This window comes from Cebidichthys violaceus, unplaced genomic scaffold (assembly GCF_023349555.1).
Source record: "Cebidichthys violaceus isolate CVI_PGR_0920_01 unplaced genomic scaffold, fCebVio1.0.p SCAF_12, whole genome shotgun sequence".
In the NCBI taxonomy this organism is placed as follows: Eukaryota; Metazoa; Chordata; class Actinopteri; order Perciformes; family Stichaeidae; genus Cebidichthys; species Cebidichthys violaceus.
In genome coordinates, this window is record NW_027176285.1 from 13249252 (window position 1) to 13391288 (window position 142037).

The 142037-nt window shown below is 42.4% G+C and overlaps 9 protein-coding genes across 14 annotated transcripts; 6 read left to right on the top strand and 3 right to left on the bottom strand.

The window, feature by feature from the left end:
* Positions 1-1121: 1121 nt before the first annotated feature.
* LOC137869250 (arylsulfatase B-like) lies at positions 1122-14061 on the bottom strand. Of its 2 annotated transcripts, none has more exons than XM_068706515.1 (8): positions 13630-14061; positions 12801-12987; positions 12515-12705; positions 11532-11739; positions 8892-9135; positions 7668-7738; positions 3103-3234; positions 1122-2772 (listed from the first exon to the last, which is right to left on the bottom strand). In XM_068706515.1, the coding sequence occupies exons 1-8, from the start codon at positions 13900-13902 to the stop codon at positions 2507-2509; spliced, it is 1572 nt and encodes a 523-aa protein (XP_068562616.1). In that variant the 5' UTR covers positions 13903-14061; the 3' UTR covers positions 1122-2506. The 2 variants fall into 2 exon arrangements, with proteins under 2 accessions (XP_068562616.1, XP_068562617.1); XM_068706516.1 differs by lacking the exon at positions 13630-14061 and adding an exon at positions 13212-13552.
* Positions 14062-14463: 402 nt separating this feature from the next.
* dmgdh (dimethylglycine dehydrogenase) lies at positions 14464-29568 on the bottom strand. The gene is made up of 16 exons (XM_068706518.1): positions 29353-29568; positions 28868-29036; positions 27273-27371; positions 27020-27184; positions 26226-26430; positions 21762-22010; positions 21480-21678; positions 21233-21402; positions 20987-21140; positions 19359-19524; positions 19136-19266; positions 16767-16984; positions 16351-16508; positions 15935-15994; positions 15690-15824; positions 14464-15591 (listed from the first exon to the last, which is right to left on the bottom strand). Exons 1-16 carry the CDS (start codon positions 29472-29474, stop codon positions 15379-15381), a joined length of 2613 nt encoding a protein of 870 aa, XP_068562619.1. The 5' UTR covers positions 29475-29568; the 3' UTR covers positions 14464-15378.
* Positions 29569-32870: 3302 nt separating this feature from the next.
* Positions 32871-36571, top strand: LOC137869252 (betaine--homocysteine S-methyltransferase 1-like). Its single transcript, XM_068706519.1, has 8 exons — positions 32871-32979; positions 33185-33317; positions 33405-33517; positions 33686-33877; positions 34680-34827; positions 35461-35643; positions 35727-35958; positions 36047-36571. The coding sequence occupies exons 1-8, from the start codon at positions 32881-32883 to the stop codon at positions 36225-36227; spliced, it is 1281 nt and encodes a 426-aa protein (XP_068562620.1). The 5' UTR covers positions 32871-32880; the 3' UTR covers positions 36228-36571.
* Positions 36572-38589: 2018 nt separating this feature from the next.
* LOC137868758 (betaine--homocysteine S-methyltransferase 1-like) lies at positions 38590-40177 on the top strand (the record flags this gene model as incomplete). The annotated part of the gene is made up of 4 exons (XM_068705652.1): positions 38590-38749; positions 39396-39578; positions 39662-39893; positions 39982-40177. Coding segments are annotated over 4 exons (771 nt in total), but the record flags the coding sequence as incomplete, so codon positions are not given.
* A 2323-nt stretch (positions 40178-42500) lies between these two features.
* Positions 42501-67196, top strand: jmy (junction mediating and regulatory protein, p53 cofactor). The gene is made up of 10 exons (XM_068706520.1): positions 42501-43816; positions 50585-50758; positions 58466-58616; positions 59283-59452; positions 60438-60603; positions 61662-61852; positions 61948-62025; positions 62301-62396; positions 62491-62989; positions 63304-67196. The coding sequence occupies exons 1-10, from the start codon at positions 42959-42961 to the stop codon at positions 63612-63614; spliced, it is 2694 nt and encodes an 897-aa protein (XP_068562621.1). The 5' UTR covers positions 42501-42958; the 3' UTR covers positions 63615-67196.
* Positions 67197-67506: 310 nt separating this feature from the next.
* LOC137869254 (homer protein homolog 1-like) lies at positions 67507-84149 on the bottom strand. 2 transcript variants are annotated; one of them, XM_068706521.1, is made up of 10 exons: positions 83201-84149; positions 74576-74732; positions 72931-73062; positions 72715-72807; positions 72393-72455; positions 71232-71374; positions 70335-70494; positions 70139-70249; positions 69975-70055; positions 67507-69382 (listed from the first exon to the last, which is right to left on the bottom strand). In XM_068706521.1, exons 1-10 carry the CDS (start codon positions 83203-83205, stop codon positions 69194-69196), a joined length of 1134 nt encoding a protein of 377 aa, XP_068562622.1. In that variant the 5' UTR covers positions 83206-84149; the 3' UTR covers positions 67507-69193. The 2 variants fall into 2 exon arrangements, with proteins under 2 accessions (XP_068562622.1, XP_068562623.1); XM_068706522.1 differs by lacking the exon at positions 72393-72455 and having other exon boundaries at positions 83201-84146.
* Positions 84150-90293: 6144 nt separating this feature from the next.
* On the top strand, positions 90294-93498 carry dtwd2 (DTW domain containing 2). Its single transcript, XM_068705589.1, has 6 exons — positions 90294-90483; positions 90638-90728; positions 91294-91388; positions 91485-91683; positions 91989-92117; positions 92680-93498. The coding sequence occupies exons 1-6, from the start codon at positions 90320-90322 to the stop codon at positions 92857-92859; spliced, it is 858 nt and encodes a 285-aa protein (XP_068561690.1). The 5' UTR covers positions 90294-90319; the 3' UTR covers positions 92860-93498.
* An 830-nt stretch (positions 93499-94328) lies between these two features.
* On the top strand, positions 94329-102931 carry LOC137869255 (cytotoxic granule associated RNA binding protein TIA1-like). 2 transcript variants are annotated; one of them, XM_068706523.1, is made up of 12 exons: positions 94329-94514; positions 95450-95546; positions 96132-96230; positions 97694-97748; positions 98227-98314; positions 98502-98577; positions 98712-98817; positions 99073-99171; positions 99256-99340; positions 99858-99996; positions 100114-100271; positions 100879-102931. In XM_068706523.1, the coding sequence occupies exons 1-12, from the start codon at positions 94489-94491 to the stop codon at positions 101015-101017; spliced, it is 1167 nt and encodes a 388-aa protein (XP_068562624.1). In that variant the 5' UTR covers positions 94329-94488; the 3' UTR covers positions 101018-102931. The 2 variants fall into 2 exon arrangements, with proteins under 2 accessions (XP_068562624.1, XP_068562625.1); XM_068706524.1 differs by having other exon boundaries at positions 100117-100271.
* A 1110-nt stretch (positions 102932-104041) lies between these two features.
* On the top strand, positions 104042-110231 carry cunh2orf42 (chromosome unknown C2orf42 homolog). 3 transcript variants are annotated; one of them, XM_068706525.1, is made up of 9 exons: positions 104042-104122; positions 105029-106248; positions 106783-106902; positions 107056-107130; positions 107389-107493; positions 108095-108202; positions 108584-108684; positions 108791-108953; positions 109052-110231. In XM_068706525.1, exons 2-9 carry the CDS (start codon positions 105081-105083, stop codon positions 109294-109296), a joined length of 2085 nt encoding a protein of 694 aa, XP_068562626.1. In that variant the 5' UTR covers positions 104042-104122; positions 105029-105080; the 3' UTR covers positions 109297-110231. The 3 variants fall into 3 exon arrangements, with proteins under 3 accessions (XP_068562626.1, XP_068562629.1, XP_068562628.1); XM_068706528.1 differs by lacking the exon at positions 107056-107130; XM_068706527.1 differs by lacking the exon at positions 104042-104122 and having other exon boundaries at positions 104895-106248.
* The last annotated feature ends 31806 nt before the right edge of the window (positions 110232-142037 follow it).

Consider the following 142037-nt stretch of genomic DNA (forward strand, 5'->3'; position numbering starts at 1 on the left):
CTTGGAAGTGGAGATTGAAATGTCAAAATATTCATTGATGCTTCATGAGATTTAGATAAGAGGATAGATACCAAACTCATGCCTGTTCGTTGAGTACGACGCTAAATTAGCTTAGCTTAGCATAAAGCGTGGAAACAGGGGGAAACTGCTAGCCTGGCTCTGTATAAAGGTAAAGGCCTACCAGCATGTTATATATCAAAATAATAAGGTGTATAAATAAAAAGTCATGTTTTTTTTTTAACAAGGTTGTGTCAGACTACTTCTCAGCCAGGCTAGCTGTTTCCCCCCGTTTCCAGTCTTTATGCTAAGCTAAGCTAACCGTCTCCTCTTGTATTTAGCACACAGACAACAGAGTGGTATCAATCTTCTCATCTAACTCTCAGCAAGAAAGACATTTTCAAAAACTGTTCCTCTACTGTTAGGCTCAGTTAAGGCCTATCATTTCATACCACACTGTAGAAACTGTAGAGACCAAACTTCAACAATAAAATCAACAACTTTGGCTCAGAAGAAAAACCCATTTATAAAGGAAACAGGAGTCCGTGACATCTGACTCTGTGCAGCTCTACTGTTCTCCACAGTAAGCAGCTTTGTTGTTGGCCTCGCTCGGCTGCCAATCAATTCACATGGCGGGTTAAAGGTCACGGCCCACATTAGGACACGGCCGCCCACTCTCTGCAGGGAGCGTTTCCTGTGGTAGTCTGCTGCCAGTAGGGGGTCCATCACCAGGAGGATAAAGGCCAAAGGGGCTGGATGTATTGAGGAAATTAGTTGATCCCGCTTAAATTCAAAATATGCAAATTGTCCCTTCTGATTTTCCTTCTTTAGTATGTTTGTTAAAAGATGTGGGGACAAAATCTTTATCGACAGCAACCCTGAAGATCACCATAACTGTATCTCGACCTCGAGCTCTGTACGTCCTTGAATGACTGGCATGAGGAAGTTAAAGCTGGAGACATAACAAGAGGGATACGTGAAGAGCGCATGGAATTCCTCACATTTCCAACCCCTACTCTAGAAATACACTGAGAAGCCATTTAGCACCAACTCGTTAACAACTGGAGGGAAACAAGTAACCTAAAGAAATAACTTGATAGGAACAGAATCACAACTTCAGTCTGTTTTACAAACATGTTCTCCTCTTTATTATTTTGTTTTCAGAACAAAACAAATGCAATGGTAACGTCTTGATCTTTGACTGGTAAGCACTTAGGAATAGTGGCGTGTGCAATTAATAAAAAACAAAGAAAGTAAAGCACAGTAAATTTAAAGCAACACGTTTCAACCCTGTAATAATATCTGTAGGGACAACGCAACTTATAAAGATCATGTTAGCAACCAGCAGATAAGAAGCAACATTATCCTTCATTCAGAGTCGTGTTTCTAGCAACTTGGCGATTCACTATCTTAAACATTTACTCTGTGATTTGGTCACTTATAGTTCCCTAAGAAAAGAAATCTTGGCTTACAAATTTAAAAAGGTATTTTCATGATCTAATGGATGTCCAAATTGAATATTTCAACAAACTGAGCAGCAACTTAAGTTGTATTCCTTACAGCGAAAAAGAATAGCAGAGCTGGGTGAAAAAAATGTAGATTTAGACATTAGTTTCATTTGTCATTTCATTTACGAAATAAAATATAGTTATATCTTTGAAGATACAAAACACTGATACAGGTCTCCACCAACAGAGGGACATATCTGGCTGCTGTGCGGCTAAATGCTCCACCAGTTAGTAACTTTGGTCGTCGGCTATTTGGTGCCGGAGAGGAAGAATATAGTTTGTTTATCTGAGCTTTTGGCTGAAAATACGCAGATGAGAGCTGTGAGAGTGAACCAAAACAATGAGCTAAAAGATGCTAAAACACTGTGCAGAGCCGTGGGGAGTCTGACCGTAATTCTCTGTGACTTTGCCACTTCAAGAGACTCCTTTCACATTCTATGTAGTTATTGTCAATAAAAAATATTGATTGGTGCGGTTTGTCTAAAAATCAATGTTGTGAGTCTCTAACGTTTTGCTCTCTCCTGTACGACCCTTAAAAAGATCCAAAAAGACGCCACATGGTCTGGCTGGTGAAACATTTCTAATGTTTAAAAACACGTTTGACACGTACAAAAAGGAGCCTGCGGCTTCCCAACAGTAGATAAATGAAGTGCAAATACCTGGAACAGCAGGGAAGTGTAGTCTTTACAAATCAGCAACATGTGTCGCTGACAGCGTTTACGCAACCGCTTCAACTAAACCTTCGTAAGCGTCTCCGAGCACATCAATAATAACGAGAGCATGCGTCACTCAGTTAATGACCGAGGCTCTGGAAGGATAAAGAATCTGGTTATAACAGATATAAACTCAATTAAATATCAGAATCAGCGATTTTAGACTGTGAATCTATTCATCACAGAGTATAGAAATGTCCCTCTTCTTCTCCCCAGAAGAGATTCCTGCTGCTGTAATTCGTAGTAAACAAAGTGCGACCACCTCCTTCATCGCCACCTCACGGCCGTTTAAGCCCAGGGCCCCCAGGCCCCCGAGGGGCCCGGGTCACATCTGGGGTCCTGGTCGGGGAAGTTTATCGGCAAAGCGCTTTTCTGGTGATGCTGGAGCCTCCTGAGGAGATACTCCACGACTGCCGGGAAGGTAGCGGATAAGTCGTTCCTCTCCTCTGGATCTTTTTCTACGTCAAACAGCATCACGGACGTCAGCGGAGCCGCCCGGGACGGGTCGGACTCAGAGCTGTTGTGGCCGGGCCGCGGGAACCAAACGTCACAACCTGGAGGAAACAAGATGACGACATCAGCAGCCGTGGTGGAAAGTAACCAGGTACATCTACGCAAGTAGTGTACTCGAGGGAGGGAAATGTACATTTTACTGCACGGAATTTATCCGACGGCTGTAGTTCTACATTAAGAAGACAAATAAGCTTTGAATTTTGAATTTACATTCACGATGTGGTACTTTTACTTGAACTATCTTGGAAACTTCCTCCTCCGCTGATTGGCAGAGATAAGAAGTAAATGTGCTTCCGTGCCCAAGTGCGTTTGATTTTCCGCCTCCCGCTACAGACTAAACATGGCATTAAAGGGTGACAGAAGATACTGACCCGGGTAGCCAGTCAGCAGCTTCCAGTTTGAGGATCGAATGGCCGCGTGAATGGACACATTGAAGCCAGAGTTGGCCCAGGAGCCTCCGCTGACCGCCTGAGCCAAAGCTACCGGACTCCCGGTGCCAGGACCTGCAGAGAGCGGAGAACAGAGCTAATCACGGAGATCATCCATCTTTAAAAATATGTATAAAACTAGAAACAGCTGATTAGGGCGATATTAAACTACCACTGGATACAAAAACGCCCTCTGTGGAGGTCTATGTAAAGCACACGAGTCGGTAGACTGGCAGCAAGCGTCAGTGCATACCTGGGAATCAGGTGAAGGTGTCAAAATAAATACCCCAATAAGAAAGCCCTCTTTTTGTGCTTTTAAAATCAGTGAAGCTGCAGGAATTGAGCACTTCAAAACAATCATTTCCTTTAAGAAGAGGAATTATTGCATGTATGAATTCCCTTTTTAAACACGTGGAACTTTTAGGGCTGGAGGAATTTGACAAATACGGCGGCGATGTGGTCGACTCAGCACCGGTGTTTTCATCTCAGCCAAGCACAATGAATGATTTGCCATAACTGCAGCTGGGCAGATTTGAAAAGGCGGTTAGGAAAACGAGGCACGACGGTCACAGTTACCAACTGGCATCATCTCACCAGCTTCAGGAGGCAAAAGTAAATAATTCATCTTTGTTCTGAAGGTGTCCAGAAATGTCTGCCGCCTCCTGCCTTCCAGCTATTTCTGCTCTTATGGAAAAAAAGAAAGTCTCCCAGAAGAGAGCACACCTTTCAGAAAGTAGCCTTGAGAGCGCTCTCAGGTTCACGCCGTTTGACCCCCGACAATATGGTCCTGATTAGACAGATTTGAGAGTAATTTCGGCGTCCTAACGCTGTCAAAAACAAGTCCTCCAATCACATTCTTTGCACATAGACAAATCCACGGCCACACAAAGACGACGTTCCCATCGGAACTCGTGTTTTTATGGAGTGGATTCCACCACAGCGACATGACTGGAGAATTAAAACATTTCTGATCTCAGCATTTTTTTTTTTTTGCAACCACATGATAAAAGCTCCGACATTGATTTCTTCACTGATCATTGCGCAAAATGCCATGTGGGAGTCTTAATTGTTCTCACATGCATTACGCTGATCCCCAAACCAAACCGGAATTTGTGTAAACAACTTGCAGAGCTCACATCCTCCGCAGAAGAAGGGCGAGCTGCGGTTACTGACATCAGGCCAGATTTAGGTGTTAATAGTGTTGTGCAAGCAAGTGGGTTCGATTGAATTTCTAGCTCTTCTTCCACTTTGCTTCTTTCAGGAAAAAAAAAGGGGCCTCAAACCTCAACACGTCTGACATTCATTCTTTGCATGAGCGCCTCAAAGCGAGGCCTCGCTCATCTGGATCCACAGCAGGAGAATCCACAAATGTGCTCAAGAAAAAAAGGAGGGAGGCGAGAGGGGGGGGGGGGGGGGGGGGGAGTGGGAAGAGACCCTGAGAGAGCCAGAGGAGTGTGGAGGGGAAATTTGAGGGGGTGATTTAAGGGCTTGGGCCAAGTCCAGGGTTTCTCCGCGAGAAGTTCAGGGACCCCTCTGTGACCCATTTAGTCGGGATCCCTCTTCTCACACAGAGCGAGCGTAGAGAAGGGGGGGGGGGGGGGGGGGGGGGGGGGGGTTTGAAAAGCGGGTTGAAAGGAGGAAAGTATGTTAAAAAAAAAAAAAAAAAAAGAGGACAAAGCTCTTTCATGAGCTAAATGGAAGAAACCATAAGGAGGAAGGAGGAGAAGCTAGGTTAATGGGAAGAGAGGAATGCATCAGGAGGAGCTGGTTGTCACTGCGGCGGCTGACAATAACGACTCCAACACAAAACACGGACGCTTGTAAAGCAGCAGTGTTGTTGTTGATGATTTAGAAGGTAAACTTTGAGATTAATTTGAGCTCCGCTGGCTTTTAGCCGCACAAACAGAGAACGTGATAAATCCGAGATCGGACTACAAATAAACTTTCGTTTTAACAGGCTATTAGGGTGTTTTCCCAGTAGTTCTTGGCTACGTTTTAGATGAGCGATGGGATGTAAAAGCGCGTAGTAAAAAAAAAAAAAAAAAAAAAAAGGAAAACACAGGGAATTATCTGAGCTTTACGGAGCGTTTTAGCACCTTTCAGCTCATTGTTTTGTTTTTTTTACGGCCCACAACTTTATAACGTTTTAGTCTCACAGCTGCCATCAACAGCCAAGCTCTGAACAAGCCGACTCTACGCTACCAAGCAGCGGACAGACACAGTTAGCAGCTAGCTGGTGGACATACTGGAGCATTTGGCAGCGAAAGAGTTGGTGGAGACCAAAACGGAGCTAAAGATGAGGGCAAATATTGGACTTGTGTCCAGCTGGATTATGTAAATATGTACCTGTTGGCCTTTATAAAGAGATAATGTGTCGATGTTGAGGTTACAGTTTGTTACGCTGCACCCAAGCTGCCAAAATAAATCAATTCATCCTTTTTTTAACTCTAAAAAAAAAAAAGGTTGAATTGACCCATCTGGAGCTTTTTTTTTTTTTTGCATCAGATAACCAAGTTGTACTGCAGTGCCACAGACGGTATTGATCAGCAATAATGAGTCTCCTACCACACCTACTGCATGCTAGAAGAAAAGAACTGTACTTTTCAGAGATGACTGAAACGGCTTCTATTCTCATGAAGACCCATTATGTGCCCATTATGGCACATCTGTGAAACATTTCAGCAACATACCTCTGCTGTTTTTGAATGTGTAACCAAAGGTGCAGCATTCTCCACAAAAGTCAGAAATAGTGGCCTCAGACCAGCACCGCCTAATATTGAGCGGTTTAGACGAGAATGAGTCCACTCCACTGTGTCTGACAGCCCGAAGAAAAAAGGCAGTCACATGAGCTATTTCCTGGAAACCTCCCTACAATCACAGAGTTTAAGCTGCACGCTGCGCACACACACACACACACACACACACACACACACACACACACACACACACACACACACACACACACACACACACACACACACACACACACACACACACACACACCCCTGAGTGACTGATTACAGTTCCAACCTTGTGTTATCAGGGTTCCTCACATGGAAACAGAACAATAAATACCATTTCACGAGGAACAGTAATCACAGAGACGTGACTAAAATGTGAGAAAAAATAAAGCGTATTCATATTTGTACACAAGGGGAAGAGGTTTCATTTTAATTAGAGACGGTTAATATTCATAAACCATCTTAATAAATATATTACCTTCACAGGAAACAACGCGTGTTTACATTTCATAAAGCCGCCGAGATTAAAGGACATCCACCGATAATAATCCAGACACCATGTGAGACTCCAGGTTCCACAAACATCAAACACTCACAATAAACAAAAGGTGGATTTCTACTGTGAGCTTAGTCGGACGTTATATAAGGCCATGCTATTCTTAGGCCTCAGTCTGCTTTGACTCGAGTTAATTGGATCCACGATGTCTGGAGTGTTTGTGAATACGGGCTCAAACAATGAGCCTCTTGATACTCGAGGGCCATGATGGGAATTAAAACAGTAGAAAACGAAGGGACACACATTCGTAGACATCGTGGACACGGAGAGGAGGAGGAGGAGGAGGAAGAGGAGGAGGTCACATGAGGTTTCCAATCAACCTCAACACACTTTATCACATCGTTGTCCCTGGCACATGAGAAATGGTTAAAGAAATGTTGGATAACTAACAATTACCTAAATTGCCAGTAGGAGTCTATATTCGTCAGCCCTGTGACAGACTGGTGACCAGGCCTCTCTCTCCCAGTGCGAGCTGGGAAAGGCTCCTGCACAGGATTTATTGATGAAGGATCGACGCACGAGTCGAAGCCAGCGATCACCGGATTATCAAAAAGGAATATTAGATAAACTAAAGAGGCTTCAGCTGCTATAATACGCCGTTAGAGTTGCTCTTGACACAACTACTTCTGAGCTTTTCTTCATGTGAACTACAGAGTTATTGTTTAAATTGCATTGCTTTGCTCCCGTGCTGGTACTCCTTCTCCATAGATGTATGAAGATGAACTTCATACAGTCCCTGTAAAAATCGGAGTTTTCTTAAAGCAAATGATGGACGACTGGGACGATTTTCCTCGTTTCCATTTGCTTCAGGAAGCCTCTCAAATAGAAGACGTGTAGCTGCGTCGGTATGAAATAAACTGGAGGCAAACTAAGTTTCCAGATTTACATAACGGGGTGAAATGATCTCAGCCCGTTGGCAGTAAAGTGATGAGATCTCTGCAGCTCGTGTCAGCCAATGTTTGTATTTCACAAGATCGTATTTCAAAATCCACGTCAAAAAGTCTCTCTTCACCAGGTCCGTGTGAGAGCAGATGTACATAAACACTGTTCACACACTCTCACACAGCAGGGGGAGGTTAGGAAACCTCAACTTTGTCCAAATCCTTAAATGAAACCCTGCTGGAGGGACTCGGTCTTGTGTGTTCTGATTCACAGGATAGACAGACTGAAATAAAAGCCCCGTTTATACGCAGAGAAACACGTGAACTTACATGGAGCGATGTCAACATACAGAGGGTCAATGTTGTGCAGCAGCTCCAGTCTGGGTGAGGCAACCCCATTGCTGTAAGATAAAAAAAAAAGCACAACATATGGATACACAACCAACACACACACACACACACACACACACACACACACACCGTGTCTGACTCATGCACTGTAAAATCCAGTGGGATCTGTAAATCTAAACCAGCTGGCTGTTGTTCACCAGGCAGTCATATGCTCTGACCGCACTCCACCACAGAGAATACACAGCTCTCACTGACCACAGTGTCTGATAACACAACTAAAATAACTCTCTTCTGCCTGCCTACTGTTCTGGGCCTTCATTTGCTGCCTTTTGTGTGTGTGTGTGTGTGTGTGTATTCCAAACGGCCGAGCTGCTGTTTTCTGTAACAGGCGAGCCAATTAAAACGAATTAAAACTAAATGAAACTGCAAAGCAACAAAACAAAACAGAGGGTTTGTGCCCCGCGTCGCTGTGCAGCTCGCACGGCAAAAACGGGCAAGCAGCCCGGCGGTCAGCTGACGCGCGTCGGCCAATCGATGTCAAGCGGAGGCTGTGAGTAGTAGTTTTGCGGTTTCGGGTTAAGCCTTTTCAATTTTTCTGCCGGGGCTCTGCTGCAGCCCTCAATTTCAACCTCCTTTCTCACTGTGTCCATAATTTAGTTTACAAATATAACGTGTCAGTCAGCCGGGAGTCGGCGACAGCCTGTGTGACGAGCCGCACGTGGAAAAGTGCATCTGCGGTGAATCCCAAAAACAGATTCTTCGCTAAAGATATCCAAAACAATAATTGAATATATTACCTCTAATTCTCAGGTATGTTGCCACATGAAAGGATTTGCAGCTAAACTAATTAGCTTATCCAATAGCAGGCTTTCTTGGTGGGGATGAAGAGAGGACAAGGGGTGAAATAATAAAAGAGAAAGGGATGGAAGGGCTGCAGATTTGTGTGAGAATGACTGATGGAATTTCCTTCTCTTTGAGCTCCCATTGCCACAGTAACAAAGGGCTTATTGAAGGAGCGGGGGGGGATCTGACAAGAAGAAGACCTGGGGTCAGGGAGACAGGCAGAGGGAGCTGGAGCTGGAGGGAAGCATCGGATAAGAGGCACCAAGAGAGGGCAGGCTGAGAGCAAAATAACTCCGAACCTGCCACGCAAGAAACACTCTCAGCAGGGAGTCCCAGAAAAGTGTGAAAAGCTCAGCTCACCTGATTGTGTTCCACACGTTGAATCCGTCCAGCGGCTTCGTGCCATTGGTGCTCCCTCCCGCCAGGCCGACCAGAGTCGGCAGCCAATCGGAGATGTGGATGAGTTCGCGGCTGACGGTCCCGGGTCGCTTCAGCAGCGGGCTGGCGACGAATCCGACCCCCCGGATTCCTCCTTCCCACAGCGACCACTTCCTGCCTCGCAGAGGCCAGTTGCTGCCACCGCTCAGCGTCTGACCGCCGTTATCTGGGGGGGACGAAATGTCAAAACACAAGGAGATGAAAACAATGAATAGATATGGGATTATCAAATCAGGGAATATGTAAATAAAATCATAAAAATTTGATTTAGGGAGGTGTCAGTGGACAGAATGCTCAACAAGACTAAGAATCTACAGCCTAACACAAACTTCTAAATGCATTAATTAACACAGAAAGCAAGAGAGCAAAATGGAAATGTTGCTTTTAAATGTTGGTTTTGTCCCGAACATTTTATGAAGAAATCCGTGACATCAACACGAAAATGGAAAAATATCTAATTTCCACTAAAGTCTGTGAAGGGAACGCCATGCAAAGAACAATGTAGAAACGTACAGTCGTAAAATGTGGCTACAGCCGTGCTAGCAGCTCTGTGACGTTGAGCTAAATGCTAACAGAAAAAATGCTAACACGCTGATGTTAGGCAGCATTTACAATGTTCAACATCTTAGTTTAGCATGCAAGAAAACACAAAGTATAGCTGAGGCTGATGGGATGAGTTTTGCTGGTACAAAATATAAATTTGGACCCGATGGCGGCGCTGGATGAAACAATAACGATCACCAAAGCTGTTACAACTCTTCCCGAGTGGGGCATGAATGTTTGTCCCATGTTTCATGGCACTACGTCATATTATTGTGGAGACTTTCCCCTTAAAAACCCACACATGCGATCCTCATGGTGGCGCTAGAGGACAAGTAAGAGGATCACCAAAGTCACTAGGAGTCATCCTCAGAGGAACATGAACGTCTGTACAAAATGTAATGGTAATCAATCGACAAGCTGTTGAGATATTTCAGTCTGGATCAAAGCGGTGGAGCGACCAACAATAACATCCATAGAGCATTAAAACAATACAACAATGTTCATCCAGCTGTCTCCTTCCTGTTAGGACGAACACTCCGGCACGACATCCCACCATTACGCTAGTGCGCGCGCACACGCACACACACACACACACACACACACACACACACTGAGAGCGACTGTCATCGTCCAGTATAAACACACTTGACCAATCGCATCCAGGCAGGGCTCCCTGTATCATGCGAGTCCAGGAAGTAGTCTCTGCCGATTCCCGAACTGTTTTGGAAGAGACCGTCTGCTCCTTAATGCCTTTTCAAGCTGCTCTCTCTCTCTCTCTCTCTCTCTCTGTCTCTCTGTCTCTCTGTGTGTGTGTGTTTCACCTCAAGCTCTCTCGCTTAATTTACTTACTTACAGTAAAGTCCCGGTGAGGCAGAAAGTTTCAACACAAAGGAATTTCAAGGTTAGGGCTTTTTCTTTCCTGTCGAGCCTGACACATGTGGCTCGATTGTAACAGCTGGAACATGACTTGTAGATATGACTAATAAAGCAATTGATAGACCTGACTCAGACTAGGGATGTTTGTGCGTTTAGAAACTATATCCTGTTCAGGTATTGCATAACACCGGTGCATCGCATTGAAACAGACGGAAGCAGGAAGTATTTGGAGTTTTTTCCTCGGCGTCTGTCCGGCACATGGCCGACTGAATCCTTCCACAACCCAATGTGTGGAAGGAGAACAATGAAACAGGCCACCTACCGCAGGCATGAAAGAAAACAAAAAAAACTTTACTTTCACAGCAATGTTCCTGTCTTCCAATTACCTAAAAATAACCCTCAAAGGAGTTACCTACTTCACATGTGCTTCATTAGAAGTTCCACATGTGTGAAACCAGAGAGCAGGCGCTGCTCATACTACCGGTATGTTCTCCATCAAAAGGTCAACAATGATCGTTTCAAGAATCAACCGGCCTGAGCGGTGTGTATGAAGCCAATGACAGCGTTCCTTCAGTGGGATTTCTGTCTGTAAATCTCCACATCTGGCTCGACAAAGATCCTGACGGGACAAGTACAACAAAGCACTGCTCTCTAGTGGACATCTGGTGTATTACAGGAGCTCTTTTCTCTGAGAATCCTGACTGAGAATATGTTGCAAACATCAAAACACGCAAGGATATCCGTTTCACGTGCCTCCCTCTTGTGTAATGAAATGTATGATTAAACCCTCTGATGCTTTGACTCAATAAACCTGTCACCTGAACTCCTCTCAGCTCTGCAGAACTGGCTTTGACGCACAAAGAAAATGTGGTTTTGAGTCTGCCGACGTGAAATGTAATTGCTCTTCACTTAGCGCTCACTGATTTGGTTTCCATTCTGGCACGCGATACAAAGAGACAATAAAAGCAGTGGAAAATATATTAGCATTCCCAGAGGTGTTCACCTGATTGTCCTATTTATGTGTAAATAAAACTTGTTCTTTCATCGTTGGAATGTCAGAAGTGAACGTAAGATGATCTGGCGCACGAGATTCCACGGGAGGATGAATTGTTCTTTATTGTTCGTCTCGGTACAAAGACATACCCGTTGAGAACACCAGCACCGTGTTGTTCCAAAGTCCTCCCTGCTGCAGAGCCAGAGTGATGTTGCCCACCGCCTCGTCCATGGCCGACACCATGCCGGCGTACAGCCTGCGGTTGTAGTCTTTGATGAAACTGTAGGGGGCCACGTAGCGCTCGGGCACCTGCAGGGGAGCGTGGACGGCTTGCAACGCCACGTAGAGGAAGAGCGACTGCAAGACGAAGAGAACAGCAAGTGAAGAGTCGCCTCACAGTTGTAACGTAGTGTAGTGGTGTCTGTTAAATACATCAGTCAGAAATCCTCCCTTACAAGTCCTCTATTCATAATCCCACTTACCTAAAAGTGCAGCAGTATTATCAGTGAAATGTGCTTAAATAATAAAGAGTAAAAGTGTTTATTTTGCACATTAAATGTGTTAGCAAACAGTGAAAGTACAACATTATGATTCATTTAGAGTCTTATTTCTGACCATCTGATGAATATAAATCCAATATTCTCTCTCTTTTAGCTCTGCTTTTGGTCTCCACCAACTCCTGAGGGACATATCTGTCTAATTAGCTGCTAAATGCTCCACTATGTTGTCCAGCTACTCTCTAACCGTGTCCGTCTATTGCTTGATGCCGAACAGAACATTTTTACAGCTTCTTTACCGTAAACAGCTGCCTGCTGTGGGCGTAAACGACGACAGCGAAACGGTAAAAAATATGGGCCGAACAGCGAAACATTGAGCTGAAACTCACGAGAAATCTGAATAACTCGTTTTTACTGGCAGTGAGGTTCCAAAGATGCAGTTGACAACAGTATATACTATGAAAATCAGTATATAGTACATAGTGTATACTAACAGTGAGTAGTATTTAAATGAGACATTGCAAAGTTCATTAGATGAGTGAAATCAGGATTGACTGCTCTACATTGTTTCACTGTGTGTGTCTGTGTGTGTGTGTGTGTGTGTGTGTGTGTGTGTGTGTGTGTGTGTGTGTGACCTTGTTGGAGTTGTGGTTTTCAATAATACTGGAGGCCTTCTGGCTGAACAACTCGGTGGAATAAGCGCCTGTGTACTCGGTGGCGACCTCTTCTCCTTCCCGCAGGTCCAACGCACAGCGAGTGAGGTTCAGAGCAGAGATGGCAGCACAGCGGACATGAGTGAGGTAATCCTCGGAGCCCAACAGGTAGCCTGGAGCACACGTTAATCCAAATATTAATGTGTAATATTAGGAATAAAACTGCCTCCATAGTTACATCAAAGGCTGTATTCTTAATGAAATATACCAAAGTATGTGTCGAAGCCGCGGCGCGTGGGCAGGCAGTCCTTCTTGTACATTCCCAGGTGCCACTTGCCTACCATGTGTGTGGCGTACCCCGCCTCCTTCATCCACTGGGGCAGCAGTTTCTCATCCAGAGGCACACAGTAGGGCTGACAGGGCCAGATGATCTGATGCTGCATGCCCGTGTGGATCTGAGGAGGTAAAAAAAAAAATACACGTTAGGAAATAAATAGGCCTTGTGTTGAAAATGTAACATGTAAGAATAGCAAAAAGAGGGAACCAACGGCTTCAGTGGCGACAGTGATGCAAACTGAAGTTTCAAAATAACGTCCTTTTGTTCTTCTTTCCACCAGCCCTCGAATTGTGTTTTTGTTTTCTCTGGAAAGTTCTTCTAAGTGCAGAAAAGTATACAAACCCAAAGTCATCATGGTGCAGAGGAGGCTCCTTTAACGTTAGGTTCCTTATGATTCGCTTCACATTTAAAGTAAATGTAATCTTTAGGGGACAATCCAGTGTTTACCTGTTCCCAGTGGTGGAATGTAAAATATAAAAAGGAGTTAACATGCAACATACACATGAATGCAGCAGGGATATTAATCCAGAAACAACAGATATGATAGTAAAAAACTGACAGTACTTTTACTCTTTGTACTTGGTGATACATACTTTTACTTAAGTAAGGTTTTGAATGCAGGACTTTTACTTGCAGACGAGTATTTCTACAGTGTGGTACTTGTACTTTAACGTGTACTTCTTCCACCACACCCTCTAGGACCCTCTGAGAACAGCCCCTAGAAACACACACAGCCGTGCAGCAGGCAGCAGGATCTGACCTGGTACCTCCCGGTCATGAGCTGGTTCCTGGAGGGAGTACACAGAGGCTGGACGTAGTAGTTCTCCAGGCGGATTCCTGCTGCAGACAGCTTGTCCAGGTTTGGCGTGCTGATCTCAGAGTTGTGATAACCGACATCGTTCCAACCGAAGTCGTCCGCCAAGATGAAGACGACGTGAGGCCGCTCGGCCGCTAAAGCCACAGAGGAACTTAGAAGAAACGCAGCTACGAAGAGCGAATAGTCCATCGATACTTTCTCAGTTATGAGCGCCATTAGTCCAACTACGTTTGTCGCAGAGTGAACAAGGACGTCCGTTAGGTTATGTTTGTAGGTTTATTGGCTTCGTTAACTGGTTAGTTCCTTCATTATAATAATATAAGACATAAATCAGTGATATTTTAAAGTTACAACCGCGTCTAGCTGTCACTTCCGTGTTGCGCAAATTGAAAAAGTACTTCGACTGCGACAGCCAATCAGATGACTGGGAAAAACAGCCAATCACGTGAGTGTACGGAAGCCCGCTTGGGTAAATATAAATACGCGTCGCGTCGGTTAGAACAGCCATAGAGGACCCATGATTTGGATTAGAGCTGTATGTTGGTGATTAATCGATTAGCCGATCGACAGATAATTCATCTGCAACTATTTTGATAATAGATTAATCGTTTCAGTCACTTTCCAAGTTAAAATGTCTCTAAAATTCGCTTTTGGTCCGTTGAGAAAAAACGAGACATTTGAAATTTGTCACTTTTTTCTTAAGGAAAAAATGAATTGATTAATCGAAAAAAACATAAGCAGATTTATTGATAAAGAAAGTAATTGATAGCCGAGAACTTAATTTGGATATAATGAAGATGTAGAAACATATCCACCATCATTTTATTTTTCATTTCATTATATTACTCATATGACTGTATAACACTAGATCACTAGTGTGCTTCTATGTATGTATTTTATCAAATTATATATCATGGTATTCTTTGATTTCTATTATACAGTATATACTTCATAATATTGTAATATTACTGTACAGTGGATGTACTGTATACAACATATGGTATACAAACACAATGAACTGTACTGTAGTATACAAGCAGGGGCTGCTGTTGCATGGATGTTACTTTGCACAAGTGGTCTTACTATTAATAGTATTCAGTCGGGTGAATTAGGAAAAATAGACTTTTGAAATAAAAACTATAATGAAATAAAAATAGTCTCACAAAACTCTAGAAACTGAAAGAAGACGTTCACACTAAGGAAGAGGGAGAGTAGTTAAGACACACAAACACCTTATACCAGACATTGAGCACTTTGATTTAATTATCAAGCTATTAATATAAACCAGTTTAATTACATATCAGTAAAACAAAGAACAGATTTATAAAACAATCTTTGTACAAGTTGTCGAGACTTCTGTTTCTGTTGGTTATTGTTGTTTGTATACTTTGTTACATTTATCAATAAGTGCTAATAAGAAGATTAAAAAAAAGCAGCTTTTCCTTCAAATAAACACAAAAGATTTTTTTCCTTTAACCCTTCCAGTTGAAATTTCAGGATTTAAGCATTCTTCACAAAACATTTGACTTGTAAAACATTAACACCCATTCAGAGAATTACAAAAAGTCAATTACCCAACCACAACTTTAAGACATTTCGGTGCAGGAACATTAAACATTTTTAATGTTCCTGTTCCTTTTAATTAAAAAAATCTTTTTTTCATTAGCATGTGAGGATCTGATCGAGGACATCTTATGCTTTTCCCTTTGCCTTCTTCTGCAGCCGGGTCCGCGTGGGTTCGGTGAGGACTAACGGCTCCTGGATGACCATGGCGCGGTATATCCTCCCCAGCAGCTCCACCTCCACCTTCTGGCCCACCGAGCACAGCTCCGGAGGCAGGTAGGCGAAGGCCAGGCTCTGCTGGCTGCTGTAGCTGTAGGCTCCGGACGTCGTGTTGCCGACCACCTGACGAGGGAAGAGACGCCGCGCTCATGTGAGAAATAACCACGAAAATAACCACGGAAAAAAAACTGCCTCACCGGGCGACTTTCGCCGTTGCTGACCTTGCCGTTGTGCCAGATGGTCTCGTTGCCTTCGGGGTCGACGTCATCCGTGTCCAGAGTGATGTAGGAGAGCTTCCTCTTCAGGCCCTTGGCTTTGATCTCCTGAAGGGCGGTTTTGCCAATGAAGTCAGCGGGCTGGACGACAGAAAACAGTGTTACTCAGATTTTTTTACTGGTTATAGAGAAAATAAACCGTTAAAAAAAAATGCAAAAAATGCACAATTACAAATGAGATGGATGGTTACCTTGTTCAATTTGATGAAATAATCCAATCCAGCCTCGAGAGGATTTGTGTCACAGTTCATCTGTAAAGATCGACATAAGTCAAAAGTCATAACCTTAAAAGGAATAGTTCTTGTCAAGAGTTAGATCAGGAGATTAGATATCATTCTCATGTCTGCACAGTAAATATGAAGCTGCAGCCAGTTAGCTTAGCATAATGACTGGAAACAGAGGGAAACAGCTAGCCTAGCTCTTTTAAAGTTAACAAAATCTGCACTTTCCAGCACCTTTAAAGCTCACGGATTAACATGTTATATCTTGTTTGTTCAATCAGAAGAAAAGTTGTGACATACTCTTACTTGTCCTCCTGTGTGTGTGTGTGTGTGTGTGTGTGTGTGTGTGTGTGTGTGTGTGTGTGTGTGTGTGTGTGTGTGTGTACCTCGGCTCCCCAGCCTCTGAAGCCCTTTTCCAGTCTGAGGGAGGACATGGCGTACGTGCCAAAATTGTCGATGCCCTCGTCTTTTCCTTCTTTCATCATGGCCTGGTACACAGTCGCCATGTTCTTCTGCTCGATGTACAGCTCCCACCCGAGCTCACCTAAACACACACACACACACACACACACACACACACACACACACACACACACACAATTTAAATCATAAAATAAAGCATTTATTCTTTTAATACACCTATTTAACAAGTAAGAATAATAATCTGATTCCAAAACCCAAAGCTACAAAATTATTAAAACAAGTAAAAGCAGAATTCTGGAAACATCACGTTTGACAGGTTTTTGATAAGACCAGTACTTGTTAAATCAAACAGGAAGTAACTTCACAAAGTGTGCAGTACCTGTGTAGGAGATCCTGATGGCCCGGACGGGAACGCCGGCCAACTGGATGGACTTGCAGTGGAGAAACTTGAACCCGGCGTCACTCAAATCCTCATCCGTCAGCTTCTGAAGAACTTTGCGGGAGTTTGGTCCCGCGATGCCCAGCACGCCTATGTCTTCTGTTACGTTGCTGATGTCCACGTCATACCCTCCGTCTGCAGCTTCGTCCTCTATCCACCTGAAGAAAGTTCAAATACACAGAGGAAACTGTCAGCAGGCGAATTTCTATCGTTTCTCTGCATGTTGAATAAACGCATCATTAAGGGTTAAAGGTTGGAGTTTTAGACCTCTAGTAGCGCTGTGGAGCTAACAAAGCCAACAAAGACGGGGCAAAAATGATTTTAAATGATTTTAAAAGTCCAGTGTGTAGGATTTGTGTGTGTGTGTGTGTGTGTGTGTGTGTGTGTGTGTGTGTGTGTGTGTGTGTGTGTGTGTGTGTCGTGGGAAGTGAGTGGCGGCAAATTTGCGAGAGCGAATAAGTCGGCACGGGACAAAATGGAGTCAGTTTAGCAGTGAGGATATCAAGTGAGTGTGCGGTGGAAGTTTCAGTTTGTAAAAAAAAAAAAATAAATGCTGCAGCAACAGCGGTTTCCCACATTTTGTTTTCCGGCCATGGAGACCAAAACAACATTGTCCCCCATGTGTTTTCTGACCACAGTCAAAGAGACAATGCAGAGTGGTTTGTCCGTTCTGGGCTACTGTAGAAACGTATGTAGATATAAACCCTCATTCTAAGCTAACAAAAACCCAATGATTCTTAATTTTTAGGTGATAAGACACTAAAGAAAATATAGTTATTAATATATTCCATTTCTACCAATAGATCCTCCTAAATGTTACACACTGCTCCTTTAAAAAAAAATAAAAATAAAATGCTGTGCAAATGTTTTTGTGAGGACCTCAAGGATACACACAATGCGTTTCGGTGAGTAACACTGAACATAAACATAACTCTATAATGTGATTTCACATATTGTCACATCTCAGCCATGTGTGAAAAAGTCTCACAGGATGATGTGACCCTGCTGAACTCTCCGTCTGTAGTCTTCACCAGCAGAGGCCGCTACACTGCATGAAACGTGTCGCTGGTTGGAGAGACCGTTTAAATGTCACGCCGCCTCCTGATTGGAGCAAATTGAGGGGAGTTGTGTTAACAGCTGCTGAAAGGTTTTAGGTTTCCGCCGTATAAAACAGACTGTGAGAGAGTTTTCTTCAGCACAGCTTGGGGCTCTGCTCTGTCCAGGGTGTGAGAACCAACATCATGTACTCTGTGTTCTCTGCAATAGGAATATTGTTTGTCTACTTGTGTACGTGTGTGTGTGTGTGTGTGTGTGTGTGTGTGTGTGTGTGTGTGTGTGTGTGTGTGTGTGTGTGTGTGTAGGTTGGTGCATGTGGCCATGGTTGATTGCTGCTAAGATGCATGAATGTAGCCTTTTCAGAAAGCATGCCTCAATGCTTTTGAGTACTAAAACTACAATGACTACAATTCATATGGTTGGAAAGTGGAAGGAGCTGTTATTTAACTTTTTTAAATTATGTTTTTTAATTGAATGAATGTGCACTGGTGGCATTTTTAAATGCATTCGACAATAAATTCCTTCAGTTTTATTTTGGGCGTTCCTGGTAGCAGAAGTAAATGCTTCATTAATTCCCTCCATAAACAATAATAGGCGAGTCAGAGTTGGAGACCTTCAGTAAGAAAATATCTGGTTCTTTGATAAAAACTGGGAGCAACCTGTCAATCACAAGGTAGCCCCGCCCTAAAGCATCCCCTGCTTTATGGTCTGTTTGACTCTAAATGAACCATAATTTACTAAATGAATATCATGCTGTTTTGAAGAAGACTTGAAACTAGAGATTGAGACCATAAACTCATGTTTACAGTGTTTACTGAGGTAATAAATCAAGACAGAAGTAGAGTAATTTTCTCATAGACTTCTATACAACCAGAGGAGTCGCCCCCTGATGGACACTAGAGAGAATGCAGCTTTAAGACACTTTCGCTTCTGCTTCACTTATCAAAACCAGAGGTTGAGCCTGATTTAGACCAAAAATTAGTGTTAACAATAACATAAATGTGACTGTTACACAACACAGGAAAGCCATGTGTTTCTATGTTCAGTGACATAAGGAAATCGTTTAAATGGGAGTACAAAGTGGGGAAAAATGCTTCCAAAACCAGCTGCTGCACTCTATGGCTGTTATGAAAACATCCCATTATATTGTATAACCTATATTTTGTGCTTGTCTCATTATTTAGGCAGGATGAAACTACCAAGCTAGCTACGGTTAGCCTGATTAAGCGGAGCGAGGTGAAGCACAGATTCACCTGAGATCATGCCCCTCTGACCCAGAGCCCGTGATGAGCAGGAACTCTCCTGGTGCCAGCTGGGTGATGGTGACCTCAGCGAAGACTCTTCCGGTGGGTGTCAGCATGTGGCTGATATTAGTCAGGCCCACCTGGAGACACAGAGGGTAATGAGTCGGAGAGAGAGGCGGCGTGCGCTTCAAACTGCTCACACGAGTGTTAATAAAGCACACATGTGCTCTACCTTGGGCATGGTGTTGGCAAACAGGCGGTCCAGCAGCTTGTGCGAGTCCTTCCCCTTCACGATGAACTTGGCAAAAGGCGTCAGGTCGATCACCCCCACCTTCTCCATCACCAGCTTGCACTCTCTGCCAACTGGTCCAAACCAGTTGGTGCGTCGGAAACTGGGCCTGAGCACAGCGCAAACAAATCTCTTCATAATCGGTCGTTATAATGAATACAAACCTCTTTTATAAGGGCTCCATTGCATAATGTGAAATCAAAGTGGAAGTATTAGGAATGAACATTGTTCAAGCTATTTCTTGTTGAGACTTTTATGGTATATTAACAAAACTCAAGCGTCGACAGCCATGCTAGCGATCAAAATGCTAACGTTAGCATGCTAACATACACAATGTTTACCAGGTATAATGTTCACCATCTTAGTTTAGCGTATTAGCGTGCTAACCAATTAGCACAAAAAGCAAAGTCATTCATTTTGCAGGTATTTTGTCACAAACCAAAGTATTGAACATTTTTGACATGATGGTGGCTCCAGATGAAAAAGTCACAGGATTATCAAAATTAGTGGGATTCATCCTCTCAAAACCATCAATGTCTGCACAAAATTTCATGTCAATGCAACAGCAACAGTTGCTGAGATATCCAAGTCTTTCCCAATGTGCCAATGTTGCCGTTCCCTAGAGCCATACCAACAGTGTGCCTAAAAATACAATATTGCAGAAAAAGAAAGTTATGACTGTGGCTTTAACATTTGTTCAAAGATAAGCCTCCATGTCACAGATATGAGCCAAGTATGCAGCTTCTGAGACGGCCAAATGGTTTGGCAAGACTCCAGAGAAAAGTCTAACAGTGGGGTTTTTAAATCATTGTCATGTCACGTATTCTGAAGCCGAGATCCTGCTCATGGTGACAGTTGTGTCAAATGCAGCTATTGACGGTTATTTGCATGTGTTTGAACGTTAGCAGCTGTGCTGTTCTTTCACAGTGTGGTGTTTAAATATCTAAATGGTTCTCTTGTGCTGCAGCTTAGAGTCAGATGATGTGCGCTGAGTTCATCTCTGCACTAAACCGAAAGAGTTAGGAGGGAGCTTTTTATGAGAACATGTGCTGGCGGCGTGTGCCAAGAACATTGTGTCTTCAGAACGTATTTTCAGAGGAGCATGCATCTCCAGCAGAAACCATCAGAGCTTCTTTCTTTATGCATTGCTGTATACTCAGAGTCAATGTTAAATTCTTCTTCTTTCTCCACGATGATAAGAGGGAAATGTAAAAGTGAGGAATGTGTGATTGCTGGTTAATTAAAAAGGGTTGCAACAGCGGTTAGCAATAACAATAAAAGGAGTTACGAAACAAAAGCTCAAACAACAGGAACATCTGTTCCGTTTTTGTAAAGAATTTAAAAAGGAAATGAAATGTGTTTATCCACCATTATACAGCCGGTCCTTTGACCACGAAATATATCCGATCACTATCCTGTCAGGCAGGTCGCATTGACGTGTGGACACAGCCGAGTGCCAAAGTTCCATTGAAAAGATGAGTGTAACCACGGCCAAACACATTATTAGAGATTTTTAAAGAACGTACATTAAAGTAATATTTCAGATGAGCTCTGCTGACTAGATGCCTTACTTGTATCCGATGTCATCTCCAGGTTTGTAGAACCAGTGCGGTTGTTCCCAGCCGGCGTGGAAGCCCATGGACCCTTTGTCCTTCAGCAGCTCGTAAACGCCACTTTTTCGGTGAGTTGGTCGACCGGCGAATCGCTCCTCCTTCGGGTAGCCAACTAGCGAGACCGACAGAGCGACGAGTTACCGTTTAGCGACGGTGAAAACAGAAGGTTTCGTCCGATGGAACGCGCGATCGCCTTGTTCTTACCCACATTGTTGAAGCCGTAAGATTCTCGAGCTTTGTCGCACAGGAAAGATTCGTTCGTCCATTTGCCGTAGCGGTTGGGGTCACATTCAATCAGGTCGTAAGGAGGCTCCCCATTCCTGATCCAGTCACTCAGGAACTTACCGATCCCACCAGCATGGATGACTCCATACCTGAAAACAGTCCAAAGCTTTGAGCATTATGAATCACAGCCCTCATCTGATAACCCATCCCCATCCCCAACACATACCCGAAGCCAATGGCAGTCCAGTAGTTGCGAACTCCTTGGTGCGGTCCGACCATGGGCAGCAGATCAGGGGTGTACGTGATTGGTCCAGACACTATGTTGATGATGTCAGCCTTCTTCAGCACGGGGACCATCTCCATGGCCATCTCAACATGGTCCATTATCCTGTCAAGGTCCGACTCAAACAGCTCCTTACCGAAACCTGCAGCAGCCACACAGAGGCACAGATAGTTAGCTAAAAGAAATAAAAAATGAAAGACAGACCCGTTTGCATGGCGGACAGACCTGGGGGCACTCCGTCTCTGACCCAGGAGTCCTGCAGCACCATCTTCTCCATCTGTTCATACGGGCCGAACAGCAGGCCGTCTCTTTCCTGACGCAGGTAGTAAGAGCCCTCCAGGTCCCTGATGACGGCCAGCTCCTTCTTCAGAGCCTTCACCTCTGGTACCGTTGCCGTCACTATGTACTGGTGGTGCACCGGGATGGTGGGGTGTTCGAACCCAATCATCTTGCCCACCTCCCGGGCCCAGAAACCTTTAAAAAACAAACACAGGGATGGTATTAAATCAACTAACAAGATTAAGTCGGCTCTGCTTTAGGGGGTGCATTTGAATTAGTTAGAACGAATAGCTTAGCTTAGCATAAAGACAGGAAACAGCTAGCCTTGCTCCGTCCACAGGTAACAAAATCTGCCGACCAGCAGCTCTAAACCTCATTAATGAACACATTCTCTCATTCCTGTCTTTTGTAAAAGTGGAAAAAACAACTAGCTTTTTTATAGGCAGTTTCGCACCGGAGGCGCCCCACCTAGAACTGTACGCATTAAACACAAGACATAGGCACATTCTTTTACTTTTGGACAGAGCTACACTGCTACACTACTCCTGCTTGGTCTTTACTCAAAGCTAAGCTAACTAGCCGCTGGCTTTAGTTTCATATTCAACAGACAGATAGATATAACAGCGGGGTCAATCTTCTCATCTAACTCCTAGCAAGAAAGAAAAACTCCCAAAGTATTCTCAACTGCCTCCACTGTACCAGACTTCTGGCAACTTGGCAGTGCTGGTACAGTATGTTCTCTATTGCCTCAGAGGTTTTAAACCGTGACTAAAGACTTTAGTTTTATGTCTCCTGGTGGACGCACAAAGTTTGATGAATGAATCTGTTTGTATGTAAGAAGTTACGTCCCCTGCAGAAATGTTAAATGTACAGTACGTACACCTGATCAGCTCAATCAGCACTTTCTGCTGCATTGACCTAGACAAACTGTCTGTGAGAACACAGGATATCATCGTTTCATAGCAGCAGTTTAGCCTCAGGGGTTTACAGTCATGTACATTATGTAACAGCAGTTTTTCAGCAGCTCATCCAGCAGACACAAAGGGAACAAGAGACCATTTTGCATTTTACGCCCCCCGTCTGCTCTGCAAAATCAGGCCAGGGGCATAAAATGTCCCCTTTCCCACTTCCTACCCGCTCTACTTCCAGAGCCCTTGCTCGGACCACACTCATCTTCGTACTCGGCTTAAATTTTGATCTGAACTGCACACCTGAAAAGGTTTTTGACTGCATCTCGCATGGTTGTGACAAAATCTATCCACAGAGAAACGGACAGAAATAATAACACCTGGCAAAGTACTCAAAACCTCCTCTGTGGTGGTTCCTGATACAACAGGTGTCTCCAGCACCCACATTGTGCCATGATGACACACACACACACACACACACACACACACACACACACACACACGGTGAAAACAATACGAGCGTTGCACACTGTCTGTCTCTCATCAGCTGGTTCATACCAAACACAACAAATGTGCCTCGTTGTGACCAAGTGGCAACCTCTGTTGCTGAGAAAGTGAGACGTGCCAAAAACTGCAGTTCCTCAAACGGCCACTTGAGGCTTTAGAAGCGAGTCAATCCCCATACACCTCCATGTTAAAATGTGGAACTTTACAGCAGAAATAAACATGTTTACAGCCCGGTACAAATAAAGTTTTGGTCTCTAAAGCTAATTTCCCCGTTTATGACAACTGTGCGATTGTCGGTGACTCCTCCGAGACTACGTCAATATGATTGTGAGTCTGTGAGTGGGACACGTGAACCAAACAAAGATCAATGTGGGCTTTGTGTCTTGAGACCTGTTGCAGTTTGCTGCTGTCAGCTTATGTGTTGCAAGAGAGAGTTCTATAAACACAAATTAAATTTAAATTAACATCCACTTCAATTCCATTATATTTCAAAAGGGGGTACATTTGTTTAATTGCATGCACATCTGCAACTTTTACATTATGCACGTGTGCCACATGTGAACTCTTTCTCATGGTGAGGGACGGGGTTGGGGTTGGGGGGGGGGGGGGGGGGGGGGGGGGGGGGGGTGCATGCACACAACATCCAGATAACGTCTCCAGGCAGGTTATGCAAGAGTTGGGCTGCAGAGGACCGTGTTTACCAGACGCCTGCACACAGGGCCGATTCACTGGGTTACCCACGAGGAGTGATGAACGGAGTCGACAAGCTCACCAAAATAAAACATCCTTTGAAACAAGTCCCGCTATGTCCACGCTGCTAAACTATTTTAGTTTCTCTATTCATGAATATAAACGTATAATAATCAGGTTAGAAGGTCGCAGGCTAAATAACATGTGGAAATATTGTGACGACACTTAACAGATTTGATCAAATAAAAATTACAATTTGATTAAAAATATATATATCCACATAGTTACAGTGAGCTGTAACTCGTGAGCATCATGCGTTTCAGTTGGGAGTGTAAAATCTAGTTAGCAAGCCTGCAGAGAAGTTTAAACAGTTTGCTGAAAGAAATGGATTAATGGTTGAACTAGTTACCTTAAAGTAATGGGTAAATAGCGAATATAGTGAAGGTGAAGTAATTAAGGATTTAAATCGCAAAAAGTAATGCATTGATGGTTTGAATAGTTAACTGAAAGCAAGGAGATATCCAGCTGCTATTCCAAGTGGGAGCATGACTGCACACTTAACCAAACCTAAAAACTAAAAATACTATCACAATAAACTTTGATATAACTAGTGTGGAAACGACTGGGTTTAAGCCTATTATTGTTAACATTTTTCAGTTTGCAGGTTTAAAAGTGTAGCTTACTTTTTACACGAAAAAAACAAGGCTGACATGTTAAAACTGATCTAATGGGGTCACATTCTAGGGAAACTTTGACCTTAATTTAGGCTCTCAAATGTCCAACTGGGAGGAGGGAGTACTGCGCTTCAGACTGATCCACAGTTTGAGTGAGCAGAATTTGTGAAAAATAAACCACAAGAAGCGGTTAAGGTTCTGCACAAGGCTCTGTGGGGACGGCAGTGAAGAATGGGAGGGATTAAAGTATGTAAGAAAGAGCAGAGAGAAACTTTAACCGAGGATAGTTGGTGTTATGCAAGCTCAACAAAACAGCTGCTTGTGGGTAATGGGGTTTAAACAGTAACGAGTAATGAGCACAATGGCTTTAAAAAAAAAAGAAAAAAAAGATTGAGGTTCTTGCTGTCTCTTGGTGATAGCTTCTTTCTTGCTATGTTGGATTAATTACGGGGCTTATTTCTGCAGCCCGGCATCTGCTGTCAATCTTTATATCACCAAAACAAAGCCCACATACAAAAGGCAGCAAGTGCTTTCAAAAGCCGACAGTTACCCATTTAATATCAGTAATGAAATTGTTAAGGCAGACAGGTGTGATATCTATCAGTTTGACATTTCAGTCCCTGGATGCAAAAAAAAAAAAAAGAATTCTGTCAGGAGGCGTGCAAGTGCTGCTGCTTCAAGATTGGATGAAATGTGAACTGTTGGCCTGTTTGGATTGGCTGTCGGAGACAGTGAAGGCAAAACGCCAGCAGGATCCTCAACATAACCAAGAGCACAGAATGTGCAAATTCAAGGCAGGAAATATGTAACAAGACGTTATATATGAGCTGTAGAAAATTTGTTCTGCAAGGGTCTTTTATGTGTTTAATGTGTTGTGGAACATAACGGGGTTTTTTTAACCATGAATACATATCCACATTCTGATCCACGACTTTAACAGTGGTTGCTATTTAATTTGCATTCGTTTTTTTAGGCAATTTTAAGACGGCTGTTACTGCAGAGAAAAGGTGACCAAGGATAAAATATGCATGATCTATATATATATATATATATATATATATATATATATATATATATATATATATATATATATATATATATATAGATGGATCTCTAGATGTTACACAATCTCTCCGACGACACACTGAAGCAAATTCCTGTAAGTTGCCAGATAAACCAACAACAGCAGCAGGGATGAAAGGAGTCCTTGCCAACAAAATCCCCCCAGAACTGGTATGACCCAGTTCAAGCCAAAGTCTAAATTACTCTGAACTCTGCAAGCAGTGGTCTGTGTGGGCAAAGTTCTCCTGCTGCACAGTGTGCACAGATAACATAGAGCAGCAACTATATCTTCTTACATTTTAGCATGGGTCTTTTAAGTGCATCCTAAATTTGAAATGTCTTGTGAAACACAAACCAAGAGCCAAAACTTAGTGTATGGACTGCAGTGAATATGAGCCTCTAGTTGTTGCATGTCTGGAGAAAAAATTAAATATTGTAACTAAAGCTAACTTTGATAAAAAAAAAAAAAAAAAGACATTTAAGGCCTGATTTTGCACCAAAGACCAAAGCAGAACCCATTTTGATTTCTCTGATTTGAGAGTGAATGTGCATTTGTTGCAGGTACAGACCTGTTGCATTGACGATGCGATTGGCGCGGATGGTCCCGTGAGGAGTCTGGACGTCCCACTTGCCGTCAGCGGTCGGGTTGAGGCCGGTGACCGGGGCTGGGTTGTAGATCTGGGCACCGTGCATGCGAGCGCCAGCAGCCAGGGCCATAGTCAGAGAGTAAGGGTCAATGTGGCCGTCTCCTGGGGTGTACAGACCAGCCAACACCTGAAAATAAAGAGAAACTTAAATAGAACCACAAATAATCATTCATAATACTGAGATGGTGATTGTTTATCGTCCTCTTTGCTTTTATTCGTTGAGTACACACACTTGCACCGACGTCAGCTGATCAAACGTCTTAAAATCTTGAGGATGCAATAATCATCGCTCTGATATTAAAATGGTACAGACAACATATCAGCAAATTTCCTATTCTTTTCATGGTTTATTTAACCAAAGGGGTGTATCCACATGTGAGCATGAATGTGCTAAGCAGATTTCATGTCAGTCTGCATAATATTAGATGATTTAACAGAGTTTTTTGTGTGTGAAATGTTGACGTTTTGGCCATTTGTTCTCATGGTGGTGTCAGACAAGGGGCTCAGAGGGAATAATCTTTTGGGAATAATGAATATTTACAGCAAAATTCCTGTCAACCTGCCAAATATTTGATGATTTGAAGACGTTTCTATGTGTGAAAAGTTGACATATATATATTCCATGGAAAATTCATGTGCACAAAAGATTATTTCTGTCTCGTGATGCTGCCAGACAAAAGGACATTATGTGATAGTTGTCTGTGATACTCACAGACCTTGTCTATATTGAGGAGAGGGAAAAGTTCGAGGACTTTCTCCGGTCCGATGAAGTACTGTTCAGTCACATTCCAGTGTGTGCGCGTCATCTGGTACTTCATCTCGTCCACTCGAGCCGGCGAAGAAGCAATACGGACGCTGCCGGGCTGATGAAGGCCCACCACCTGCAGATGAAAAGACAATACAAACGACATGTGAGCACACAGATAAAACCTCATCGACGCATTAAAGCTCATCAAAGAGACCCCTCACCTGTCCAGTTTCAGCCTCCAGGCTCTCGTATAATTTCAAGCTGTCATAGTGGACTTTTTTGAGGTTGATGCCTGGATGGTAATATGTTGTCAGACCAGCCTGAAACACAAAACAAACCAGGATAAGAAAATACATCCACGACGACACAGCACTTACCGCTGCATTGGCAAGACAAACAACAAAAGACACCTGGTCGCTATAACTCTGTCTGTGTTGTTTGGTGATCAACAAGTGGCGTACAGTCAGGTTTAGAAGCTAACAACGCTAATGAGAGCTGTGGGAGTGAACCAAAACAGTGCCGTTTTGTGCCGTTAGAACCAAAACAATGAGCTTAAAGATGCTAAAACGCTCCAAAGAGCTGCAAAGTCAGGTGATAAATCTTCATCACCATCAGCAATTTTCTCATTAGTCATTCGACACATTGTTAATACAAGAATAATATTGATTATAGCAGCATTTTGATACAACTCTAAACTATTCTAGACAAAACCAGATATTTTTACAGGTTCTTCACAACCTTTAAACTGACCGTAACTCAGAAAATGAGTTCCCTGTCACTCACACAAATGCATGCTGGGATAGGCTCCCACCCCCACAGATGAAGAGAGTAACATAGTAAGGGCAAGTTCCCCTGTCTGACATGTCAAACGTGTATTAATAGCATCACAGTGAAGTGAATGAGCGGCGGTGTAGGTAAGTGGGTCAAGGCCTCAGATGCCTTGAAAGCTTCCAACAGCTGCCCTCCAACACAAATGTCTGTAAACATCTTCAGGCTGTCGAGGAAGAAAGCTCTCCATACTTGTGCTATTAGCATTAGACGCTTATTGGTCAGTTGGAGGTCTGATATTCATTTTCCTTATAATTATGAAGATTTATTTATTAGTCGATCTAAAGAAAATGAATCTGCAACTATGTCCATAAACGATTAAATGCTTCAGTCATTTTTATAAACAACAATACAAAATATTTCCTAGTTCAAGCCTTGTAAATTGGGAGGATGTTGCTGCAACTATCAGTCCATTAATCAAAATATATATATTTTGATATGCAGCAAATGCTCATTTTATATATATATATATATATATATATATATATATATATATATATATATATATATATATATATATATATAGATAGATAGATAGATAGATAGATAGATAGATAGATAGATAGATAGATAGATAGATAGATAGACAGATGCTGCTTTTTTTTTACTGTAAATGACACTAAAGAAAACATTGTTTAGTTTTGGACTCTTAGTCGGATAGAACAAGAATTTAAAGGATGTCACTTTGGCCTCACTTTTATGGACAGAATATATAATCCAAAAAATGATGTGCAGATTATTTGAAAATGATTCGCGGCCCTGGTTTTATGTGAATGGAAACTGGATTAAGTAAACTGTAAATAATGACACTAATGTTAGATGTGAGTGAAAACGAAAATGTGTCAAAACATGTGGTGTGTCAATGTGCTCCTGCTGTGTGACACAGATCACATGGGTCTTCCAAGAAAAGCTTTTTTTAGCCCTTCACATTTGTCCACCTTCACATTCCCTGTATTGGATAAATAAAAGTCGACTTTGGTAGACGTACAGCGTGCCAGGTGGACCCAGCCGTCAGCTCAGACTTCTCCAGCAGCACCACATCCTTCACGCCACCTTTGGCCAGGTGATACGCCACGCTGACCCCCACACATCCCCCGCCTATGATGACAGTGTCAGCGGTGTCCTTCCACCTCTTCCTCAGAGCAGAGGATGTGTCACTGAAGAAAGACAGGTGACATTACAGGTGAATCATTGCAGCTTTACAACATGCACCTCGTTTACAATGTCGTCCCACATGCAACCAGAGCTTGCGTATTGAAATCGCCACCATGTGTGACATGATGCACCATATCTGCTTTACCATTTCTGCGTTAAAAGTCGTCGTGAATCGACCGGCTGTGCAGCTTTACGCGCATTTTACGCGCATTTTACGCACGACACGTTCAGCACGGCTATTTAAGACAGTAATTGATAAGAAACGTGTACAATGAAGTGTCCAGCAGCGCACATGTGCAGAAGGCTGCACCATCTCACCTCTCCTGAGCTTGTTTTCTTGAGGTGCAGCAGATGGTCCTTGAAGGAAGCAGAGCCCTCCCTCGACACGCGGCTAAATCTCTCCGCAACTGACAGTTGATTAGGTTTAATATACGCGCCATAACTGAGGTAATATTTGTGTATTTAAACTATACATGAAACTTCAAATATAACCAGCCCCCCCCCCCTCCTCTCTCTCACTGGACCCCTTAAGCCGTGTGTGGTTACAAATATCCCACTTTTGCACTGACAGCCGTGTTGGCACGCCCACAGGTTGAGCACCAAGTCAGGACGAAACTTTACCCGGAACAACCCTCACGCGCGTTAACACTTTGAGTGCCAAAACAAAACCAACAGAGATCCGAATATACAGTATGTGAATGATTTTAATGTATTTCTTTTTTTCCCCTCTCAGTCATGCTACCAGGTGTGACGTTTATTGTGTTTCAGATTCAAAATTAGAAATGTCACTTGAGTAAACGTACTTTTAAGTATTAGCAGCAAAATGTACTAAAAGTACGTAAATGTAAGTAAAAGTACTGGTTTCATAGTAAAATGATGATAAAACTAATTAATAGGATTAAGAAAGGAGAAGAAAACTGATTAAACTGCACACATTTGTCAGACTTTTCTCTTCTCCTCATGGACATTTACTTAACAATGAAACTCAAGGCTTCAAAAACGTCCAACCAATGGTTTGTGAACTCACATTTTTATCAACGTTTGAATCAACTTCTTCTTCTATAAAGTCTATGACATTTTGTTGTCAACCATAGTATTGGACACATTTAGATTTTGACCTGATGATGGCACTAGATAAAAAATGATGGGAACGCCGAAGTGATTGCAATTCATCCTGAGGGGAACATGACAGTTGGACCAAATGTCAATACTGAGGATTCATCCTCTGAGAAACATGAACATATGTACCAAATTTCATACCAATATGTCCAGTAGTTGATGAGATACTTCAGTCTGGACCACAGCGGAAACACCTTAAAAGACTATCACCAGCCAAATTTCTCATACCTATTAAATTATGACGCATGTATTGGTATTCTTGCATAGAACCAATTATTGCAACGGTGCTGATGAATAACAGTGAACTATTTCCAGGAATGGCTTTGCTCTAGTTATTTGTGTCTGAGTTATGTAACTTGTGTGAAACGTAAACAACAGTCATAAGAGAAGACCTCTAGATCGAGTCTGACCGGTCCATACGGACACATTGATCTCTGTGAGTGGTCCTTGACCCTTTTATTGCAACACAGCTTCCTCCAACCACCTGGAACAGCTGCAACAGGTTTGAACCGGACGTTTATCTTCACAGCTGCTTTAAATAAACACCAAAATGCAGAAGCAAATGTATGTATGGACCAATTTTAAATTATTTGAATATGTGCACAATTTGTTAAACAGCATTGGGTGGATTTTCAAGCAAACCTGGAGTTAAAAAGTTAGTAAGTGTTTCAGCAAACATGGTGCAACAGGATTAACTACATGAAGTTACACAACAGCATGTGGTCCAGAAAGGCTGCCACTATCTAACATAATGGACTGTTTGCTTTAAGCTTGTCCCAAGGTAAAGCCTCTTCTTCTATGTCTGCATATGTTTGTATTTTGTTAATAGTTTTTACCTGTAAGGTTTACTTTTACGGTTTTACGGTTTTTTTTTGGCACGCTAGCGACATGACTCCAGGGACAGCAACGTCTTTCTGTTGGATGGTTCACCACTTTGGTCCACAGCTACTGATTGTTGTGAACTTTTCTGTACACATTCAATCCGTTCTCACGCCCAACCAGACGGCAAACTTCTGTTCAAACAAGTGAAGCCAATGCTGAAGAGCCTTAAACTTGCATTCTCTCTACTGGCCAGCAGGGTGCGACTCCTCTGCTTGTAAAAAGAAGTCTGGTTGAATAGAAGTCAATGGGAAAATGACTCTACTTCTTTGGACTGTTAGCATGCAAACATTTGCTAATTAACGCTAAAAGCAAAATACAACTGAGGCTGACGGAAATGTCATTAGTTTTCCAGATATTAATCAACTTTCGGTTCTGAAAAGTGAAGACAATGATGAAGTGTTTTAAAGCTGCATTCTCTCTAGTGTCCATCAGGTGGCGACTCCTCTGGTTGTATAGAAGTCTATGAGAAAATGACTCTACTTCTCTCTTGATTTATTACTTCAGTAAACATTGGAAACATGAGTTTATGGTCTCAATCTCTAGTTTCAAGTCTTCTTCAACACAGCATGATTTAGTGACGTGAGGTGTGGTTTTGTTACCTAAACTTAAATTTCTGTGAAGTTTATTTTGAAAGGACACTACGCATGTAACGCATATTGACAAGCCGTCACGGCACGTTTAATCGCTAGAGGGGTACCTAGTGTCTCGATTTCCAATCTCCAAGAGGCACTGACCAAGTGGCGGTATTTGACGAGTTAGGAGTGAGAATGTGTTGATACATTCATGATCCCCAGAGGATGAATCCTAATGAATTTGGTGATCCCCTGATTTTTCCTCTAACTCCACCAACAGGCCAAATATTTCACATGCAGTCAAATATCTCTTCCTCTACAAATGTTTTGATTAATGACATTCACGTTCCCCTGAGGGTGAACCGTAATGATTCTAATGGCCCCTCGCTTGACCTCTTTTTGCAGCGTTTCTGTACTTGCTTGTGTCTTCTCACTTTGCAGCATTTCTTTGTTCATTCAGGGAACTTTCAGAGAGGAGGAAGCCTCACTTTTGAACGTGTTTGTGCACTCTTGAATTCCAGTTTCTTCTTTTTTTCACCACGATGGGCTCCAAGCTATTTGTGAAGCCACAGAATCCTGCTCACAAGCTCTTAAACTGAAAAACAAAGAGAAGAATGTGAAAACAGCCCTCTAGTGTCAGACTCTGCACAGAGACGCTCAAACATCCGAGTGAAGTAACAATAAGTAAAGAATATTTTGAATGGAGGGGGACTTTATATTAAGGATAAAAATCATGCCAAATCGATCAGGTTGTCGTCCTCTTACTTCTCACATTACTCCTAAAGTATTGCACAAAGTGTGCATATATCAGGGCTTACATCTCTGGAGCACCACATGTTCCTGTTTGCCATTTATCCAGAGTCGCTCACAGCATTATGGCTTTTGACCACTGACTTTAACACCTTCATCAGCAAACCTTAAGGTTATACTTTCAGAATATAATCTGACTATACTCATCTCTATAATATCTGCATTTTGTTTTTAGCTTCTGTGTTTTGCAAATGTTAAAAATGCAGTTAAACCTGACTGTACTTTAGTTTGCATCAGTCAAATTATCTGAACGTCACCTACTAAAGCACTAAATCTTCATTTTTGTATTTATTCCACAAAATATGAGTAGAGCACGAGTCTCATGAACAATAGGTTGACTTATGCAAACTTGCCAAAAGGAAAAAGAAAGAAGAAAAGAACAGATGAGCTGTGTAAGAGAAAGGCGGATCCTATTGAGTGACATCAGGCACCGCGCCCTCCTTGGATTATAAATGCAGCGTGGATGTCTGCACAAAGTCCTTTCCGAACTCAGAGGGACTCTGCAGCTGAGAAGAGAGGGCCGGTCACTGCTGCAATAATCATGGCACCAGGAGCAAAGAAGGTGAGCAAAGAAGATGCGACAACACGCATATTTGTGTTTGTTCAACTTGCTGCATTGAAGTTTTGACGCCTCAGAATTCGGGTTGTGTGCGCGCTTTGTTTTGTGCAAAAGGAAGTGGTTCTGCACACTGCCAACCTAAGATGGTGAAGTGTAACTAACTTGTGTGCATTTATGTGCTTCGTGCACGCTTTTTGTTTTCACGCAGGGTATTTTGGCGTGTCTGGAGGCAGGAGAGATCATCATCGGGGACGGAGGCTTCGTCTTCGCGCTTGAGAAGAGAGGTTATGTCAAGGCAGGGCCGTGGACCCCCGAGGCTGCAGCCGAGCACCCAGAAGCAGGTACTGCTCGTTTATCTTTCCTGCACGACTCGTCCTAACCTGCACATCCAGTTGCACATGCTAAATGAAGTCCTGTTGGTGTTTCAGTGCGGCAGCTGCACAGGGAGTTCCTGAGAGCAGGCTCCAATGTCATGCAGACGTTCACTTTCTACGCAAGCGACGACAAACTGGAGAACAGGGGCCACACTCAGCGCTTCACTGTGAGTAGAGCTCTGATCGGTGTGACTGCAGCTGCTCCTCGAGTCCCGAGGAGGAGCTGGCATCAAACCAAAACCTCCTGCAGCAAAGAACAGAACTTTTGTGTTCTCTTGACCTGAGTAGATGCATTATTATTAATTATAATTAATAATATTATTTTTGATCTGCAGGGGCAGCAAATAAACGAGGCAGCTTGTGACCTGGCCAGGGAGGTGGCCAATGAAGGTGATGCTCTGGTGGCGGGAGGAGTCTCTCAGACCCCCGCTTACCTCAGCTGCAAGAGCGAGAATGACGTCAAGGCCATCTTTAAGAAACAGACCGATGTCTTTGTCAAGAAAAACGTGGACTTCTTGATTGCAGAGGTATGTGGTGAGCGCCTCTGGCGACTTAGAAATGAGAGCAAATGTCTGGAAAAAGTAACTTTAGTAATGATCTCTCATAAAGCGGGGGGGAGGATCTCCTGATTTTAATCTTTTCTTTTTAGAAAAGTTCAAAAAACGCTGGACCCTTCACTTCCCATAATGCAACCAGTAACTTTCATTAGATCCTCTCTGCCTCATCAGGTTTATATTGCGGTTGAAAAAGTCCCTTGTAGAGAACACTGCCATTTGTATTTCTTAAAATCCGCAGTGTCTTCTGAAAAGTGACTTATGTTTGTAATAATATCAAACCCCACAGGCAGCTACAATAACCCATCAATGTTTAAATCAGCCATCGTTGCTCCACAGTACATTTAAATCTTCACGTCGGTGGTCTTGGATATCTGCGTTCACTCACTGCCAACATGTTGCTGCTCGCTGCTGATTGACAGCACTTGATCCTCGTTACGTTGTTGGCGTCTATTTAAACCTGCATTAACGAGGTGCATTTCTTTGGCCACTTTTGGGGCGGCAGAAAGAAGCTGCTGACTCAACATGACATGAAAGCACTTTGAGTTGATGTTGGAGAACTTGTTGGCAGGAAGTGTACGTGTGCAGCTGTTGCATCCACCAACTCCTGAGGGGGAAAAAATGTCTGCAACTTCAAAAAATGGCTTCATCAGGACACTGGCCACAGTCTGCAATATCTTAATTCATCTTCAGCCACCTACAGCGGCTATTTTAAACTTCTGAATTTAAAAAAGTGAATAATAAGTCGATGTTCTTAATGCTTGATTGCTTGCAGTACTTTGAGCACGTGGAAGAGGCCGAGTGGGCCGTCCAGGTTCTGAAGAGCACCGGGAAGGCCGTGGCTGCAACTCTATGCATCGGACCTGAGGGAGACCTGAACAAAGTCAGCCCCGGAGACTGTGCTGTCAGACTCGTAAAGGCTGGTATGTAAGCGTTTTTAAAACCTCCTGTTCCCCGATAGAGGGCTGCAGGAATGAGTCAGTATTGTTGTACTTGATGGCTCCCTCGTCTCGGCGTCGATGGTTAGAAAGTCTTTGGCTTTTAGTTTATGGAACCAGTGCGACGCCAACTTCCTGTTGGCCTGTAAAAATGCATCATCCCTGCAGCTCTCGATGGTTTCGTGTTTTTGCCACCCTGTTTATATCAATAAGGATGGACTGAATAACAGAAACACGCATTAACACCAGCCTCAAATATTCGGTATAACGGTTGAATTGACACACCCTGATAATTATAACCTTCATGAAGGGAGGCGTTGTAGCAGGAATGTTGTATCATAACGACATTGTACCTACGGCCACGCCCCTTCAACCTGATCTAATTGGCCAAGATGATAAACGTGTGTGGATGTACAGGGTCTTTACATAAAAAGGTTCCTATCTCCTTGTCCAACTATAGTTGGAATCTGTGTTTTAATGATTTGACTTTGGCGCCATCTAGTGGAAGTACAACAACATGGCAGATTAAAGCACACACCTCTATAGAGAGGAAAAGATGCTCTAGTTCTCACCTGGATTGTCATTTTTCTCTAAAGTTTGCATGTTTCCTGTCCGTAGGAGCTGATATTGTGGGCGTCAACTGCCACTTTGACCCGGAGACCTGTGTGAAGACTGTGAAGATGATGAAGGAGGGAGTGGAGAAAGCCGGGCTGAAGGCTCACTACATGAGCCAGCCGCTGGCTTACCACACTCCTGACTGCAACTGCCAGGGTTTCATTGATCTGCCCGAGTTCCCTTTCAGTACGTGTAAACGCTCAGAAACTACAGCTTCTCAACGACTCAATCCAAACAAAAATAATGTACAACCGTGTTTTCTCCCACAGGTCTGGAGTCCAGGATCCTGACCAGATGGGACATGCAGAAATACGCCCGGGATGCGTACTCTGCTGGCATCCGCTACATCGGGGGCTGCTGTGGATTCGAGCCCTATCACATCCGCGCCCTGGCTGAGGAGCTGGCACCTGAGAGGGGGGGCTTCCTGCCCGCCGGCTCTGAGAAGCACGGCAACTGGGGAAGTGGTCTGGAGATGCACACGAAGCCTTGGGTCAGAGCCAGGTACTGGAGAGACTTCTTTCTTTTAACCTCACGTTTTCTCTCAAAGTACCTCCAGTCTGGTTGAAGTTAAAGGTTTTCCTCTCCGCAGGGCCCGCCGTGACTACTGGGAGAACCTGAAGCCCGCGTCCGGCCGTCCCTTCTGCCCCTCGATGGCCACGCCCGATGGCTGGGGGGTCACCAAAGGCCACGCTGACCTGATGCAGCAGAAGGAGGCCACCTCCAAGGATCAGCTGAAGGCTCTCTTTGACAAGGCCGACAAAAACCAGTGAAGACGAGAGAAGGCGTATTCACACAGTCCCTGAAGTTTACATATCGAAAAGTTCTTTCTGTCTTTTTAGGACCTTTTTTTTTTTTTTTTTTTTTTTTTGTACTGTATGTAGAAGACTGGCATCATATGGTAGAACTTTAAATTGGCTTTCCAGCTTAAAGCAAGAATCAGTGCCTGATGATATAAAAAAAAAAAAATCACAACTGTGAATTACTGTGGCTGAAAAAACACAGAAGCAGCCACTGTGCACGCACTTAAAGTAATGCCTTAACACTCCAAATGTGTCTAATGTGTTCAAAATAATTGAATGATGTGTCGCAATAAATGGATGATTGAACAAAATCAGCATGTGTGAGTTCTGTTTAGTTTTTTAACTGGATGGCTTCAAAGAAGTGGAAAACGAAGTTTCAACCGATTCTGAGTTTTCATATCACAGTTTTGGTTTATAGATGCAGTGGTGGAAAGTAACTAAGTACTGAGCCGTTTTGAGGTATCAGCAATTTGTGCTACACTGCTTCATTTCAGTACTCCTCGACATGCATGTTATGCCTTTACTTGCTTTACAAATTCATGTTTAAATTGGACTTGAAGGAACCCACTGAGTTTATTATGTAGACTTAAAGGCCTGCAGTTACAAATGTTCTGTGTCTGGTGCACAGCTGAAATGTATATATTTTTTTAAAACGGTGTAACTTGCATTTTAGTGATTTGTCTGACTTCGATATTCAGCTGCTGCTTCTTTCTCTGAGAATTGAGGATTTATTTAGACCAAACAAGTGTTGCTGATTGTTGGATTAGTGGAAAGTCCAACCATATTGTTTCTGTCCAGTTAGAATGACGTGTTGTAGGAGTCAAGTCTATGGAGCTAAATCCAGGTCAACAGTTTTGATCATTTGAAAAAAAAAAAATGTGTGGTCTTGAACATTGAAAGTTTTTTGGGGTTGAATATAATTTTTATTCAGTTCTGGAATTTTTTTTAATGCATTTTTTTTTTTCATTTTTCACTTTCATATATATTTTGATATTTGAGGTCTTTTTCAGATTTTAGATTTTCAGATTCAAATCTTTTTTTCACTTTTTTTTCAGTTCAGACTTTTGACCCTGAGGATGGTCCTCAGCCTTCTTTGTTACGCTGTCACTTGTGATGACACGCCCCTCTCAGTTGATGACACGCCCCCAAGCTAGATCAGGGTCAAAAGTCTGAACTGAAAAAAACGATCTGAAACTGAAAAAAATATTTTTCTAGCTGCCTGTATCTGGGGCCAAGCAACTGTATGTCAAATGCATACAGAGAGCCTTGCCAACTGGGGATGGCGCAAAGAAGGTGACATTAAGCAAGTAGTGTGGACGACACTTCCACCAATTGCTCAGAGCCGTCAACAACTGACAAAATGTGGGTGCAAAACTGAATGTCGTGGAAGATGCAAATGCTATCGCTTTGGCCTCAAGTGCACACAGCTGTGTGCCTGCAAATGCAATAACAACAATTTGTAATCCTGACATTCAGTACATCCACTTCCACACATTGATTTTATTTGGATTTTTATACGGATCAATCCTAGCGGCAAGCACTGATTGAGTTGAGGCCGCCATCATTTGTAATATTTCTTATAATTTGTGTGATATCACCATTGCAGTATGCATTCCCAAGACCATGTATCTATCATATATATCTCAGTCAAGTATTATGAAATGATTTAGCCTTTATTTTTATTGTTTTATGGCACAATCAGATATCGGGTGGAATTCAGCACCAATTGACACTTTTTGTAATTAATTGGCTTATATCTCAAAATTTTTTGACAATTTGGACAATTTTTAAGTGCAGAATTTGATTTCTCGTACTCAAAAACACATATTTTGATGCCAAGATCATCAACATTGGATTATCCAATCGCAATCCAGGTCAAAAATCGCATATAATGGCATTTGCTGGGGGCCATCTTGGAAAATGGCGGCCATATTGTTTTTCCATCGTGGATACCGGGCTTTTTCGAAAATATAGGTCTTGAAGATAATTTGTGCCAAATTTGATGCTTATATCACCAAGTGAAAGATTGTTTCACTAATCTGCAGTACTTTATAAAATCATCTAAAGATACTCATCTCTATAATATCTGCATTTTCATGGCCTCTATGTTTTGCAGATTTGGAAAATGCAGTTAAACCTGACCGTTCTTTAGTTTGCATCAGTCAAAATCTCTGAACGTTTGCAACAGATAATCACCCTGTTCTCACCGACTACATCTTCATTTTTGATTTATTACACAAAATATCAGTAGAGCACGAGTCTCATGAACAATAAATAGGTTGTCTTTTGCAAACCTGCCATATCACGTTGATATTGTGAAATTTACATAAACTTTCATTCTCAGTTGTTCGCATACGTGGAAGAGGCTGAGTGGGCCGTGCAGGTTCTGAAGAGCACCGGGAAGCCTGTGGCTGTAACTCTGTGCATCGGACCCGAGGGAGACCTGAGCGGAGTCAGCCCCGGAGACTGTGCCGTCAGACTCGTCAAAGCCGGTATGACGACATCTCTAACCCGTACGTGTGTGGGTGTGCTCAGCTGCTCAACTATCACATCAAGATGCCAAGAACAACAAAGTGTAGATCCAATGAGTCGGTTAATCAGCAGCTGTGGCAGATGTGCGAGGAGATAAGAGGTCTCATGAAACAAAATGAAAGCCACAGCAGAATTTGAAACTTTCCAACTTATGGCAGGAATGCACAGATATTGGAGACGTCTGTTCAAATTACACTCAGTTGCCACTTTATTAAGTACAATGCAGTCTATTAAAACAGTCCTGCAATAAATTCTCTATTCATGAAGGTTTTAATATATTCAGATTCTGTTGAAACAGGTGTTGATTCAACCGTATGATCATTTTAGAGACTGTAGTTTGTGGTGCTGTGATGCTTTATACAGAGAGGTATTTCTGTTATTCAGCCTTTACCTAGATGTATGCACTATGTAGGCTTTTACTCCCCCACTGGTGATGGGGAGAAGTGAGTGTTTGGAGGATTGAAAATGAGTTGACTTTGGCGCCATCTAGTGGAAGTATAACACTGTGGCAGATTAAAGCACACACCTCTATAGAGAGGAAAAGATGCTCTGGTTCTCACCTGGATTGTCATTTTTCTCTAAAGTTTGCATGTTTCCTGTCCGTAGGAGCTGATATTGTGGGCGTCAACTGCCACTTTGACCCGGAGACCTGTGTGAAGACTGTGAAGATGATGAAGGAGGGAGTGGAGAAAGCCGGGCTGAAGGCTCACTACATGAGCCAGCCGCTGGCTTACCACACTCCTGACTGCAACTGCCAGGGTTTCATTGATCTGCCCGAGTTCCCTTTCAGTACGTGTAAACGCTCAGAAACTACAGCTTCTCAACGACTCAATCCAAACAAAAATAATGTACAACCGTGTTTTCTCCCACAGGTCTGGAGTCCAGGATCCTGACCAGATGGGACATGCAGAAATACGCCCGGGATGCGTACTCTGCTGGCATCCGCTACATCGGGGGCTGCTGTGGATTCGAGCCCTGTCACATCCGCGCCCTGGCTGAGGAGCTGGCACCTGAGAAGGGGGGCTTCCTGCCCGCCGGCTCTGAGAAGCACGGCAACTGGGGAAGTGGTCTGGAGATGCACACGAAGCCTTGGGTCAGAGCCAGGTACTGGAGAGACTTCTTTCTTTTAACCTCACGTTTTCTCTCAAAGTACCTCCAGTCTGGTTGAAGTTAAAGGTTTTCCTCTCCGCAGGGCCCGCCGTGACTACTGGGAGAACCTGAAGCCCGCGTCCGGCCGTCCCTTCTGCCCCTCGATGGCCACGCCCGATGGCTGGGGGGTCACCAAAGGCCACGCTGACCTGATGCAGCAGAAGGAGGCCACCTCCAAGGATCAGCTGAAGGCTCTCTTTGACAAGGCCGACAAAAAACAAAACAGATTGAATTGCTAAAATTCTTTCTGCCTTTTTAAAAATAATTTTTCACTGTAGGGTAGAAGACCGATATCATATTCTGCACAACTATGAGTTACTGTTGCCTTAAAAAACAAAGCAGCAACTGTGAATGCACCTAAAGTAATACCTAACGTTGTCAGAAATTAACTTCTAAATTAACAAAATCAACATGTGTGAGCCGGGATTTGTCCATGTTGGATAGGAAGTCATTGTAGTTCAACTTGTGTTGATTTTTTTGAATTTTGAAACGTGTCAGTTCTGGAGGTCAGAGTGGTTTTCATGCATAGGTCCATTCGAGCTAATGTCTGCAAGTATATAGAAAGCTCTGTGGTATCAAAAACATGCAAACGATAGCAGCGTTACTTTCTCTGGATAGTAAGAACAATACAAAGCTGCTGCTGCCATCTAGTGGATGAAAACACAAAGAATAGTAGGAGAAACTAAACTGTTTTTCATCAACATAGGTTTTTTAACAAATTATCTACAGACATTGGTAAGTGCTCCTATTTTTAAACAAGAGAACATTTAACAAAGGTGTGTGTGTGTGTGTGCGTGTGTGTGTGTGTGTGTGTGTGTGTGTGTGTGTGTGTTAAACTGGCTGTCCAAAGGGAGTTGTGATTTCCTGTGTTTGTCTGCACAGTGATGTGGAAATATTAGGATGTGGTCTTATATGTACATGTTGTACTGACATATGAGGGTGCTGACTAACCATCCTCAAGAAATCAGGCACGGCTCTGCAGACATAATACTTCTGGAGAAAACAGCAGCTTTTCTGATTTGTCCTACTTTGTAAAAATGTTAAATATCATGTCAGGACCAACCAATTCTGGATATGTTAGAGTAGACCATGTCAGGGGTTAAAGGTAAACATAACATCAAAGAGGAAATATAAATGAATGAATAAAACAAATCCAGCGTTCCAGACACCGATCTTATATAATTTAAATGCTACGGGGTCGGTTCAGTGCTAAATGGTTGAAATGTGCTATTGCATTTCATTTAGCAGAAATTAAGCAATCGAGCAGAAATGTTATCTGGAGAAATATATAATATAATATAACAAGTGTGGGATTGTTTCACCATCAAGTCCAACGGAAGAGGAATTAATATCGATGTATTTCTTATTTTTTAAATATAATTTCCGGTTGGATTTCATCGATTTAGTATTTTGAAACCGAAACATCTCGCGTTTGTTTATATGCGACTTTATTTTGTCCTACTTGACTTGCCGTACAGCATCCAGCAGTCATCACGTTCTCTGCGAGCTTGCGTCATGGATTTGCCCACGTGCAGATGTTTATGCTCCTCGTGCACGTCTGCGGTGAACAGAGACAGAGGGAACGATTTATAGAAGACAAAGGGAGAATTGAGGAAAACTGAAAACTATTTTAATTGAAAACATGAAATCACAGAAGAAGAAAACTAATGAATGAGGATGTATTTTAAGCCTTTGCATTTCGCTTTGTTTCATAAACTCTCCTGTTAAAGGGACTGTGATGCCTTCATGTTACATGGGAAAAATGTGCTTCCTCTTCATGCTTCAATAGTGATCGTTTTCTTTCTAGCCTGATACATGTACATGTTTAAAACAAGTATCTGTGCGTTAACAACTGCATTTTAACATTAAAGTATAGTATTTACTCAAAAGATTAAACACTAAAATATTCACTGTTCTTACAGATTATAATTTTACAGTCTTTGTGTGCACATTTTGTATTATGTACATCATTGGTCAATGTCAAATCTTACACCACTTTAAATATAGTAAGCTTATACAAACATCTTTACATGTACATATTTTTACACAGTCATCCAACCCATGTATATCCATTTAGTATTTATTAATTTGCAGTATTTGTATTGTTTACAATTTACAGAACACTTGACCTGTATATAGACATTTTATTTTATGAATATATTCATACATACACCCAGTCCTGTCTATTCTCTCTATCTCTATATCTATATAGATATCTATATAGATATCTATCTATCTATCTATCTATCTATCTATCTATATCAGCAAAAATATACATTACTTATAAACAATAACTTAAATTAAAAAGTGGGAGAAGTATTGCAATATTAAATGCACATTATACAAATTATACCGTAAAGTTGAATTTTGTGCAAATACTTTTACTTCTTAAACTACTTTAACTGGTAGCAGAGTATTTCTGGGTGCATATTTTTATCTCTGGTATTTCCTATTCTCATCATGGAGCATGAACGCAACACTGTGGGGGGGAGGGGGTGCACCAGTTAAATCCCTCCCCGGATTTGACAACACGCACACACGCACCTTTTGACTGCTTGTAAACAGAAGCTCACACGTGACACACAGAAAGAGAGCCCGAGCTCTCCGCGCGACCGCATTGTCTGCTCGCGGACAAAGAGCGACACACACACACACACACACACACACACACACACACAGTCAGCGTTTTTCATCACAGCTGGGCGCGAGGCCAGGTGTCACGATGACAACAACCGACGTTATGGAGCAGACTTTCCTCCGTCGTGTCCGAGCGCGTGAACTTCTTTAATGTCTGGATCCCAAATCCGACCGACGACGTTCGCTGCGTCTTCTCCAGCTTGCGCGCAGCTGGCAACGGGTAAACAAAGCCGGACCTTCTTTGTCTCACCTCTTAATTTAGCTCGTCGGTCGATCCGCTTCACCTGCACCGCATCTTACTTTAGCAGTAGCCGTTAGCGTCGACGTCAGATTCTGCGTTAATCTTTTTTTTTTTTTTTTTTTTTTTTAACTGGCTGGATGAGATGTCATTCACGATGGAGGATAACTTAGAGTCCGAGTGGGTGTCCGTGCGACCGAGAGTCTTCGACGAAAAAGAGAGGCACAAATTTGTCTTCATCGTGGCCTGGAACGTGGTCGAGGGAAAGTTCGCCATAACCTGCCACAACAGGACCGTCCAGAGACGGACTACTTTTCTCCTCGACGGGGCTTTACGCGTTACGCATCCTCCGCGCGGTGCCTCCGCCGTGGCGGAAAAACCCACGAAAAGTAAGAAAGATGAAGTCTGCCAAGCGGGTAAAGTTAGACCGCACTCAAAGCCCACAACAAAGATTATTATTGGGGACAAAGACACTTTAAAGCCCGGTGGTTCAAAGACGCCCGAGTGCGTCAGCCCCACGTTAGCGTCGTGGGACATCGTGACACCCAAAGTGATAGATGTCGAGATCCTGGACCACGTGGAGGTCCCGCTCTCTCCGGATGATGCAGACCCAGACGACGGTGACGGTGACGTCAGCGGCCGCGAGGACTTCAGCTGGGCCGGTCTGTTCTCCTTCCAGGACCTGCGGGCGGCCCACCTGCAGCTGTGCGCCGTCAACTCGGACTTGGAGCCGTGTTTGCCCTCCTTCCCCGAGGAGCAGTCCGGCGTGTGGTCGGTGCTGTTCGGCGCCCCGTCGGTGTCGCAGCGGGAGGCGGACACGGCCCTGTGCTACCAGCTGCAGGTGTACCTGGGTCATGCCCTGGACACCTGCGGCTGGAAGATCCTCTCGGAGGTGCTGTTCTCCGAGAGCGAGGACACGGAGGAGTACTACGAGAGCCTGAGCGAGCTGAGGCAGAAAGGCTACGAAGATGCTCTGGGGAGGGCCAAAAGAGGCATGCAAGAGGTGAATTGACTTATGTTTTCATTTAGTTTGAATGAGATGTAGGTGTGATATGAATCTTTTGGTACTTGGTGTTTGTAAAAGCATATTTTTACAGCTTTAAAACTGGAGGCCCCCAAAGAACATAAGTTTTCTCAGACTAATTGTCTCTCATGGTTTGCTTATTCTCCTCCTCTTTTGTGATCTACCATCTGTTGCTGCACGTTCACAGGCCTTGTAATATGAGCTGGTCTGGCCAGACATCACACTCTAGTGGGCTGGACAGTTTAATGGGAGTCTCATAGAAATAAAAAAAGAAAAGAATAGGAGAACAACTGGGGGTGGAGTTAGAGGAATGATGTGTCACCGGTCACAGCTGTTGGGATTGTTTAAGTCCAGGCAGCTGAAAAACGTGTAGGAAGATAAAATATGTTCTCATTCATGTCTGCAGGGAACGTGTCAAACATTAAGTGGTGGAAGAAGTATTCAGATCCTTTACTCCAGTAGAAAATACTAATCGTGAAACTAGTCACGATTAGTACAAAGTACAAGTACAAATCCTGCATTTACTTACAAGTATGGAAAGTATAATGCAGTAAAATGTTCCCTATCAGTGTTTTACTGTTATATCTGTTGTTTCTGGATTAATATTGCTGCTGCATTCATGAGTATGTTGCATGTTAACTCCTATATATTCTGCTTAGTTTATCACAAACATTCAACACATAAAGGAAACACTTCATCCTTCAGTTTATCACCAACATTCAACATCAACACACAAAGGAGCACTTCATCCTTCATTTTATCACAAACATTCAACATCAACACATAAAGGAACACTTCATCCTTCAGTTTATCACAAACATTCAACACATAAAGGAAACACTTCATCCTTCAGTTTATCACAAACATTCAACACATAAAGGAAACACTTCATCCTTCAGTTTATCACAAACATTCAACATCAACACATTAAGGAACACTTCATCCTTCAGTTTATCACAAACATTCAACATCTATGCATAAAGGAAACACTTCATCCTTCAGTTTATCACAAACATTCATTATCAACACATACAGGAACACTTCATCCTTCAGTTTATCACAAACATTCATCATCAACACACAAAGGAACACTTCATCCTTCAGTTTATCACAAACATTCATCATCAACACATAAAGGAACACTTCATCCTTCAGTTTATCACAAACATTCATTATCAACACATGAAGGAACACTTCATCCTTCAGTTCATCACAAACCTTCAACACATAAAGGAAACACTTCATCCTTCAGTTTATCACAAACATTCAACATCAACACATAAAGGAACACTTCATCCTTCAGTTTATCACAAACATTCAACACATAAAGGAAACACTTCATCCTTCAGTTTATCACAAACATTCAACATCAACACATTAAGGAACACTTCATCCTTCAGTTTATCACAGACATTCAACATCTACACATAAAGGAAACACTTCATCCTTCAGTTTATCACAAACATTCATTATCAACACATGAAGGAACACTTCATCCTTCAGTTTATCACAAACATTCATTATCAACACATGAAGGAACACTTCATCCTTCAGTTCACCACAAACCTTCAACATCAACACATAAAGAAACACTTCATCCTTCAGTTTATCACAAACATTCAACGTCAACACATAAAGAAACACTTCATCCTTCAGTTTATCACAAACATTCAACGTCAACACATGAAGGAACACTTCATCCTTCAGTTTATCACAAACATTCAACATCAACACATCTGGACTAAAGCCATCAGACAAATGTAGTGGAGTAAAAAGTACGAAGTTGCATAAAATGGAAATACTCAAGTATTTTACTTTACCTCAAATGTGTACATTACTGGAGTAAATGTAGTTTGATCACCTGTTAGAGTAGACATGATGTAAAACATCCAACCAGATTACTGCAGAAACCTCTGTGAAGTGTGGATGAAGTGATGATCACAGTGACTATTTTTAGAGGAGACAAAGCCTCGGGGAGTCTTTCACCTCCTCTGTTGTTGTGTTCAGCTGAATGAAGCGGAGTCAGATTTTGGTCCAACCAGGAAGAAATTATTTAACGGCCCTTAACGTCTCTCTTGTTTAATTTGGACGGAGCTCAGAAGCAGATGGTGACCCATTTTGTTGCACCTGGATTTATTAATATGACACAGATATAGATATGATCTGATTGAGTGTCTGAGAATCTAGCAGAGCTGCAGTGACGTATTTCATCTACAAGATGTCAGAAAATAGTAACAAATGTCTGGTTTTGTCTGAGCAACATTCCAAAATCTAAAGTTTAGTATCAAGTACTGCAAGACAGTTAGTTGCCAGTTATTCTTCCGTCTATTAGTTGGTCCACTTCTCGTTGTAGTTCTAAAAGCTTGTTAATCTTTTGTGTTCTTTTGTACCGCAAGTGGTGAGTTTGATTGATTCTCTGTTTTTAAAAGCAAGGATGATAAGGGAGACCCAGATGACAGACCATAATATATTTGAACTTGTTTATTGATTTCAAAGATTCCTAGATGGACAGAAAATGAATCTGCAACTTTTTTTTGACTGTATATTACTTCTTACAGCCTTTTTTAAAGCCACATTTCTCTCGACTTTCTTTCTATTTTATGCTGTTTTTTGGACTGTTGGTTCGACAAAACGAGCAACTTAAAGACGTCAACGTGGGCTCTGGGAAATTACTATGTTCTGATATTTTTGGGACTAAAACATTAGTCGATTAACCTAGAAAACAACCGGCAGATTAATCAATAACGAGAGATAATCGTTAGTTGCAGACAACACAGAAAACAATGTCCTCGTATCTTGTGACAATCGCACGTTTGAAGTGTTTTTTTTGTCTTATTTTGTTCCACTATAGAAGAACACAAAATTAGAAACAGCCTCAAGATTAGTCTCCCTGAGACAACAACAGAGGTCGTATTTAGTACAGGGAAGGTTTAGTGGATTGCACGTGTTTCCATTTTCCACTAAGTCCATTCTAGGTTATTATTAGGTGATATAATCAACAGTGTGACCGGCACTGAAACGTCTGGATTCTGGATTTAATGATATGTTGTGATGGAGGAAGGAGAGACAATGAGAGATTTACCTTCTTTTTGACCTCCAGTAATATTACACTTTATGTCTATGTACACTATGTAAATAAAACACTTTTTAATCATCACATTACACTTTTAATGTCCTGCAGACCTCATTCATAACACCATGCAGACGTGGATTACAATATTATGTGATCAGAGAAAAGCATAAGGAGAGCGTTCGGTGTGTCTGGAGCAGATGGAGAATCACTGTTGTGCGTTTTATCCGCCCTGTTGGTGATGATAAGTGGATCACGGCTGTGGATCTTGTCAATCATTGACTAGAGACTTGTGGTGTTTCCTTATCTGAGGCCTGTTGTTAAGCAGAACGAGGCTCGCCTACAGTCAACCAGACACCGAGCAAGCTCAATGGAGCCTCATTACAGAGGCGTCTGAGTATCTCCTCTCAGTTTAGGACGACGTTTAGGATTGTTTTGTTCTTATAGAAACCTTCTGATCTCACGATATTAATTTAGCTTTTACAGAACTGTCCTAATTGAGGGATTACCCGAGTTAGGAGTCCTAAATCAGGACGGCATAGACTCTGTCCTAAATTGAAAATAACTGTCAAAAATTATACCGAAATCTTATGATCGAAAGGCTCCTCAAACCTTCCACACATTTACTAAGGAAAACCAGCACAGATTCATATTTAAGAAGCTGGAACCAGAACATTTCTGTTATGCGTCTCAGATTTAATTTCCCGCTCTTTTCTACATTTTACCGTCACAAAAAGGGATAACGTGTTGCTCTGAATCTGTATGTTTTGAGTGCTAATGTGCCCACAGCTTGTGTTTAGTCATGGTGTGTGTGTGTGTGTGTGTGTGTGTGTGTGTGTGTGTGTGTGTGTGTGTGTGTGTGTGTGTGTGTGTGTGTGTGTGTGTGTGTGTGTGTGTGTGTGTGTGTGTGTGCGTGCTCATCAGCCACTGATGGGATCGGCCTGCTCTGCCGTACTGTGGCTTTGTGGCGCAACATTTACGCTTTAGTTTGTTTACATGGCGTGATTCACATCGGCCTTCTTTTATTCCGTGTAAACCACGAACGCGTATTTATGTGTCTATTGAGCTGAAAGCCGTAATATTGTTACCTTTTTTTGAGACGGCGTCTGCTGGAACCGTGAATCCTCTTGTGAAGATTGAACCCACTTTGTCCTCATGATTTCTAGCTGCCGCTCACAGCTCGGCAAAGAACTTTGCTATTCAGTTTCTTAAGATAACAGTTATTCCCCCTTTTTGCGTTTACGTCTCCGAAATAGCATTCGGTTCATTCGAAGAGCCATTAAACAAGAGCGTCTGCTTCCTCCTGTGAGACACTTCAATTAAAAGGCAGAGAGAGCGAGAGAAGTCCTCCAGCTAGACGGAGCACATTTAGTGCAGACAAACTGGAGGAGTTGGTCCTGATGATGGGGTTTAAGTGTCTGTACTGTAGCTCATATCACTCCTTTCATTATGTACCGGTTGCACTGTGGAGTGCTCTCCGTACACGATCGTGTGTGTTGTAATAAAGTCCTTTAAATAAGTTGGAAAGAGTGAGAAATAAGTACATTTTAATGTTGCGCTCAGCCACTTTTTTAATTATAGTTTGCTTGGAAACAGAACTTTTGTAAAACGATACTTCTCTTCACTTCCACTTCGCTGACTCTGCAAACTGTCAACACCACACGAGTGAAGTTCAACCAAAAACGTTAAAACCAGGGCTGCAGCGACCGATTATTTCAATCTCTATTAATCTGCCGATTATTATCTACGCCAGGCGTCAGCCTGTGGGGAGATCATGCGCTTTGATCGTGTGAGTGAGTGAGTGAGCGAGTGTGTGTCTGTCTGTCCACGGCTAATCTCGCTCACTTCTGGACTCGTCAGCCTAATATGTGTTGTGCTCATGTATGACTGCATGCTGAAGGACCTCTAGTGGTTGTGGTGATTCATAAACTTTTTTTTTTGTTGTTTTCTACCATCATTGACACCCGACTCCTCTTTTGGCCGGTAGCCGTACTTAGTCTGTTGCAGGCCAGGTGTTGTCACGAGTTACAGTATGTCTCATTATGTATCAGAGAATTTGAATAAATGTCAATCTATGTTATCTTCGCCGTCATCTTGACTGTAAGGGGAGTCGGGAGGGACAATTGAAAGAGGTTCAACTGCTATTTGTTTGCGAGGGGAGAGGGAGACGCACTTTGCGGAGCTCAATTAAGTAATTAAAACTGTTTAGAAACGGTCCCAAACCCAAAGATGTTCAGTTTACACTTCCAACAAAGAACATTTTTGTATGTGTAAAAGTTTCGCCAGTATAAAATATAAAACTTTTGCATAGCTCTTGTCCAGGCAGGAGTCGGCTCATTTAGCCCGGGGGGGGGGGGGGGGGGGGGGAGCAGTGACTGTGTATGTGGGGGGGGGGGGGGGGTGGTTACGATGGTAACGCAGGCCCAAGGTAAACAGTGGCAGCAGTGTTTCCAGCTGAATCGCTCAGTGTCTGTCCTCCCGACGTGGAGGGCAGCCTGGAGTAAATGTAAAGAGTCTCCATTCATATCTGTCGCTCCTCGCAGAGAGAAGAGCACTTCATCCAGTCGCTCAGGACCATATATTGGGCGGTGGCACATTTCAATATTTATCTGAGGCACGAGTGAAGGAGACGCATTGTGTCCCGTGTGAACTGGAGCCACTGGTCTCCTCAGAGCCGGGCCACGGCTTGTGTTTGTGTGTACAATGGAGGTTTTGATAGCGGTTATCTCAGGAACAATGAGCGGTCTGTGGAGAGCTGGACATATGGTACCAATCAGCAACAGTTGGGGGCAATTTATTCTCATTGTGCTCCACTCAGACAATATATTTAATGGTATCATTACTGACCACACACACACACACACACACACACACACACACACACACACACACACACACACACACACACACACACACACACACATATATGCGTACGAAGACTCTCCCTCTCTGATCTCTCACTTTTATGGGTTGGGTTTGGATTGTTCAGGACTCATTGTAGTCATGAACCAGATTCACTACACAATAAAATCCAGTTGATATTTTCAAAGCTTATTCATAACTAACCCTATTAAATAGGCTCCTGTGTTGTTCATCTGACGATGTTTTCTGGTAATATATCAAGTGTTGCATTTTGATGTTGAATTTTCCTCCAATATTTTGAGGAAAATTAAGGTTTTTTTAGGTTGTAAAATGTGAAAAATGCTTGTTATAATATCCTAAAGCCTGAATTTATGTTTTCAAATGTCTTTTTTCTTTTTTTTTTTGTCCAATCAACAGTTCACAACCTAAAACAAATCAGTTTAATACCATAGAGGACTCCGAAAACCAGCAAAGAGCCACATTTTAGAACCTGGAGCCAGTGAACCTTTTGCTTTAACAGAAATATATAAATTATGAATTCATTATCATAAAACAGTCTAGACTGCGCAGCTGCTTAAGGAAATGATTTGGCCTCCAAGTGTCTATATTTGGGCCTCTTTTCTAGATCTACGTCTTCAGTAGGAACCAACAGGCTCTGAGCCAAAAGCCACAGTCAGAGTAGTGAAGTCAGAGAGTATGAAGAGAAAGACGAACACGTCGTTGGTTTTGGAATATGCCGTGGATCTCTGCTCTTATTTCCCCGCTACATCTTTTCATCTCTACATGTTTTTTTCTTTTTTTTTTGTGTGTCCCAGGTGTTGGACAGACACAGAGCCATGGACAGCATGGTGGAGCTGCTGCAGGTGTACCCCGAGGAGGACGAGGCGTACGGAGAGCTGCTGGAGGCCACGACTCAGCTCTACCACTACCTGCTGCAGCCTTTCAGGGACATGAGGGAGCTGGCAATGCTGCGCAGACAGCAGATTAAGGTAATGCACACACACACACGCACGCACGCACGCGCGCGCGCGCGCGCGCACACACACACACACACACACACACACACACACACACACACACACACACACACACACACACACACACACACACACACACACACACACACACACACGGATACAAATACCATCTGTTTAGGGGGCTTGATTTAAGCTGTAGTCGGCGAGCTGGTCTGTCCCGGAGCACGCTTTGACTGCCTCTCTACTACCACTACTACTGGTTGTACTCCACCAGCTACAATGCTATTCTAGTGGTTTTAAAAGCAACGGTTAGTGCTGGTGATGTCCTCCACTGAGCCTCCTAAGCCCACAGCGATGACATTAGTTTCCGAGGATACGTGCGGTGATGATGATGATGATGGTGATGATGATGAAGAAGAAGATGACGGCGTAGTAGCCGGTCTTTGCGTCTGTGGCCTGTGTGGAGGGCAGAGGATCAGCCGGAGAGGCTTAACGACCAGCTCGAGTGTTATTACAGCAGCCACTAAACCGCTCGGTGATTCTGCAGCCTCAGCACACTCTTTCTCCACTCGCGTCTTTTTGTTGTTTCTCTTCATTAGAGGTTTAAAAAAAAAAAAAAAAAAAAAAACCCCGCAGGTTAATCTCCACTGTCTCTCGTAGAGCTCAGTTCAGTCTGGTTGGCTCAATGCAAACACTCACACTTATGCAGCCCTGCAGGGAATACGTTACATACATTTAAATGCACAAATGCATGTGATAGCATTGAAATGCGACAGCAGAATTAGAATCACAGCCACCGTCCTCTGACCGTGTGTGTGTGTGTGTGTGTGTGTGTGTGTGTGTGTGTGTGTGTGTGTGTGTGTGTGTGTGTGTGTGTGTGTGTGTGTGTGAGACCACTTCACTGCTGCTAGCGTTAGCTGTGGGTGTTTAATGTACGCCTTCTGTTGTCTGTTGTGTTCCTAAAACATTGGAGATTGATGCCAAAAGTCACAATATAAACGATTTACAACCTGAGAAAAGATTTTTTTTTTTCCCACAATGAAAGACGCGGGACGTTACTCTGTGAACAAGACAGTGATTTCAGACGCACTCTATACTCCCTCAGACGCAAAGTATAATGTTTAATTTCATCAAATTATCACCTAACTATTACTGGAGCAGATTTATGGATGTTAATTTGCGATGCACATCGAGGTGTAAGTCCTCAGAAAGTCACACAAATGTGTTGTCATGGCTGTGTGCTCTGATTTGACTGAGTTATGAGAGCAGCACTATGCCGACTCTGACAGCAGGAATCTGTGCTTTGACTGCCTCCTTGAGCTGCAGATCTGACATTTTCTGTAATTTCTTCCCCCGGAAAAGCTGAAAACACTCTGAATCTGAAATTCTGATGCGTCACGTCTGTGCGTTCACTAGACTCAGTTAGGACTAAACCACTTCCTGTTGTTGTCAGACCACCGACATGCACCGGTCCCCGTCACATCACGTATCTTCACCTCACGTCTCTCTGCCTCACAGTTAGAGCTCTACAGTGAGCAGTAGAAACACGGATTCAGGACGTGAATCTTCACCGTTCTGCTGTTCTATTGTCAGCAGAAAGGAACGTACATGACACTACTGTTATTCTGTTGCACTTGTGGGAATATTTGAGGGACATGTGTAGAACAGAAGTTAATAAGGATTGATTTCAGACACAGCTTTTGTACTTCTTAGTGACCCCGCTGTGTTCAGGTGTGTCCAAGAACAAAAAAACAAAAAACACTCAACGGAGGAGAAAGTCAGTGGTGGAGAGTCAAAGATAACAAGCTTCTCTCACAGTGTGAGGATAACAGGAGCACGACGTCTGACTCTTTGATGTTTGAAAGAATCGAGGTCTGTTTAAGCGGACACTGTTTAAAGACACTCTCTTCAGTCGTGTTGTGAGAACTTTCCTGTCTCTTCACTACATTCCTCTCACAGCTCGCTCATCCTGCATCGCGTCATCACCAACAAACACAAGTGTGACTGTGTGGGTGTGTTCTATGAGTGTGTGTGTGTGTGTGTTGCAGTATGATGGTATTTGGGTTCTTGGGCGGGTGCTCCTCTAAATTAAGCATTTCTTCTTCAAGTCTGGTTACTGTCAACAAACGCCTTGAAGAAAACTCCCAAAACATCAACGACTGTATCTACCAACTGTGTGTGTGTGTGTGTGTGTGTGTGTGTGTGTGTGTGTGTGTGTGTGTGTGTGTGTGTGTGTGTGTGTGTGTGTGTATATTAAAGATGTGCCATAGAGCTGCATTGTGGTGAACAGCTTATTAAAAACACATCAATGAGCCTCACTGGTGCACTGGGAGACATGTTCCTTCATTGCCTTGAACACACACACACACACACACACACACACACACACACACACACACACACACACACACACACACACACACACACACACTGTAGTGTATTTTGATTCAGTCCCACATTCACCGTCCTGCTGCCACAAATACTCACTAGAGCACCATATGTGGATTAATCTGCTGCTGAAAATAGTCCTCAACAAATGCACTGTTCCTCCTTCTTGAGTGACAAAGGATTAAAAACTACAGTGACCAGCTGTTTTCTAGAATCATTTATCCTTTTGTAAGAATTAAACTATACGTTTGTGACCTGTTGAGAGACGGACTCACACATTTTTGGTGTTTACTGACAATAATACAAAAATGTATCTTCAAATTGCTTGTTTTGTGCGACCAGAAATAGGGTTTCCCTCGACCAAATGCATTCTTTGTCGACTAATCGATTCGTTGATATAATCGACAAATCTATAAAACTGAGTTTCTCCACAAAGAATCACACAGAAGCGTCTCTTTGAATCTTTTTACCAGAGATGTGCTCAGAGGTTCCTTGGAATCAAGTCATTTAACATGAAAAAGCAAAACAATAAACTTAACAACTAAATGAATTTTAGTCTGCTGAGACTAAAATGACCGATTGTTAAAGATGTGTTTATTTTATAATGTAAATGTGTTCCGTAATGTAAAACCTTCCTAGAGATCCATCTTCTTTCTCTGCAGCCTTCATTACAAACTGGAGACGATAGTTTTTAAAGAAGTGGACGTTTAGGGGGCACAGAGCATCTGTGTTGCATTATGGGAACTGTAGTGTGCAGAATTGTAGGAGTTTGGCACATACTAACTAGAGGCTAAAAGTCAGGCGTCTCGCATAGAGCTGCATTGCTGAATCTCGTTGACCTGAAGCCTTGAGGCACACGCTCCCCTCGAGTCCGGCTTGTTGAGACTCTGCACTCTTCACGGTGGAAAAGTTTTCCCCGGCTCCACCAGCTCCACCAGCTGCTCCCCTCGGGGCCGATCCAACGGCTGAAACACAAAGCTGCATGCAAATGAGTCCTCGATGCCGGGAGAGGCGGTTTGGTTTCTCCCAAACTGACGAGTCAGGGGATCGCAGAGAGCCTCTCTGCTTTGTGTTAGTCATTTACATACAGTTTGCATCCTGCTACGCTGATTGATGGAGGTACAGGCCGTCATTGTGCTCATCTGCAAGTGTGAAAACTCCTGGAAACGTGTGAGGAAGTCACACGGCGGATTCAGCTGTAGAGACGGTTTACAGCAGGTTGGGGGGGGTCGAAGTTGTTGTTGTTGTTGTTGTTGTTGTTGTTGTATTCAACAACAACTTCGATGAATACAACAACTGTTGTATTCTGTTGTAACTGTTGTATATTCAATACATGTTGTATTCATCGGCTTCATGGATTGAGTTTCACAGTGAATTAGGGATTTATTTGAATTATCAAGCAATCTGTTGTTTTCTTAATTAATCGCATGATTTATAAAAAGTCAGAAAATAGTGAAAAATCTTGATTTATGCATCCAAAATCCAAAGATACTGTTTATTATCTCATAAACCGTCACACGTATCATTGTTGGCTGTTTTATTCCATTTTATTTGTGTCATATTATGTTCTTTTATTTGCTTTATTGCTGTCCTGGAATGTTTTAATCCTGGTTCCAACATGTACATCACTGTAACTTTGTTTTGATAAGAGAAGCGCTGTAAAGATGATTCTTCTTCTTCTTCTTCTTCTTCTTCTTCTTCTTCTTCTTCTTCTTCTTCTTCTTCTTATTATTATTATTATTATTATTATTATTATTATTATTATTATTATTATTATTATTATTATTATTATTATTATTATTATTATTATAACAACATACAATAAGGAAAAGCAGCCAATCCTCACAAATGAGAAGCTGAAACTTGAGATTGTTGCTTTAAAATGAATCGATGATTAAAACAGTTGCAGGTTATTTTTAACTCTGTCTCCTCTCTGCGACCCTCGACCTCGTTAGCTTTACTGAGTCAGTGAGCAGATGGAGCCGTCAGTGAGTGAATGAATGAGTGAATGAATGAATGAATGATCACCTGGTGGTGTGGAGTATTTCAGGTGAATAGAGCGTTGTTGTGCGTCTGTATTGTGTGTTTTTTTGGGCGGTGCAGTGTCGGTGTCCGGTTGCCTGGAGGGTCAGAGGTCAGCCGTGAATTAAAGATGAGCTTCCTCTTGTAACGGGTCTGAGATACTGTTGTACCACAGCGAGCTCCAGTTACTGATGCAACGGCACCGTTACATGGCAACGGGTGTTTATACCTCCAGCTGTCAAACTTGACGTACACATTTATAAATATCTTTAAAGCCAAAGCTGACGTCTTCAAACGTCTTGTTTTGTGCGACAAACGGTCAAAAACCCAAAGATATTCAGTTCACAAGGAGACGAGAAAAGCAGTAAACCTTCAAACTGCAGATTCTTTTTTTGTTCAGACTGCTTATGAATCTGAATTGAAGTGTATTTTAATGTACAATTACAGCAGATAAAACGGACTGAATCCAGACATTTATAATTATGAACACAAAGGTTTCATGAAGGAGAGGTGGAGGTAAGACAGATCCAGATGTTTACATGAATCCCTGGTGATAACTTTATCATCGTCAACATATCCCATGAAAAGACAAAATGTGTCAAAACTTTCCACTGAACAATCTCTCAAATGTATAGTTTAATTTCTTCACAAAAGTTTTTAGCAAACGTCAGTTAAACGGGACAAAACGGTGCATTTGTTTGGGGACTACTTTCAGCGGCGGATTAATCCACATTTGGAGCTCTTGAGTCCAAATAAGCCCCAGCGTGTGTTCATGTTAATGAAGGATCATGTCAGTCAGAGCAACAGTGAGGCTCATTGACGTGTTTCGAATCATTTCTGGACAACAATGGGACTCTCTGGCACAGATGGGTGAGATGTATGAGCCTCTGGGCACTCACTCACTCACTCACTCACTCACTCACTCACTCACTCACTCACTCACTCACTCACTCACTCACTCACTCACTCACAGATGCCTGATAATCACTGCCTAGTATCTCTCACTGTTAACCAGACGTGATGAGGCTCCACTGTGACCGTATCCACGCTGTGATCCCGGCACCGTGGGAACCGGCCTCACGTCTATTTTCAGAGAGTTCGACACGTCTGTGTTTTGTCACCATGAGCTGTCGGCCATCGACTACAGGTGTTGAAGGAAGTCCCCCGTCGCTTCCTGCCTGTTTTTAGTAAATAAAAGGTGTTAAACTGGTACTTAATCATGTATGTTTGTTCACTTGCATTCACAGACGTCCTCATGTTAACGAAGCTTATATTGATATTCTAAACTCGAGTCACTTTGCCAGCTTTACATGTTACTATTTAGAGAGCTCTGTGTCGGTGGAGAGCTCCTTTTAAACCTGCAGCCTCCTCTAGTGAGACGAGTCTGTCTGTCTGTCTGTCTGTCTGTCTGTCTGTCTGTCTGTCTGTCTGTCTGTCTGTCTGTCTGTCTGTCTGTCTGCATGCATCCCCTTGTGCTGCAGCCTTTACATGAAGTCAGTTCAGTGTGTAAAAGGAACCAGGATGTGAGACCGATGTGTTAAGATTAAGGGCTTCAGGTTCGTAAAAGACCTAAATGAACAAAATACGGTTCAAGAAATCCTTAATTCTTCCGCCACAGTCATGTTGTTTGAATCGGCTCCTGAACCTTCACTGTAACTGAACACGTCTGCTTTGCATGAGTCAACAACATGAACAGAAGTTAAACAGATGCCTTTAAGTGTCGGTGTGACGCGTCACCAGGTGGGACTGATCGGCCTTTTGTTGCTCCGGCGGTGTTAAATGTTGGAGCCTGCTCTCCTCCTCAGATGTGCTCTCATGTCGGTGCTTTGGTTACTGTATGCTTTGTGTTAAAGGATACCTGAACAATGAGCTCACTCACTGACTTTTTCACTTCATATTTTCTTTCTCTTTTTGACTCCACTCATTCCCGACTTTCAGACTTTTTCTTTCTGGTCTCTGATGTAATCTCTCCTCCCTCTTTCGCTCCCGGTTTCACCCCAAAACCACTCCCTGTACACACACACACACACACACACACACACACACACACACACACACACACACACTGTAAAAAACACAGAGTATGCTAGCGGACATAAATCAAGGCCTTTTGAGGTTTGTTGGTGTTTATTTTCGAGCCCCTACACACATCTGTTTCACATTGAGATATTAGTGTATGACTTTAAGTGCACAAGACCCTCTGAGGAAGTTAATCCGCTTGTGTACATTCTGTTCCATGTGGTCTTCTCTTGGTGGGGTGGGGGGGGGGGGTGTTCAGGTCTCCACGTGGCACCCTGTTTCTCACTCTTTTTCCACGTGGCCTGACACGAGCTGGTGAACGGTGAACTCTGGTTGACATGTGATGTCGTGTCGCGTACCATGAGCTCCTACCGAGGCGTGTTCAGAGTTTTCTCTCTTTGTTATCACAGATTTGTTTCTGTCTTTTATTTATTTGTTGTCCCAGCAGCCCAGTAGGACACTGGGTTAGTGTCACTCTAGATGTAAACGTGCACGAGCATGCCGGGGCGTCAGTATTAGCGCCATCTGCTGCCATGTGCTGGTATTACAACGGAACACTGTGGTGGATGGTCTGTGCTGAACCAGAGGGTTTCAGGGGGAGAGCTAAGGCAAAGATACAAAGTGTGAGGAGGTTTGTTGTTGTTGTTGTTGTTGTTGTTGTTTGTGTCATCATAGTGCTCCTCCACGGAGTCACACCGGAACCTTCAGACATGTCGCACATTTGTAGGTGAAGTGTGACTTTCCGAGGCGAACGTTTCAATGTCCCTCACAAATGAACGTCCATAAATCTGCTTAGAAGTCGTAAGAGAAGAAGACGCCTCTTATAGCTGCAGAACTTCTCTTTATTATCTAAGTGATCCTGTGATAGTTTCAAACAGGAACTGCTGCTAATAGCTAATGCAGCGTGCTTTTAATGACGTCAGTATTAAGATGCACCAATCTACCGTCTTTCAGTCAACTGATACCGAGTACCGATCCGATACCGGAGTGTTTGATTAACAAGCTGTAATGCCTCACTGTGTGGACAGTATCTGGCCGATATCCAGATGTGTAGCCAACATTTTACTTACTGTTTACATCCCCTTAACAGTTTATTATCTACCAAAGAGTAGAATAATAATATGAGGGGAACAGAACCATTGATATAGAGGTTTGTCACGTTGCAGGAGACGTGTATACTATGTGTTAACATTGGGGCAACGTGTCCGTACTCTCTGAACTCTCTTATCTTCGCTTGTTCAAATGTTGTGTGTTGATCTTTAAGGGCCTGCTTTGACCCCCCCCTCACAGATCTCCCTGGAGACGGAGCGTCTGGGGCCCCGTCGAGTGGAGGGCCTGGGGAAGGAGGACGAGGAGTGGCAGAAGAAGGCTCACGCCGCCGTTCTCTCCATACAGGACCTGACTGTCAAGTTCTTTGAAACCACGACCCGGGCGCAGAAAGGTGAACGAGTGTGAAAGGAGGCTTTTCCTGTTTTCATAAAGAGTCTTTTGTCTTTGTGTGTTTACTCCGTGACAAAGTGCAGCTAGCGCTCCACGTACAGATGATTTAGAACCAACAGTCCCAGTCTCAGGTTTCCAACCTCACATACCGAAGAGATTTCTACGAGTCCTCCAGAAGTATTTTAATCCTGAAAGCATCCCGGCTATGAACCGCTCGTCAACATATTTCTGTTTGGACGTGGAACAGGCTTCACTTGCCTCCAGTTAAAGCACATGAGCACGGCTTTATTTTCCATTTAAGGGCTGCAGCTAACAGTTCTGATCTTTGATTAATCTGTTAAGTACTCTCTGATTAGTCGATTCCGGGTTCAGTTTGTAAGACATTCTAAAATAGTGATAAAATACATTAAAATATGAAGGTGGCGTCTTCAAACGTTGTGGTTTTGTCTGACTAAATCATCTAAAACTCAGATATTCAGTTTACAAAAATATAAAACTGAGAAAAGCAGAAAAATCCTCTCATTGGAGAAACCGACGGCACTCAAAATGATTTGATTATCAAAACAGCTGCCATTTTAATTGAATTAGTTTCAATCAACTAAACGGTTAATCAGCCAATCGGTGCAGCTCTGGTCCACTTGTGACAGTGGTGTTGATTGCGTTGCAGCTTTGCACGAGCGGATGCGTGCCGACCAGAAGAAGTTTGGCAAGTCGGCGTGGGCGGCGGCGGTGGAGCGCATGGAGCGGCTGCAGTACGCCGTCTCCAAAGAAACCCTGCAGCTGATGAGGGCCAAGGAGATCTGCCTGGAGCAGAGGAAGCACGGCCTGAAGGAGGAGGTAAAGTCCACCACCAGGGTTATCACTGAGGAAGATCTGTGTGTGTGTGTGTGTGTGTGTGTGTGTGTGTGTGTGTGTGTGTGTGTGTGTGTGTGTGTGTGTGTGTGTGTGTGTGTGTGTGTGTGTGTGTGTGTGTGTGTGTGTGTGTGTGTGTGTGTGTGTGTTCTTAAGAAGCTTTTTACTCTCATAGTAAGAAGCTTACTCTCAAGCCACAGTAACCAGAGATGGAAGAAGTACTCCAGAGCTTTTACATAGTAGCAGTACCACGGTGTAGAAATACTCTGTAGAAGTCTTACTTAAGTAAAAGTATTGGCATTGAATACTTAAAAGTACCAAAAGTCTTCATTATGCAGAGGGGCTCATGTTAAAATAATATGGATTATAATTATTAATGCATTAATGTGTTCATCACTACTACTTAAAATACCGCTGGTTAGTGTAATTTGTAATTATACATATAAATTAAATAGTAATATTCATATTACTAATCTTAATCTGCAGTGGCAAATAAATGAGTAAAAAACACAATATTGGCTTCCAAAATGTACTTGAGTAGAAGTATACATTATAAAGTGTACCTCCAACTTGTACTTAGGTGCAGTACTTGAGTAAATGTACTTGACAATAACGAGAGAGAGGGACACAAACACGTTGAGAGAGAGAAGTAAGATAATGGCCGCGTTAGAAACATGAGCTCATGGCTCAGACATCCTGCAATGGAGGGAATAACATCCTGCTGCACCACAGTGGAAATGACTCATTGGGAATGATTGCAGGGGTCAAACACTTACTGTACATGTGTACATGCATCCAAAAGTACCGAAGTGTTGGAGCCCAGAGAGAGAAAAGGAACACGTGTTAAAAAAAAAAAAAGAAGTGCGCAGACAGGAAGTACTGCAGAGTCGCCCGGCCTGTGGCGGATCCCCTCCGCTCCGTGGTTTAGGAGAGCACTGCTGAGTGAAACTGTGCGTCTTTGTGTTTCTAGATGCAGAGTCTGCACGGCGGAGAGGACGCCATGCTGCGCCTGGACCAGCTGGAGGAGCTGTACTACGAGCTGCAGCTGCAGCTGTACGACATCCAGGCGGAGGTGCTGCGCTGCGAGGAGCTGCTGCTCACCGCTCAGCTGCAGAGTCTGCGGAGGCAAATGACCGGTGAGCATCACAGAGGGCTTCAGTTCAGCTCCGTGGAACGGGCGAATGTGGTATTCACATGTCAAACATGCCATTCAGTACATATCCAACATGTTTGCGTTAATGTTAAGAATAAATATTGGCCATAATGTCACATTTCTTTATTAGCTAAAAATGTTCTAAAAAGTAAAAAAGTAAATATTAAGAGCCAAGACTGATCTTTATTTAGTTAGGTAATTACATTTATTTATAAGGGACCATTAAAATACATTAACGGAATACTTCACAATTAAAATGACCCGTTTATATATTCGTTACTCACAACACGTTACCTTGAGTCCTTGAGTCGGTACCCTGAGCCTTCCACTCAGCACTTATTGTATTCATACTAGCTTGTTGCACTTATTGTATTCGTATTACTTATAGCACTAACTGTTTTTCTTGTTTCTGCCCTGTACTTTGGCTCTGAGTTATGCTCTGCTTCATGCTCTTAGATGCTTGTTTGGAAAAGGAGATGTACTTATGACTTCTGGTGACTAGTAGTTCTTTTGATTACCAATGTTGATGCACTTATTGTAAGTCTCTTTGGATAAAAGCGTCTGCTAAATTACTGTAATGTAATGTAATGTTTTAGAAAACCACAGCGAACGGAGAATTCAGAAATGGACAAAAACAAAGTAAACGTTGACATAGTTTGGGTTAAACGATTCCCCATTTACTTCAATTCATTAAGGATTCGCTCTGTTTTTGGTTTGTTTTCTGATCCTCCGTTCACTGTGGAGGCATGCGAGAAAACAAAGAGTTCAAGGTACCATGTGATGAGTCATTGATATGCAAATGATCCCTTCTAAGGGTGAAGTATTCCTTTAATCTCATTCAAAGACATGAAGATGTCTTGTACCACATTGAGCTCCTTTGGCTTCCAAACACAAAGACGGTGACAAAACATTTCATTTGTAACTTAAAGTCATTGTTGCTCATTAACGGGTGAATATTCATTCCGGCTCTATACACTTCAGGACCCGTTGAAGCAGTGTTTATAACTGCGTTTGGTTGAATCTGTTCTGATGTTGTACCAGAGCGACAGGATGAGGTCGTTTACTACGACGCCTTCGAGAGCCCCGACGCCATGAAGGGTGACGAGGACCCGGCGACCCCGCCGCCCCCCCTCAGAGACGAAGAGATCAGCGTCCTGCAGCAGAGGACGAGGCAGCTCGAGGCCCGCCGGGGCCGCATCACCGCCAAGAAGGTCTACCTCAAAAACAAGAAGGTGAGCGCCGACGGTGAAGACGTCTCTGTAGACGCGTTTCAGAACCGCTGCCGCACGGGTCACTTTATGTCCTTCTGGGTTTTTTTCTTCAACAGGAAATCTGTATCGTCAATCACAACCAAAAGATCCAACAGCGACAAGGTAGCCATGTGTCCCTACAGACACTGCAACAGGTAAGACTCCACTATGTGCAATTCATAAGCATTTACATATTTAGTTTTATGAGTTTTTGGTGTAATAAATGGAGACTATCTATTAAAAGTGGAAATAAAAGCACCATGTGTTTCAGTTTGAGAGGGGTTAGGAGGTTGGCGGGTGTTGGTTTTCCGAAAGCCTCCTTTTCAAACGGTCCGGTTGTTTAGTCCGAGTCCAAGTGACCCTGTTTCGCAGCATCGTTGGCGAACCACACTACAAGAGACCAAACAATCAAACTTGTTTCCCGTTAAAGGGAGGTGAAGACGAGGAAGACGACGAAGCCAAGAGCAGCGCCAGAGTGAGCCAGGACAGGCAGAGGACTCTGGACCGACTTCGCAGCCTGAAGCAGGTGAGAAGCTCAGACGTCCACTGATGTTCAGCTGCTTCTGAAGAGCTCCTGTAACCTGTGACTGACCCCGGTGTGTCTGATCTTTTGTTCCCAGCGTTATCCCGGCCAGGTGACCCTGAAGTCCAGCCGGCTGCGTCTGAGTCAGCCTCCCGGCCGGAGGAGGTCCAGCCAGCAGCTCGGCACTCACTCGGCCGGCGTTCAGACCGACTGCATCTCCGATCTCCCGGAACTCTCTGCTCCTCCTCCGCCTGACGCCTGCAGCTGCGACAGCGTCTCCCTGCCCACGGTTCAACTCGATAACCTCGACTCTTCGCCTCCTTTCCTCTCGCTGCCTCTGTCACTGGGTGCTCCTCCTCCTCCACCACCGCCTCCCCCGCCTCCTCCTCCACCTCCTCCCTCAGAGGACCAGCAGCAGCAGGGTGACGGCAGGGAGGATCGTCCCAGCCCGTTGCGGCGCCATGAATGCGAGTCTGAATCTACGTCTCTGCCTCTGGCTCCGTTTTCCCCTCGCTTCTTTGACAGCAGTCAGCTGCAGACGGCGAGGAAGAAGCTGAAGAAGACGGCGTCGCTGGACTCGTCTCAGTGGAGGAGAGGTGAGGAGGGAACTCTTGACATGACGTGTGCCATAACAAATGAAGAGGTTAAAGTCAAAGTACCTCGCCGCTAACAATGAAAACTGCTTTATAGAGAGAGGCGATCTCATTATTGTTAAAAATTGCTTGGAAGTATTTAAAAAATGTAGAGATAGATAGATATATATATATATATATATATATATATATTTCTATCGTCCCCACTGGTTTCCGGTGATATTTTAATACTTTAAACAACAGGTATTAAATTGCGTATTATACAGTATTAAAGTCTTTATCTTGTGCGTGAGGCTGACTTTGAGTGTTTCCCGCAGCGAGCTCCCCCATGGACGAGGTGCTGGCGTCGCTCAAGCGCGGCTGTTTCCACCTGAGGAAGGCCGAGCTGCGGGTCCTGGCCCCGGACCCGGACGACGACGGCGACAACATCCTGGCTCAGATCCGGCAGGGCGTCCGGCTGAAGAAGGTGCGGACCCGGCCGGAGCAGCAGCGCCAACACCGGAGCTTCACGCACTCGGCCGACGCGCTGACCCGCAGCATCCACGAGGCCCTGAGGAGAATCAAAGAGGCCTCGCCGGAGTCCGAGTCGGAGGACGAAGGCCTGCCGTGCACTGACTGGGAAAACTAGCTGTTGGAAGTTTTTCTTTTTTATGGACATGTGGAGCCAAAACGAAGAGGAAACAAGCGGACAAGCCGGCGTTAAATCACCTGCAGGTAGCTTGGTGCAATTTGAACAAAAAAAAACCTTGATTCTTTTTTTTTATATATATCAGAAAACCGCTCAGAAGTATGTTGTTGTTTTTTTTTTATTCCTACTTCTGTGTGTTGGTAAAGATGGACCACTAATCTTCTTTTTGTTTAAGTCGTTGCTGTGGCGTCGTGGAGGATACAACCTCTGACCTCTCATCATGTCGTCGACATGTCAGAGTCGTACTGTAGCTTGCTGTGATGGGTTTGTTTTAGGAAGTGAGTATTTAGTTTCTGTTACGTTTTCTCTCGCTTCCGACGACACGGTAAGCGTTCAGACTCTCCACTGAACTCGTGTGCTGTACACTTTTACATTCAACTACGCGACAACCATCTATACTGTGTATTTCACTGCATAGAACCGTATATATGCAGAGGAGGATCACTCCCACCTTCTTGAAGTAATAGTTTTGACATTATAAGAGATAGAGCTGCTGGCTGTAGCTTCATATTATACAGAATATTCTCAGCAAAATGGGGGAATAAGTGTATAACCCCCAAAAATGTCAAACTGCTACTTTAATTTCATCATCGTAGTGGGAAGAATGTAGAAAACTGGCTTTGATTTGTGTATTTAGCAAATCAACCATGCTTGTTTTTAGCATTTTCACTTTAAAAACAACAGATATATTCTAACAAAAGGTTTCATATAGAGGTCTATATGACTAGACGATGACATAATATTTTAGGGGATGGATATCAAAGTCCATGTCAAGCTCTGTCATCGGTTCTGGAAACAGGAAGTGCTGACGCTATACTGTTAATGGTGCCAATTTGTCAGAAATGGGGCTCAAATCAGTTCCCACAGTGTGACTCACTGACTCCATGACATCGTACTTCCTGTTTACATCCCCCCCAAAGCATCATGGGAAATGTAATTCCAAAACCAAGAGCAGGTTTTCTATCAATAAGGAGTGACAAAAACCCATAAATATCTACAAAAGTTTAACATGCTGTAGCTGACAAGTGAGAGTTTATGTTCGAATATGATCCAAATAAACCGTCTACCTGATTTACTGTTTCCCTGTCGACACAGGATCAGACCTCTAGAAGCTCAGCTGGTTCACAAACACCAACACTGGAGATATTAGCACCTGTAGTCTTTATCAGATACATATTCATAACATACTATATCTGCTGACTTGTGCATCCAAGGATGCCATTTTGACCGCGTCAGTATTTTGACAAAATATATTATATATAAAATATATATATATATTCAGCACCGATTGAAATATAAACGATTACTTGAATATAGCTTTTGTCTTCTCTGAAGACTCTTAGAGATGGAAAGGATGGATGTAACATTTTAATATATAAAGAAGGTTCTCCCCTAATGAATAATAACGATCATCCACCGTTATGATACGTTTAATTACCGTTAAATCACAATTCAAGACTCAAAAACATTCAAAAGAATCTTTTTTTCCATGGAGCTCTACTCTTAAAATTAGAGCTGGAACAATTGCGCTAGTAATTTCTCTAAAGTAAAAACTCAAATGATTCTCTAGTTGTAGCTTCTAAAATGTGATGATTTGCTGCTTTTTATCTGTTTTATGTCACTTTCTGTTTCTTTGGACAAAACAAGCCATTTGAAAAACGTTGCTTTGAGCATTTTTTCACTATTTTAAAGACTCAACGGTTAATCGATTACTTGAGAAAATAACCTGCAGGTGAATCGTTGAAGATGCCCCCCCCCCTTATTTATACAGTGTATATATACTTTAAACACAGGTGTATAACAAACTCCAGGATCTCTTTTGGAGTTTGGATAGATGATGTAGAAACGTCTCCTTGCAGCATATTGAAACCTGTCTGCAGGGATGAGCTGAAGTCTGAGGCTTCATCGCCCTCTGCTGGTTAACATTTACATCACATGTGATCATTTTATTTATTTGTACTGTCATTTGATTAACCTGAGAGAGTCTTCTCTCCTTCCACTGCCTTCAAACATTCATTTTCCACACTCATTTACTTACTGGAGTTGTGTGTGTGTGTGTGTGTGTGTGTGTGTGTGTGTGTGTGTGTGTGTGTGTGTGTGTGTGTGTTTTATACCAGTCTCTTTATTATGTGTTAAACTGTGTCAAACCTGTCTTTAACTGAACTTCACCCTGACTCTCCTGTATTGAACAAGTAATGCACTGAGTACCAATGGTTACATTCAACAGGAATAGTTTTGACTTTTTTGGGGGGTGAAAATTCATTCATGTTATTTCAGGCCGAGAGTTTGATGAGAGGGTTAGAAATACACTTGTGTCTGAGCTACAGCTAGCTGATGATTAGCTTAGCTTAGCTTAGCGAGGGGGAAACTGCTAGCCTAGCTTTGTTTAAATGAGAAGAAACCACCTACCAGCGTTGACTTATCTCACCTTTTGTGTTGCTTATTGTGTCAGAGTTTGGAATTGTTGCCTCTTGTGGCCGTTGGGGGTAAAAACAGCCATTACAACTGAGAAACTATACCTTTAGCTTGTACAAGCGATACAAATATTAATTTTAAGCTTCATCGGAAGTGTTTTCAAACTGTATTTTTTGTCGGTTGAACATGATAAAAGAGTATAATAAAAACTCTGTCACACAATACTCCTTTAAACCACTAAACTGTAGTTTTACACTTTTGGTTTTAACGTGTTTTGAGTCGTTGTTAGCCGTTAGCTTTCGACAGAGCCAGGCTAGCTGTTCCCTTTCCGTTTCCAGTCTTTATGCTAAGCTAAGCTAATAGTGTGAGAGTGCTGTGAATGTTCTCCTTAAAACTCTCGGCAGGGAAAGCAAAAAGTGTCAAACTGTTCACTGTGAACATAATGGAGTTAAACAGCTGCCGTTTAAATAGAGAAACTGTTGCTAAGTGTTAAAAAATATCATCGTGACTCTTGAACGTGTTGCATGCAGTGCGACGACATCGTGGCTCAAGCTGTGCTTCTCTTCCATCCACGGAGGTCTTTAATGATATTCAACATTGTTTAGTTCATGTGTAACAGTAAAGCTTGGCAGCAGATATTAGCTCAGTGACAGTAACTCCATCCCACTGCTCTGTCCCTCTTTTTACATTTTATTTTTTAATTTGAGCTTATAAAACCATTGTGCTTTTAAAAAAAACAACCTGTTTTTAAACGTGCAGAATATGACACTAGTTGGACCGTTTATGACCTTATGCATGTGACTGGTTTTTAGGACGAACCCATCACAACGTAAGTGCAATAATTAAGAAGAAAAAAGTCATTTTTATGAATTAAAATACTGTAATGAAATGTAAAATGATATCCGCATGCCTAAATGTATTGAAGTATTTATTGAAACTTCATATTTTAAAATGATTTTTAAAAGCATACAAATGTAAATGTACTTTATAAAGTTTTCTTTTTTGTTGCTCTTTTCGTTTCCTATCATGACATTCCTCTCTGCTTTCTATATCCTTATTATATTTTTTTTTCCCTTTCAAAATAAAATTAAGCACCAACATGTTGTCTTAGAATTCTCTCTGGTGTCTTTTATTTGAAACCCCATTATTTAAAATGTATAAGTAGTTTATAAACAATTAATAGATGACTTATATCAAATGTGTTTCGTCAACAGCTATAACTCCTCTTCACTTTGCAGATTAACACAAAATTTGACTCGACCAATACGTTATGATTATTGATATAGACGGACAGACTTTTGGTGTATTTTCATGCTGTTACGTTTGTACTTTTACGCTGTAGTATTACTACTTTTACTCAAAACACGAGTACCAATGTGCAGCCCAGATTGTGAAAGAAGGACACGACAGCACAGAGTTGCATTTGGTTTTCTTTTACTATAAACTCAAAATTACAATTTGTGTTTTTAAGCATGTGGTATATTCAACATTTAAAAGTTTATTCAAATGTTTGTTTTTTTTCCTCCTTTCAAGCTGTAATATTGGTAATTTTCAACATGATAAAGTCACCGCTAACATCATTTCAAGTCTCCCAAATGTACCCGAACCAACAACAAGCCCTTAAATAGTGTTCTTCAGGTGTGTGTGTGTGTGTGTGTGTGTGTGTGTGTGTGTGTGTGTGTGTGTGTGTGTGTGTGTGTGTGTGTGTGCGTGTGTGTGTGTGTATATATATACTTATTCCTCTGAACAGCGCTGAATTTTTGGCAATAGTAAATCCCACAAAAAAAATAAAGTGCCGCTAGTCAGCTACCATTGGTGCATCTCTGGACCGGAGGCAACGTCAGCAACAGTTCAAATCTGTACAGGAAAACGTTATTTGGCAAAAGAAAAAAAGATTCTCTGCAAATCCAACCAGCAATCGCCTTCTTTATATTCTCATTTCATTTTCATAAATAGTTCAAAAATATTGCCAGTTTTTCCAAAAAAAAACAAACAACAAAACTACCTCAACAACCCACGTACCAGACATTTAAAGAGTGAAAACAAGATGCAAACAAAGATCTCTGCTCGTGTACAACTTTCATCTTCAGTAACAAGTTAGTAATAAATTAACAACAAATTAAAAAAAAAGGATTCAATCTTTGCACTTCAAGTCGCAAGAGAAACGAGAGGAGAGAGAAAGATTCACTCATACACACAAACTCCATTTTTACAAGTGCACTATGAATTTTATATTCTTTTAAAAAAAAGTGTTTAGAAAGAAAGTGAATAAAATCTCGTTTGTGGTCTAAACGTATCCGAGAGAGGAGTAAAAGTACCTGAAAGTGAGAGTGGAAAGTGTTTATTTACCCTCTGAAGCTCCCTTTTTTTTGTATTGCTCATATATTGTATAAGAATATAAGACAAAAGTCCTCACCGGTCGTCTTTTTTTTTTTTTTTTTTGGCAGTCCCTCGGTGGATTATAGTCACAGGAGGAACCTTTGTCTCTTCATGACATTCGAAGCGCTCTTAAAACCTCCAAAGTTCACCTAAATAAAAATGAATCGGCGTCTAGGAAAAAGCTTGAGTCCATCTCGTCTGACTCCCGACTGTTCGTTTTGGCTGACGATGAAAGAAAGAAGACGAGGAGGAAAAAAAAAAAAGCGAACAATCACCGGCTCCAGGTGACGGCACAATGCACCAACGCCAAGCTCCGAAAACAGAAGCTCGTCTGTAATTAACTCATTAAAGTCTGCACGATTCGAAGGAGCAAAATACAAAATTTCCCCGCAAACGGCATGATATTAAAGAAACACTTCTTTCTTTTTTTTTGCGTTGTTAAGAATATTCCAGAGCGGAGTGGAGGGAAGGCATGGACCAAGCAAAGCCTCTTTTACTTGGTTTCTTTGTAAACGTGTACCGCAGCAAAAAACTAAAATGTGTGTCTTTAATGCATAAAGTCGTGTGTAAACTTTTACACGTATAAATGTGAAAAAAAAAAAAAAAATTCAAGTTACATGTCGGTGACGACGTGATGTGCCAACATGCCGGTCGTTTCCTCTCTGTGAGCGCTGGCTGCGGCTGCGTTGGTCTCTCTGGCTGCGGCTGCGGCTGCGTCCGTCTCTCTAGCTGCTCTCGATGAGCTTCCCCAGCGCGTCCCGCAGCTCCGTCAGCTCGAACAGCTTCCCGTCCAGCAGCTCCAGCAGCGTGCGCAGGCTCTTGCGGAAGGCTTCCCTCTCCTGCTGGTTGCTCTGCAGACGCTGCTCCAGGTCGCTCAGCCGGGCCTCCAACGCCTGGTTCATCGACTCCGTGTCCTAAAAACAACAACAACAACAACAAAAAGAACATGCAGGTCAGAATTTGGTGCATCAGACTAGTTGTTGTCATATGTTTTCATTTATGCAGAAGCGTAAAGTTCCACTTTAAAGAATAAATTCACAATGTCCTAAAACAACAGTCAGGTTTTTGATTGCTGTAATCATTCCTCCTGTTCCTGTTGGCCGTTAAAGACTCAAACAAAGAAACTTCTTCCTAATGTGCTTTTAATGCCTCGTCTTGTGCTAAAATATATTCCGACAGAAGGCCAAATTAAAATGCGTGAACACATCGTGTGCGACGAACGCTTCCGTCAGAAAAAAGCAACCAAAACTAAGCTTAAAGTTGTGATACTTCATCAAACTAGGAAGCCAAACACGTAAAGCCTAATTTTTATTTCAAACATTGGTAACACATATATATATATATATATATATATATTCCATTGCTTTTCCAATTTTTGTAAAATAAATGATCAAAGAAATTCTCCTTGTTTCAGCAGCTCATATTTACAGACTGTCCAATATGTCGTGAACGCAGCATTAGCAGCAACATGCTAATCAGCTGCAGGTGCACCTGTAGTTCACTCACCTGTAGTTTCTGGGTCAGGGAGTCTTTTTGAGACTGAAACTCGTTGGCACTCTGCACCTCTGCTTTAAGTCTCTCCAGCTCCTGGAAGTATTAAAAAAAAAAAAGAAAGTACTTGTTAAAGCTCAAATAAGAGGTGTAGTACTCCTCAGTACATGAACTCGTACCTCCTCCTTGGCCCTCAGAGACGACTCCAGCTCCTCTATCGTTTGGTTGAGTTCTGTCTTTTGGGATTTGATCACTGTGGTTTGGCCGCTCACGCACTCCAGCTCCGTCACCTGGAATACAAAATAAATCATCACCACCACAGGGTCGAAGCTGACTCATCAATAAACGAGATCCTTTCAATGACTGCGGCGATACCCGTTTGTGTAGCCGCTCCGCTTCCTCCTGATAGGCCCCCAGCTGTTGCTTCCACTGTTTGACGTTGGCTGTGGACTCGAGCAGAGCCGCCGTCAGCTTGGCGTTGTTCCCCTTAAGAGCCGCCAGCTCCGCCTCCCAGTGCTTATTGATGTTGGATGAACTGGGACGTGAAGAAGGAGACCGTCAGAAGGGCTGCAACTCATGTATTTTTCAACCTGGAGCTTGTTTCCTCATGTTTATGTGCAAACTGGTCCAGTACTGAGCGAAAAGGGCTGCAATGTCATGCATTGGCACCAGATGGCACCGTCTTTAAACGTCCACTAAGAGTGCTTGTTTTCTTCATGACAGGCTCGGATCGTTATTATAAATGTCTAGTGGACGTAGTGTTACATTGACGCAGTGTTCTCCTTCAATGCTGGACCGGTTTTAAAAGGAGTCGTCCTCATTAGTCACTCGGACACAAAAAACATGGAAAATATAGTCCTGGTTGAAAAATACATAACTTTGCCTTTAACATTTGGTGAAAATCATTTAGAAAAGTTACATTTCTACGTGGTTGTAGCTCGTTAAAGTTCTTCTGCTGCATTAATATCCCCCGAAGCACAGCGGACAAAACTATCTCCACTCATTTAGTGCTTTATAATTAATAGGAAGCATGCGTAGTGTTTTAATGTAATGCCGTCCAGAGGCCCGGGGACCACATTAATAATACACGAACGAACGAATCGACACAAGCCGCAGCGCTCTGAGCCGCGCTGTGCCCATTTCATTTTAAATCAGCACTCCAGAGAGTCGCCAACGGACAAAGCAGCTCTCACATGAACGTGATCATTTCACCATCAGGATGCAGAAGGAAAGAAAAGGAAGTCATATGGTGACAGTCTCTTTCTGGCTTACCTGTGTGAGAAGGGCAGTGCATTCTGGGAAGGCTCTGCTCGGGGCTCGGCGTGCTGCGGTGTGCCCGGTGGGACTCTCTCATCGTCCGTGCCGTTGATGCTCTCCGGGGTCATAGGTGACAGCAGATCACCTGGGGCCGACTCCTGGTTCCAAAAAATATATATATATATTAGCAGAAAATAAAATACATGGAGATTTTGTTGAAGCAACAGTTCAACATTTTGGGGAAAACAGATAATTTGCTTTAATGCCGAGAGTTTCATGTCTGTATGATAAATATGAGGCTTGAGCCAGGACGGGGTTAGCTTAGCTTAGCATAGAGACTGGAAACAGGGGGAAACGGCTAGCCTGGCTCTCTCCAAAGGTAACAAACTACCAGATTAAACCAAAACATATAACATGTTAATTACTGCGCTTCAGAGCAGCTGGAAGACGTATTTTGTTACCTTTGGACAGAGCCACGCTAGCTGTTTCCCCCTGTTGCCAGTCTTTATGCTAAGCTAAGCTAAACGGCTGCTGGCTGCATATTGATCACACAGACATGAGAGTGATATCGATCTCCTCATCTGACTCTCTGCAAAAAGATGACCAAACAATATTTCCTGAATGGCTGAACTGTTCCTTTTAAATTTGGACTATGAGACACAACAAGTGATTCCGTGCTCTCAAAATTAAACAGGATTTTTCTGCTGAAATGTAGTGAGGGATGTTTAAAGCTTTTTGGGTCTGAGCTGCTGGTTTAAAGTCACAGTGCGTCGTTCCGTGGAGCTCAGAAATATTTGCACACACATTTTAGACAAAATGTTTCTGAAGACGAAAAACGGAAGTCTCCCTTTGTCATTTATCTTCGTATAATTGTTGTCACTTGTGATCGGCAGCTGCTCAAACATCCCCGATTGTAGCCGACTGTCACTTTGTGAGAGCATGAAAGGAGAACTGGAGGGTTTTGTGGGATAAATTCACAGAGACGATGTTCCTCTGGCTGTTAGTCTGACATCAGAGTGATAGACAAAGGATTTTAAAGACTGATGACGGAGGTTCTTCTGAAAAAACAACAAATCTAACATTGTGCTCACACTGAATGCTGAAGAGGGGTGTTTGGGGGGAGGTGGGGGGTTGTCATTTGAGTCATGAAAATGATGCTTTCCATCTCTTTTTTACCTTCTTTTTACCAGGTTTGCTGACTGACAACACATTCCTTTTTACAGCGCCACCCTGAGGATTCTTTAGGGAGAGCAGAGGAGGTAAAACAAGCCACAAAGTCATGTTTAATGTGAGAACCGCGTTTATATGATTCTGTTTTATAAATCTTGCAGCCATTTCTCTCCAGATTTCTACAAATTTAGTCTGTATGGTTCCTTCCTTTTAAAAATACATTTTAGTTTAATGCTACTTTTGAAATACTTTGTTCTATTTTATAGTTTTATTCTATACTAATTTGATTATAGCTGCGTTTCACTGACGCTGTGATGCTGTTTGTCACCTGAGAGGGAGAGCTGCTGAGCTCCATCTTCTCCTGAGACTTCTCCTTCGCTAACCGCGCCGCCTCCTTGAACTCGGCAAACTTCTCTGCAAACTAGAAATGACAGCAGCAATTAATACAGCTCAACAACAACAACAACAACAACAACTTCAACTTCCATGTTTTCTGAGAGAGAGCACGCACACTTGTGTCATTAATGCGTCACGGTGCTCTCACCTTGGCCAGGCTGCTCTCCGATGAGAAGCCGAGGCCGTAGACGGTGTTCGCCCGGCTGTCGGCCCACTGGCCGAACTTCTGCGACGTCTTGGTGAACGTCATGTTGGGGGTGATGGTGCTGTTGATGATGGCCTGTATAAACAAGTTAATACAGTTTGTTAAAGCCTCGTGGATTCAGGAAACAGATGTAATGGAGGGTTTGACGACAGCAGCTGGATGTCTTGATTATACGGAGAAGCGGTGTTAATACAAGCGTGTAAAGACGTGGGTTTGACTTCCCACTGTTTGGTGAAACAGGAAGCAGCGAATGAGGAGTTCTGAAGTGAGTCCAACGGACTGTCGCGTTATCGATCGGAGTGGGAGGACTCGCTGGCAGAGAGGCGAGCACAGATGGCGAAGAGAAAGATTTCAAATGTGCCATTAAGATGTCTTTATTCTTCACAAAAGAGATGTAAACTCAAGGTTCACTTACTCGCTTTTCTAAAGCTTTGGACTGAATCACACATGTTCGAGCTCCTCGTCCATGTTGACATATAAAGTTGAGTTTGACAGATCACTCTTGAGGAAACAGCAGCTACAGAAACATGGATTGAAAGCTCCAGAAGAAGCGAGGAAGTGGACCTTGAATCCATTCTCACCTCGCTGCAGTGATGTACAGGTGTACTCCGGGACGCAGTGACATCACTGCTGGGTGTGGCCTAAAACACTGCTTTTGAGCCTGATGTTAAGTTACTCTTTAAACATAATTTTACATGCGAGTAGCTTGACACAGTGTGTCATAAAAAGCGGACAGGAAATCGCAATTTTGCACAAAATTTTAAAGTAATGTGTTTGTTTTTTTACACTCAGTTTGTCTCTAAAGACTGTAAGGAGGTAGCAGTGAAGAGAAAGATTTGCAAATAGCAAAATGGGAAGAAACGCATGAAAAAATACACAAAAAAGAATTGCTTGAAAATATGGTCGTACATGTGGATTGACTGAAAACTGTTACCAAAGAAGTGAGCTTGTAAATTTAAATTTATACAGAAACACTTCATAATTTGTTAAATATTTGGACTTTCACAAGCAGCTATTGTTTTGTTTTACTTTGGTTTTGTAATTCCACTCACATTTTCATTTCAAAAGTTCAAAACAAAAGTTTTCTCCCTTCTAGAATGTGGAAAGAGACACGAGCAGAGACATTTATGTAAACGTGGCATCTGTCTCGCTTGTTTTCTTTTTCTCTGCTGAAAAGACTTTCTTTGTCTTTGACTTGTTTGTCTGGATAATAACGTCCTCCAGCTCCAAACCCACCCGATCTCTGCTATTTCCAGCAGAACTCAGCATACAACAAAAAAAACAAAACTTGCTGGTTCAACAACAGCAGTAGTCACCCAGAGAGGCTCTTACATAACTATGCTAACTCCACCCCTGCACCTCTCTCAAGACTAAAATAATCGCTGCCACATAGATACGACAGACCGCCTCCTTCACTGCTTCAGCTCAGAGAGGCCACGTCGAAGCAAACGGGTCAGACGAGCTGAGCAGAGGTGGGATGTTATGGACAGAATCTAATGTAGTGTACCTCTCTGGGTAGAACCAGCACACAAGTTGAGAGCTATATATATATATATATATATATATATATATATACACGCACACACACCTTAGATCCATCCAGGCTGATGATTCGATAGACATTCCTGGTGTTGTCGAAGAAGTAGGAGACAGTGACGGCATGTTTACTGGTGGGAACCCAGTTCTTCTTGGTGCTTGGGTCGATCTGGAAGACGTGGGCCCGGGTACTGAAGATGGGCTGCTCCCTGTGCACAGAAAGGAAGAAGCAGAGAGAGAGGGGGGGGGGGGGGGGGGGGGGTTAGTCAGTATCTAGGCCTCAACTCTGTGGTTAAGCACGAGCAACAAGCTTTGGTTACACCAAAATAGATAAAACAACAAACATTTTAGGCCACATCGACAACTCAAACCATTGACAAAAACGCCAACCTCACGTTGGAGTCAGTAGGCTTCATCCTCTGGGGACCATGAACGTCTGCACCGAATTTCATGGCAGCTTCAATTGTAACAATAATAACATGTTTTCTTTGTATAGCGCTTTAAACTCAAAGGCACTAACAGGCACTAACGAGGCATTTCACGAAAAAGCAGTAGGCTTCATCCTCAGGAGAACATGAATGTATGAACCGAAGGGCCATTCCTAGAGCCGCATCGCTGACGTGGCTAAGAGACAGAAAAGCAAACGTGTGAATCAAGCTCCACGTGAAATATCTACACACTGCTCTGCTGAAGGAAAGAGAAACGTGCTGAATCACAGGAAGGTGAGAGAAACAACTTCCCAGATCCCATCACATCCAGAATTCACCAGCCTGCTGTGTTGCCGCCGCAAAAAAACCCCCACACACACACCCATTAGGCCGTCACGCTGAGAGGAAGTGTGTTTATGTACAAACATACACAGTGTCCCTCCTCACACACGAGGGCAGATCGTACACAAATTCTATTCGCTATATATCTGCAAAAATAAAAGACTTGGCAGGAGAAATGAAATAAAGAATGTCTCGAGCAAAAAAAGAAAACATGCAAATATTAAAATGTGCTTCATAATGTAGATTTTCAGCAATGTTCCAAAACACAAATAAATTGTTAGAATTCCATGATCACTCCGCTACTTGGAGTTAATGAACCTTTGCAGCCGGCGGGTAATGAAGTCATTAAAAAATGATTTATGCTCAGACAAAATATTGCCATACAAAACAATTGTAATGCTGGGATTTAGACGACCTAAATCATATTTAGTCTGCTAGAACTCTGCTGCATAAATGTGTCAGGAAATCAGATTTATTGCCATATAGGTTTTCACATTCGAGGAATTTGCCTCGGTATTATGGTGCATAAAAGAGCTATTTCTAGCAAGGTTTTATCATTTCGGATAGTTTTCAATAACTTCACTGTAAACAGTTTGGCAGCACCTCGTGGTGGTTCTTGCTGCTAATCCAAGAGCACAGCGTCACCTGACCTCACGTCTCAGGAAGCTCTCATTGGAGGCAGGTGTGCTGAAATTAGTGGAGTCTTCAACTGGTCTTTTGACTGGTTTAATGACTTGAACTTTTTGTAAAGGCCAGTTTATCTTGAGGAAAGTTTGTTTGGCTAAATCAGTTTAGCCGAACCCGGCAACTCCAACGCACCAAACGCAACCATCACTGATCATCAACCAGAGAGGAACAGTGAGTAAAGCACAGCCACGTCTAATGTTAGGGCATCTGTTGGCCACCCATTTTGTTTAAAAGCTGCAATAGTAAGAGAAAATATAAAACAAGCCACGATTCATGAATATCAAATAGAAATTTTGAATAAAAAAATATTTTATATATATATATATATATATATATATATGTTTTGAAATGTAAAGATGGGAATGCATTAAAACTTTGCCGTTAATGACTGATGGGAGGCTGAAGCCTCATGAAGCTTCAAACTCAGCAAACCGTAGTGACAAGACTGATGCAGTTCAAGACGTTATTGTTAAATGTGTAGTTTACATTAAATCCAGACTTTATTGTGCAACATGTTATCGTAAAAATAATGAATAACTGCATTGTCTAATAGCCTAGATATTAAATATTGTCTTAACACGAAATATGAAAGTACCTTAGTCGTTTTTTTATTTGTGTTTTATTTTTGTGTAAATGTCCTGTCGGTCTGTAACTTCCTGTTGTGTTGCTGTTGCATCTTAACTGAGTCTCTCTTGAGAATGTGACCCCATGTCTCAATGAGGTTACCTGTAAATGAAGTTCAAATAAAATAATAATACCAAAAACACTTCAAAATGAAAGAAACTTTTTGTGAAGCACCGGATATTGTTAAATTAAATTAAATGTACATTAAAAAACTAAAAAGGAACGAGACAGAGACGAGGGCGACTTTCTTTAAACCGTCTGCCTTTTGTGTGGGCGGTTAAGATTAAAACATTTTATTTATTTTTTTTAAAGCAGCAAAAGAAAGAAAGGGCAGATATGCTAATTTCTCTTCTACTTTTAAAATACCAGGAGAGGAACAATGCAGCAGAGCCCACGCAGACATGGACGACCGTCAGCCCCTGTAACGGTTTGTCCTCTTCAATGCTGGTGCTTCTCCCGAGTAAGCATTTACTAGACTGATTTGGTCAATTGATTTGAGATCGATACCGTGGAAAGAGTTGGTTCGCTTCGCATGTGTGTTTGGGCAGTGCAGCTGTGGAGATACGCTGCCAGTGTTTATTGCAGCTCTAAAGTGAGACGCTCCGATGATTTGGCTAGAAGAAGCGGCAGAATGTTAAGTTTAAGGCCTTGAATGTGTGAGTGTGTGAGTGTGTGAGTGCAGGCCAGAGCCAAACACTGACGTAGAGACGGTGAGGTGATGCCAAAGGTGACCTGGAAGCACCTGTGCCAACATCCAGAGATCAGCACGCTGTGGACGCATTCCAAACTATTGCTATGGAGGAAAATCTCCCGGGGTCTTGGCAAAACAAGCTGCAACAGTCTGGTTGTAACTGGTCTGAATGCTCCACAACAAACTCAGAGCAGAGTTGAACCAGGAGATAGAAATGTCCAGACACAAATAACAATATTATATTATATTTCAATATTAATGGAATATTTAAATAAGCTGGTCAAATGAGCCATGCTACCAGGCCTTTGACAATGTACGTTAGCGCAGCGCTGCTTTGAGCTAAATGCTAATCTCAGCATGCTAACATGTTGAAGTTTAGCGTGAATAATGTCAGCCATGTTCAGCTCATCATCCAAATCCATCCAATGCCAATCCGTCCAATAACTGTTGAGTTATTTCAGTCCGACCAATCGTCACTGTCGTCCCGGCTGCCAGCAGTGACGCCGATAGTGACGTCTGTAAAATGTTTTGGTTAGCATCGCCGATACCCAAATCTGAAACGGGTCATCGAAATGCAAAACCTAATCACTGCTGGACTATTTAGTTCCTCTTTCACACTCTGCTGTCAAAAATAAAGAAGAGGGACGATGTTCATTCAGGAAGTCTGTAAGACACTAAAGTACGACACGTTGTTTTTAATCTGTGTGTAGCTAGTTATTTAATCTCCTGGTTGTATTTAGATGATCAAACAACAAAAAAGGCTCCTCAACGTGTGAGTTTCACAATGCTTTCTCCACTATAAGTAAAAGTCCGGCGTTGAAAACCTCACTAGCTTAGCTTACGACTTGGACTAATTTAAAGTAGATCCGGTCCAGAGATGTCTATCTGCCGGTCTTCCAGAGAAAGAGGAGCGTCTCCTCGGGGACAAAGAGACTGTTCAGCCTCTCTGGGATCCTCTCGTCTCGTCTCGGTGTGTTAATTAAGTCGGCAGATGTTATTTAGAGATAGACGCGGTTAATCAGAGGGACGGTGATAACGGGAGGGTGCAATGAAGTGCAGTACAAGTGGTGGGATGTAACCAAATACATTTGCTCAAGTACTGTACTTGAATACAGTTTCAAGGTACTTTACTTGAGCATTTCCATCGTGTGCAACTGTATACTTTTACACCACTGCGTGTCAGAGTGAAATATTGTTCTTTTTACTTCACTACAAATGACTTATGTATTACATATAGCCTATTAAGAATGTAAAGTAGTGGAAATCACACATTAATAAATCATTATTTAATCCTATAGTAATAATAATAAATACATTATTGGGAAATGATCAATTCTGCATAATGAATACATTTTGATGCCAATACTTTTATACTTCAGTAACACTTTGAATGCAGGGCTTTTACTTGTAACGGAGTATTTTTACACTGTGGTATCAGTACTTTTACTGTAGTAAAATGCCTGAATACTTTTCTGCCTCAACAGTACGATACATGGCTGAGTAAAGAGAAACAGAAGAGATGAACGTTGTATTTTTGATGTAGTGTTTGTGCACTAACTACATTCTTCTTTGCTGAGGAGGTGAAGACATTTTACTTCCTCTGACAGCATCTCTTCCGTATCGTCACGTTCAGGACGAGATTGTACTTTAGGACCGGAGAGATTGGAGAGGTTGGCTCCTAAGTGGAACACGTTACTATTGCTATCTCTCACACGGCACATTTACAATGAAAGCAGATTGCGATCTAAATGTATTGTATTTTTTGAAACAATGGCTTCTGTGTTTCAACACACGGGCAGATAAAACCTGTTTTCTCATTTCGAGTCGGTGAACTGGAGATTTTCCGGCTAATTTGTCAGACTTTGTCAGCCGTAAGCTAAGGAGCGGAGCTAGTGTTAGCTCCATGTTAGCTCCATGTTAGCTCCATGTTAGCTCCATGTAGGTGTGAAACGCTGCCTCTGCTGATTTTATGTGGGTAAATACGATGTTTTCTTTGGTTTTCCAGTTGTGTTTGGCTCTGTGTTTCTTTGTTCTGTTGATGCAGGAAGTGTTTGTGACGCAGACTGTTTATATTGGGAGAAATCTAAATAAAATCAGATTTAAAAAAATGTTTTTTACGTTTCAAGCTGATCCCTGGAAAAGCCTCTTAAATGCATCCTCCCCAGCTGATGATCCACGTAGCAGTCACAGAAATCAAAACATTACAGAGCTGGTTGGTCCTGGTATTATAGTAGTACCGCATGATAACACACGTTAGATTGGATTTCATTCCAACATAAGCCTGTTTGTTAGATTCGTACTTCATTGTTTCTTTATTCAAACAGTACGTTTTCACTTTTAAACGGGAGAAAAACAGGCTTAACGACGTGTTCGGTGAACGTAACTGCGTCTTGGATAACGAGTTTGTCCGCATTGCTGGAATATAAAAAAAATCCAATAAAGAGCAGAAGAGATGCTTATGTTTCCATAAACTCTGATAGAGCCCAGGACCGGTTCACATTTCTGGCACTGTGTGCATTCGGTTTTTGCACCTTTTTAATTGTTTGTATCTTGTTTTTATTTGGACTCTTTCATACTTTGTACTGAAACTGCTGCACAACAGTTTCCCAAATAAAGCAGCTTATGTAGCTGACTGTAGTTCAAATCCTTGACGGGTTTGTTTCATATTTGTCACATTTACAGACTTCAGTAAATTCAATACAAACGGCATTGAATTGGAAATCAGTTCAAAGATGTCTGCCTGTATTCCAGGAAACGGACACATACATTCATATCTGACTCTGTTTTATCAGCTAAAGGCTTAGTTTAATGGTTTGAAACAACTTTAATTTTGCATATATTTGTGATCTTTGTGATTGGTTTTCCTTTATTACAAGGAACATAAAAGATCAATGTGTTCAAACTAAAAGGGAGAGAGCAGAAAATAAATTCAGCCAACTGAAAATGAACTTTAATCTAATTTAGAAATACTTTGCATTCTCTTGTAGTTTTACTGAAGACAAAATACTGCTTTAGATTTGTTTTAAAAATGAGAAAATGTCAAAGTCTCAATTACTCGTTGTTTTAAAGATTTGGCGCCAAGAACATATTTTAGCAGGTCATTTTATATTTCATTCATTAGTCCGACAGCGCGGCCCAGATCAAAATCTGCCCCCGTGGTGTGTGTGTGTGTGTGTGTGTGTGTGTGTGTGTGTGTGTGTGTGTGTGTCGATTGTTAGCCCATAATCCCTTTCCACAATGAACCGTACCGAGGCGTTCAGGTCTCTATGACGAGTGCTTTCACAGAGGAATCTGACCGCAGATGTTATCACATCAGCATTTCTCCACCTCCAACCAGAAGACACACACACACACACACACACACACACACACACACACACACACACAATGTTTGCATACCGCAGGAAAACAAAGACACGTAGTGTGTCTGTGTCTAAACCAGTGAATGTGTTCAGATTATCTCTAACGACATACAGCGTGTTCTCTATCAGGACTGTTGCAAATCAGTCACTCAGGACATTTAGTCGTGTTGAAGCCACATTTGTCCTCAGACCGAGTTTGATTCAAGGGATTAGTCACATTATCACAATTTATTCTAAATGTTCCCTCTGTTTTCCTCTAAAGCCCTTATTAATAAATACTGTTATCAGTGTCATGCTTTTTAAGTAGGACTGCAATTACAGATAACTGTCTTCTATTCCCGATTTAGAAATGTCTTGTTTTGTCCAAGCAACAATCCAAACCCCAAAGATATTTGGTTCATAGTGACGTAAAACTCAGAAAAGTAGTAAATCCTCACATTTGAGATGTTTCAGTGCTAATTTTAACATGAATCTGTCTTTGACGTGGCTCACACAGGTACACATGGAATCTTATGCTGTTATTGATTAATCTGTCGATTTTCTTCATGAAACATATTCATCGTTTTGGTCCATAAAATGTCTGAAAAGAAAAGACTGACATGTTGATTTTTTCAGTTTTAGAGTCCAAATTCTAAAGAAAAAAAGTTTATATCATAAAAAGACCAACAAAAACAGAAAACTCTCTCTCTCTCTCACACACACACACACACACACACACACACACACACACACACACACACACACACACACACTACATGCTCTTTCGCCCACTCCGATCCCAGCGTCCCCGTCTGGTTAACCTCTCACAGAGAAGCAGCAGAGACTTGGCAGGGCAACACCTCCAGTTAAAAATAAAAATACATCCATATGTTGTTTATCGAGGCTCACAGCCTTTTTAGTGGCAGATAGAAAAGAGTGTGTGTGTGTGCGTGTATATATATATATATATATATATATATATATATATATATATATACTGCATAATGTTCATGTGTAAAGGTTTTGGTTGACACTCACAGCTGAATCTGGGTGTAATAAGTCAAAGAATAAGTTACAGATTGTCTGTTTCCTTTTCAAATAATTATGGCATATTATAATTTGGCATAACGTTACATAATCACGCAACACTGGCTGAGAAGCACTTTCATTTATGGCTGCAAATAATGATTTCATTATCGATTAGTCTACATTTCATTTTCTCTACTGATCTGTTAGTTATTCGCTCTATGGAAAGTCAACAAATAGCAACAACAACAAAAAGCCCATCACAAGTTCCCAGAACCCAGAGTGTCATCTCAAAATGATTTGTTTTGTCCGACCTACAGTCAAAAATCCAAATACATTCAGTTTAATATCACAGAAGACGATAAAAGAAATAGGACATATTCACATTCGAGAACGTTTGACATTTTTTGATTCATGATTGCCGACTTTCATCTGAACACACAAACGTATCTGCTGTTTCACCAAATCACCCAGAGCTACAATAAGTGCTGTCGCTTCTATGGTCTATGCATAACAGGTGTCAGTATAAGACTGTAATAAAGCGGTGTGTTATCTCATAGTCACCCAGATGTTCCCAGTGGAGACATGCTGCTGGCAGGTTGAACTTGAGCTTGTTTACAATCCTTCTACAGGAACAGAAGCTCCAGTATGCGTTGGAACCGCTAAGGCTTTGCTTATTATGGGGGTGACTGCACACACGCTCTCCTTCTGTGTCTGAGCAATTGATTGTTGGGGTGGATTATGGACCATTGGCCTCGAGAATTACAGAGGATGTTCTCACCCCCCCCCCCCCCCCCACCCACCACAATATCACACCAAACCAATCACATGCTACATCGTCTGCTTTCATCGGGAGCAAGAACTAGGTCGCTCTTGATCAGGAGAATCACCATACATCTGCAGGTTCAGCTGCATGCATTAGAGCCAAGTGCAAGGGGGGACGTCATTATGGTCTGGTGGGGAATTTAAATAGCTTTGGTTTCCCTTTGACATCAAACAATATATATATATATATATATATATATATATATATATATATATATATATATATATATATATATATATATATAAATTATACTCATTTTTAGACTATATCTTTTTATGGAGAAACTGTAATGTCTTGCATTCTTTTAATCAGCAACTGGCTCTGATACTTTCCCCAACAGTAGCCTGCTTCATTGCAGCCTAATCTTTTGACTTCACTAATCTAAAATGTCAGTGTATGGAGGCTGTGAGTAGATAGAATGCTGGACAGCTACTTCTACCAGGAGTGTGTGTGTGTGTGTGTGTGTGTGAGTGTGTGTGTGTCTTATTTTCTTTGTATCTCTTAGGGCAGTTTGCTACACGGGACAAGCATTTCTTCTCTTCTTTTACATTTGACATGAGATGACAGGAGTACTTCATACAGTTAGCCACGGGTGGCTAAGCTACCGGTTGTTCCAGCTTGTGGTGCCCTGCTGAAAAGGGCTCCTCTGATCTACACAAACAAAGTCAGTCACACCCATGACACGCAGAGCGAGAACCGCAGCTTGACATACCCCATTTTTGCAGGATTTTTGGTGGCTTTAGTTGAGTCGAAAATGATCCTCTCGGGGGTCTCTGGAGGGCGGTGTGAGCAGGCTGCAGGCTGCAGGGTAGCTTCAGCTTTTGATCCTCTCTCTCTCTCTCTCTCTCTCTCTCTCTCTAAAGCCGCTCTGCTTGTTGTGGCTTCACGGCCGGCGGAGCCACGGTTCGGTTCTCAGTCCGGACATGGAGCTCGGTGTTGGTGTTGGTGTTACGCCCTTGGGTGCATTTTTGGTGTGGTGCTTTCACCGAAGCAAACGTGTCCGTGCATGCATGATGGAGGAAGGGAGGAAAAAAAGCTAACTAGTAGTTGCAGCCGTTAGCTCAAATAAAACTCCTTACAAACGAGGATTAACGTCGCAGAGCTGGGAAATCGGACGAACTGGTACGCGTAGAGATGGTTATCCTCAGCCGAAAAAAATACACCATACCCCGACTGTTCAATAATCCCCCTTTCAGTCGCTGGCTCTTCCTTGCAGTCCGCTGTGCCATTCAATTAAATTCCCTCTACCAAGTCTGGTATTAGAGAGTTCTTTATTAACGCCTCTTTGCGATGGTGGACGTCTTCCTGCAACAGAGGGCTTCATCTCCGGTGTTTCTGGAGAAAAGACAGAAAACACTCGGTGCATACTCCACGGTTTAACATCACCATCCTCCCGAGAAGACGCTCCGCTTCACCGACGTTAACCGAGACGTATAGGGCAGAATGTATGTGCACTCGTGAACCAGCTGATTTAATTCACTCTCTGATTTTTGTTCGCTTGATTGTTCACGTAACTCAAGCCAAGCGTTAGACTAGGATTTGATTTATGATCCCGATGCTCCATCGGCCGGTTCATCCTCTCACCATCCCGCCTGTCTGGTCTCTGTCAGCCCGCATCTCATTCATTTAACGTCCTCCTCTCTGCTGCTCTGTGGGGAGCATTAAACTAACGTCATTACGTCATCTCTGGAAAGGAAAACATCCGGCGTGTCTGCGGGGAATAGAAATCAAAGAAGGGTCATACCTCAACATTGTACCAGTACAGTGCAAACAATAATCTAAATACTACTTTTAAGCAAAACATACCCAAAAAAAAAAAGGTATAGAATCTGGTCCTGTTTACAAGTATTCCCTTTTTCCTATTAGGGCTGCACTTTATCATTATTTTTGTTATAGAGTAATCTTATTTGGCCTATAAAAGATGAGATAACAGTGCAAAATACCACCCATCCCAATATCCTAGAGCCCAAGGATACATCATCAAATATTTGTTTTGTCCAAACAACAGTGCAAATCTCGATAATATTTAATTTACGATAATGTAAGACAGTTATAGAGTATATGTACAGTTACCAGTGACACAGAAACACATGATCTGCTACTGATGATTGCCATCTTGTGGACAGTTGTGCATATAAGCAGCATTAAAGTGCACAGATCCTTTACTCTTTCCAGTTTGATTGTGACAAAGACATTTTATGGCCCAATTTATTGATTGATTGGTTAATTGATAATTAAACCACTTGTTGGTGGCAGCCCTCAGATACACGTCCTTCTATAAGATCTGGTTATTGAAGTAGTAAAGGGACAATCTGCAGGTGATACTAGGTGCTTAACTCTAATGCAAATGAATGATTGGTTACTGTTAACTGCTAGTTGATGTTCAAGTTCAAGTGCATGTTCAACACCAGTATATTTTTAACCTTTATGATTTACTGAAGGTGTGCCAGACCAGTTTACGCATGAGGACAACTTTTGCCCGGATACAACCTGTTGACTTTAAGGAAAACCCTCCCCAGCTCCTCCAGTCTCGCATTTTCCCATGAAGTGTCCCCGTCACGCTGCGAGACGGACACAAACAGGTGCAAGATTGACACTTTCGTATAGTGTGGAGTCACATAAAGCTGATTTTTAAATACAAAATGCTGAAGATAAAACCAGTATATTAGCCCATAAATGTGTGTTATTAGGATAAAGTGGTTATAAACGTGCTATTCATCCATTTTGTTCACCTCACTAGTTCACTGTCAAAGCCTAATATCTGATTTATTGGATCCCTAAGAAAACAAACTAAACTCTGATATGCTTCTGACAGACAGACTCATGACATTGGATATAAGCTACCAGTAAAACATTATATTTAGACCTGGCTAAAAAAAAACAAAAAAACAGAAGCATTCTACGTGCTGATGCATGTTTGTGCAGTTCTAATTCATCACAAGCTACAACTAATTAACCCAGATTAACCTATTTATTGTATATGCCAAACGCAAGGGCTCAGCCAGTGTGAACAGATGACAAATTAACCTCCCTGCATGCTGCGAATGCTTCACATGAAACACTGGAGGACCAGTTTTCTATTTCAAGATTACGCTGAGCACGAAGACTCGGCCGGAGGACGCCCGGCATCGAAATGCGATCAACAGAGCAGCGCTGAGCTGTGGTGAGAGGTCGAGAGCACGATTAATCGAGACATTACAACAATGGACACGTTGACAGGAGATGTGTCGCGGGCGGATGTGGACTCTGAGATGAGAGCGGTGACACCTGAAGATGTCGCCGGACAAGACCCGGAGGCCGGAGATGAAGTGGAGACCCTTAGAAACAGGTAGAGAACATTCTTCATGTTAAAAGTGGTCTGTGTCACTTTGAACAAATCCCAAATTTGCTCAGAGGCAACAGTTGATTTTACAGAAATAAACTGGATTCATTCCCGTATTAATTATATTCCATTAGTGGCACTAACCTGAGTGTTTGAGTGCATATACATATATCCTCAGTTGCCAGTTTATTTAGTATTATTTTATTATATTATGTATTTATTTTCGCATTAGTCTGCATTAATTTTAACCAGGTGTCAGCTACACCTAGCTCAAATGAATGCAGACTAAATAAATCCTCCCTTAATGAAGGTTGTAATGTTTTTATTTTTAGAGACATGTTGATTTAACTTTATGATAATTTTGGAGGTGGTTCTGTTGAATTGTGTTGTATTATACAGAAAAATCAGTCAGTAAAATCCAAAATCACCTCCAAAATGATCACTAAGATGAATCAACACCTCCCTAAAATAGTTATGCAAGACTGTTATTCGACTGCATTAGTTTTAGTTTGGTCTACCGAATACAACGGGCAACTTGTGCTTGTGTGCTGAATGTGTGAAAGGCTGTGAATGTGAGAAGAACATCCTCCATTTAATTCAATTTTATTCATACAGCCCAAAATCACAACTCTGCTTATCTCACTGTGTTGTTTCCCTGCCTTCAGTCTACGCGAGGCCGTCCACGACGACAACGTCCGACCCAAGATGCAGTGCCTGATGATGGACTCCTCCTTCTCCATGGTTACTATGCAGGGCGAGGACAGCGGGATCGCGTGGGAGACGACCCCCAGCCGCTGCGCCACGCCGTGGGCGTCCGAACCTGGAAACCCCACCGTGGATGTCAGCCTCGCCGCGTCCGGGTCCGGGTCCGGGTCCGTGCCAGCGGGGAAGATCATCTTTGTCATGGACGAGGAGCTGATTTCAAGACGGAAGAAGACTAATGAGAGGGTCAATCAGAAGAGCAAAGCGGAAAGACAGCGAGAGGCCCTCGGGGAAAGTTCTGAGAACGTCTCGGGAAGGCGGGAGTTGGTGGAAGTCTCGCAGCCGAATGTGAAACCAGAGGAAGGAGACGAAGAGGAAGCGCATGATCTTCTGGGGGACAAAGAGCAGCGGCTCTTCAGCTTAGTCTCCGAGGGCTCTGAAATCCTCAACATCGTTGTTCCTCCAAAACTGGTGACTGTGGATGAAGAGGAGAGCAAAGAAATGGTGGACAACCTCTCTTATCTGGAGGAGAGCCTGGTTCCTAAAGCCAGCGAGGACACTCACGATAACGACCTGGTGTTCACAGGATCAGGTGCAGTTGAGCCCTCGTCTTCCATAGGTGCGAACGTAATGGATCCACCGGGCGCTCCGGTGGCCAGGCCTGCGGGCAGTGGAGCTGCTGGCAACGCGGACTACTTCGAGGCGTTCGCCCTGATTGATGCCCAGGCTCCGGGAAGTCCTGCTGTGACCGCTCAGGGACAGGTGGAGCAAGAGGCGGAGGTTGGCCCCGAGATCCAGGACACCCAGAACCCTGAACAATCTGAAGACGACAACACCGGCGCAACAACAACAACCACAACTGTGGATAATGACAAATCGGACACAACGAGTCTGGTGGAAATCACCAGCGAGCTTCTGGATGAAGTCTTCTACGGCGGTACGGGCAGCTACGTCATGAAACCTCTGGACAAAGACGACGGACGCGGCGGGCCCGCCAGGTTCCCTTCAAAACCCAGCGGTTCTACTTTGTTTGGAAGCCAAGAGGACGTTCTGACTCCGATCTTCTTGCCGGACGGACCTCCCAAAATTATCGACCAAATTTTGCTGGAGGAGCCCACAGCCATGGCTTTCCATTACACCGACCTGTACGAGGAGGCAGTGGGCAGTCGGATGATAGAAGAGGATGCACAAAGCATGACGTCCGAGAAGTCCTTCCACAGCAGGCAGTCAGACCGGGAGGCCCGGGGATATTTAGAGAAATTCGTCCTCATAGATGAGACTCCTGCGCTGGAGGTAAAGCCGTCTGACGAAGACATATCCCCAGAGGAAGGTCCTCGGGTGTTGGTCCAAGATTTGTACGATTTTAGCGATTTGCTTTCCATGCCTGAAGAAGACGAGATGCCAAATTCCGAGGAGGAAATCACAGACTTCTTCAGGTCCAGTGACAACTCTTCTCCATTAGATGTAGATCCTTTCCCTCAATGTCTCAAAGAGGATGAACCCCAAAGAACCAGAAAATCTAAAAACACAAACAAAAACGTCTCCATCAAGGTAGAAAAGGTGGCTAAAATCCCAGTGGACCCACTTGGCGTCTCAAGCTTCGAGTTTGTCTCGGAGGAACCCGACTGGGGAAGTACGGACGATCATCGTGCAGATCTGGATGAGAAAGACGTCAGCACGGATCAGGAATTGTGGAAGCAAGATTCGGGGATGCCGAAACCAGTTGCCCCTCCCAGGAGAAAGGCCACATCCTTTCCTAAGGCATGTCTGGACCTCTCACCTTTGACTCCGGTGGACGGCATCATGCAGGAAAAGGAAGAGAAGGAAGAGGCTGGTGGAAAGGAGCATAGGGTGGAGGAGAAAGAGATGGCCTCGCCAGCTGAGACGGCGTCACCAGCGGAGACGGCCGACGAGGGAGACGGAGAGGAAACGACGCAGCCCATCTCCAACGCCGCTCTGCTTCAAAGCGCCTTGGCTGCAATGGAGTCCCCACAAACTGAAAGTGCAGAAGCTGTCAGAGACACGGAAATGTTCGAGGAAATGGAAACAAGCGAGAGCGAAGCGGCCACGACACAAACTGAACCAGAAGAAGTAGACGTTAAGTCGCCAGAATTGGCTAAAACAGAGGTTCATCCAGAGAAACAAGGCGACAGTTCAGCTGAACCGGCTAAAGACAAAGGACAGTGTGTAATACTTTAGGTGAGCTGCAGGGTTTTCAACAAGTTTATTGCCAAGCGCCTTGCTGATGTGTCATTATTTAAGGTCTTAAAAATCACAGTAGAATTAGCAAACAATCAACCGAGGGAAATTCTTTAAACTTCATATTATAAAAGCGCCAAATAGCTTTTTTTTTATAATTTGTACCCATTTGCACCTGGCTGTACTCATACTTCATGATGTCAACAAATTTAAATCTTAAAACATTTACTCTCACATTGATCATTGTTTTTGTTGTTGTTTTTTTTAAAATCCAGTCTCTGCGGTCTGAACGGGTGGTGCATGAATCATAGCGTGTTTGAAGGGAGACGTTTGGGTCACGAGTGTGAATAAAAACGGGTGAGAGTGCACGCGTCGGTGTCGGTGTGACTTTTGTGCGGATCGTCAGCTATAAATAAGCCTCTCTGGCTGTTAACCTGACACCTGATAGGAGTCTGTGAGCTCACTTGTAAACAGTCAAAAAAACAAAAACATGTGTAATACGTGCAAACGTGCATATTCTTAAATGCAATGTTTTCCAAAACTATATCCATAACTACAATTATTGCAAACTTAAAACACATTTTAACTGTGTGCATACATTATCCACACCAAAATATCAGACAAAACACTGATGTTTATGACTGTGTATCGATGCTTTTTTTAATTCAGAAGGAGATGTTTATGGACTACACAGGTCATTCAAGCTGGTTTATGTCGAGCATTATTTACAGATACTGTTGCTTCTAGGCCTGAATCCAATGGATCCCACACGGAGCTCAGCAGTGATCCCTGAAGTGCCTGCTGACCTTGCCTGCTGACTCACAGATATTAATACACACACACACACATACACAAATATGGTATAAATAAGATATAAACTGAATTAAAGGTGCAGTACAATATTATTATGTTTGCTTTGGTGGACCAATGGTTGTGTTAAAAGGCTTTTAGGACCTTTTTAATCATCAGTTTAAATATGCTCTGGCGACATCCAGTGTTACAAATGAGCATTTCCCTATTTTATTACTTTGAAATCACCTTTTCTTTCCTCCACACCGATAGGTGGCAGCTGTGAGTTGACAGCTTAGCATTACGGTCATAGAATTAAAGTAGATAGAATGGATATGCTAATTCGCATAGCTAATAAACCATAGTCTATGTAATAAACGCATATTTCACTAAGTTTTTATTTATTTATTATAACTATGGTGTTAACATAACACGTTTAACTTAAATAAGACAACTCCCAGTTTTTTTAAATGGGTGCCCGATTTTTAAGCTAACTGACATTTATAGCTAAGCTAGCACCAGCTAACATAATAGTTGTAGCTGTGAATGTAGCATTAGCTGCTACTTTAGCTTTGCTAAAATAAGTGGCCGGGGGTGATTATAGTAAGCTTTTTGACAAACAGATGATAGAACTAAAACATAAATGAGTCATAAGAAACCACTCAAGCCTTTTTAGGAAAATTACGTTTTATTTAAATAATTAGCTAACTGGTTTAACCGGTTCACGGTTTTTCTAGTTGGTGTATTTCTATGCTACAAGTCCCTCCTCGGCGCTGTGTTATGAGTACTTGGATCAGTTAGCTTTATGCTAACTCCGCAATGGACCATGTCCCTGGCTTTTGCCCATCAGTCTCTTCTGAGGAAAACGGACCAGCCACCGACGAGAGCTCGTCGACGGACGACGGACTAGTCGACGCGTTTGGCGACCTTGCTGCCCTCCCGGTCGAGGTCGGCGAGAGAAGACCGACGTGTTTACGGTGCCGGTGAGCTGAATTCAAGTTAAAGCTAATGCTAGCTAGCTAACAAGTTAGTGTGGTTGGACCAGAGAGGCAGGACATAAATCCTCCTCAAGTAACTGGCATGCTGTAACTAAAAGGGCAATCACAGCTTCACGTCTTCAACTTTCCTCCCATGTAGTCGCCCACAGAAGGTGTGTCTCTGTCCGTTTCTACCATCACAACCCCTGGAGGTGTCCACATGTCTGTACGTGGTGCAGCATCCTGCAGAGGTGAGTTATCACATGTCAAATATGACATGCATGCTCAACACAAGAGACTAATGACTTTAAACAAATCTGTTTTAAGTCAATAGTCAGGTGCACCTTTCTATAATAACTATTCCTATTTATACTGGGTATGTATTCCCTTACCTATAATTCAGATGTGTTATTGTGCACACAGAGCTATGCCACTTCTCATACATATCTATGGTCCTTACAGTTGTTTATATTTTGGGACTTTTGTATATTTTTTAATTTTCACCTTATTGATATTTGATTTGATGTTATGCATGCACCCTTCCTGTTTAGATTCTATTGTTAGACTTATGAAAGGCACTAAAACATCTCTATTATTGGGATTATTTGCAAGGTCGATATGAATTTATTTAAATAATCTGCATTCACATAAAGGTTTTTGTTGTTCGATGAAGAATGCCAAACTCTGTGTGTCCAACACTTTTACCCAAACCAGTCAAGTATAATGCAAACAGTCCAGCTATTGACAATCATTAGCACATCTTTATTAGAGACTCATGATTAGGATCCACCATTCTAACCTCTCGTGTACTTTCAGGAGAGCAGAGTTCTTCGCACAGTGCCGCTACTTGCTGCTTGTCTGCCACAAGGAAAATGCAATGTCATAGTGGGAAGGAGATTCAATGAGGAAAAGTAAGCTGTATTTCTAGTTAAGCGCACTGATTTCACAACACCGCTGTCACGGATTTCTCTAATTTACTTTTTGACTTGCATGCTTTTTCCTCTCAGGCACCCAGAGCTGGCAGCGGTGTGTCGGGACAGCAGGACGCTGATCCTGTACCCGGGTCCCAAATCCCAGAACCTGGAGGAGTTGGTGCAATTCCAGGAAGTAGGAGCGGTGAAACATAACGTGATCATCATAGACGGGACCTGGAGCCAGGCCAAAAACATGTTCCTCAAAAACAGCCTGTTCCACCTGCCCAAACAGGTGTGTGTACCTGTGATGTCACTTTAATCAGGTGTCGAGAGAAAAGAACGTTAACAACCTTTTGTCTTCCATCGTTTCACTAAGGCCGAGTACAGCTGTTCTAGGCAAGATTTATATATTTTGAAATGGCCTCAGTGCCTTGTCCACCTGAGACGGTATAAATTCTCTCATTACACCCACTGGTGGGAAAGCTGCTTCACCCACACGAAATGACTAATTTGACATCTAATTTGACATATTGTCAAATATATATGTGGGCTAAGCAACACTTGCACTACTAATCACCTCTGCTTTTGGTTCACCAGGTGCAGCTCAACAGGACTCTTTCCAGTCAGTACGTGATCCGCACGCAACCCTCCAACATCTGTCTGTCCACGCTGGAATGCGCCGCCGTCTCCCTGTCCATCCTGGAGCACAACGACGACATCCAAGAGGTGACGCGGAGACATCATTGTGTCCCGTCTTCTGTACTTTGTGAACTTGTTAGCTAACAGTTGCTTAAGTACAGGGAGCAACACAAGCATTCATTTGAAGGCAGCGTGTGTCCACGTGATGAGTGCAAGTCCAATATTCACTCTCATTTGTACTCTGCTTTGGTCTCTACCAACTTCTGAGAAACATATCTGGCTTTTAAGCTGCTAAATGCTCCACTATGTTCAGCAGCTAATTGCTAACTTTGAAAACTGGATGTCAGATAAGAGACTGAACCAAAACAGTAAAGAAAAACAAAACGATCTGCTGAAAAGACCCTAAAATGCTTCGCTGAGCTGGGAGGAAATGCACTAAATCTCTGCAGGTTCATTGTATATTGTTAATTATAGCAGCTTTAAAATTACAAACATACAAGAAGTGTGAAATCACTAAAGCCATATTACCAAATATATACAGTACACAGACGTCTTTTTCCTGAGTTCACTGACTCAAACAAAGGTTGGTATATAAAATAAATAAATGTATTTTTTTTACCACTCTTCCCTTCCCCCTCTGTGTGTCCAGGTTCTGCTGAGGCCCCTGAAAGCCCTGTGCTCCTTCCAGCTGCAGCACGGCGCTCAGGTTCATCACAGCAAGGAGCATCTACTGAAGAACGGCATGTACGACAAACCCATGCCCAAGAACAAACGCAAGATCAAGAGGATGGAGAAGCTCGTCACCGACCACAACGTCTGCCCAAGATGAGGGAGCGACCGAGCGGAGAAGCTCGACTCATCTCTGCGCGTCTTTCGCTTTTTTTTACGCCACACAGGACTGTTGTCATCGGAGCAGCATGTGACGGCATCAGGGCACACACACAGGAAACCACTGGACTTTTTTGGGGGGAGTTTTTGTTTTATAGATAATTGCTGGTAAATGTAATTTATGTATTTGTCCTTTAATTTAAAAAATAATGAACGACAAGTTTAAGTTGTAGTTTAACATGGTGTGACAATAAATCAGTTTTCATTGTTTTAAAAACAACATTTTATAAACACTGTGGTGGTTCTGTTTGGACTGACTACACATCTGGACTGGGTCATGTTTTTAGCAAAATCATAATTCAGACATGCAACAAAATAAAAATGACTCTAAAGCATGTGGTAGTCCAAGAAGCTACCACACAAACACATTTCAGCAGGAAGGAAAGGGAGAATAGTATTGTACTGTATGTGAGGTCGGGGATATACAGTAAGATAATATTTACCTGTAATGTTTTTAAGATATTTTACAAGGATTTTTTTTTTTAAATGAAATATTACACAGAAGGAATTAAAGTACATCTGACAGGACATGGTCGTGTATAATAAAATGATACAATAAAATGTACATGTTCTAATCTTATTTTAGGTCTCAAAGTGTCAATTTTGCCGTTTGGGTTTTCCTGTGCGCTTACTGCCACTTTGCAACTTGTTCATGTGTTTACGGATCAATATATAGATTTAATTAATAAGATGTAGACAGGTTACCTCCTGTAAAGAATAAGTAAACACAGTTTCAGGTTGCTGCGCTGTACTTTGAAAGAAGCTCTGGGACACATGAGGCAGCAAAGACTACCTTTCAAACATTAGATGGTAAAGTGTGAATTTTCTTCCAAATATTATTTCCAGAAATGTGGAAATAATTGCATGGATTGCTTTTCAGTGTGTAGAAAACAACATGTATTCAGCAGTAAGCCCTCGAAGGGAGCCACATATGTACTGTTTGTGCATATATAATGATACAAATGTTACAGGTATGAGTCACATATTCAGCTGTAAAAATGCATGTTATTGCATGTTTCTCTGGCATCTGGTTAAATGCATTTTAGGGGTAAAGGAAAGTCACATGTTGGTACAATATGTACCATGTACAGATTGTTTTTTTGTGTCTCTGTCTACAGTATTCTTAATCGAGATTAAATGGAATGGTGACACATGACACATTGCAGAAGAAATACAAAGAATGTTAAACTAAAGTACATACATAAATAAAATAACACTAGATAATTAAATAAAGACATAATATAATAATGTAACAACGTGCTGCTCATATACTTTATGAAAAACAGAAAAAAGGGGCATTTTTTGGTAAATATACAGAGAGAAATGGGAGTATTTTGTAACGTGCCTTGATGTTGCCTATGGCTGAATTGCTGCGCATGCGCGTTTCGCCTCGGCTCCTGGTCGCTCCGCCATCTTTGTCGGCTACCCCCATTGTTCACTCAGCGGCGGGTTAAGCGGTTCACATACTGCGCAATAAAAACAACTTGACGGTGTTACAGGCAGCTGTCTAAGACAGTCGTGGACTTTCTCTCAGGGTTGCGACTTGTTCTCGGCCAGCAAGTTAAACAGAATGGACGATGACCAGCCTAAAACCCTGTAAGTGTGTGTGTGTGTGCGTCTGAGTTACCGCTAGCTAACCGCTAGCTACGTTAGCATTAAGATGCAGCGTATTATCCGGATAACACGGTCCTAAAAACGGAGATATTTTGGACATTTAACTCTATTATTAATCCCACAATTGTATGAGGTGTTTAACCTAATAGCCTTGATGATAACTAAACATACCGTAGTCATCTAACATCTGGTAAATTCGCCTCAGTCGCGAATGCTAGCCAACGTTAACTAATTCCAGAAATTTCTCAAATGAACGCGTCGATTCACACTAAATTTTGATTTGAATTGAAATAAATAGAGGTAAATATGTTTTTAGTTTGTGCCGAATTAATTGGTGTCCTATACGGATTAGCCCCACGTGAGAGAGACTGCTCTACACGGGTAGTAAGTGTGACGATGAGCAGGAGAAACCTGGACTGGTGTGTTTTCTCTACGGAGTCTGGTGAGCCGTCAGCTCCACAACGTTGTTGCGCTGGAAGCATCACTGCACAGGCCTAGGAACGAGTCATTAGAATGGATGGCTTTACCTGTAACCCCAGTGAAATACTAGAGAAATAGCAGTATTATATGTGTATATATAGAAAAGGTTTATTTTGAAATCTAATTACTGCTTGGTGCTGGTATGTTTTGTGTGTGTGTGTGTGTGTGTGTGTGTGTGTGTGTGTGTGTGTGTGTGTGTGTGTGTGTGTCTGTGTTTTGGCATTTACACATACGTACATCTCAATGATAATATTTCATGGGAATATGGATTTATAAAATGCTAACCTTAAATACACTTCAGGAACAAGTTAACATAATGTATAGGACCAACTCTACCCTATAATATATAGCAAGAGTTGGAGGAAATGCTTCAGCTCCCGTATACGATGTCACATTTCTACATCACTAAACTGTTCTGTGTCTCTTGTCCGTTGTAGGTATGTGGGGAATCTGTCCCGGGACGTGACGGAGGCCCTCATCCTGGAGTTGTTTGGCCAGATTGGACCCTGCAAGAGCTGTAAAATGATAGTAGATGTGAGTTTATTTCTCATCCATCCCCTCCCCCCCCCCCCCTCCTCTCTTGCCTGAGAAGATGCTTGGATTACAACCGGCACCGTTGGCCGTACAATCCAAGGACAACTGTTGTTCAACCTTTGAGAATTCATAAATCAATATTTTGCTCCCCAGCCTTGGGATCTGGTTTAGTTTTCTGATGTTTAGCCTGTTGATCCACAACAATTCTTCCAGAGTCCAGGATTATTCTGCTCTTGGTTTTTTTACTTGTCCCTTACCCCTATAGCATATTTATTTAATAGCAGTTATCAAATAACAACAAAGACCAACGTTAATTATGTTTAGTCTTTATTTAAGTTAATTAATCTATAGTTTCGCCCACATCCTCTAACGCCAACCAACTAAACTCCTGTTTCCAGGATAATGTAAATGCTCGTTTGTCCTAAATGATGTCGTCATATTTACTATAAAGTCCAACATAGTCTGCCGCAGCATAAATATCTGCTCTGTAAATCTCTTATCCTTTTTAAGGGAAAAAAAATGCATTTAGTACATTTCTTTAGTTTAACGATGGCGTGTAATATTTGTGTTTCTCGTCCTCTCCAGACGGCAGGTCACGACCCGTACTGCTTTGTGGAGTTCTATGAGTATAGACATGCCACTGCCACAATCGCAGCCATGAACGGTCGGAAAATACTGGGTAAGGTAAGCTATCATATCTCCTGGGTGAGTGGTTGAAAATGAAGCAACTGGAAAAAACTTGTATCTTTTTTAGATCTTTATCTTACTTCCTTGTTCCTGCTCCACTTCACTTCACTTTAATTTGTTTTTATTCCCCTGCGCACGTTATTCTTCTGTGCACAATCTGAAATGAGCGCGGTGGAAACGCCAGTATTGTTACTGCTGTGAATTAAAAAAAACATAATGTCGTCATACTCAACGATGTGAGCTTTTGATTTTTCTTTGGAATTGTTTCTTGGTTTCTCGTGGTATTAAAACTAGTCAGTCGATGCCTCTTCAAGTAGCCATGGTAGATTCAAAGTATTTAAAATAAAATGACTATGTTATTATAGTGTATTCTGCCCTCACAGTTGTAGGTTTAGGAGACTAAATGATGTTTTTATTCCTCTAAATAGAGAGAAGCGAATACATTCTATGACTTTTTACAACATTCAGACTGATACGGTTTATTCATTTATGACACCTTTTGTGATTTTAATTGAGACTCTTTCTTATCTTTTGAACCGGCACTGAAACTATGAATATGTCAATATCTATTTTTAGCAATATTGACATTGCATCATATTTGTTACTGTACAATAATAGTCAATTTTCACACAAAAGAAGCCTTTTGTTTTACATCCTAGGGTCTTTTTTTGAATAAAGTAAATAAATACTATTTACTTCTTATATTGTGTGGTTTATATAGTAGAAAATAAAACCTAATAAACTAATAACTTGTGTAAACAAGGTGCAGTTTGAAACGCGTATTGTCCCATAATGCATCGTTGTGTCTCATGTTGATTGATTGATTGATTGATTGATTGGTTGGTTGAACATGGCCCTGCTGTGTGATCGTGCTCCATGTCTCTGATCTCCTTGAACTGATGCTCTTCTCTCCCCTCACGTCTTTACTGCTCTGTGTTCTTTTGCAAAGTTATTTCCACGTAGAATCCACATAAGAGCAACTTCAAGAGAAAATACATTCAGTTGAAAATATTTTATCCTCAACAGGTATTGAAGGACCATTTGAGGAGTATAACAAGTTCGTAAAAATCACTTGTTTGTAAGTCCCTTGTTATTTGGACCTTACTTCCTACAGTTTTGCTCCAAATTTTTTTACTTGACTGAGACTGAAATGTTCCTGATAATGAAGGTGAAATCTTGATATCCCTTTTATATTCTCCACTGTATTTTTTACTGTTTTATTAACTAATGCCAAGGTATGTAAAATTAGATAACAATGGATGAATCAGTTTGTAGTGTAAGGCCTACAGAGACCACCTTATGACAACAAATTCTCAATCACAGAATATAAAAGTAAACTGGTGTGTTTGTGTGTGACAAAGCCTCTAATCAAAGAGAAAGCACCTTCCTCCCTTATGCAAGCATCCTTCACTTCTCACCTTCTTCCCTCTTCCTTCCGCTCTCGACTGTCTCTTCTGCAGGAGGTCAAAGTCAACTGGGCAACGACGCCAACCAGCCAAAAGAAAGACACGAGTAGTAAGTAGTTCATCGCGGTTACACACTGTCTTCATCGCGGTTTCACGCTTTCTTTACACGTTTTCTTCATCACAGTTTTTTTTTTGTTTTTTTTCTTATCTCCAAAGCTTTCTCCAAGTTACTAGTCTAAACGTTTCATATGTGAATAGTAGTATATCTTACTTAACAAAGTATTGTGGAAGTTCTGAGGCAGTTTTAAAAAAAAAAGTACAAAAACATGTTTATTTAAAAGAAACTGTGTTCTGGATAAAACCGTACATGGAAACATAATAATACTCGCAACAATAAAATAGAAGACCTACAAAATGACCTACAAAATGCTTATGCCATAAGCAGCCATTTTATTCATTGTTTTAGTAGATGGATAAGAGTCTGACCTGTCCGGTTGGCAGTGTTTTCATCTTTTCATCACTGACATCGTACTATCTGTGTTTTCTTTGTGTTAAATTGTTTGTGTGAACGTCTGTTTTGTGTTTAGGTCACTTCCACGTCTTTGTTGGAGATTTAAGTCCTGAAATCACCACAGATGACATAAAAGCAGCTTTTGCTCCATTTGGGAAAATATCGTAAGTGTGTTCTTATTATCATTATTAGTGTAATTCTATATTTCATTATATTTTGCCAATTTACATCAGACAGGCTACATCATTACCATATTTGAAATCCCTTCTTAGAACTGTCTTCATGGATGTTTAATGTGTTGCTGGGTTTTCTCCTCCTCCGTTTTGTTAACGTACCGTTATTTGTCCACAGGGATTGTCGAGTGGTGAAAGACATGGCCACAGGTAAATCTAAAGGCTATGGCTTTGTCTCCTTCTTCAACAAATGGGTAAGTGTGCCAGTAATGCCCACGTGTGAGAGGACTGACTACTTGACGTAGTTGAAGCTCAGGGTTTACATGCAGCGAGACGTTACGCTGCGTTGGTGACTGAGGAGTTCTGCGTGTTTTCTCCCTCTGATCAGGATGCGGAAAACGCCATCCAGCAGATGGGAGGCCAGTGGTTGGGAGGAAGGCAGATCAGAACCAACTGGGCCACAAGGAAGCCCGCCCCTAAAACTACCAACGAGAGTAAGTTCACTGTCATTCAATCAAAGAAGAATAGATCTGCGTCTCAGCTCTCATACCTGTCGTACTTATAAAAGGTTTCCACATTTTCATTTTCCGTTTTTGTGTTTCTCTTGGTACTAATAAACACTTCACCTGAGGTGCACAAAGAGAGAAATATACATTTTTAATGCAGCACATAGAGCAGAACACACGGTTGTATTTTTATATTTTGAGAACAACAACTTAAATAGAAACCTGCTCTGTCTCTTCATGTAGCACCCAACACCAAGCAGCTATCTTTTGACGAGGTGGTGAACCAGTCCAGCCCCAGCAACTGCACCGTCTACTGCGGGGGGGTCACTACGGGCCTCACAGGTCAGTTTGTCCGTAAGAATAAGCTGCAGGTGTGGAAGCGCTTCTTTTCAATACGGAATGTTAACGCTTTCCTTTTCTTTGCAGAGCAAATCATGAGACAGACCTTCTCACCTTTCGGCCAAATAATGGAAATCCGGGTTTTCCCCGACAAAGGCTACTCGTTTGTGAGGTACGGTGACTTTATTTGATGCAATGACAGTTTTAATGATTCTTTCATGTCCCGAATTTTTTTTTTTAAGTAGTAGTTTAATTATGTATCATAAGCTGCTTAGAGCTCGTGTTACGAAGTTAAAACGAGTCACAATTCCCCCTTTGTTATCTGTTATGTTGCTTCAAACAACTGGATTTATTCAAGTTTACAAGATTCCATTTGAACGCCTCATGACAGCGTTATATTTTAGCTTCGCCCCAATACTCAAGTTTACTGAGTAGAGCTTGAACGCAGCATGATGCGAGTCAATGCATCCTCTGTTATGAGAAGGTCACTGAGCTCACTCTGAGCAGCGCGACGGTATTTTAATATAATGAGTGTCTGAGTTACGGTGAAGAGATGACAGATTGAGCTTCATGTCTTCTTCCACCCCGACGACATGCTGTGTCAAAAAATCAGAAATGCACGTTTTTTTTTTTCTTCCGTTGCATCTTTTAATACGAACCTCACGACGTCGCTCTTTTTCTGTGTGCAGGTTCAACTCCCATGAAGCAGCAGCTCATGCCATCGTGTCCGTCAACGGTACGTCCATAGAGGGCTACGTAGTCAAGTGTTACTGGGGCAAAGAAACGACAGACATGGTTAGCCCCATCCAGCAGGTACAGATGCCCCAGGTATGTACACCGAGGACCGTCCACCCTGGTCTGCTTCCGTCACATTAAGTCCCTGCTGGACTGCTTCATCTCACTGTGGTGCAACGTGACACTTGAATATCTTCTTCTGTACGTCAGCAGAACACGGTGAGCTTCGCAGCGCAGCCCTACAGTCAGTGGGGTCAGTGGTACAGCAACACGGCGGCCGCCCAGCAGATCGGCCAGTACGTGCCCAACGGATGGCAGGTGCCGAGCTACGGAGTCTACGGACAGACCTGGGATCAGCAGGGCTACAAGTGAGTACTGGAGAGGACCATGGATTGAAAGAAACGGCTGTCTTGCTTAACTCAGGTGTATAAATCCAGCTTTACTGGCCCTATATACACTTGTATATGTACATATACTCTTGGTACTTCAAATGTCCAGTGGCGGAAGAAGTATTCGGGTCTTTTACTTACGTGAAAGTAGCAATACTACAGTGTAGAATTACTCTGGTAAAAGTCCTGCCTTGAACCCAGTCGATTTAGTAAAATGTTGATTTATGTTTTGTATATGCCAATATTAGAGTAAAAAGTACAATATTTTCCCTCCAATATCTTGTGGAGTAGTATAAAGTAGCAAGTAAAGTACCTCAAAATGGTGCTTGAGTACTCTCATCAGGATAGAGTCTGAATGCTTTGATATTTTTGCACCAGAAGCTCTTTGATAACTGCCAAAAAATGGCAGAAGAATAACCCATATAGCTTAAAAACTTTCCACAAACGTGGGTGAATCGTGTCAATAAACTACGAGCGAGACGAAAGTTCACAAGTCCTCCTGCAGATCCGATGAGCGCTATGTCTTCTCCCGCTAACCGTCTTCTCCCGCTAACCGTCTTCTCTCTCTCTCTCTGTGCCGTTTCAGTCATTTACATGCCGGTGCCGGATGGACAGGCGTGGGCGCCGTGAGTAACGGGGCCATGGTGGAGCCCGGCCAGGGAGTCAACGGGGCCGTGCTCACCAACACGGCCGGCATGAGCACCGCCGGCTACCACACCCACTGATCACCGCTCACAGTAGGCCGCTCTAAAGCCTCTAAAGGGCCACACGGATGATACTCTGCTGGGGGGGGGGGGGGGGGAAGAGGAGTGCATTAGATGCTCTCTCTGTCGCCACACAAACGTTATTCTGTTAGAGAAGCTGGTACGCCATGTTTTATTTTTTATTTTAAATCAACCTTTACCAGCCCATAACTTCACCCACTGCCCAAACCTGCAAGTGTAAAACAAACAACAATCCACTCCAGAACACGTAAATAATGTCAAATCAGCTATTCCTGGGCCCATTTTTATTGTTTGGCGTATTTTTGTAATGCCTGCAGATAACTGGCCAAATGTAAATTATACGACCGTGTGTGTAGATATTTCTAGCACAGCCACGTTTTTAATTTAAGAGGAACACTGACTAAATATAGCTAAAACACCAGGTTTTTGTTTTGTTTTCAGCCCCTCAGAGCCAAAGAGCAAGGGTGGGATTTTATACCGATGTTTAACAATCATACAGGGAGACGGACAGCACTCATTAACCCATAGTAAGTAACGCAACGTATTGAGGAAGGAGTGCCGTTTTAATTTGTTCCTCTCGCTCTCACTTCTGGTCTGTCCACTCGTCACTGAAGTGAACAACAAGTCCGAGGCAGTTCTCAGGGTGTTGTCGACGTCATTCTGTGAAATGTAGGAAATCACTGAGCAGACCAAGTAGGCAGGATGAGGAGAAAAGTGGAAACGATTTCATATTCAGCGCTCCTTCACTTTCATCTGCCGGGACACGGACTGAACAGACTGAAGAGAATCCAGTCTGTGGATAAGGTGTGTGTGTGTGTGTGTGTGTGTGTGTGTGTGTGTGTGTGTGTGTGTGTGTGTGTGTGTGTGTATATGTGTGTGTGTGTGTGCGCATGAACTGATGCTTTTACACACAAGAACAATGTCCAGTTCATCTTCCCCCTAAAACAGAAAGGACTACGCCATCTTTTTTTTTTTTTTTTTTGCAACTGATAAAATTTTGTCGTTTTCTTTCTTTTTTTGTTTTGAGCAACTTTAAAAATGACGACGTTGTATAAAGAGCTTTTGCCTTTTTTTTGGTGTTTCATTTCAGGACTGTCTCATAAGGAAACGTTGCAGTGACACCATCGAAAGTCATCCGACACTCGAGACCGTTTTTTTATGTTTGTTTATGAAACACTAAGTGGCTGTCAACTGTCAACTTCTTATTTTTTAAATTAGATTTTCAATATCTCAAATGAACCAATTGCAGGGATTACTGCCACTCTTATCTTACTTATAGGCAGATGAATATTGCACAAATACTTAAGGTTATCTTTTCACACAATTTGAAATACTAGGTTGTTTTTATGTTTTTGCATTCCACATTCTTTTGTCTGTTTTTTATGTATATAACCAAACAGTCTGTTGAATTGTACTGAACCTGTATAAAGACAACATGTTAATGATGATGGACTCCACAAACAGCTGTTTGACAGTAGCATCCCTGTCCAGCGCTGGTCCGTGTACAGTAGAGACCGCATTTGATTCTTCCAGCGACTCGGCCCGAAAAAGCAGCATTGCTATGCAATGCAGGAGCCTTTTTCGATTGACAAGTAATACATCATTTAAGTTATTCTGTCTTAAACCTAAATAATTGTTTTTATAGATCAAAAAAACAACCATATGAGGATCCAAGTTTTGCACTGTGGCCACCATCATTTTTAATAGAGCTGGAAAACATCCATTGTGTTGCCTTATCCGTGAGTTACTTTTTTTTTTTTTTTTTAATTTAACCAAAAAAAATCATCCAGGAGTAGGCGGTGCCTAAGAATGTTTTCAACCTATGTTTTGGCGAGAGAAGGTCTGTCGATGCTTCAGTGACATGGTTTGAGTTTTTGCTTTGTCCCCCATTAAAATGCTGATGCTTAAAACAGAGACCAGTTCCACTGTTTGCATCTTTAAAAACCAGGTGGAACCGGTTTGACAAGACTTCACTGTATTTACATAATATTTACTTGTTATATTCAAAGCGTGCAGGCTGTATTATTTTTAAATTCATATCCTGAAGTCTCAAAGTCGCCTGGTAACACATAGTTTGTCACGGTTATAGATCACTTTCACGTGCGATTAATCTGCTCATTGTTTTCTTGATTAGTTGTTTACTAAAAAAAAAAGTGTATTCAAATGTTTTCTATTGTCCAAAACTTAAATATGTTCAATTTAATATCATTATATGACGAAGAAAAGCAGCACATATTTCACATTTGAGAAGAGGAACCAGCAAGAATATTTTATATTTAGCTTTAAAAAAAATTAAATGAGTGAGACTTTTAATACTTTATAATCATTTTTTCTGATTAGTTTGTTTGCCAGTAGACTAATTGATTAATATATTAATAATTTCAGCCTAAATATAGTACAATGTAGTGGGTGGACAAAAAAAAAACAGGACCTCTAAATGTAAGGTTGTACGACGCTATGCTGTGTTTATGCCTTTACTTTTAACAATGAGGAAATACATTAGGAAATAAAACTGCAGCACTTTATATTATATTTTATTTATCCTGAGTGTATTTGGGTTTTGGACTCTCGGTCTGAAAACTTCAACAGAAATGAACATTTTTAAAGACAATCGATTCATTTAACATAACATTACAAGGTTTTTATTATTGACAGGGTTGCACAACGAAATTTAGATTGTAGTCCCAGTTTGCTACATCTTTATACTATGCTTATATAACATGATGTATTATCTACTATATATATATATATATATATATATATAGATATAGATATAGATATAGATATCTATATATATAGATATATGTCTAGATATATATAGTAGATAATATGTTTAAAAAGGCTTAAGTCGATCAGAAAAAAGCTGAAAACTAATCTAACCTGAAGCACCCGGCCGCCAAGCTACATGAACTACACTTCCCATGAGTCCGCGCTCCCGGAGAGGCCGCCCCCCATTTTTCGCACCACGTGATCGCCTCCGACCAATGGGGAGTGTCGTTACAGGCGCAATGCGGTTGTCGGGATGTAAGGAAGAATGGCGACGGTCGAGACGGTTTTGGAGGCCAGAGTTGAGATGAATGTGGACCAAACAGAAGCCGAACACAGGTATTTTAAACATTTCTCACGCGCTGAGGTCGTGTGCGATCCGCGAGGTGTGTTTACATCGAGGTGGAGCTGCATGTTAACAGTTACATGATACAATCTGCAGCATTTTAACGCATTTATCTGTCAAATTAGCAAAACTTAAGGAAGCAATGACGTTTTAAATAAAGTTTAATATTGCAATTTTACTTTTTGCATAAAAAAGCATTGATTATTTTTACTTCAATTTAATCTCACTGGGTGATACATGAATGACACTTTAAACTACTGATATATTATACTGTTACTGCACTTATTCTACATATTCAATACAACCTATTGGTTAATAGAGTAATTATTTACTATATTTATTACTACCTGTTCATAGCCGCAGACACACTATCACAATACAGTGTGTGTATGTATGCATATATATATACAATATTCTTATTTATTATATACAATACCATTCAAAAGTTTGGAATCACCTGTTCCTTCAATATTGGCTATTTAAAAACAGTATTATTCACTTACCAAATGTATTATTTGCCATTTAAATACTTTGGGCCTCAAAAGAAGAATAATTAAATGATTCCCACAGTGTTGCCTGACAGGAGAGAATACTGTTGGAACTTGAATTTTGAATTTGTGTAACTGGGCTCTCAATATTGAGTTTGTTTTCCTTTGGGCCCTCTGCAGTCTGCTCAGTGGCTAGATTGAAGAGGAGCCTGTTCCTATTTAAATCTGCACACATGTTGATGCTAAGCTTCCAGTTTCTTTTTTTTCTTTTTTTACCAAGGATGGGTGATTTCTTCTATTCCTATTCAACTGTTGCCCTTTTCAATTGTCAGTCTGGTTGTACAACATTTGGTTCTCCGTGTACAAAACATAATCTCAACATGAATGTATTCTTTTTCCTTCTTCATCCAGGTTTGAATCCCTTCTGTTCCAACTAAACTGTCAGTGACAGAGAGTCCAAAAGATGGAAACTGAAGTAGCGGTGTCCTCCTCGTCCAGCGTGGTCTCCTCCTCCGCTCCCCAGACCTTCACCGCTCAGGCCAACCTGGCGGCAAAGCAGAGAGACGGCAAAAAGACCACAGCCGCCACTCCCGCCTTCCTCTCCAACCTGGGGAGGGCCACCCTGCGGGGGATTCGCAAATGTCCACAGTGTGGCGTCTACAACGGCACCCGGGGGCTCAGCTGCAAGAACAAAGCGTGCGGGATTACCCTCAGGAATGCGTCCTCGGCGGCGGGCAGGAGCAGCAGGAAATGTGCGGTGGACGTGGTGAGGGTGATAATAGACAGCGAGGAAAGAATGGGGAAAGAGCGCGACGGTGTGGGAGGAGGAGGAGGAGGAGGAGGAGGAGGAGGAGGTCTGGGTGGAGGCTCGGGTGCAGGAGTGCAGGTGTTCTCGGTGTGTCACAGAGGAAGGGGAGCCACGGCCTCGCAGTTGGGCTTCATTGAACTCGTCCCCACGGACACGGCTATAGCGACAGGTGACGGCGCCACCCTGCTGACCCGCATCAACCTGGGACGCTGCTTTTTACCGTCGTGCAGGCAGGGTCAAAGGTCACATCAGGGCGAGGCCGAATCAGGGGCGGCGGGCTCGAAACAGTCCTCAGACAGCCTCTGCGTCCACATCAAGCAGGCGATAGAGTGCCGGAGCTGCTCCACGCCGCTGACCTTAAAGAGCTCCGTCCTGGAGGGTCTGCCGGCCTCCATTCAAGCCAGGAAGGAGCTGTGGCGGCTGGCCACGGAGTCCCCGGGCCCCCTGGTGCAGCGCGTCGCAAAAGACACCCTGGTGGTGAAGTGCCACGTAGATTCCCAGCATCCTCTGGGGCTGCTGCATCTCACCGTGGGTGCGGGTGGACTGTCTGAGGGTTTAAAGAGCGAGAGAAAGGGCAGAGAGCAGCAGCAGCATGATGGCGTCTTCCACTGTGCCTGTCAGGGCAGCAGCAGCAGCAGCAGCAGCAGCAGGAAGAGTAAACATGGTGTCGATGCAGCGGGTGGATCCGCCAACTCCCATCCTCCATCTCTCAGCCCGCTCACGTCTCAACCCTGCCTGCACTTCTACGCCTGTGTGTGCGCCTTTGCAAGCGACGAGAAACTGGCGTCAGAGTTCGCCGCGTTCATCAAATACACCCCCAGTGGTAAAGTAGAACTGAGCCGGTTGTTTTCTGTCTGATTTTAAAAAGAATAGTTTTACATTTTGGTAAAATACCTGCTACAGAGAATGCCGTCCTGCAATAAATCTAACCATCATCACGGTCATAAAGTTCAGTTTAGAGAGGCGCTTCTGTTATTTAGGGATGAATAAAACAGTAAACACACACACACACACACACACACACACACACACACACACACACACACACACACACACAGGTGGACATTTCTCCACTATATCTTTACATCACCAATATATATTTTTTATGCTACATTAATGCTCTGAATATCAAATGAAGTACCTTTAACATCAGTGACTCGTACCCTGTGGTAATTCACACAGAGCCAGGCTAACTGTTCCCCCCCGTTCCCAGTCTTTATGCTAAGCTAAGCTAATTGTCTTGTGGCTCTACTCTCGGCAACAAAGAAAATGTGCATAATTCCCAAAACGGTGTGATTTGTTTTAATATGACCTGTTGCTTATAAAGTCTTTTTGTTCTGTGTTTGTCGTTTCTCAGGTGTGCAGCACGCCGCTACCTGTAGAGTAGTGAGTCCCGGTGAGAAGCCTCTGCAACAGGCCGACCCGCTCAACGCTCATCTCAAGACGAAGAAGCTTCGCCTGGACGAGCCTCTCTCTGGTGGTTTCATCGTTAACACCTCTTATCTGTTATCGCCACATTAATGCAGGACGAGTCTCCAAAGCGTGTTTGTCTGAATCTTCCACTTGTCCTCCCTTCTCTTTTTCCCGCCCTGTCGTTCTTTTCTTTTTTTTCTTCTATTCCCTGCCTCAGTGGCCTCTATCTCTGGGGTGTCGAGGAGAGCCGGTCAGAGGAGAGCCCCCGGTGCTGGTGGGCCGAAGGCTCCAGGTGCTGCCTGTCCGCCCCCCCCCCACCTCTTTTTTTCTTCATCTTTCTGCCTAAATCTGTGTGTCAAAGAGAGCCTCACATCGTCTCAGACATCTGTCTCTGTCTTTATCATCCCCCCCCGGTCTAATCCCGATCCACTATTAAAAAAAGAACAGCAGTGGGCATATTTGCAGAATTAAACTTGACAGACTTTAAAGAGTAAATATCTGGTTAATGAAGTTTGTTGTGTTACTTATAATCTGTGTGCTCGTGCCTCAGGGAGTACGCAGGTCGTGGATGAGCGCGCGGTGGCGATGGGCTTCCAGCAGTGGCTGGCCGGCGTCACGGAGAGGATCCACCAGACGATGCACTACCAGTTCGATGGTGAAGATGAAGCTTTATGAACTCATTTCAGTGGTTCATCGTTAAAGACATAGATCAAGAGTTTGGGGGAATTCTTCACTGTCTTGCAGAGTTAGATGAAACAAATTGACACCATTCTGATGTCTGCACTGGACATATAAGGCTACGGCGGTTAGCTTAGCTTAGCATAAAGACTGGAAACGGGGGGAAACAGCTAGCCTGGCTCTGTACAATGGAAACAAAATCCACCATCCAGGCAGCACCTCTACATTTTTGTTTTTGTTCCATTTGGACAGAGCCAGGCTAGCTGTTTCCCCCTGTTTCCAGTCTTTATGCTAAGCTATGCTAACCAGCTGTTTGTTGCCTTAAAATGTGCCATACAGACATAAGAGTGGCTTCAATCTTCTCATTTAACTCTTGCAGAGAAAGAGAATACGTATATTTCCTAAATATTTCTTTGAAAAATGAGGGAGTAAAAAAAGATTTCTCACAATCTGGTAACCCATAATTATAGATATGTAAATCACTATTAAACAAACTCAAACCTGTTACTCTTTGCAGGTCGATGGCTGCTTTGTTGCACACAGTAAACAAGGTTTTGGTGTTAATGTTTTTCCATCAGGGAAACCAGAACCTCTGGTGTACCACATACCTCAGGAGTTCTTCAGCGCTCTGCAGCATCGCCTGTCGCTGGGCTCCAAGAAGAGGAGGCTGCCCAACTCCACAACAGGTGGAGCAACACAATACACTTAAATATATTAATTATGTAAAGTCATGCATCATTCATTTGGTCATTACCTGGAAATCTGGAGCTACAAGTGTTTAAGGTGCATTGTACTGAAAGTAGTGTACTTAAAAACAATTTTGAGATACTTGTACTTTACTTGAGTATTTCCACTCCATACTTATTTCTACCCTGTGGTATTGCTCCTTTTACTCAAGTAAAATACTTCTTCCACCACTACATTTTGAATGATGTTTACCTGTAATGAACTTTTACATTATTGTACATATAAATTATCTAAATACTTCTCCCAAACCACAGATAAGTGAACGAATGTGGACTCTCTTTCTCTTTCTCTCTCTTTGTCTGTTTTTTTGTGGTCGTCAGCGTTTGTGAGGAACGATGGACTTCCTCTCGGCTCTTTCTCCAAGTACACCTGGCACGTCACCAGCCTCATGCACGTCAAACGCATCTTTGACACCTCAGAGGTAAACACTCTCTGAACATTGTCCCCTCACAATCCAGCTGCCATAAAGCAGAGAACATATGTATTACTATATCCTACATTCAGTCTTTCGCTCTTCTGTCCATCAGCTGCCTCTCGAGCTCTTTCAGAGTTTTGTGAAGAACGCTGACGGCTCTTATTCGAGTTTCCGCTGCCCCGAGCCTCCGCCTGAACCAGAACGACCAGAGGGACACAGGACAGATCGTCCGCAGGCCATACGGCCGATGGAGCTCCGCACCTTCCTCAAAGCCGGTGAGTGACGTCGGTTTTATGCATCTGGAAGCGGCGGCGTGAAGTGAAGCGCGGATCCGCATTTGAACACCTCGTCGCGCGCGCGTGTGTCTCCGCAGGACCGGCGGATCAGAAGGAGGCCGCTCCGTTCGTGATCGAGTGGATCCCGGACGTGCTCCCTCGCTGCCGCATGGGAGAGCTCAGGATCGCCTTCGAGTTCGGCCACCAGCAGAGCGGTCAGCCGGAGAACTGTGAGAAAATGAGTGCGGCGGCGGCGGCGGCGGAGAAGGGAGGTCGCGGCAAGTCGGACTCGACCCAGACGAAGCACTCGAAGGCCATTGAAATCCTTCAGCTCATTGTCTAATGACAGCTGCACTAATCCATTTTAACTGCCTCTCTGGGAGGACAGATATGGATTCACATGCCTCAGTATGTGACTCACCCCATGTGTCATTGTTATAGTATGCAAGGTATGGATAATCAATTGCCACGTGAATTACCCGGTGTAATATTGATCAGTATTTCTTACACAATCATGTCTGTAGTGGAGCGCTCATCGTAATGCCTTTTGACTCACTGCTAAATATCCATATTTATTTACTTTTATAGTGACTAATTCCAGTAATCAGCCACTCGGCCATGTTTGTTCTTGCGAGCTTCAATGAGGAGGTTCCAGGCTGATTGACTGTTGGGTGAGGCATTCGGTTTATGGATTTATTACCTTTATATTTATATGCAAACCTGTGCGGTGATATGATGACAATGAATACAATCATGTGATCACCCCTTCAACCATTCATCATTAACCTGTCTGTTGCACCTGTGCCCCACATAGAATATACCTGCCTCAGTAAGGTAGGCTCCCAATATAAACAAGACGTATATATACACACAGATAGAACTCTCACAAATACAGAACAAACAATAAAACAGGTGTATTTTTGTATTTTCTTCTCCAGACAGATCATATAACCAGTAAAAAGAAAAATAAGCTTTTAAAACAAAATATGAGCTCTGTGTTTACGTGTTACTGTTCCTCACAACGGGTAAACGTGTTGGTTCATTTGGGAAAATAAAGATATCTATATACTATATATGTAAAGACAGATTTTATTGTTTTGCTATGTAAGCGTAAAGAAATGACACATGTAATGGATGACATGTCTCTGTTAAGATACATAACTCTAGAGTGGATGAATGGATACATTTTACTCTAATGTTGACATTTTTGTATTTACGTGAAACATCTTCACAGCTGTTGATTGACTATCAATTAAAGTGACATTTGGTTCAGACGTGTATGTTTCATCACACTCGCATGTACTTTTAGTGCATTTTAGTGCAAATGTTGTAAACGAATATAGTGAATATTAGATTATAATATAAATATGGATTAATGCAAGATAGCATATACTTGTTTTTAAAATGGTGTGTTAATTGTGCTTGGCTTGAGTTTGATGTGGTGATGATAACATGATGTCACTCACAAGTGACCCAAGTGTGGAAGCTAGTAACCCACAAGTTGCTAAAAAAACCGTACGCAAACTCTCGCGAGATTTGCTGCCTAACAACCTCCCCTAACCACAACCGTTGGAGGTTAATCTTAATACTATATTTGTCTAAATCTGGCATTCATTAATCCAGAATTCTATTATTATCTATTATCCAATGACATCTTAAATCTTAAATAAATCTCTTTATACGAGAACTCATTATTGAAGCTGATTGGCTGTTTGCCCCAATGCTGCAATTTGATTGGCTGTTCGCCAAGTCCTGCTGGTGTCCTCATTGGCTAGTAAGTGGTCACGAGCGTGTGTTGCGTTACTAATGATCCTCCACAGTACACACGTTTTAAATGTTACTTTGGAAGAAAACCGCAGATTAATTAAACATGTCGGTGCTCAACGGTGTTTGAAGATCTTCCTGAGAGGATCAATAAAACACGACGGCAGCAGGACGATGCGGTTAAATAATGGACAAGGCAGGTGACGTCATCACCTGTGTGATCACCTGTGTGAGTCATTTTAAATTGCGAATTATGTCGAATTATAATATCGTGCAGTTTCGGGGTGTATCGTGAAAAACAACAGACATGCAAACTGTTGAATGATTATTTTGTAAATGTGAGGCTGCATGTATTTCAGATTCAGTTTTATTACAACTACAAGTTATTTGCACACATTCAATCTGACTGCTAAAACCTGGACAGTGAAGCTGATTAAATAAGGCTAAGTACTATATTGCTGCAGGAAGTGTGTGTGGTGTACAGTATATGCATGTACAGTGTGTGGCGTTATAAAGTAAACCTCATGCAGGATTTACAGATTTATAGATGCATGCATGTTAAAAGACTGTGTGTGTGTGTGTGTGTGTGTGTGTGTGTGTGTGTGTGTGTGTGTGTTAGATCTAGATTTAACTGTTTATCAGAGTGATGGAAGGAAGCTGCTGTTGTGTTGGACAGAGTTCTGTAGCGCCTGCTGGAGGAGGGAAGCTGGATCAGGTTGTGTTCAGGGTCTGCAGAGATGTTTCCTGACACTTGAGATGTTTAAATATAAGTGCTAGATGAAGTTCAGGTTGGCACCAATGCTTTGTTTGGTGGTCAAAAGGTATACAATTACATAAACATTTAATTTTTCTGTGTTGAACCTGCTCCGCTGGAAGTGATGTGTATTATTGTAGTTAATGTTGGAGGCACTTCTTGTGAAAGAAGTTGCTCTCTCGTGAGTGGATGGATGTTCAGACTTCCACCAGCAGATGGAGACATACACCTTCTCTAACACAAGTAGAGATGGTGGAATACAAGTTACACCAATTTACAAGATGACATTAACTGAGAAAAGTTGATCAGTACAGAATGCTTAAAAGAGCCTTGATGCATAATGTTGCAATATATTTTTTACATTATTGTCATCTGGTGCCTAAATTTTGTGTGTTTTTTTTTTTTATAAATAAAGACTTTTCCATCATAAATGGATGCAGAAAAATCTCCAGAATGCAGGAAATTAAGTGTTTGATGCTCACATCTTTTGGGGGGAAGACTCCCCTACTTTCCCTGCCAATGTTGAAACCAGACCCACGCTCTTGGAGTTAATGATGGAGGCACTTTTTGTGGAAAGAAGTAGTTCTGTGAGTAGCTGGATGCTCAGACTTCCACCAGCAGATGGAGACATACGCCTTCTGGATTAAAGCTTTTCAGGCAAACACAAGTAGAGAAGGTGGAATCCATGATAGGATTATTCAAACCGACTTACTTTGAGAAAATCAGTGTAACCAGTGTCTCGTTGTTCTCCGTGTCTGTGTTAGAAATTCAGTGTTAAACTGCATTTCGTAATTTGGCTGGATCTGGCTTGCTCCCTTCTGGGCATCACAAAGCAGGAATTACACACTCGCTGTGAGACATAACACTGGAAACATCACACACATGCTTCCAAATATATGTCCAAATGTTCATGAATTAATTAAGATTACAAGTTAATACCACGAGAACGTCACGCCAAATTATATGCGCTCCTCCGAAATAGCAGGCTGCACACTGTGTCTCTACATCAGGGGTGTAGGCGGGCAAGAACACTGCCAGCCATCGGCCTCCTTCCTCCCTCACAGGCCCCCAGGACATCAGTGTTGACTACAGCCTCTCTGCCTGCACAGGGGGGGCCCGGCTGCCAGACAGCTCTGAGCCACGCATTTAGCTGTTTATGTAGTCTGTCAGTCACAGAGACGCATCAATCCTCTCCTGGAAGGAATAGCGAAGCACATTGTGACAGAGAGACTTCCTCCGTCGCCTGAAAGATGTGTTACAGACAGAGACAGAAAGGGCTTGAGAGTGTGTGTGTGTGTGTGTGTGTGGGGGGGGGGGGGGGGGGGGGGGGGGGGGGGGGGGGGGGTGCTGTCCATAAAGCAGAAAATGTTTAATATTATATTATTAAAAAAAAGACAAATGGCCTGGCCACATAAGAAAGCAGTACGATTAAAAAATACTCTGCGTGTCTTGGCGAAATATTTGGATGTAGAAGCTTGGAGACGTGGGTGAGCTAACCGCTAACGGCTCGCTATGGCGCTAGTCAGTCACTCCTTGAGTTTCTCTCTATTTTCTCTCTACTGTTCCGTTTACTTCCCCCATTTAATAAAAAGTTACTAAAGATAAAGAGTTCTCTGTAATAGCTAAAGCTTGCGAACAGTCAGTTAGCAAACTACCTCAGCTCAGTCGCTAATGGAACAATAAGTCGGTGAACCCAGGGTCAACAGTCAGAAGTTTTGTAACTTGGCGCATGTGATCACGTGACTGTTTTTAGATGCTTTAGAAACAGGAGGTCTTAAAGTCTTCATTTGAGTTTATATTTTGTAGCCAAATCATATAGTTTACAGGATATTCAACCTTTTTGTTTCTTTATAATGCTTTTACTACTTGACTTGTTTCTATACAGGGCTTGTATAAAGGCAATAAAGTAGTCCATGAATATGAGATACGAGTTCATTTACAGATAATTACGATCCCTCCTCGGCATTCTGGAGGTTGGTTTCTGGCTTTTTCACCATCTTAGTCTAGCAGTTAGTATGCTGACATTTGTAAAATAATACGCTGATAGCAATAACATTAAAGTTTAACAACTCAAACCAAAGTTGTTACAATTCATCTTCTGGGGAACATCAATGTCTGAACCAAAATTGTCATGGCCATCCATCTAAAAGTTGTTTTGGACATTTCACAAAAAAAAAAAAAAAAAACTCATGGTGGCGCTGGAGGAAAAATCCGGGAATTCTCAAAGTTAGTAGTCATCATCTGGGGACCATGAATGTCCGTACATCATCTCATGGCAATCCATTTTAACATCTGCTGGGAAATGTCAGTCTGAACCAAAGGCATGCACTTATAGACAGACATTGCCAAACAAGTTTGTTAAAGAGAGAACATTTTTTAGGTTTACGCAATTTTTACCACCACATGTCAAGCAGAATATGACAAAGGTTCATGGCCGAGTCAACTCTGACCGTCTCTCTCTCTCATTGAATGAGTGAGTGAGTGGAAGCAGCCAAAATAAAGTTGACGGTAACTGCATGTCTGTCAACACCAGGCAACAGACAGCTCGCTTCCAGCTCCGTCTCTCCACGTTATCTGCACACAAAATGTTTTCCAACATCATATGAATAGCATTTACTGGCACACAGGGTGAGATCTATCTCTACCTTTTTTCCTGTCTTTTGTAATAGCATATTTTGGGGTTGAGAGCAGGTTACATCATTTTTAAAACAACCGACCACAGATGTTTTATTTCAGCGATGAGACACTCCTTCCCCTTTTAGGATCACCTCTCATTAATCAGACACTATCAACAATTGCCGTTGTTGTGCACATTCATCTTATTATAGACTGTTTTAAGTCAGAAAATTTGTAACTTTTAAAGATTTTGGATGCACTGCACAATGAGCTGTAACCTTACAGTCAACCATATAGCATTTTGTAGCTCATTGTTTTGGTTTTAAGGCCCCCAACTTGATTCACTCGCACGGCTCTCATCAGCTCTAAAAGCACACTGTACAATATCTGCTCACCACCAAAAGGTGGACCGCCAAAGTTAGCAAATAGCTGTTGAACAAAGTGTAGCATTTAGCAGCTAAAGACCCAGATATCTCCCCTCAGGAGGCTGCACAGCGGTGCTTTCAGCAAAATGCTAATGTCAACATGCTATCAAGCTGACAATAACAGTGCTAACATGTTTGTGACCTATAATGTTTACCACGTTCACCATCTTAGGTTAGCGTGTTGGCATGCTAACGTCTATGACTTAACGCTAAACCAAAAGTGCAGCCGAGGCTGATGGGAATGTCATTAGTTTTGCAGGCGTTTGGTCATAAACCAACGGCTAGACGGTAGATTAAAAGCCCATCGTTAGGATTCAATTATCTGGGGATTATGAATGTGTGAACCAAATTTTATGGCCATCCATCAAAGAGTTGTTGAGATATTTCAGCGGTGGATCGACCAGCGTTTCCATCTCTTAGAGCCACACTGCTGGCATGGCTCAAAACATTCAGGTGTATTGATTTTGTATTTCTGTATTTACTGTTCACATGCCTACCTTCATGATTTTTAGAAAAAGGCTTCGGGACATTTAATAAAAACAACATTTTAAAATGCAGTTTTTGAAAGGCTAAACTCCAGCAAATATGGATTGAAGCAGAATTGTTTCGTTAGATTAAAAACATGGAAGTTGGAAATGATGACATCAGTCTGTTTTCAATAAATTTAGACTTTTGGACTGAGACAGTTACAGAGACCTGAGCGCAGCGTCACTCGCTGAGTATGTTTGAGAAAAAAGGAGGAAGAGAAGGTGAGGGCCAATGGACTTTAGCACACAATATTTCTTTCATTTATTAATAATAATCATTTGAATGTCAATGTTATGAATGAAGCTTGGAACTATTTGGTACAGCCCTACTTTTTTTTTTTTTTTTTTTTTTTTTTTAGTTCTTCACTCAGTGGTCTGAAACAAGATAACTTGGACCAAAAAGGTCCCAAAATTAAAATGCAAAATATCTTCCTCCTCATACCTCTAAATTATGTAATTTTAGTACCATTTAGACGGCGGTGGCATCTTGCATTTGGTGTTGTAGTATACATGTGGAAAGTACTCTGGAAGGTACGAATCCTTTCTTTCTTTCACTTTGGTAGGTTATTGTTGCAGCATCATCAGAGATAGTTCCTCTTGTCCAGAGTCAATAATAAGGTCAGAAAGGTTACTCCATTCTGCACGCAATAAGTAGATACCGAGCTTTGAGTCTTTCAGCAGAAACTAAAACATTAAAAAGGGGAAAAACCTCGAGGAAACGCCGATCATCAGTTCCAGAGGTCAGCGTTTTCTGAGCCAAATGAACAAGACGAAACACATTAACTGAGTCCTGCTGGCAGAGTTGCACATTATTAGATATGCGCACTCGCTGCACCTGCACTCACAACAACACACACTAATCTAACGTGGCGCCCTTCGCTGTAAGACAAGGGGGGGGGGGAATAGACCTGCCAACAGGTCGTCTACCTGCCAACTGGAAGAGGTAGAGGCAGGCTGACGGAACCTGTCGACACATCCGTGATGACTGACGACAAACAGTGCCATGCAACGTTTCGACGTCCTCGATGCGAGCGCCGCCTCAGCAGAAAGTCATTAACTCTGGGCTGAGGCAGGACCAGACAGAGAGAGTGATCACAATGACCCTTTACCCAACAACCTCTGAATCCTGCCCGTCGATCCTCGAGTCGACCAACCCAATCCGACGTCAATCCCCTGACAATCCACGTCTCAATTCCCACTCTCTCAGGATTGTCATTATTGATACCCACGTATTAAGAGGGTTAAATCACCCCTGAACGATGGATGACTTTGTTTAGTTAGTCGATTCTGGCTCAGTATCTTGTGTATTAGACCCTCAACCATGTAGAGGTGTTTAGTACACTTAAAAGGGACCTTTTAACACCCGAATCGGTAGATTTTAGTAGTGAAGCTCCTCACTGATAACTGACACCACTGTTTGTCGGCTCAGCCTTGATAGCGTCCTGATTTAAAAAGCTTACTGTTAAGCTTCCTTAAGACTGTGAAAGCCACAGAAACAATATGCGAAGTTGATGCGAATAATTAGTTGCTGATCCATTAAGCTTCTAAGCGGTGCATGTGTAGGCCTGAGTTTGTACTGGATTGAATGTAATGGGCTGAAACCAGAAGTTTACTACTGAACTGAAGACCGAATGATGCGGCGGTGTGAGCAGTGATGCGTTCAGTAAGTACTGATGTACATGCTAAAGTGCGTTTGACGGTAATGCGATCCTTGGAAAAAGGGAAAAAAACAACAACTACAATACAGTGTGTTTCCATTCACCTGTTTTTATGCATTTATAATAAAACTGCAAAGAAAACCTGTTAAAACATGTTTTTCCTTCATTTGAATTGGGTCATCTTGTTTGTTTAATGACACCAGACTGGACAATTATAATAAAATAGTCAATTTTATTTACACGGCCCAATATTTATTATTCAATATTTACATCCTAGTACTAAATGCTGGTGGATGGAAACACATTAATTAGCATTTTCCTTTGTGGATTTTCTGGAATATTCGGTTAAAATTTGTGCTGTATTTGAATGGAAATTTAACTTGGGACTACAAATCTTTAAACTGAACTAAAAAAAAATAAGTCAAACCAGCGAATGGGATTTGTGATTTCCACCTTCACACTTTTATAAACCATAGTGCATCATGTAAACAACCCTCCTGCTATCCTCACACATGTTACGTTTCCCTACTCCTCCCTTCCCCTCTGACTTCCTCCTGATTGTTGAGCGGAGTCATCATCAGATCCATCAGTGCGGAGTCGTTGCCTGAGGAAACACGGGCCAATTATGGCCATAAATAATAATGGGAGTGCGCATCTGGCATGATGACTGATGGGCCTCTCTCACAGCTCATTTACATGGCTTTTGTGTGGCCCATCAGCGGCTTCGCGCTAACGTAATGCTCAGCAAATGAGCCTTTCACTGAATATTGTACGATTTCAAGGGTTGGAACGGCGGCACCGGGATGGCACTTTATCGCCACAAACATGGATCTGAAAAAACAGGAGATATACAGGAATTGGATATATTTGGAGGAAGAGTGAGGGTTTACGTGTTGTCGTACGTGCCCTAGACTTCCTGTCTTGTCGGTGCATTTGTGTGTTTTAGAGAGAGAGAGAGAAGTGCATCCATCAGCATCAATTACCGTGACATGGGGGTGGGGGGAGGGAGATCGATTGTGTCTGTGTGGTCAGGTAACAAACCAACCATCTCCCACACTCGAGCGCACTCTGCAGATACCTTACATGTACCCGTCAGACACCTGCCCACTTACCCCGTCTCCTCTAATGCCATCCGTGTCGTCTCCTAATGAGCTGAGTGACAAATGATAGTTCTCGGCAGAGATTGGTGGTCACTTTTTTAATTTCTCAAGGTAGGCGTCGGCGCCGTTCAGGGAATCCTTAATCTGTCCTCTTTTAGGTCGGTGGCAGCCTGGAGCCAGAGAACAAAAGGCTGCAGCGTGGTGACGTGTGTCCCGCCAGCTGATAAGCCTGGTTGTTAATGGTGTGAGGGTAGATTTCATTACCCCCTCCAGACTGCTCTCATTAAATAAACATCCCCCCTGTCACAATCCCTCACCGGGCGAGAAGAGGAGTAACCGAGGAGAGGACGGATGCGTAAGATGGACAATAAGGTGTGAATGTTAATGAGAAAACTTGGCATTCAAAGTCAAATCAGTTGCAACATTTCGGGGGACGTTGCTTGCGGCGTGGCTGTAGGGATGGATGGATGTCGGTCCGCTGTGTCGGTCCAGACGGAAAATTTCTCAGCATCTTATTTAATGGATTGCCATGAAATTTGGTGAAGACATTCGTGCTCCCCAGAGGAAGAATCGTACAGGAATTTGATACAGAAATCCAAGGTTTCTAGTGACGGTGCAACGGATCATAAAACTCGTAAAACGGATCAGAGTCACGGATCGGATCGGCACAAAAGATTAAAAAGGGAGCAAATATAACTTTTAGAGTTCCCTGATCACGTTTTTTTTGCTGCCGATACTGATTGCCGATCATTGATGATCCACATTGGCAGATGCAGATCCCTTTGTTGTTTGATTATAGCAGCTGGTCTACAAGACCCTGTAGACCCAAAAATCATTTCAACCGCTCTGAAGCCAGTAAACCATCAGAAATACAAAATGTTATCCTTTTACTTTGTCGGTGGATGAGGTGCATTGTGGGCAATGTAGGCGGAATACAAAAGACGATATCTCTGGTTCCAGTACTCTGGTTAAACTGTCCGTCCTGAGCCAGAGTTACAAAAGTAGAGTATTTCTTTTAACTTTTCATTTACTTCGGTTTTAATCAAATATCTGCAAAACTAATGACATCCTCTTCATCCTCAGCGGTGCTAATTAGGATATGCTAACGTGTAAACATTACAAGTTATGCCTAACATCACGATGTTAGCATTTAGCTCACAACTCGGAGTCACTTGCCGCTAGCAGCGATACGTCAATCTGGATCAATACAGAGATTCAACGATCACCGATGCCACAGCACCTCCTTCAGAGCCCAATAATAAAATTGTCAAATCATATTTAAGTTGCTGTTTGTGAGTGGATATAAGTGTAACTGATTGTGTTAAATGGTATCGCGTATATCGTGGCAGACTTTGTGACGTCATCAAATATCGTGTCGTTGTGCAAAGAATTTTTATGATATTGTATCGTGATGAGATTTGTGATTTAATAGCAGCTTTAGACTCTTTGCAGGTCAGAGGTTGTTATGATTATTTTAAGGGGCCACATTTCAAATTCATCATCTTCTGAGGGATCGGTTGTTATTGTGTCACGTCTTCACAGGTTTTTGTTTCCGCTGTGTCCGCTGCATCACTCCCCGACTCTCACTCGGCTACCCGTCCGTCTCTTCCTCTTTCTTCCATTAGTTTTCATCACAGTTTTCTTTTTTGCCGACCCTTCCTTACACTCTCCTGACCTTGTGTAGATTCTTTTTTTTTCTCTTCCCCCCCTCTCTTCTCCTCTGCTCTGACTAATCTATGCCATCATCCTCTCTTCATCTATCAGAGTGCTCTCATTGTTTTGACGTCTAGTTAATTCTCGGCTCATGATTTATCAAATTCTTATTACCGCTTGCTGAAAGCCTCATTCATTGTCCTGATGTATGGTAATGATAGTCCCGGTGTGGCTGCCCGAATCGCAACAAACCCGCTCGTTTATTTTCTTCCTCTTCTCCTCTCCTCCCTCCTTCTCTTCATGGCTGCCTTTTCTTCTGCAAACTGTTATCTTTTTACTTTTGTCCTTGCACTTGTTTCCCAATAATACGCACACAAATGCATAAAGCTGTCTTCCCGGAAAAATGCATATTACTGCAACCTATAATAAAATTGACAAACCCTTTTGTCATGTTTGCTCCGCGGCAAGTTGTCAGTAAATTTAGGTAAATTAGAGCTTCTTTGGTGCATTTGTTTGACAAGCAGTTATTATTAAAAAAAAAGGTTCTTCTACAAAGTATTTGTTGGGGAATACTTTGTTAGTCAGCATACTTAAACTTCTTTATTATCACAAGCAGCTCATATATGAACATATAAACCAACAGGGAGACAATAACATTTATTTACTCTCAATTTCTGCTGCTACCGACGAGAATACAACGGTGTTATAGTATATCGTCATTTACAGATGCTTCACTGGAGTTATATATATATATATATATATATATATATATATATATATATATATATATATATATATATATATATATATATATATATTATTGACAAATACAAACAATGTTCTTGTATATGTTGACAAACCTATCTATCCCAGTTTAAGGTAAAGTGTGTGCTGAGCTCCACTTACTACATTTAACCTGTTTTTTTTGACAACATTTCGATATTCTACATAAATTGGATGTTACTCTCAGCAGCTGCTTGCTTCAAGCTGCCAACATTGAGTGTGCTCCGCTCTCCTCTCAGCCAACCACAGTGGCACCGTGCCGGGTACATCTCTTCACACGTTTTCTTTTTTTTTTTTAAGGCTGTAGTTTAGATGTACCTTTTTAATATAATGTGACTCCACAGAGTTTAATCCACACCTCTGTGATCTCATCTCGACTCAAACTGCACATTTGCACATTTGGCTTGTTGCAGGGTGTTGATTACAATTCATTTTTTACCAGCGTTGCTTTTATATGGAACCTCGTAGTGTTCCATATATATAAAAAAAAAAGATATTATGAATTGAATAACCATATGAATAAACTGTGTAAAGTATATAAATTAACTAACAGTTTGTAAAATATTTTAAAAATTAATAAAGCTTGAGGCATTATTATGAAATAATAATTTTATCATTAATTTTTATAATGAAAGATAAATATATATTTTTTATTTAATTATAGACTTTATTTTGAAGTGCTCTTTTACAAAGGTTTTTCCTAATTTATTTCATGTCAAGTTGTATTTCCTAATGTCACTTTTCATGACATTAGTGTAGCAGTTAGCTCCTGTTAGCTCCTGTTAGCGAGACCAACAACAATACTGAAGTAATTCTAAAACTAGAAGCCGCTGCTATAAATAGACACAGTAATAAAACCTATTTAAACCTCTTTTAAACCTTAGCCTCACAATGCTACCCATGCTGCTTTCCTAGCTAGGCTAGCTCGTTGGCTTATTAGTCATCATCAAGGTGAAGAGTCTGTGTTAGCGTTGTTAGCTTAGCTGCCGTTTTGCCTCAGCATGTGGAAATGTGGCAGAAGTAACTCTGAATTAACCGGCTAACGTTAGCTGCTAACGTCAGCGCTGTCTCTTTACTTTGACAGTAATAAACTAAGCCCACAACGCTGTCCAGTAGCTCTGCGTGAGATCTCGTTTCCGCATCGATATTGCGATTTGTGCTCGTGCAATAGTCACGTCACAGGACGTGCAAACCTTTTTGCTGCTTGATACAAAAAAATATATGATTCATATCTATACAACCAATTTGTTCATGATTAAATTGATTACAAAGAGCACACATTTCTTCACAGAGCTAGCGTCTTAATTTTGCTGTAAAAAGTGCACCAGATTGATACATTTTAATTTAAAATGTACGAAATGTTGTAAAAGGTCGAAAATTCCAGTACTTTTTTAGTTTTGCAATACAAAAAGAATATACTGTGTATAGGAAACAAATATTTAAGATATTGTCTTCTTTTTTTTTTTTTACAACATCGTTTCCAAGTCCGAATTAAATGATTTAACTGTCCTGATTTAAAGTCTTACTTACAAATCCCTCAAATTTATTTTGTGCTGATCTCACTCTAAGAAAGCCAGTTATTCCCCAACATCTCTCCTCCCTCTTTATTCTCCCCCCCCCCTCTTCCTCGGTGGAGATGAAGGACGGGCACCGGGTTAGAGGAGGTCAAGCATTAGCACAACTATCTAATCACTACCTCTCCTTTTTTTTTTTTTTTCTTTCTCACTCCTCCTCTCTTCTGAAAAGTCATCTGTCAGAAGCTCTGGCGGCTCTGGCCTCTCCATTAGGGCAGCGGCACCTGAGTATTTCTCAATACACACACACACACACACACACACACACACACTTTTACATGCATCTCCCTACCCAGACACCCCCCCCACCCGTATGAGGTGGGGGTGAGATCAATGCCGCCAGCTCCATGCATCATTTGTCACACCGCTGCCCTCTCTTTAATGAGCTTGTCTGGCTTCAGCTCCTCCTTCTGTTTCCTCCTCACCTCTCATCCCTCGTTCAGCTGACTACTTCCATCTTCTCACTCGACTCGCCTGCATGTACAAACCCCCCCCCCCCCCACACACACACACACACACACACACACACTTTGCTCTGCTGTCAGATGTCACTTCTCATCTGTTTAGGTAATGATACAGCAGGTAAACCACTCTGTGGACAGTGGTGGAGGAAGTATTCAGATCCTTTAGTTAAAGTTACTTTGAGGAACTTTTGACTGGTCTGAACTAGTCTCAGTTTAGTCCTGATCCTCTATCAGACCTCCATCAGTAAAGAGACCATCAGAGAGAAGATGGTCTGTTTCTATAGAGTTATTCTTAATGCTCGTCATCGGAGCCACCGGGTCAGATTCTGGTGAAACCAGATGAAATCATGCAGGTTCACCAGAAACTCCTTCAGCTCAGACTCCAGCAGAGACCGGTCCACTGTGGACAGACCTTGTCTGTTCAACCTGCAGTCGAAGCTCAGGTGGGAGGAGGAGAGCTCAGCTCCCAGCAGCCGCTCCTCCTCCTCCTCCTCCTCCTCCTCCTCCTCCTCCTCCTCCTCCAGGAGCAGAGCTTCTCCTCTCTGGGAGCCAACACCAACACCACGCTGCTGGAGATCCAGGACGTATTGCTGGACCCGCTGGAGGGAAGGGAGGCATGGGAGAACCAGAACCAGGACTGAGAGTTTTTCTAAAGGGATTCTGGTGCTCGTAAACACGACCACTTTTGTGGTGTATTTAAGCTGTATTCAAGCCCAATTTCTGGCTAATGTAGTGGAGTAGAAGCATAAAGTGGTATGAGGAGATTATTCTCAAGTAAAGCACAAATATCCCGTACTTGGAAGCAGAAGTCTTGGAGAGTCTTGAGTCTTGGGTCGGTTGATTTGTGACGCCAGTAAAACCTGCTGAGTTAAAGATGGCGGATGTGTGGTTGCCATGAAGCTTGAGCAGCTGATCTGTCTTAAGAAGACCAGATGAATGAGCTGAGTATCGGTTTGTGTGCTAGAGAGAAATAAAAGAGGGAGGGAGGAGCAGTGAGCGACTCTCTTAGATGTATGTGGAGCAGCCAGGAGTCACCTTACCTGTCCCACAGGAGGTGATTCATGGGTCCCGAACACAACACCTCATCAGCGTGTGAGACTCTGCACAAGTGGTTGTGTTGGTACGTTCTCTGCATCTGTTGATTAGGATTGTTGGTTTCTGAGGTTAGTCTTTAGTGTAACACATTCACACAAGTACTGTACTTAAGTACAAAACCGAGGTACTTCTACGTTACTTCACTACATCTCAGAGGTACATATTGTACTTTTTACTCCACTAGATTTGTCTGAAAGCTTTAGTTTCTTCTTAGATGACTTGCATCAACAGTGCATCTCTTCAGTGTTGTGCCGTCTAGTCAAACTTATCGAGGACTCGTCCACATGTGCCGCTTTTTAAAAAAAACTGTGCCGGGTAGGCTCAGCATGTTGCATTTATGCTTTGGTGTCATTCCAGCGCAGAAGGAGTTCCAAACAGAGATTTATGAGACATATGAGGGAATCGAAGGCTGGAAATCGCAGCTATAATGGATGATGTCCTGTGGATACAGATACATAAAGACCGGCAGAGCAGGATGCCAAGTTCTCTCACTGCAGAGGAGGGAGGCTTCAGGGGAACATTTATCCTAAGATGCTAATTAGAATGCTCTTTTTAAAATAAAGAGTATTGGTGATATAACTTGTTTTCCCGGAGCCTTTTTTTAAATATTTTTTGGTGTGTTTATCTTCGCACATTAAGTGTGCATGAAGTGATGTCACGTTTAAATATCACGAGCACAGTTTGGTAACATTTACCAGCCACAAAATACATCAACAGTTGTCACTTCTCTGTAAGCAAAGAGCTTCTTCTTTTTAGACAGTTTGTGCTCCGACATGAACAGTCAGAAGCAGATACTGTTTTCTCCTCCCTTTTCTGAAGTTTACTCACTAAATCAAAGTATGTATCAGCTTGTACTTAAAGAATGAAAGGTAACTCGGGAAGTTATTTATTCAGCTTAAGAAGCAGGACGTTCTAAACACATAAAGGAACACTTCATCCTTCAGTTTATCACAAACATTCAACGTCATCACATCTGGAGATACGTGGTGTTTACTAGACAGGAACGGGATGAAAAACTATCATCTAAAGTAACTAAAGCTGTCAGACAAAAGTAGTGTAGTAAAAAGTACAATATGTTCTTCTGAGATGTAGTGAAGGAGAAGTAAAGCCTGCAACCTGTTGTTCTGAATAAGAGACATTTAATGATACACTGAGTAAATACCAGTGGATGTCATACAAACAAAAACCGTGAAAACTGAATTATTATCAATGTAAAGTAACAGTTAGTGCAGCAGAGTGCACAGATTATCAGGAAGGCTTTTCACTTTAAAGAGATCAGACTCGTGGCTCAAGATGTCTTGGTGTCTTTCCGGAACACACGTTTTCCAGATGCAAATGAACGACCGTCAGAGCAGTAATGGAAAGATTTGTCACCGAGGCAAATGGAGCCAAACAATGAACAGGAGACGACCTGTTCTCACAACGCTAGAAACTATAAACACCTTTGTCTTTTAAAGGAGTTTGGGATCAATATTTATTTATGAAAGGAGCACTGAAATGATTTAGCATTTCACTTCGTACATTTCCATTTTTGCTACTTTATGCTTCTTCTCCAGTACATCTTAAAAGGGAAATGTTGTACTTTACTCCCTGAGTGAAGTACCTTTACTTTTGATACTTAAGTAAATGTTGATGTTTATACTTTAACTAGGAATTTAAATGCAGCACTTTTACCTGCAATGGAGTATTGTTGTACTGTTGTATTACTATTTTTACATGAGTAAAAGATCTCAATACTTCATACATCAGACTCACGATGGACAGTTTAAAAAAAAAAGGATAAAAATCAATGCAGTAGAATCAGAGATATTGTCTTTGTCATTCCATGCTTTCATCTTTCTTGTCAAAACCTGAATTATACATTACCCACAATGCAACTCAACTGTGTCTTTTATTGCTAGCAGCTAATTAGCAGTTAGCCTGCAGCAGAGCTGAGGAGCCGACTGATCGCTTCTTTCTAACTCCGCCCCCAGATTTTTATTTTTGAACTTTTCAAACTTGTAGTCTTCTTCCCAGCTGAAGCTGACTCGAGTCATACGCATACATTGCTCTCCTCAAAGTGCAGCCTGGCTATGCAGACGAGCTCAGGGAGCGACTTAGGTTTCATGCTCCTCATAACTCTTCTTTTGGTGATTCACTGCTCCGTCTCCATTTCAATAAATCACCAGTAAAACCTTTATTTTTTTGCCAAACTAAGCACTCTTGTGTTGCCAGTTTGGGTCACGCCGCATTGGAGGTGATTCAGGACTGTCTGTCGGTACTTGGCAACGTGAGAACAAGCTGTCATCTTTCACTGGTTCTTCTATAAGACTGAGGCCATTTTTCAAAGCGGAGTTGGTGCAGGAATTCACTTACTGCTGCATTAGCTGCTCTCTTAACTTAAGAGATAAGCTCTCTAAAGGACGGATCCCAAATCTGAATTTTTGTGGTATGGATGAGATAAAGTGCAGGTTGTTTCTCACAAACTTGTACTTTTTTTTTTTTACGCAAAGACATATGAGAAAATGTTTGGCAGGTGTGTGTGTGTCATTTCCTGCAGACGTCACTGAGCCTGCAGTCTTTCCCAGTTTCTTTTCGGAGAATCACACGGACAAACGCTGCTGTTGAGTTATTGCACGTCTGACATGCTTTAGTACGTTTTTATTACATGTGAATCAAAAGCTGCTCACTTGATAGAACCCCTTTCTCTCCAGAAGTTACTGTGCATGACCAAAAAAACATGCAAAACTAACGACATTCCCATCGGCCTCAGCTGTACTCTGTTCATGTTAGCATGCTAACACGCTAAACTGGTAACATAGCAAACATAGGAACATGGTAAACATACCTGCTAATCGTAAAAACATTGTCATTGTGTAAAATCCCGGTACGACTTGTGTTTAATGAATGAAAGCGGTAACGTTGAGAGGACAAACATGTCTGACGAAAGACTGCTTCGTGTGGAGCGAGTGGTTTAGCATTTACGCTAATGCTTTAGAATAACTTGTTGAATATTAAATATCAACACCGGATAACACAGCTCCTCGTCCGCCATGTTCCTGAAAATAACACGGTACTAAAAAAAAGAGGCTTCAGTGTGTCATAGTGTGAATGAAATAAGACAAAAATAATATGTAAAATGGTGCTGGATTCCAATTATTTCTTGTTCCTTTTCTGCTGTTGATTGATTATACTTCGGCTTTTGCTGAATAATTAGCATATTATCGGGGTCAGAAAAGGAAAAATAACTTGCCTCGTGTGTTTCTCGGTGCTGGTTTTTACTGGCTTCCTTCCCTCCACCTCCCTTCAGGTCCACCAACTGGCCCATTCCTCAGTGTTATTATTGGATTTCAAAAAGCCGGGAGGGGGCATATATCACATCTCCCCTCGTCACCCTCCTCCACGCTCATTCTTTCATTCATCATTCTCCTTTTTTTAATAACTCCCTCTCTGCTCTTTGGTCATTAATAAAGATGAACTCACTCCGCTGTCGCCTCCTGTCTCGCAGTCGTCTCCCTTTTCACTTTATTGACCCTCTTCCTAAACCCCCCCCCCCCCCCCCTTACTCTTCCTGTTTACATTTTCCTTGATGCCCTTTATCCTCATCCCTCAGTTCACCAGTCTACCCTCTTGTCTTCCCTCCTTTCCCCCCCACCTCTCTTTCCCTCCTTCAATTTCTCTCCGTCTGACACATCAGTCCATCACGTGGCTGGCTCTGGACACCGACCTCCTCTCAGACGCTCTCATTCATCAGGACTTTGAGAAGCAGAAATCACTCTCTCCTCTCCTCCGCTGGCCGCTGCCACTTATTGCGCTATCCATCACACCTGGCAGATGATCAATACGAGCCCTTTCCTCACCCCCTTGCTCCTTTCCTTCACTACGTCTACCCCCCCTACCCCCCTCCTCCTCCTTTACACTGTATTTCTGTCACGTCTGGCTCTCTGCAGCCCAGGTTTATGTGAGGGAACTTGTCAGGCCTTTTTAAGCGGAACAACTGCACCTGAAACGTGAAACCGAACGCTGTGTCGACAGCAGTAGATTATTCTCTTTGACACGGACATGCTATTCCGGTAGTTCAGGTTATATCTTTAGATGAAAATGCACTTTGTGATTGTCATTAGTTTTTGCAGGTATTTGGCACAGACTGTATATAACAAGTGGACGTAGTCATCGGGACGTCACCCGATGGTTTGTGGATTGACCTTATGAAGCCTTGAGTTCAGCGATTTCGCCGTCGCCATCTTGGCTTTTTTGCAACCAGTGAACAGAAGTGACCATATTTGGACTGTGGAGGAGTGACGTAGTGACGCTGTATACGTCTCTAGTAGCGACCTGTCAATCACAGTGTAGCCCCGCCCTAAAGCATCCCCTGCTTTATGGTCTGTTTGACTCTAAATGGAGCATAATGTACTAAATGAACATCATGCTGTATTGAAGAAGACTGTAAACTAGAGATTGAGATCATAAACTCATGTTTACAATGTTTACTGAGGGAATAAATCAAGAGAGAAGTAGAGTCATTTTAGACTAGACTTCTATACAACCAGAGGAGTCGCCCCCTGAGGTTTTAAGACACTTCCACACTTATTACACCATACACCAAAGAATTGGACATTTAAAAAAAGAATCACAAGTTCACATGACTGTCTGCACAGATTACATGACATCCATCCAAAAGCTGTCAAGACATCTCGCTATGAACCACACATTTCAACCTCATAGAAGTGTTACATTAAAAGTCAGCTGATCTCCAAAGTCAGTAGGAATCATCCGCTGGGGACCATGAACATCTGTGCACAATTTCCTGGAAATCCATGCGATATTTGTCGAGATATGTCAACGTTGGACCGATCGACTGACACCGCCATGCTGCTGCTGTCGCTGATTCATCTTTCTGTAAAAACATGAAGCCAGAAAAGCCATTTTTTCTTTTCTTGCCGGAGAGCCCCTTCCAGGGACCAACGCGGTCTGAATTGATGGTGTTATTCCACCGATTCCTCTTCAGGTAGGACCCAGTTAATGGGGGCAGGCAATAAGAGGTGGATAACAGAGGCTATAATTCTGCTGAGAGCAGCTTTGCTTTGTAAAACTGATTTGTTCGGGACAGAGGAGTCGTTAAGCAGCCTCCCAGATCCTAATGCCTCTCTAATCTCCTTTGGTATCGCTAATTCTTTTCGTTCTATACCGCCATTAAACTTTTTCACAGGTTATTGGCGATGAATTAAATTACACTGGATGTATCGGGCAAACTAACCATAAATTGGCCCTCGCTGCCCTCGCTGGTGTAGGTGGAAAGCTGGGAACACACTGGAGCGTGCTGCAGGTGCACAGCAAATGTAAATGGTACAGAAACTATACTGATACACAAGACTCACTGGGTGGCTCACTGTCGCACCAGTGTGTGCTTCTCATGTTTTATCATTATATCACAACTACAATCGCACGAAACCCCTACACACAGCAAACAGCCAATACGCTGTCCATTATCCTGATACGTTCAGGATAATGGACAGCGTATTGGACATGCATCTCGGACAACATCGTTGTTTTCAGTGTTTTTCTATCGATACATAAAGCTTAAACTAAGGACGATCAATGAGCAAGACTTTATTGGACACTCAGTCAACAACTTGCCGCGTCAGATGCGCAACCTCCTAGTCGGGGACAACCCTAATACTTTGAATATAGTGCTCACCCCCCTGGGCTTTAGGTAGCAAAAAAAGGGTTTCTATCGAATGGCGTTAAGGAGAGCGGAGCACAAATCGGTGCAGACAGACTTCGACGCAGGACGAACCAAAGACTTTAAAAAAAGGTTATAAAACATCCGACAAACAAAGTGGGAGGATTATCAAGTGAAGGAAGTTGTTTGGATTCCATGAGCCCATAAATAGACACGAGACACTTAGATAATGCTGCACAGGCATTTTCAGAAAGTTCTTCTTACGTTTTCTAACCTTTTTTCTTTCACTAGTTCTCCTTTGAAGTCTGTTTGCACTGATATGCTGATACCGATATACGGGATCATAGAGAGCCTCAGCAGATGAGTACTTGTTTTGGGGGGAACTATTCCTTAAACAGCACTTACCACTGTTATGAAGGTGCTTTAACATCTTCAGACCATCTGGAAGAAAACATCTTTTGTCGGCCGCAAGATAAGAACGATTTTGAATTGTTTTTTCAAGTTCCAGCTGCCATCTTTGTTTGGTTTTTGAGCTGCAACTTGGATAATAGCAAGTTGCAAATTTTAATCACCAGACATGTATGCTCAATATGTATAACATTAGAATAAAGTGTCATTGTATGATATTTGTTTCTGGTGTCGTACAAATGGAGCGAGGGCATTTCCAGCTACCTGGATGTGAAAAGGAGTCGAAAATGTATTCAAATCTATTTTATTTTTCAGCAAAATGTCTATTTTTTTCATCCAGAAAGTCTTTTAGGATTCTAGAAATACCTCCCAAAAATCCCTGAGAACTCTAATGTAGACTTTAATGTAACTGTTGTACATGAGAGCTAACCTACTGACACACATTCATCAGCGCTGCTCCTGCAGAGGCTTTGCAGACGGACGTGACCCCCCCCCCCCCCCCCTCCTCCGAGTGACTCAGATCTCGACATTAAACCAGGCAGGCGAACCTGCCAGCAGCTCAATTATCTGTCATTAGCAGGCAGCGCAGCACAGGCCCATGGGTAATTTGACAGGCTAAACTGGTGCTCTTTTTTTTTAAATTTTATTTTTTATACTGGACTGCTTCATTGGACCTGAGTAAATATATTCTCTAGGCTAATGCATATAAATAGAAGAGCTGTGTTTGAACAGCTGAGAGTTAGTGAAGCACCAGGAGGAGTGGGCGGTGGATATAAAAGTCAGCCGTGGTTTCAGCGTTGTGTGGAAAGAGCTCGTGAGTGGCATCACAGCCACAGATACTATCTCTGTAGACATACTGGGGTGAGCAGGGGTTAATCTCCTCTGGGCCCTTTCTCTCCCAAAACTGCTTGTTCACACTGATTGTGAGCTTTTTAAACTGAAATAATCCTGAGGTCGCAGTCGGCCGTCTTATCTCTCGGTGATTTATTCATGATTGGTCTGTGTGTGAATGTTAGACAACAGGCAGGTGCTGACACTAGCTCCTCTCTCTCTCTCTCTCTCTCTCTCTCTCTCTCTCTCTCTCTCTCTCTCTCTCTCTCTCTCTCTCTCTCTCTCTCTCTCTCTCTCATCTCTTATCTATCTGACAAGGAAGATGTCACAGAAAAATGGGACGTGATGTTAATACGGGGGATTTTCTCTTACAACAACACACATGAATGTTGTGTGGGAGAAACCGCTTTTTTCCTGCTTGTACAATATGCGTCCCCTTGGATTTGAAAGGTCAGTTCAGTCGAATTCTCTGGCTTCTCGCTGAGCGACGAAACAGGAAAACTCTGGCCTGAGTTTGTGCCTCCAAATCAAATTCATTTTAATGAATTTAATTTAAAAGGGACCATGAACAGTTTAAAACACAAATGTCAACATTTGAAGCGCCGTACCAGATTATAGCTTTAATCTTATTTGCATTTGTAGTTTTTATAACACACCATAATGTTGTTGAACGCAGCTATATAAATGTTTATTAATTTAGTGTTTCTCAACAAAGACATAGTTTTATGTTATAGCAACTATACGGTCATTCATTACTTATTTACACGCCAGCCTCCACGTTGACAGATACATTAATACACATTAATAAACACTTCATACATTACAGTGTTATAATTTATTAAATACTGATTATGAATGCTTGAAGTACCGTAAAGTGCTGGGAGATTTATTCATCTGTGACAGTTAAGTGCAACCCTGTACAGTGTAACGTAAAATACATTATTTCATCCACCTGGTTTTATTCACATTTTTTATTTCCTTATAAAAAGCTGAGTGGAAATAAAAAATAAAAAAAGTCAAAATATGGCAAGTTGGTGTATCATTAAGTGACTGAAATGTGTAAATTTCTACCCAATTTTGCAGAAATCCGCAAATGAATGCACAATTCCATCTACAGCTGTTATGTGAACAGTAGGAGTTAGTTCATCGAGATGAACAGCTGCAGAAGAACAAGATGGGTTAATTAAAAGAGCGCCACTCCGCCTCAAACCACCGATAGTAACGTGGAAAACATATTGGAAATATTACATTTACATTTGTTTCATGTATTAATGTGGAAAAGGTTGGTCTCATCGCTCCACACAGATGTTTTCATCGCTTCAGAGGAAGCTTGAGTGACATTTAATGATAAAAAGATAGTAATGATAATAAACTTTATTTATACAGCACTTTTCAAAACAAAGATGCTTTACTTGAACCAGGATTAGATATTTCAAATACAAATCGGACAACTACAATCATACAAAAATCAATGAAAATAAAAAAACAATAATAAAACGGATACAATTATGTAATAGTGTTATTAAAAAGCCAATGCAAAACATGCTTCATGTATGTCATGATATATTTATTCACCAAAACTGTCTCGGTTTCCATCAGGTTTTTATGTAAAATGGATTAAATGCTCTGAATGTCCGTCGACTCGTAGAATCCGTACAGTGTAGTTTCTCTTTAAAAGAAAGGAAAAGGAGAGAAAAGACAGAATGGCTATAGAGCGATGCACAGAGCGGGATGAATGCATTAGATGTGTCACTGTGTGGCGTCCTCGCCGCCCCGCTGTCCGTCACCCGTCACCTGTCCAACACCTGGGGATCAGGTGGAGCGCGGAGACGTCGGGGGAAATAAAGAAGTAAGAGTGACGGAGAAACAAGAAGTGACACGGAGCGTCGCCTGCACATCCTGTGTGAATGAAACCTCTTGTTTGAGCGTTAGCAGGTTGGACACTGAAGGTGGGAAACAATCCAAATGAAGACTGTCAGTCTGCTGAATGAGGTGTAGCTGTGTGCCGTTAGCATCCGGCTGCTACCGACCGCTAGCAGAGCTCACCTCTGAATTTGTTGTTACCCGCCATTGGGCCTCAAGTGGTAACAAATGGCTTCATCAACAGTTATTAAATCATTAATGAATGCTTTATGTTTGAGTAATAAAGGCATTGATAAGTTGCTACGTTGTGGGGAAAAAAAACCCCTTTTGTTGCTGTTCATCTTATTTAAGCTACACAGCAGTATGTAAAGTCATTAGCATTAGCCCCATGTCTACCAGCTGCAACATTAGCGACACCGACACCACGCTGCTGGAGACCCGGGACGTGTTGCTGGACCCGCCGGAGGAGAAGGGAGGCAACGGGAGAACCAGAACCAGAACCAGGACTGAGAGGAGCAGACTGTCGAACCCTGCTGCAGTAAAATGAGAGGTTTTCTAAAGGGACTCTGGTGCTCAGAAACACTACCGCTTTTATCCACAGGGACCGCCAAAATCCACACAGAATGAAAGTTCCTTGTATTAAAAGATCAGAGGACAGTAGAAGAACACAGTAGAAGTGAACACGTCTCTGTTTACTCCCCTTTGACATGGTTCTTGCGAACTATCCCTCTTTGCGGTGCAGTTTATACTCTCATAATGAAAGTGGATGGTGCAACATCAGTAACGAGCTTCTGCTACGTACCGCTCAGTGTGAATCACGTGAGGATTTACTGTTTTTCTGATTGTTTTGCACTGTGCTAGTCGACTGATTGACACGTCGTTCCTCCACCAAAGACCGCTGACACTGTGTGATATTCGGTGTCAGGCAGCAGTGATGCAACGCTCCGGCTGACCTGTCGATGATCACTCTGTTAACACCACCTGGGAGCATTCCTCTAGTTGTCCTGCCAGGCTTGAACACTTATTTATGTGCCTGGGAATAACCTGGGTTTCTTACTTTCTCAGTATTGACCAACATCAGGGTTTTCCTCCCACTGAGAACATGTGGCATCAATTGCTTTTTTTTTTTTCTCTTTTCTTTTTTTTTTGGGGGGGGGGGGCCTAGATTCCCCCACTTTAATCCCTCTTCTTGCGAGACAGAGTGCAAAGAAATAAGAAAGATGGGAGTGTCAGTGAGGAAGCACATGGCAGCTGAGGGTCATTAATCACTGTCATGGCGGAGGATGAAAGACATGAGAGATGGAGCAGCAGCAGACATGGCAGGAATCTCTCTCCAGAGATTAAATGAATCAAACTATTCAGTGGGCCCCTTCGCTTTGTTGCTGACACGAGGCAGCGACATCATATCCTCCTCGAGCTCCCGAGTCGGCGAAGCAGCAGCAGAGTCCTTTTCAAAAGGGAGGGGAAGTGAACACATCGCGCTCTTAACCGACATATGGATTGTGCATTGAATTACTGACGGTCTCGCAGCTCCCGGAGGCCTCCGAAGATCTCACGACAGACACACTGAGTTATGGACGGCTGAAAAATGTTCAGACCCCAGTGGGAAAGGCAGCTTATCAATCCCAGCGATGACATGTACGCGTACGAGAGTCGCAGATCAGAGACGTCAGAAAAGCTTAAAAGCGCACGCTAAAGAAAGTGGAAAAAAATGGACCTACGTCAGCTTTGTGTAACTCTATCTCCACATGTCATAAGTCATTGTAATGCACAGATATTACATTCAACGATCATCCGGAATTCATAGAACCATAGTTACATTTTATAACTTTCATTTTAACATCTCTGGACGAATCCGGGGGATGTATAGACAGACGTAGAGAAGCCGCAATTACTGCTGTAACACTGTAATGTAGGCAACGGATGTGTGGTTATATGTTGAAGAAAATAGTCATTAAATGCAGTTTAAAAGAGAGGTTATAAGCTGACACCCCGCTGTTTCCCGACCAAAAATTCCACTTTTACAATTATTTTCTTTCCGTTTTTTTGTGAATTAATCAGTGTTGGGGAAGCCATGTTGAAAGCATAGCTTTGTAAGCTACTTCACACAAGCACATATGTACAATATTTACACAGTTCATTATTTACATATTTAAATGATTTCAAACTGCACAGTTTACTTCTGTGGTTTTCCTCTCGTTTACCTCAGTTCTCCTCGGCTTCTGATTGGTCGGCTCGGTCACGCGTGAGTTAGGAACAGGAAAGCGTTAAAGCTCATCAAGTGAACCGTCTCCATCTCGCTGTTTATTCTCATGAAGAGCGATCCAACCACCACATGTCCAAATCCTCACGTTACACAGATACGGTTTCAAATTAAGTGATTTTGGAAACAATTTCTCCATTTACGTAGACGGATAATTGGTATGAATTAATGCTAGGTAAGCAGCCTCACCAAACCACTTTTTGGTTAACAGAGCTGATATGTATTCTGTTGCAGGAAAGAAGCATGTCATTTAATTGCAGTTGGACGATATATTTTAGAGGGAAAAAAAAGAGAAAGAGGGAGGAAAGGGAATAACTCCTCTCTCTTGCCCACATTTCATACCACGAATCTGGCCCGCTGCGCTGCGGTCGACTCCTCAATATGAACCAGATACTCGAAATCACGATACTTTATTATTCTGGCCGTTCTGCAAATCTATAACATCCCTTAGCTTCAAGAAAAGTGGAGCGTGCGGAGTGCATGTTCTGAATATATATTTGTCCTGCCTCGGGGCTGAGATGTTGGGGTAAGGGGAAGAAAAAAGTTTTTTCCAGTCAAGAGTATGATGAATGTGTTCTGGCCAGAGAAGAGTGGGTGGTCTGTATCTGTCAGCGCTGCTATTACAGCCGACAGCGGAGTTACAGGCCAATAAGCCACACTATCATCACCGTCATCAGCAGCAGATCCCCTTACAACAGCTCTCAGCTGTCCACATCACAAGCCTGACAGCCCAAACATGCACTTACCCAGAGAGCACTTGAATAAAACGTCTCGCTTGGCTGTTTCACTGTACGTTCTCAAAAGGGCCGGGTCAAACAAACGACAAAAAAATATCATTCTTTTCTTGCGTTCTGCTGGTGGCAGTGGTTCAACGTGATTTCAGAGTTTTACTTTGAAGGTACAAATGTTGTAGCATCAAAACATACTAGTACCAAGAGTGCTCATTATGCGGATGGCCCATTTCAAAACAACACATATTATTGGAATTATTGGAACTTTAACCCTTCGTTTTAAGTGATAGTGAGCGCACTGGTTAGCTCACGGCCCTCCTTCTGCACCGCGGTTACCGCTGATAGTGCTGAAGCGTAGAATCCACCCTCTGGTGGACGCTGTTAGCTCTGCCAGCACTTTTTCTGTGGTTTGCACTGTTAGCGCGTTTAGCACCGTTAGCTGCGAGCTACCGGCTCAGCCTTCACCACATTGAGAGGCAATAGAAATGCTCCTAATCTCATTCATAGCACCTTTTAACCACTTTATAAACTGCTGGGCAGCTTAACCTGTGATTGATTGGTTTTATGATTAACTCATTTTGTGTCAAATTATTGAATTCTCTTGTAAGTAGCCGTATAATAAGCAGGATAATGTACATTTTTGCTCACCCTGCCGGTCATCATGTCACAATGATGACCGGCTTACTGTAAAACATATCTCATATTTTTGTTTTTGGTAATATTTTGTATTAATTATCTGAATCTTTAGAGCAATTAGTGTAATAAATGCATCAATGTAGATTAAAGAATACAATATTCCCCTCTGAGATGTAGTGGAGTCGAAGTATAAAGTAGCACAAAAGTACCTCAAAATTGTACCAAAATACAAATACTTGAGTAAATGTACACCAAAAACAGCCTGCATGCTAGCCACTGCAAGCGCTAAGTAAGAAAACTACTACTACGGATCTTAGTTTTCATGGGAGAACATCCCATAACAATCCTCTTTGTTTGTTTGTGTTTTTTTCTTACCGTAGCAACACGAGTCTGAGCGCTGTAATCACTGAGCTAAACGGGAGAGCTGCTATCAAAACAGTGTGACGTTGGTTAGCAGCGCTGATTCATGACTGGGAAAACATGACACACAAACACACACACACACGCACACACACACACACACACACACACACACACACACACACACACACACACACACACACACTCGAATAGAGGGCGATTGCAGTTTGTTATCGTGGAGATTGCGGACTAGAATAATGAGGTCACCTATGAGCCAACGCGCTACATTAATGAGGTCGCTGTCTGCCACTGTGGCCAGATCCAAGGACACACACACACACACACACACACACACACACACACACACACACACACACACACACACACACACACACACTAGATCACCAAGTGTTATCTGTCCTTCAAAAAAGAGGGGGCGGGATCAGACTGCACAGACTCTGCTTCTGTATCCCGCTCATGTTAGACCCCTTCTGACAACACAGCGTTGATTTATGACTCCTAGCAAACAGACATCACCGCGCAGCCGCCTGTGTGTTTTTTTTTTTTTTTTTTTTTTTGTGCTCACGTGATTGATTATCCTGTCTGTCTTGTCTGTGGCATTTTTTTTTTTTTTTTAAATGTAATCTCTCCGAACAGCATGAAAGGTGTGAGACCCCGAGAGAAAACAACCGCCCTGCCCTCCAGCCCCTCCCCCCAGCCCCGGAGCCCACGTCTGGTGCGTGCAGGCGGTGTTGCATTAGCATACCTTTGCTCAGGCACGCTAGGAAATTGAATTCCACCCTCTTCCTGTAAGACTCTCCCCGGGATTAATCCGTCAGCGTGTGATTTACTGTAACCTTGCTATAAACGCCGTCATCCCTCCTGATTTATGCCCCCGCCGAGCGTTTCGTGTTGCCACATTGTCACGACATCATGCATTTTCGTTTTGCTTACTTTGCTCACGATGACAACAGCACACTGGATAAACGACGACTGCTTGGCGGTGGTGTGAGAGTCTCATAACAGTTAAAGTTAAACATTCTTTAAACCCCTCCCCTGAATAGTGATTGCCCAATCGTAGTTTTGTGACTGTAAGGCAGTACATAAGTCACTGTATATGAAGCGGACGTAGTCGTTGTGACGTCATCCATTGGTTTGTGGACTGCCGTTTTGAAGCCTCCAGTTGGGCGTTTTGACCGTCGCCATCTTGACTTTTTGCAACCGTTGAACAGAAGTGACCATATTTGGACTGAGGAGGCGTGACGTAGAGATACGGCTCTGGTAGACACCTGTCAATCAGCGTGTAGCCCCGCCCCTAAATCCTACCCTGCTTTATGGTCTGTTTGACTCTAAATGGACCATAATGTACTAAATGAACATCATGCTGTAGTGAAGAAGACTTGAAACTAGAGATTGAGATCATAAACTCATGTTTACAATGTTTACTGAGGGAATAAATCAAGAGAGAAGTAGAGTCATTTTAGACTAGACTTCTATACAACCAGAGGAGTCGCCCCCTGATGGACACTAGAGAGAATGCAACTTTAAGACACTTCAGCTTTGGATTTCCCCACATGTATAAACGTGTCATACGTGTAATGGAAGCAAATGTTATCATTATGGGTGGAATGGTACGTGTTTATGTCCCGACCTGTTCGCTACAGGACGTTCCGTATGCAACATATGCCCTGTGACCAAACTGTTGTTTATGTCTAACACTGGAACAGAAATTCTAGATCACAAATCAACCCGTTAAGTTGAGCTCAACGGACAACGATTTGTGTCAAACTGTATGCCGACACTCGGGTGTATCACTCTTTGAACACTCTTTGAACATTTGGCATCATCTGAATTGCATTTGAGTGCCTTAAATGTGACAGTAACAATTATGGCCGATGAGCCACTGTTGCATGTTTACATTTTTTAAATAAACAAATAAAATATTATTTTTGTTTACCTGCTTTACCAAAAACGTACCAAACCATGACATTTGTGTACTGTTCCACCCCTAGTTAGCATGTCCAGCTAAATAACTTACAGTAATACTAGCTTCACTCCCTACAGTAGTAAGATAACACGCTAGCATGTCACCTAGCATTGCTGTATTTTCCAGCAGAAACCCTTTAAAATCTGTGTGAAATATGGGATAATTGAACCTTTTGGGCCTCTGCTAAAAAACTCATGCTTGCAAACCAAAAGATTGGAAAATAGATTATTATATTTTATAAGCTTGTCATGTTTTTTTAAATGTAAAATCTTAATCTGAAAAGTAAAAAGTACATTATTTGCCTCTGAAATGTATAGTGGAGCAGTAAAAAGTAACATAAAATGCAACAAACTCAAGTACAAGTACCTCAAAAACGCACTTGGTCACATTCCATCAGTGGATTCTTGCACCGTCTTACTTGCAATTTGTTGACTTCAATCATAACATTGCTAAAACTACCCAAAAAACTTTAAATAATCCTCAAAAGCTTCTGCATTGACGCAATCCCAACAGCGACAACTTTGGCACTAACCCTCATTTTTCTTCCTGCGTCTATATATGTGTGTGTGTGTGTGTGTGTGTGTGTGTGTGTAGCTGATGATAAATGAGCTCAGCGGATCCTGAGAGAGCTCGCAGAGGAAAGAATAATGGGTATTTAAGCACACTTGTAAATTACCAACACATTTGTCTTAGACCGTCCCCTTAGGGACGTCTGACAGCGCAGCACACAAAGTATATAAAGCTCACATACATCTGTTCCACATAGCCTTATTGGATCTGCTGACATCACTTAAATACAAACTGTCAAGCCGTGCGTCATAATTCATACTTTGACAAAGCACACAAAGCAGTCTTTTTTTTTTTCTTCCGCTGTCTTTGCACCTGCATTTATGCGTGCGTCTGCTTGTCCCGGCAGGTGTGTGCCCGGGTCACGCAGAGTGCACGGCGATGTTTATCTCTAAGTACCGCAGACAGGCATGCTGGACCGCCTGGTGGGTAAATGGGATTACAGCTATCTGTTCCTCAGCGGCGTGCTGAGCGCCAAAGCCTGTGATTTTTTTTTTGATTTTTTTTTTCCCCCCGCTGTTACATGTTTCCATCAGCAGCACTCATGCTGCCTGCAGCTTTGTTATGCAAAGGTGTGTGTGTGACCTAGCAACACAGCTGGTCATGTGACGACGAAGACAAAACGTTTGGCGTGTTCGGTTTCGTTTTATTTCAATATTCGGTGACGTGGAGGGATGGCGAGATTAGCGACAGTGAGCTTTTTTATTACTGTTATTATTATTATTAATTACAGATTGGAATCTAAATCAAACAACTGCTCCTTGAACTTGACTTTGCTTTGACTTCTTTGTCTCACTGCGTCCTGCTAAGCGCGGAGATGTTTTGAGTTTCCTGCCAAAACTTCGGTTTCATAACATACCCCCCCCCCCCCCCCCCCCCCCGCCGAACAGCCTCCTCGAAGAGAGAAGAAAAAAGGCCTCCAATTCATCATCCTCATTCATAAACAGTCATTAATGTTTATGGCAGGTGTCGTGACATGTTTACGACAGCATTATGTCTGCTTTACGAGTCCACTGTCAAGTCGGGTTTTTTACGAGCGTGGCACTTGGAGGCAGCGAGGGGACCGCTGGCGGCGCGTCCGAGAGGTTCTGGGATGTTTAATCAGTTACTCGAACACACCCGCAAATAAAAAGAGAGAGCAGAGCTTGGCAGGGAAGTCGGCCTGTTTGACGGCGGATAGCCATCAAACCTTCTCATTAAACCCTCCGAATCCAGGCTCCCCTGGTCTTCGGGGCTTTTATAGGAAAATCACTACTCTCAATTTGCTAGCTGTTGTAAAAGTTGTGTTCCAGGTAGTGGTTGTGGGTTCTGGTGGGGGTTAAGCAACGCCACACGACCCCCCCCCCCCCCCCCCCCCCCCCCTCCCCACACCCTCCTGCTTTATGGCAGGCTGTAAAGCTGTTGGCAGGCTGACAGCGGCAGTATCTTTTTATCCGGCTGCTAATTTAAGGAAAGAGATTAAGGTTGAGAATTACATTCATGGCGCTGTTTTTTTTTTTTTTTTTGTATTTGTTGTTCGCGACAAAGGGTTTGGTTTGAGTCGTGTGAAGCATACAGAGCTGCTCTTCCTTGTTTCTCAAAGCTCATGCTTCTTTAAATCTGAGGTTAAATTGCCAAGCACAATTGACTTCGTTGCAATGTATTTCTCTATATATTCTTGATTATTTGCAGAGATTTTAGTAGTAGTTAATTAAGCATCTACTAATGCTTTATAATGAGTTATAAGCGTTAATAACAGGGACTTTTGGTGTCCCTTTGGCTAACTTCCATCTGCACTGAAACCTATGTATTAACAACTAATAATGCATTCATTAAGGGATTCCAAACACTTAGAACAGCATTATTACCAAATTAAAAGGATTTTTCTATAACGTAGAGATACAAAATGTGTTCTCATTAATGGCTTGTAACTGATCTATTATTCATTAGCCATTAGTTAAGACTTATAAACCCTTGATTAGAGTTACCATTTCTGTTCTATTGGACTGACAACAAAGACAGAGGAGTAAACGTATGGGGTGAAAACAATCCATACAGTTTTCTTTAGAAAAATGACAGCGTTGGTTGTTGCTTGTTCAAACACTTAATATTACTAGTGTTTATGTTCTCATGACAAGCATCGTCTTGTGGTCCGTTAAACCTCTTAAGGTGGATGTTTGGGTGGATGGCTAGGTGTACAAAGTCGGCGTAATTCCCAGGATACTGGGCTGAAATCGCACCACCAATGGTTTCCATTTACCATGACCATGATCTTTCCCTAACGGCTGTACCTAAGCAGCTATAATCAATATTTTCATAATAACAAAGTCTCAAATGACAACAATGTGAAGATGATGAATGTACAGTGACTCAAGTCTGCAGCCCCGCTCGGCTTTAAACAACTTTATAACGAGTTTCAGCTCATTTTTTATCTGCCCACAACTTCACTGTTTTGGGTCACTCTCACTGTTCTCATAGTGTCGTTTTTGGCTGCAGCAGGCAGCAAAAGCTCTAAATAGCCCCTGTACACTACCTGCTCAGCACCAAACAGCAAACAGACACAGTTAGCAACCAGCTGGTGAACATAGCTGAGCATTTAGCAGCTAAAGAGAAAGATATTTCCCTTAGGAGGTGGTGGAGACCAAAAATGGAGCTAAAAGAGAGTCGATATGGGACTTAAATGAATCAGGTGGACACAAACAGAACACATTATGAATAATAACATTGCTCCATAACTGCTGGATGTGTAAATAAACAACTGTTTGTCAAGAAGTTCACCTTATAAACTTAAAATTGTATATGTCAACATTTAGTTTATAACATGTTTCCACTGACCCTAAGACGCATCTGTTGAGTGATTCTTGTTATTCTCCCAGCAGAGCTTCCTCAGCCAGTCTAAACATTTATTCAGATAATACAATGAGGAATATCTCTCTTTAAATAGCTAATCCTGGACCTTAAATAGTAGCTGTGTGTCACTGATGCCTGGACATGCAATGCCCTTCTCTGTGCCCTGGCAAGCACTTTACAAACAAACGTAGGCAGTTTTATTGATAGGGTAATCCTAGACTGATTAATGGCCCAATAATCAGCCGTAACCTGCAATAAATCAGCCGCTGATCAATACGGCCCTGTGCTCTGCAGCCGTGGCCAGATCATTACCATGTCACTGTATATCTACCATTAGCACAGGAAGGCTGAGAGCTCAGAGGCAGCGGGAGAAAAAGTGCTTCCTTTCTAATGTGTTGGAAACGCGATTGATAGAGAGGTCATTTTTTTTTTATTTCATTTGTCTGCCTCCCTCCCTCCCTCCCTCCCTCTTTTTTTCAGTCTGATTAATGACCGAACAGCAAAAGACAGTGATGAAGATGGAGAGGGGTGAGC

Excerpts from the sequence above, each read along its gene's own strand:
- LOC137869250 (XM_068706515.1), bottom strand. The coding sequence starts at position 13,902 with ATGGCGCTCATAACTGAGAAAGTATCGATGGACTATTCGCTCTTCGTA. Across the intron at positions 9,136-11,531 it reads GGTGCTGGTGTTCTCAACGG|ATAACGGCGGTCAGACGCTG; the intron begins GTATGTCTTTGT and ends CGTCCCCCCCAG. Across the intron at positions 2,773-3,102 it reads GCTGCTGACTGGCTACCCGG|GTTGTGACGTTTGGTTCCCG; the intron begins GTCAGTATCTTC and ends TGTTTCCTCCAG.
- dmgdh (XM_068706518.1), bottom strand. The coding sequence starts at position 29,474 with ATGGCGCGTATATTAAACCTAATCAACTGTCAGTTGCGGAGAGATTTA. Across the intron at positions 21,403-21,479 it reads TGGACTGCCATTGGCTTCGG|GTATGGAGTCATCCATGCTG; the intron begins GTATGTGTTGGG and ends GACTGTTTTCAG. Across the intron at positions 21,141-21,232 it reads TTACGGCTTCAACAATGTGG|TTGGCTACCCGAAGGAGGAG; the intron begins GTAAGAACAAGG and ends CGGTCTCGCTAG.
- LOC137869252 (XM_068706519.1), top strand. The coding sequence starts at position 32,881 with ATGTCTGCACAAAGTCCTTTCCGAACTCAGAGGGACTCTGCAGCTGAG. Across the intron at positions 32,980-33,184 it reads TGGCACCAGGAGCAAAGAAG|GGTATTTTGGCGTGTCTGGA; the intron begins GTGAGCAAAGAA and ends GTTTTCACGCAG. Across the intron at positions 33,878-34,679 it reads TGGACTTCTTGATTGCAGAG|TACTTTGAGCACGTGGAAGA; the intron begins GTATGTGGTGAG and ends GATTGCTTGCAG.
- jmy (XM_068706520.1), top strand. The coding sequence starts at position 42,959 with ATGTCATTCACGATGGAGGATAACTTAGAGTCCGAGTGGGTGTCCGTG. Across the intron at positions 59,453-60,437 it reads AGCACGGCCTGAAGGAGGAG|ATGCAGAGTCTGCACGGCGG; the intron begins GTAAAGTCCACC and ends TTGTGTTTCTAG. Across the intron at positions 60,604-61,661 it reads TCTGCGGAGGCAAATGACCG|AGCGACAGGATGAGGTCGTT; the intron begins GTGAGCATCACA and ends ATGTTGTACCAG.
- LOC137869254 (XM_068706521.1), bottom strand. Across the intron at positions 71,375-72,392 it reads GCAAACCTGGTAAAAAGAAG|GAGTCGGCCCCAGGTGATCT; the intron begins GTAAAAAAGAGA and ends TTTTGGAACCAG. Across the intron at positions 70,250-70,334 it reads CGGAGCGGCTACACAAACGG|GTGACGGAGCTGGAGTGCGT; the intron begins GTATCGCCGCAG and ends TTTGTATTCCAG.
- dtwd2 (XM_068705589.1), top strand. The coding sequence starts at position 90,320 with ATGGACCATGTCCCTGGCTTTTGCCCATCAGTCTCTTCTGAGGAAAAC. Across the intron at positions 90,484-90,637 it reads CCGACGTGTTTACGGTGCCG|TCGCCCACAGAAGGTGTGTC; the intron begins GTGAGCTGAATT and ends CCTCCCATGTAG. Across the intron at positions 90,729-91,293 it reads TGGTGCAGCATCCTGCAGAG|GAGAGCAGAGTTCTTCGCAC; the intron begins GTGAGTTATCAC and ends GTGTACTTTCAG.
- LOC137869255 (XM_068706523.1), top strand. The coding sequence starts at position 94,489 with ATGGACGATGACCAGCCTAAAACCCT. Across the intron at positions 94,515-95,449 it reads GATGACCAGCCTAAAACCCT|GTATGTGGGGAATCTGTCCC; the intron begins GTAAGTGTGTGT and ends TGTCCGTTGTAG. Across the intron at positions 100,272-100,878 it reads TGGGATCAGCAGGGCTACAA|TCATTTACATGCCGGTGCCG; the intron begins GTGAGTACTGGA and ends GTGCCGTTTCAG.
- cunh2orf42 (XM_068706525.1), top strand. The coding sequence starts at position 105,081 with ATGGAAACTGAAGTAGCGGTGTCCTCCTCGTCCAGCGTGGTCTCCTCC. Across the intron at positions 107,131-107,388 it reads TGGTGGGCCGAAGGCTCCAG|GGAGTACGCAGGTCGTGGAT; the intron begins GTGCTGCCTGTC and ends CTCGTGCCTCAG. Across the intron at positions 108,685-108,790 it reads GCATCTTTGACACCTCAGAG|CTGCCTCTCGAGCTCTTTCA; the intron begins GTAAACACTCTC and ends TCTGTCCATCAG.